This window comes from Lethenteron reissneri, chromosome 28, assembly GCF_015708825.2.
Source record: "Lethenteron reissneri isolate LAM-NWPU_2019-01 chromosome 28, ASM1570882v1, whole genome shotgun sequence".
In the NCBI taxonomy this organism is placed as follows: domain Eukaryota; kingdom Metazoa; phylum Chordata; class Hyperoartia; order Petromyzontiformes; family Petromyzontidae; genus Lethenteron; species Lethenteron reissneri.
Genome location: NC_083806.1, coordinates 5890033 through 6011928, shown reverse-complemented (window position 1 = coordinate 6011928; position 121896 = coordinate 5890033). Strand labels below are relative to the sequence as shown.

At 49.0% G+C, this 121896-nt stretch overlaps 2 protein-coding genes across 4 annotated transcripts; both read left to right on the top strand.

Annotated features, from left to right (window-relative positions):
- The first annotated feature begins 7881 nt into the window (after positions 1-7881).
- On the top strand, positions 7882-58564 carry LOC133348866 (smoothelin-like protein 2). Of its 2 annotated transcripts, XM_061561929.1 has the most exons (11): positions 7882-8975; positions 26786-26917; positions 30036-30111; positions 31603-31659; positions 33194-33370; positions 35706-35768; positions 36246-36318; positions 41675-41851; positions 42863-43028; positions 47922-48073; positions 50937-58564. In XM_061561929.1, the coding sequence occupies exons 1-11, from the start codon at positions 8517-8519 to the stop codon at positions 51094-51096; spliced, it is 1692 nt and encodes a 563-aa protein (XP_061417913.1). In that variant the 5' UTR covers positions 7882-8516; the 3' UTR covers positions 51097-58564. The 2 variants fall into 2 exon arrangements, with proteins under 2 accessions (XP_061417913.1, XP_061417915.1); XM_061561931.1 differs by lacking the exon at positions 31603-31659.
- Positions 58565-62709: 4145 nt separating this feature from the next.
- WNT16 (Wnt family member 16) lies at positions 62710-72686 on the top strand. Of its 2 annotated transcripts, XM_061561640.1 has the most exons (4): positions 62710-62822; positions 63341-63570; positions 70259-70530; positions 72136-72686. In XM_061561640.1, exons 1-4 carry the CDS (start codon positions 62734-62736, stop codon positions 72601-72603), a joined length of 1059 nt encoding a protein of 352 aa, XP_061417624.1. In that variant the 5' UTR covers positions 62710-62733; the 3' UTR covers positions 72604-72686. The 2 variants fall into 2 exon arrangements, with proteins under 2 accessions (XP_061417624.1, XP_061417625.1); XM_061561641.1 differs by lacking the exons at positions 62710-62822; positions 63341-63570 and adding an exon at positions 68951-69000.
- Positions 72687-121896: the final 49210 nt, after the last annotated feature.

Genomic DNA, 121896 nt, shown 5'->3' with positions numbered 1-121896 from the left:
GAGAGTGACACGCAGACTCCAAATATAGAGCAGCAGGCGTCAAGGTCGGGATCGAACCCACGACCTCCTGTATACCAGGCGAGGTAGTTAACATCTCCTAGCCACCGTGATGATGATGAGAGAGAGACACACACAGACTCCAAATATACAGCAGCAGGCGTCAAGGTCGGGATCGAACCCACGACCTCTTGTATACCAGGCGAGGTAGTTAACATCTCCTAGCCACCGTGCCGCCAGAGAGGTTAGTGCCACGTGCAGTGTCGGTCAAAGGGAAATTCGCGTGTGGTGGGGCAAAATGTGGGAACTCCCCGCTTGTTGCAATATGTTCGGCCAGCGTGGAAGAGTAGGCCAATGACACCCTCTGGAAGGGATTCTGTGGGCTCCCTCGAGTTGACGCAGTTCCTCCAGCAGTGAGACATTGCAGGGCTGTACCGTTACCACCGCTACACCTATATGTAAACGTTCAACTAGCTGCAATTTGCCAACCAAAGCTGAGCTATTTGTTTTACGGGTGTAATGAATATGCCGTCACCAGACACCGTTAATTGTGAAAATGCTTGGTTAAAGAAAAACAAAATCACACGTATACAGTACTAATTCACGGAGACAAATATTCCTTGTATAGCCTTCGACGGAGTGTTAGGGAACGTGCTGTTAGTGAGCACCTATTAAGGTAGGCACGGCACGCAGGAGTGTGGGTGTGGCCAGCTGATGTTTACACGCCACACGGAGTACATAGTTTGCCCGAGTTGACCGAAGAGAGGCCGGCAAGAGTTCTGATGTCACCTTTCACTGATCGTGGCCACAGAAACCCCCGCATGTACACACAAAAGGCACGGACAAAGACCCCCCGTATAGCCTTAACAGACTGTAGGGGCAAGTGCTGTTAGCGAGCACCTTTAAAGGCCGGCTCGGCACACGAGAGGTTGGGTGGCGATGTTTACACATCGCACGAGATACTCACTTGAGGCTGAGTCGACCTAGGGGAGGCCCAGGACCGGTTCAGAGAATCGTCACTGATGTTGGCAGTGAGCGGGAATCGAACCCGGGTCGCCAGGTTTGTAGCGCAGCGCGCTAACCGCTACACTACCGCTCCCCACTCATGTACACAAAGACAAAGATCCCCCGTAAAGGCTTAACAGACTGTAGGGCAAGTGCCGTTAGCGAGCACCTATGAAGGCTGGAACGGTACACGAGGGGGTGGGTGGCCAGCACCACGCCCGACCGCCTTTGTCTCCCCAGTAGCGATGTTTACACACCACACCAGGTACTCACTTCAGGCTGAGTCGACCTAGGGGAGGCCCAGGACCGGTTCAGATAATCGTCACTGGTGTTGCAAGTGAGCGGGAATCGAACCCGGGTCGCTAGGTTCATAGCGCAGCGCGCTAACCGCTACACTACCGCTCCCTACTCATGTACACGCGCACACACTCACACACATGCGAGGCCACGCGAAGTGTCGAAGGCTCTCTCTGCTGGAAAGTGGTCACGGGACAGACCCACCTCGCTGCACTTTAACCTCACGGCGCTCCGTTTGTTGTTGTGAGCGTCGCTCCTCTACCCTTCGTTGTTGCGAGAGGGGTCGATCTTGACACCGCTGGCAAGCACATACACATAGACATGCACATACGCGCATGCACACCCCAAGTGTACACACACACACCACTAATGCACAAAAGAGAAAGTGTTGTTGGCAATCACGTATAAAGATAGACGTGGGGATAGGTGGTTAGTCCCACGCGTGACCGCCTTTGTCTCCCCAGTGGCGATGTTTATACACCGCACCAAGTACTTATTTAAGGCTGAGTCGACATAGGAGAGGCCCAGGACCGGTTCAGATTTTCGCTACTAACGCACACAGACACATGCAAACACAAGCTCAAGTACACAAACCACACACACACACATACAAACAAAATACAAAGACCCCCCGTATAGCCCTGCCTGACTTTTGGGGCAAGTGCTATTAGCGAGCACCTATGAAGGTCGGCACGGCACACGAGGGGCTGGGTGGCCAGCACCCACGCACAGTCACAGACTCGAATCCACATGCACACACAAACTCAGGCGTGCAACACGCACACAAGCGCTGACAAACAACAAAGATTCCCTGTAAAGCCTAAACAGACTGTTGGGGCCAGTGCTGTTAGCAAGCACCTATGAAGGCCGGAACGGTACACGAGGTGGTGGGTGGTCAGTACCACGCCCGACCGCCTTTGTCTCCCCAGTGGCGATGTTTACACACCGCACCAAGTACTCATTTCAGGCTGAGTCGACCTAGGGGAGGCCCAGGACCGGTTCAGATAATCGTCACTTGGTGGAATCGAACCCGGATCTCCCGGGTTCATAGCGCAGCCTGCTAACCGCTACACTACCGCTCCACTTACCACTGACACACACACACACAACACACACGCACGCATACTCACACCCACACAATTGCTCCCATGCACAGAGGAGTAACGTTACATATCCCCACGCAGCAGAGGCGCGCCGGCCGGGCGAAATGTTCAATTCACTCGAGAGGGATTTCACGATTAAAACCGTGCTGGTGCTCGGCTCTCTGAGTCTATTGCGACAAAGTCAGGTGGTCGGTTACCTTGGGAACTTGCGTGTCTGGGGCGAAAACGCGAAAGCTCTCAGCGGTGATGAGAACTTTTGCCGTGCGAGCGAGCGAGCCCGCGTGCGCTCGCGCGGACCCATGGCCAAATTTGGACATTTCGGCTGACATGGAATGGTGCCCTCGTGCAGTTGACGGGCCTTCAGGGACACACGGCAGTGAAAACTCACAATGTCGGTGGTGTGGTGGAGACCAAAATGAGTACCTGGTGCGGTGTGCAAACAACCGCCACTGGGGAGACAAAGGCGGCCGTGCGTGGTGTTGCCCACCAACCTCCCCCCTCCTCGTGTGCCGCGCCGGCCTTCGTAGGTGCTCGCTAACAGCACTTGCCCTCAACAGTCTGTGCAGGCTGTACGGGGGATCTTTGTCTTTGTAGGGGTGGCGCTGCCTCTATGAAAACCGCCGGCCAGAGTTAGATTCCCGCTCAGGGCCACCAACAGCAGTGACGAATCATCTGAACCGGTCCTGGCCCTTGCCTAGGTCGACTCAGCTTCAAATCAGTACCCGGTGCAATGCGTAAAGCATCGCCAATGGGGAGACAAAGGCGGCTGGGCGTGGTGCTGACCCCACCGCCCCATCGTGTAGCGGGCTGGCCTTCGTCATAGGCGATGCTCGCTGACAGCAGCACTTGCCCCATCAGTCTGTAGAGGCTGTACGGGAGACCTTTGTCTTTCGGTGCTGGGGGTGGTGCTGGCGGCGGTATAGCGGGCTTCGTGTTTGTTATCACTGCAGTGACTTGACGTGTCGGACAAACTTTCCGATGACTTTGTTTTAAACTGGATACGCCGAAATTCTGCGGCAGTGCGTCAGCCGTAAACACACGTTTTGTGTGTTCGCTCCGTGTGCCCTAGATTTATTCTCCCGCTTTTTTCACTAAATATAGTCATGATGGTGGTGGGGGTGGAGGTCTCAGCCAATTGCCGTTGACGAGAGGTTTACAATGCGCGAGTTTTCTTTCAAGCTGGGACACAACCGGCCTTTGCCAATTCTATCCCGTTCGTGCGTGTGATTGCAGCGTGGTTGAGCAGCTAAATGCCCAGTGTCGAGGTCTGCTGGCCACGAAGAGAGGGCTTCAGGGGAAGAGAGATTTCGTGTCGTGTTCCTCTTCGGGTGAAGGAGCGCAGACCACAATGCATTGTGGGGATTGTTGCGTGGCCTCACAATCGCACTGTGGGGCTTGTCTTTAATGTACCGCAACTCTCTATGGGCCGATGTAACTCTATGTGTCTATCGGTCTCTATGAGTCTCTCTGGAATTGTATGGGTCTCAGTGTACCCTTTGCGTCCGTGTGTATCTCTATGTGTCGCCACGTATCTCTATGGGGTTGTTATACGGGCCATAGTTTGGGTGTCCCTGTGGCGTGTGTCTTTATTTTTTTTAATGTTTGCTAAGGGGATGTACGCATCGGGCCGGTGATGTTCTGATGCGGATGATGTTTCCACCACCAGTGTCTTCGAGGAGGAGGAGGAGTGTCAAGGCCAGGAGGTGCGATAATGTGTGGGGTCTTGAATGAGGTGCTTCTCTGCTTCGTATATAGGGGGTGCCTTACCTGGCTAACAAGCGCCATGACCTCGCCAACTTTGGCCTGTGCTCAGGCGAAGATGGCGGTGTACAGAACGAGGAAAAATATGCTGGAAGGTGACATTGACGGCTGATCTGTGCTTCCAGTGTTCAGGGGCCCGCTCAAGGCGCGGCTCCGGCTGGAGCACGCCATGTACCACACACATGTCGGTGATGTGCACGTCTTTTTCGAACGCTGGGGAGCCGGAAAAGCCCTCTGTGTCAGCGTGAACGGCACCCTCGTGTTCACCTTCTGAAGCGCTCGCTCGTCACCGTGGCGTGCACGATGACCACCACCACCACGTGACTTTTTGTTCGTGTTGTGCGCGGTGCATTTAGCGCCACAGCGCGTGGATTTATAGCGTTTGTTTATTTGTTTGCTGGTGACTGTGTTATTAGTATCGGAATCGCCTCCAGTGCTGTTGCTGCTGGCGGCAATAAAAGTAGTTTAAAAGTCAAAAGTGTCTGCAATAGCATGGTGCAGTTGGGACGTTGATTGCTTATTTTGAATTACTATAAAAATACAATTGGTTTTCATTGCGTGATTATATATTTTCTATAAAATTGGTGGTGGTGGAGTGGTGGGACAGTGGTTGGCATGCTCCGTCGAGCTCAGTGCGATTGCCAGCCATGGCCAACATCAGCGGCGAGTGACAACATGCACCGACCTGAGCGGTGAAGTATGGTCAAACAACACACAAGTCTGACACGCTGTGCGACGACCTTCGCCCAGAAGCGGATTGACAAAGGGCGAGACGGTATTCTGTATTTGATCATTGTGATCTTATTTTTTATTATTATTCACGAATCCATAAACCACTGCATTTCAAGCACATTTCCATTAACTGACAAACAGCCTCCAAAGAATGGGCTATGGGATATCAGTTAGCTTTGTTATTAATACAAAAGTTGCGCGAGAGATAAAAAGAAATAATCTGGAAGGGCTTTTTTTTCATGGCTTCACCAAAAAAGACAATTTCTTTCGAACAATGCCAAAGAAATCAACGGGCGCTCGCCAACCGATAGCGAGCACGAATCATTCCTTCAAGTCATGCGGTTTGGTCTTTTTTTTCTGTCGTTAAAGGAACACACAGTGACTTCATAACATTACAGCGTCATGTTAGACAGCTAAAGTTGCATTATTTTGTACGTATATATATATTTTTTACTGCTTCTTTTTGGACCACGTGAATCACATTTTCATCGCTGGCTCTAAACTTGCCAAAATCGTTGGCACGGCAGTTTAGATTTAAAAAAAAAAATTCACAAAGCTGCTCAAGAACTTTTTTTTGGTATTTCTCTTAATGCCCCGAGTCGGACAGCTAAAGGTAATTGCAGTTAATGAGCCCTTTGCAAATGACCGGCACGGTCAAAATGAGTGGTGGTGAGGTCAGCTCCGAAAGCTCAAAAACCATTGTTCCCACCAGCACTGGCGTATAAACATTATCACGTTTAATGGCTCCACATGTGCGCTTCACACCAATATAATGGCACTAAAATCCACGGCTCGGACATTAAGTTACAAAAAAACTCTACGCTTAGGAGACACATGCCCGGGGGGGTGGGGGAGGCTTAATTTGTTTTGAACCGTAATATTTTCTGGCTTTCACTCTGGACAGATTGGAAGCAGGCGACATGTGAACTCGTAACCACCGCGAAAATAAGCGAGCGAGGGGGGTATACTGGACGTGGTGTTCCGGCTGTGATAAAAAAAGGAAACAAAAAAATCCACGAACAGACCTCACTGCGAATTAAGTCGTCCATATGCTGCAATCTCAAACTGCCATTGGACTGCTCCACGCGCAGAAAACACAAACAGACCAAAGGTCTTCCCTCCCTCCCCCCCCCCATATCCTATGCTGTCTGTTGGGACAGTCAGTGAGCACCTATGGATGCTGACGAAACATTACAAAAACATCACGCGCCCACAAAGATAAAGTTGTCCCCTCCTCCTTCCCCCCGTAGCCTTAACAGACTTTTGGGACAAGTGCCGTTAGCGAACGTCTATGAAGGCCGGCACGATACACGAGGATGTGTGTGGTCACCACCAGGCTCGACCACCTTTGTCTCACCAGTGGTGATGTTTGCACACCGCTACAGACATTCATTCGAGGCTCAGTCGACCTCGAGGAGGCCCATGACCGGTTCAGAGAATCGTCCCCGGTGTTGGTCGTGAGCGGCAATCGAACTCGGCTCGACGGGTTCGTAGCGCAGCGCGCTAACCGCTACTCTACTGCATCCCACCCACCCACACACAGACAGACAGACACACAGACACACACACACACTGACATACACACGGTAATGGCAGAACGACTCGGGCAAGTTCAGATTCCATCACAGCTCGAATGAGACGACCGGCAAACCGTAATGATTAAAACGCACGGCTAACATAGACCTAATTGTACTTTTGTTTACAAACGTTCCTACCCCTATTTGATTTTAATAAAAATGTGGAACTTGGTGAAAAGTTGCCGTTCGTGTAACGTGGGCGCAGCGTTAAGAGTTTTGAGGCCAGAACACAAAGAAAAATCACCACCCCCCCCCCCTTCGGAGTTCAAGACGCGTTTTTGCGGTGCACACGTGACTTCGATCCCCCGGACAATTGGCACACGTGTTGCACACACGTGTTGCACACATGCGTTGCACACGTGAGGCTCGTGTCCGAACGCGGTGGGTTGAATGGCTCAGCCATCACACGACATCGCTAAAATATTCCACGATCCGGCCATTTCCCAAATGCGAAACCACCACCCTCCCCGGCACGGCCATGAAATATTCCGCGCCCCTCCACCCCCATCCCCACACCGTGGGTTTTCGTTGAAGAATTGGCTTCATTTGTAATTCAATCAATTTATCTGCATACCCCCTTGAGATGTAACATCGCGTTTTGCAACGGTGTGTGTGTGTGTGTCCACCTTGTCAGAAAACGCACGAGGGCTACAATTATGTATTTTGTTTAAAACCCGCAGTATACAAACAAACACACACACGATACAAGATACGACGATTACGGGAACGTTGAATACATTCGTACAGTGTTCGAGAACAGGAAATGTATTTGGTCGGGCTGCTTAGAAGAAGAGGAATTCAAAAAAAAATCCACACCCCCCACCCAACCCCACCACCACCACCTCCTCATCCTCCTCCTCCTGCACAATCGTGCGTATTAAAGCAATCAACGTCGTCTGCGGACGCTTCGCCGTTGTTGATTACGACAAAGTCGCTCAGCGGCCTCTGCCCTTCGAAGCATCAACGGCGACCGGGCAAGTCAACAAGCATCGCTGCCTTGCAGCGGTGCGCCTACCCGCCCGCCCCGTACAGCCTCGCCTATTAGTTTTATGTTTTCCCCAGCTGTCCTGCCCACAGCCCAATGGGAGATGCATTGATTTGGATTGGCTCCAGCTGTATCTGGTTTCTTTCCCAAACTGCGTAATCTGCACTGCCATCCCCAGTGACTTCCAAGTTAGTTTCGATAGCCCCCCCCTCTCACCTTACCCCCCCCCCCCATCCTACACCGGTCCCGCCTCCCCCCCCACCAACACTCGCCCCCCCCCCCCACCAGCACCAACCACCCCCTCGTCTCCAATCCCATACCTCCAAATGAAATCCCAAAACAGCAAACCTCCCCCCTCCCACCCCTCCCTCCTCTCCTCTCCCCCCAACTTTCTCCCTCCAACCTCCAGTCTCCACCAGCGACCCACGCGCTTGGCACTCAAAATCAATGCTTCCCATTAGCCGGAGCTGTTTCTCATGCAGCAGCAAGAGCAGCAGCAGCAGCAGCAGCATCATCAGCAGCAAATTCCTTGCCGGCAAAGCCGGTGGTCGTGGTGGTGCAGGACGCCGGCCGCGCGTGGCTGCGGCCGAAGGGGGCTGCGTGTTGGCACGGCACGAGCCAGAGGAGAGAGAGTTGGGGGTTGGGGGACACGGGCTCCAGAGCGTTTGACAACGACGGCGAAGTAGAAGAAGTCAATTCATTGACGTAACGCAAGACCAGGCGTCATCGGAGGAGGAGGAAGGAGGACGTGGAGGAGGTTCGAGCGAGCCACTGGCCAGAGATGTTGGTGCAGCGACGCGCGTGCGACATGGATACCGTTGAGAACGTGCGCGTGTAACTTCTTAAATCATCATGACAGCTTCGTAAATAAACAGGGGGGGGGGGGGGGGGGCCACTTCTGGAAATTCGCTCGGCCCCGGGGGGGGCGAGAGGCTCCATTACTTGAGCGCGACCGTGACGCAGCGAGGACCTCAGACGCTCGCGCGCCGAGCTCGGGCAGAGGCAGACACAGAGAGAGAGGTAGAGAGAGAGGATTTGAGAAAGTGGAATATTCCCACCATGGAAGTGAGCTTCAAGATGCCGGCTGCGGACATCGCCGCGCTGGGGAACAACAACCCTCGCATCCAGACCCACGTGTTGGGGGCCTACAGCGAGGGGCCGCTGCACAGCGCCGTGCAGGAGATCAGCATCGACCTGCACGGCTTCAAGAAGGCGGTGGACAAGAAGGTGGAGGAGATGGCCCGTCAGATGGGCCCGCTCATCAAGATGATCAACGACCTCCGGGACGAGAACATGAGGCTGAGGGCCGAGCAGACTCGGCTCGCCGGACGCGTCGAGGTGCTCACCAAGCTGCTCGGGGTCGAGGATCGATCCGTCGCACCGCCCGCCACGGTTGCCTCGGCGGCTCCCTCCGGGGTCACGGCCACCGCCTATGAACGCCCGACGTCGGCGGCCGTAGCCCTCGACGGCGCCGGTTCGCAGAAGTCGGCGTTCAACACCACGCTGAAGATCAAGCTCGTGAGTAGCGCCCGGCGCTGTGCAGGGGTCACGTTAAGGTTGATGGGGGCTCCGAGGCTGTTAGAAGTTTGTTGGGGGACGGCGATTATCTCTTGGATATTCACTTCCTTCACGCTGTTGCGTTCCCACAACCACCACCACCACCACCACAACGACCGTCACCCATTGCACGATGCTTATTGCTTCCCATGGTTATTTCAGTTCTGTGGTTTTTTTTGCAATGCGGTGTTACGCAACTGTGACGCTAAATCAGAGTCGAGACGAGTGAAACTCATTGAAGTCTGGCACTCAAGTGGTAGCAATACACACGGCGATGCTACGGTTGCAACGATCAAATTACCTACACCAGGGGTCGGCAACCAAAATAACAAGAAGAGCCATTTCTTTCCAATTCGGTACAAAATTCAGTATTTCAAGAGCCGCAATGCATCTGAGTACATACTGTACATACGTACATATCGTCAAGAAGCAGCCCGTAAAGAGCCGCATGCGGCTCCGGAGCCGTAGGTTGCCGACCCCTGACCTACACGGTCTATCGCAGTGCCCCAGCAGTTGCGTTTCAACCGCCGTTAAATTGCACGCACATTTCTGGAGGTCCTGTAAAATTCGACGGTCTGGGCTGCAGCCCCCGAAGGGCCCTGCATTTATGCGGCATCAGGTTGCCACGGCGACGTTGGGTGTGTGTGCGTGTGCTGTCGCGTTCGCTTGTAGCGACAGGATATGTTTTGATATGGGGGCAGAGAGAGAGAGAGATAGGGCGAGAGTAAGAAATAGGAGGTGGTTGGAAGTGGTGAGTCAGACTTTGATGTGGTGATAATGAACCTGGACAGAAAGGGGACCAGGAACGCAGAGCTCACCTGAGTGGGGAGCATTCCAGGAATAGGTGACTTGCATAGAGACCCATAGACTTACACAGCGAGACATACACTCACATAGAGACCCACACCCACATAGACTTGCATAGAGACCCATAGACTTAACCTGACTTACACAGAGAGACATGAACTTACATAGAGACACACACTCACATAGACTTGCATAGAGACCCATAGACTTACACCGACTTACACAGAGAGACATGAACTTACATAGAGACTCACACTCACATTGACTTGCATAGAGACCCATAGACTTACACAAAGAGACATGAACTTACATAGAGACGCACACTCACATAGACTTGCATAGAGACCCATAGACTTAAACCGACTTACGCAGAGAGACATGAACTTACACAGAGACCCACACTCACATAGACTTGCATAGAGACCCATAGACTTACACCGACTTACACAGAGAGACATACACTCACACAGAGACCCACACTCACATAGACTTGCATAGAGACCCATAGACTTAAACCGACTTACACAGAGAGACATGAACTTACATAGAGACTCACACTCACATAGACTTGCATAGAGACCCATAGACTTACACCGACTTACACAGAGAGACATACACTTACATAGAGACCCACACCCACATAGACTTGCATAGAGACCCATAGACTTAAACCGACTTACACAGAGAGACATGAACTTACATAGAGACCCACACTCACATAGACTTGCATAGAGATCCATAGACTTACACCGACTTACACAGAGAGACATACACTTACATAGAGACCCACATAGACTTGCATAGAGACCCATAGACTTACACCGACTTACACAGAGAGACATGAACTTACATAGAGACCCACACTCACATAGACTTGCATAGAGACCCATAGACTAACTAAGATTTACATATACACACAGACTTACATTAAGACCCAAAGACCAACAGAGACTTGCATATACTTACATAGAGACCCAGAGATTATCATACGCACAGAGACTTGCATATAGACACGTAGATTTGTAGCAAGATCCTCGGCTTTACGTAGTGACCTGGAGACTACACATGAACATCCATTTAGGTGGTGGACGTGGGAGCATTAGGGTGGAGACTGGGGGGCAAAGTTCAGGTAAGGAGGAGGAGGATGAGGTGGTTTCACGTGGTGAGTGAAACAAGTGATGAAAAACTAAAGCTAAACCTTTCATTTGATTTGCAAGGTAAGGCTCCCACTGAGCTATGTAGCTCTTTTACAGAGGCAACCTGGCCACAAATGATAGCTCAACGAAGTGGCTTATCACGTGGACATGTAGAGCAGCCAAAAGCGCGATGTTGATTCTAAATATGGAAGGAAACACCGGAGGACCCAGAGAAACATCCGCACGACCACGGGGAGAAGAGACTCGCAAACTGCAAATATACAGCAGGAGTCGGGACCGAATCCATGACCTCCTGTACACCAGGCGAGGTAGTTGACATCTCCTAGCACCCTGTGGAGTGGACGTCGAGGTGATGGGCCAGGCCAGGAATGAATGGACAGAGAGGAGGAGGAGGGCAGAGTCCACGCGATTCGGCCGAAAATGCCAGGAAGAGACAGAGAAGAGAGAGAGAGAGTTCGGGATATCCGTAAAATAACTGAGCTGATTGGTGCCTTTATATACAGTATTTTACATTTGTCATGCATTGCAGCAAACAAAAAAATCTTAACTTTTCAGGCCTTTATCATTATACTGATGGGTGAAGGCCATCTAATGCGCTGTTGGTCATGAAGGTTATTTTACCGCAGCTCTGATTATCACGGTTAGCTACGTACGGTGCGAGAGAAGTGCAGTATACGTACATACATCACCGTGCTGGTCAGTGCAGGTTGGTTATGTGAAGGTGGGCCCAGGGCCGGTTCAGGTTTCGCTCATCGCTGTTGTTAACCGTGGCCAGGAACTGAACTTGGGTTGTTGTCTTCATTTGTAATGGAATGATGTCAACAATTACACGTGGTTTTCTACTCAAAACAAACCAGGGGGGGGGGGGCATTGATCATTAAGTGTTTACGGCACTTAGCCAAGCGACTGAAATTCTACATTCTCGTGACAGGGACGATGACATCCAAGTCACAATCCCTCTCTGCAATGTGTAACTGAATCGATTGACCCCTGGAGATGTAAAGGTCCGAGTTGGCACTTAAGCAGGATTGAACTCACAAGATTGTGATGGCGAGTCACGCACTCTAACCACCGCATCGCCCAACCAGATCGTGACGACACCCCGAGCTTAAGATAATTTACTCACCCAGGTGACTCTTTGCTCGTGCGCAACTTCTCTAAGAAGGCCAATGTGAAACAGGCGTTCATGCCGGCTTGTCTGTGCGCCTGTCCGCACTCACAATGTCCCCATTGACAATGGGGGTGGCGGTGGCGAGGAACGGTTTACGCGAAGGTGTGGACTGAAGACTTTGCACAGAGCGCCGTTCACGAAGTGTGAGAGCTGGAGCGCATGAAGCGATCGCCCCTTCGAAAACGAGAACCGCCAACCGAGCATCCGACTCCACGATCCATCTCACAATTTTGTTTCTATCAGGACCCCGTGGAGCTGCAGTCTCCAATTATAAACCCCCAGTCTCTCTGGCCCCCCTCTGTCCCTCAGCTGTGGAGGAGCATTTCCCGAAAACGTGACCAGTCGTTTTTCTTTCTTGGGTTGGTGTTATTGGTGGATGTGTTGGGGGGTTTTTGTTATATTTTTGTGTGATTGTGCACCTCTGCCAATTGAGTATCCCTTAAAAAAAGAAAACTAGTCAAAAATGTTAGGCAGTCGTGCGCAGCAGCGGCGCAGCCACTGTGAGTGCCTTGGGTGTCCGGGGACCACCACAGTGTTTAGATTCGACCAAGAAGCAGACATCCACAAAATCCCGGACCAAAAAAATCTTAGTATTCTTGAGTCTGCGCTTTTCTCGCTTCAACAAGGTGACAGGACGTCCACCAAGGAGATCAAGGAATGCAATTGGCCCACGTGCACGTTCTAGACGGATCGTTACATCGCAGGGCTGCGGGAGATGGAGGCGGCTTGGGGTGGCCTCCACCCAGCAGTGTATGGATCATGGCCGATGACGACGACGACGATGATGATGACGAATCTAAGGCAACCCGCTAGATTTCTCTAACAAGTCACCTCGAGTTAACTTTTAAAAAATCTGGTAACGCTCCTCTTTCAACCCGGAACAACCTGGACTCTTCCTTCTTGTAGTTACTAGCCGTCCTCTCAAACATGGGTCTTTCGAAATTCTGAGTGCAATTAATTCATGTTTTGGCCTCGTCTGATTGCATCTGCATCCCCGTCTCATGATGATAGCATATTGTGGGCATTTTTCAGCACCTCGTCGCGATATGCTTTCGGTTGTTTTTGATATCTTTTTTTAAGATGCCCTAAACAAAGGTTGTGTTTTTGTAACAGAACGTCATCGTTGCTGTGCACGCTGATTCTCTATTGCACCGTACCACTGCCAGTTGTTTGAACACAGAGACTCTTAAAGTATTTGCAGGTTCTCGACTGGAGAGAATAAAGTCTACGGCTGATACCGAGGGGGCAGTGGTGGAAGAGTGCTTAGCACGTTGTGCTATGAACCTGACAATTGTGTACTGTAGTCTCTTATAAATTAGTCGTATGTGGAATGATTAAAGTGTAATTTATTGGAAATTTTACCCATTTTGCTCCGTAACCCAAGTTCGATTTCTGGCCATTGGCCAACATCGTGATTATGTGGTTTACATCACAGGCATCACATTTTTATTTTAGCTTTATAGATATTTCCGCACCACCGATTAGCACGGTTAACTACGTACGGTGCGAAAAAGTTCAAATTTTTCCGTGACGTAGAATACTGTTTCAGAATAGAGTTGGGTAAAATAAATAAACAACGCGAATCAGCCTATTTACACGCTGGATATGTATTGATTGCAGTTATACATCTTGTTAAACATCTTGAATTTTAGAGATAGAGCGGTGGGACGTTGGTTAGTGCACTACACTCTGAACCTGGTGACCTGACCCAAATCGCGGCCCATGGCTCACATTACTGGCGCGTGTGATACCTGAACCGCCAGTTAGATTCTCACCTTCGACCAACCCGCCCTGACTACCGTGCAAAAGAACAATCCGACAAACCTCAATGACCAACACAGCGTGTGGGGGAAGGCCTTCATCCAGCAGTGGATTGACAAAAGTTCGCCGTGAATTGTAACTTTGAAGAGAAGTCGGTGCGTTGCTGCAGCAGCCACGAGATAATTGTAAAACTGTTTTCATTGTTTTTAAGACTGCCTTGGCTACTTATACAACGTCGATTCAGTCCATCGCTTTCCTGGCCGTACGAGTCACCGCTAGTACCTTGATCGCGTCTCGTTCTTCATCGACGTGTGAATTACGTTACCGTTTGTTATAATCGGGGGGGGATCTTTATTTTATCCTGGAGAAATCCGATGATCTGCGAAGCTCTTAAATTTCGATTTAAAGCTTCTTTCGTGACTGCAGGGATCCATCTTTTTGGTTCTTTCGGTAAAGTCACGTAGAAGGGAAATAATACAATAATAAAAATAAAACATTATAAAATAATTCTCACGACGTTTCGGCCACAACGCAAGCAGCCGTCCTCAGGTGAAGAACAGGTCTGTCGAGAAGACAGAGTCTGAATGACACACCCCAGGCTTGGAGTGTCTATTTAAGCTGGGTTGGAGGGGGGGGAGAGCGCCTTGAAAAAAGAATTTGCATATCAAGATGAATTTACCATATTTATGGGAAATGCAGATATGCGATTAGTACTACTTGTGAAATGCGTAGGAGGTGGTTTACGACGGCAAAAGGCCTCAAGCCGCTACTTGACCCACGTGACGCGGGCGGCGTTCCCAAGCGCACGTCGTATCGGGGCACTGCGAAGGACAGCAACTGGCAATGAGTTTGTTGGTCCACCTTAATCTTCCCTACCCCCTGTCCTCCTTCCCCTGCGCAACTCAATTTGACGACTGTAATTGCTGGGGGGGGGGGTAGGGGGGTGGGAGATTTGCCCCTCTGTTTACATCGTCTGTGTGCGCGCAAAGTAATCGGCTCGCGTTCCCAACACGGTCGTGCCGATTTTTTTTTGTGAAAAAAAAAACTAAATTTTTTTTTTTAGTAAAAAAAAACCGCAAAGGGAGAGTTCACGCAGAGCTCCGCGACGGGTTGGTGACCATGAAAGGAGACGCAATCATGGCGTCATTTCTCTGGTCTCTTTATTTTCTTTTACTTTCCCCACCCACCGATGTATTCCGATCGCACCATCGCCCAACATGTTCGCGTGTTTGTTTACGACCGCTAAATAGCTCGTCTGTCAGCCGTTGCGATATTCCCCAGAGGACCCTGACTGTACTCGTTCTCTGCGCTGTTGATGTTTTTGTTGTTGTTGTTGCTGCTGCTGCTGCTGGGTTCACACGGCACCACGTATCTCCCGTGTAGACTTGCCGGGCAACTGGTTTAAACGGGATCAATGTGTCATGCACATGTATGTTGAACTTCTTTCGCACCCGTGCGTATCCAACCGTGCTAATGGGAGGTGCGGAGGGAAGGACAATAAACTAAACACGAACTATATCAACTTCCGTGTACACAAACCAAATAAACGCGGTGGCGTTTTTGGCCTTTACACAGTCGGGGTTACACTTTTCCACACTCTCTACGTTGAGAATGCTTGCTAAAAATTGACGGGCAGACTGGTAGTTTTAGTTCCCAGAGCAGGAATATGGCCACATTAAATGCGAAACGAAACGAAATACTGTGGATTTTAATGCAGGCAAGTTTTTTTGGTGACCATCAACTCTCTACACCTGAAAAACCTGGTTCAATCATGAGCGGCTGAAACCCAGAGTCTAACCAAGGTTCTTACTGGTGCTCGCTCGGAGCACAGAGCAGACAACCAAGACAGCTCTAAATTCTTAACTAACTCAAGCTAAAATATTACTAATTTTACCAGGTAAGGCCCACTGAGCTATATAGCTCTTTTTCAGAAGCAACCAGGCCATGAATGATAGCTCAAGGAAGCGGCTTATCGTGTGGACATTCATAGCAACCAAATACTCAAAACGTAATGTTGATTCTAAACGTGGAGAAAAAAACTGGACGAAAAATCCACGCGACCACGGGGAGAACATGCAAACTCCAAATCTACAGCAGCAGGCATCAGGGTCAGGATCGAACCCACGACCTCCTGCACACCAGGCGACACAGTTTGAATATCCCAGCCTCCGTGGATATCAGTTCAAATGGGTTAGCGAGCTGGACAAATGACCTGCGGAGTGGATACCGAGAGAAGGCAAACGATGCAGAGAAACACCGCAGCAGACGAATGTCGACGGGGAGACGAAATCAAAGTGGTCGGAGGCCACTCGACGGGGATAGGGACAGGAAGAAAACGTGAGAGGCTATTGCCTCGCAGTCGGATGTCGCGGGCTGCCAACTCGTGGCAACAACGCCGGGAGCGAGCACGACCGCCCTTTGACGCATCCTCATTGCACAGCCGCTCGCAAGGCAGATGCGGGTTGCTTCTGTAAGGCTGTGCCGACACCTCGGCACGATCGCGACTGCCTCTCTCTCTTCCCCACGACTGCCTCTCTCGCTGGCTTAGTACGGGCACGCGAGGCGAGACAGCTGGATTCACTTCTTGAGCGTAAGCTCCCCCTTCCCCCTCCCTGCCTGCCTCCCCTCATCCTCCAGCACACGCATGCAACACCCCCCTCTACACACATCCACCCACTCGCCCCACTCCTTACCATCCAGCCAAGTGCACCAACTCCTACCACCCCCTCCCCCCCACCAGAACTCTGTTTACAATTTTACATACGGCCCGCATGGCCAAGACATGAGGTCACCTCTCAATTCAAGTCTATTAGCATTAAGCCCTGTGCCAAACGGACATTCCCTACACGAGCCCCCCCCCGTGAAACGCTTTCTTTTCTTCACCTGCGGCGCGATTGCACGCGCGCGGTAACGTGTGGAAGAGGCGACGTTTCGTGTCTCTAAGACGTAGCGGCTCGTGTGCCAATCCACTGCTGGATGAGGGCCTCCTGCACGCCACGCTGAGTGAGACTCGGTGAACACGGGGAGCATGGAATTGCCGTGCCACGGGCGGGTGTGTTTTGCCGCACTGCCCCCTTGGGGGCCGTCCATAAATGACGTCACGCACATAGGGGGAGGGGGGGGGTGTTAAACATTTGTGACGATGTGTGACGAGGGTGGGAGGGGGTTGAGAAATGTGACGTCACATCAAAATGTTAAATAAATATAGACAACACGTTCTACTTAATTAAATATGCTTTTTTAAAATAAATAAAATAAATGTTTTCTCCTACAACATCAGAGGGCAGCGGCACATTAAATACGCACTACAATGACAATAGTTTGAAGCGATTCTAAGCATGTTTTATTTTTTTGTGGGGGGGGCAGAGCTTTGTGACGTCATATTTGAGGGGGGTCTGACTTTTTGTGACGCCGTGTGACGATGGGGGGGGGGGGGGTCAAAAATTGTCCAAAATCGGGTGACGTCATTTATGGACGGCCCTTTGGCCGCCCCATTGCGAGGCTCCCCAGGAGCCCACGACAACCCCGGTAACCCATTTTGTTTGTTGCCCTTTTCCCCCCTAACCGCCTCCGATGAACACGGTTGGCAACGTACGGCGCGAAAGAAGTTCAACGTACTAATGCGCAACGCTTACAGGCGCCACTCCGGCCACAAAAAGGGTCCCGCTTTTAGCTTGCGAGACGTTGACGAGACCAGGCGCATGCAGAGCGACGCGGTAACGGGCCTCCCGCTACACACGGCGACCGCGAGATGTATGCGAGCGTCACAAACGTGACCGCATCTCTCAAGCCACTGCATGGAAACACCGGGCATTTTTATTTGAAATACACTGCAGAGAGAATGATGAAGTCGGTGATCCGGCAAAAAGCAGGGGAGGTGAAGGGGTAACGTCTTGAACCTGGATTTGAACAGGGAATGGGGGGGGGGCAGGGAGGCTACAGCACGGATCACTGTGAGGAGTGGTGGGGGGGGATGGCATTCCAGGCTCGATCGGGTGCAGTCCAAGTAGATCTAGATTTGAAGCTTTCGTGACTGCAAGGATTCATATTCTTAGGTTTTTTCGGTAAAGTCACGTAGGTAAAAAATTAAAATTAATAAAAGTAAAATAAAATAAAAATCACGACGTTTCGGAGGCAACACAAGCTTCCGTCTTCAGGTGGAACCGTCACAGCCACGACAGCTGTATCAAGTAAATGAGAGATTGCAGGAGCTACCACTCCGTTAACATAACATAACAAAGGCTCACCCTCTTAAGCCTCACCTTACCATATGAATAAAAAGTGTGCTGTACTTGGCCCTTCCCCCCTCTACAACCATTATATAAACGGAGTGGTAGCTCCTGCAATCTCTCATTTACTTGATACAACTGTCGTGGCTGTGACGGTTCCACCTGAAGACAGAAGCTTGTGTTGCCTCCGAAACGTCGTGATTTTTGTTTTATTTTACTTTTATTAATTTTAATGTTTTACCTACGTGACTTTACCGAAAACAACCTAAGAAGAATACCAAGTAGATCTGCTCATATCAATTTGCCAAGTAATCCAAACGTTTAAGAACATCCGATGCACGTTTTACTTGCCGTCGCTTGAGTACGTTCGCAACTGGACAGGCGTCAGCGTGCCGGTCGGCAAGATTTTGTCGTCGCTTGTAGGTGCATCGGGAGGGGGGGGGGGGCGGACACGGAAGGGATCACAGCGATGTTTAAATTTTCTCAGAATAAATAATGTTTTCGTTATAACATGGCTAAAGGGGGAGCGCTGGAAGCACTTACGCTACGGCATAATTGGCGCCGGTCCAGCAATGCAATCAGTGCGAGACCGAGATTGGAAGTGATCGCCTTACTTCAGCCGTAAATAAAGAGACATCGAGAGTGGGAACCGAATGTCCAGAACATCTCGTACCGTTGTTTGTCATCGTTATCGGTTCGGCATCCGACCTTTAAAAACAATAAAAAAAACATCCTAAATTTTTTTTATCCCTCCGCCGTATGTAAACGGTAGAGTAATATCAAACGTTGATTTAAATTAAGCCGGAAAACTCCCTAGCTGGCTATACGCTTCGGGGTTAAGAGCAGCTGAAAAATGAAATACTCGCTGGCACGTTTTTGTTCTCGGCCAATGGAACTCCGTGTTTTAAGTATTATTGTTGTTATTATCATTAACATTAACGGGACGCTGCAAATTGCTCGAATGACCACGGCGGCTCCGATCCACGCAGCAGTGCGAACGGGTAACGCCACAGTTAGTTATTTCGGTAAAGTCACGTAGGTATAAAATAAAATAAAATAAAAATTAATTAAAATGTATTTTATTAAATCCTTTATATTAAGTTCGCTTGCTTGCTTAGGGCCGTGCAAATCTTTCGGTCGTTTTTTAACCCACTTCCTGGGATCCAATCGAGCTGAAATTTTCCACACAGACTCGTTGTGCGTGACAATTAAAATTTTTCCCAAAATTTTAAACTTTTTAGGACAAAAATATTATATTAAATTACCAATTGCTTAATGGTGCAATGCAATCATCTGACCCATAGGTGGCAGCCATCTCAAGCCAGAGGACTCTAGCCGCCACGCATATAAAGGATTTATAGTGAAAAACTTTGTTTTTACGGGTTATACTTATTTTATACCTACGTGACTTTACGGAAAGAACCAAAGGGTATGGATCATTGCAGTCACGAAAACTTCAGATCTAGAACGCCACAGTTAGTCTATCGGCGGTCGTGTGTGGTCGAGGCAATGCCGTAATTACAATATTCAACTAATACAAATATCAAAAAATAATAATCATAATTGCTATGCCATGTAAATAAAAACGACAATTTGCCAAACCTTGGCCACAATATCTGGACTTGTCTTCGTATAACAATGCATAGATTTATGTTCATATTATTGTGGTTATGGTTGTACTTTATTAATCCCTGATCTCTGCCATTACATACAATGAAACAAGAAAAGGTCAGAAATAAAAAAACAGAGCAATGTAATACAATACACTATTAGGCGTTATTGTAAAAAAAAAACATTCATCCCATGTGTTAGTGAATTATTAAATATTTGAGCCAGGAAATTCGTTTTTAAATTTAGATTTTTTTTGGGGGGGGGGACCCCCAGACCCCCTGGAAGATTTGCCCCCCCCAATGTTGACTCCATGGCTACGGCCTTGGGTCGAGGAGTAGGGTAACAACATCTTACACGGTGGCTCCCTCCAGCTAGATCCAATGGAAGACCCTTCCAACCAGCAGTGGCACTTGCAGGGATGCACCTTTACCTTACCACTACGACTACTGCATCAAGGCTTCGCGGTTGGAATGGCGGCGTGGTGGTTCGTGTGGTCAGTGGTGGCTACTGCCCTGTGCTGAACCAGCTCCTGGTTCACTTTCCCATCCCATCGCCGACCAGCGCGGTGAAGTATGGACATCCAAACTCCCACGTCCGACACGGCGAGTGGAGAGGCCTTAACCCCGCCTGCCCGCCGCTACCCAACAGCGGATTGACGAAGTGACGTAGATCGATTATTATTATTATTACGTAAAAGTTCACACATTGTAGTGACAACAAGAGCATTTTAATTCAGAGAGACGAAAGTCAGCGTGGATATCAAACTCAATCAAACTTAATTTCTATAACACCATTCGTGCAAAAAAAAAATGCAATACATAGTGGATTTACAGGCACGAACAATACAAGTGAAATTGCAGGCAAAATAAAATCACGGTGAAATACTAATAACACGTTAAGAAAATCCTAATTAAAAGTAAGTTCACAAAGCAACCTCAGCAGCACTGACCTATGCAAAAGGAACGCACTGTACATAGCTTCAGAAACGTCTCCTCTTCCCCCAGCGCATTGCGTAGCTGAGATTTAAACGAAGACACGTGTCCAAAGGGCCATCGCCGTACTTTTTTGTCGGCGTAACGATTCTGCGCTTTAATGTTTTTCCATCGTTGTTGTCGTCGTTGTTGTTGTCGTTGTTGTCGTTGTCGTTGTTGTCGTTGTTGTCGTTGTTGTCGTTGTTGTTGTCGTCGTTGTTGTTGTCATCGTTGTTGTCGTTGTTGTCGTTGTTGTTGTCGTTGTTGTCGTTGTTGTTGTCGTTGTTGTCGCTGTTTGTCAGCGGTGCCAAAATTGGCAGAGGGCGAAAAAGTCGCGAGCCATCGCTGGTGCCCTGGGGGGGGGGGGGGGGCACACACGTGCTTTCGTTTCTTGATGTGTGTGTGGTAGGGGGGTCAAAGGTAGCAGCCGTGTTTTACACGTGAAGATATTACTACAACTTGTGCAATGAAAACGGGTTTCCGTCAGAGAGGACGGAGGAACATTTTTTTGGTTGTTAAAATAATATTCATAAAACACCCCCCCCCCCGTCACATAAAGCAATTTGATGTCTAGGAATTCATCGCTGGGGGGGGGCGGGGGGGTTACGTCCCTTCGACGCGTGAAGGAGCATTGCACATCCATTTGTCTTCAAGACGTGACGGGCAATTTCACTTCTCCTGACGGGCGTAAAGAGTCAACAAATGCTTCAGAGCGGCGTTGTGAAATGTGTGTACGTATATGTACGTGTGTTGAGCATCAAGCAAGCACCCTCCCTGTCTCGTTTCCGCTCCTCCCTCAAGACCCCCACCCATTCTTCCTGGCCCTAACCATCCCTCCATCCCTAGGCACCCCCTTCATTCCGGTTCCCACGTACTGCCCTCCCCACACCCCATCCCTAGTCACCGTGTCACTTTCAGTTACCCTAATTGTACCTTGTAAAGCGCCTTGGATAAAAGCGCTGTATTAAGACGAGATAAGAACGTCTTTCGCGCCGTACGTAGCCAACCGTGCTAATCGGAGGTGCGTGGGAAAAGGACAACACATTAAAACACAAACAAGCGGTTCGAAAGAAATTCCTTTTCAACCTGGTTTGGAAAGTACACAGCTCCGGTGGCTTCGTGATATCGGAAGGAAAGGGGCGTTCCAGACGGCCGCAGAAGTGCATCTGAAAAAATGTCCCTTGGCCGTGGTGGCTATACACTGCTGCACGTGGCCGCCTGTAATCCAGCAGCGTGGAGGCAGCGGCGAGGGTCGGTGGATCACCGCACAGATGCCACGCAGCAAAGCGCAGGCCGACATCAGCAGTCCCCTTCTGTAAGGGGATAGAGCGTTGCCCCCTCGCACGCGTGGGTTTTCTCCGGGTGCTCCGGCTGCCTCCCGCGTGCAAACGATAATTAATTGGCCGAAAATATCTGAATGTTTAGAAGTCCGTAGAGCTTGGGCAACTGTAGGCACCATCTCACCGCCTGGCTGTTGCCTTCCAGCTTGGGTCTGTGGTTCTTCAGCGATTGTGAGATGCAGTTTGCATGAGCAATGACGCAGTATAAACTAAACGATCGTATTATTAGTTATTTCGGTAAAGTCACGTAGAAGGGAAATAATAAAATAATATTAATATCATAATAACAAAAATATTTATATAATATTGATTTATATTAATATTATTTTATTATTTCTCTTCTACGTGACGTTACCGAAAGAACCAAGAATATGAATCCCTGCAGTCACGAAAGCTTTAAATCAAGATTGTATTATTATTATTATTGACAATCTTTGACGACGCTCAAGTACGACTGCCGCGGACATGGTAATCGGCGTATGCGAACGAGCGATCTGGATGAAAGCGGCACTTCATCCAGCAGTGGATGGACTAACCGCGTTGCCGACCGATGACGAAAACATCACTTCGGCATCGCCGAGGTTTCCGCTGCGCGCCTCGCTGCCCCCCATCACGCACTTACATAAGCGCGGTTCAACTCGCACCGTCAAGATGCGGTACCCACCAAATTAAGCATCCTAATTTCCCACAAGACCTGCCTAGGGCTCAAGTAACAGCTCTCTCAAGTTCCCTGGGCCAAGGACAGGTCGAGGGATCAAGCTCCCTCCATCCATTCTGACCCGCGCGCACCAGCCCCCCCCCCACCCACCCCTCTCTTCACACCTCAACACTGCAGCCCGCATGAGGGTTCTTGAGCCAGGCCTAGGGCAGGAGGGTTGAGGAGGCTTCCACCGTGTCCTGGCGTCCTCGGCGGTGTTGTTTATGCGACGTCATAGCCGTAGGCCAGGCATGTCCAAAGTCCGGCCCGCGGGCAGATTTCAAACGGCCCGCAGCTTCGGTCTTATAACGTGTTAGTTATGGCTCGCCAGCTCTGTCAGAATAATTACATCGTATAAAACTCATGGAAATGTAAGGTATTCTATACATCTTGTTGGTTCTTTCGGTAAAGTCACGTTGAAGGGAAGTAATAAAATAATAAAAATAAAACATAATAAAATAATTCTCACGACGTTTCGGCCACAACGCAAGCAGCCGTCCTCAGGTGAAGAACATGTCTGTCGATAAGACAGACATGTTCTTCTTAGGCTTGGAGTGTCTATTTAAGCTGTGAGGGAGGAGGAAGAGAGCCTTGACAAAAGAATTTGCATTTGAAGAGGAATTTAGCATATTAATTTTATTACTTCCCTTCTACGTGACTTTACCGAAAGAACCAAGAAGATGAATCCCTGCAGTCACGAAAGCTTTAAATCGTATTCTATACAGTTTGTTCAATGTTATCTGACTGAATGAAAGGCAGAATTGCGTTTTTAGAGTTGTTCCCGTCTGCCTGAGTGGCTTATATTTGGTTACATTGTCATTTGAAAAATAAAGGTAATTGTGACAATGAAAATTGTTTTTACAACGGTGTGTATTTCCACGTAACTTTTGTGGTTAAAACAATGTCAAAAGGAACTATTGGCCCCCGGGCATCTTCACTTCATCAAATGTGGCCCTCTTTGCAAAAAGTTTGGACACCCCTGCCGTAGGCGAATGTAATGCCACACGCACGATGACGGCCCCTGTGTAATCTTGTGCATGTCTATGGATCTGTATGGAAGGCCAAGGGTATCTAGCCTGGATACGTCTATGGGTCTACCTATATCAGTGGTTCTTAACCTGGGCTGCACGCACCCCCTGGGAGTGCGAGATGTCCTTTCTGGGGGGTGCGGGACGTTGATGTAAAATTTTAGAAGGTAAATAATCGAAAACACTGATTAAGCACGGGCACGTGAGTTCGTACTATTTTGTTTCATCGAACCCTATGGGGCCGTCCATAAATGATGTCACACACCTAGGGGGGGGGGGGGGTCAGAGATTTGTGACGATGTGTGACGAGTGGGGGGGGGGGTGAGAAATGTGACGTCACATCAAAATGCGCAACTTTAAAAAAAATATAGACAACACGTTTTACTTCATTAAATTTTTTTATTTTTATAAATGTTTCCTCCTACAACATCAGAGTGCAGCGGCACATTAAATACGCACTACAATGACAATAGTTTAAAGCGATTTGAAGCCTGTGTTTTTTTTGGGGGGGGCAAAGCTTTGTGACGTCATATTTGAATGGAGGGGATCTGACTTTTTGTGACGCTGTGTGACGATGGGGGAGGGCGGGGGGGTTCAAAAATCGTCCAAAATCGCGTGACGTAATTTATGGACGGCCCCCATGTGTTTATTAACACAAACTGTTTAACGATTGACAAAGTTGTGCAGGCTGCAGTAACGGTGAAGAACCACTGGTCTACATGGCGTAAATCTATGGGGTCTCTGCTCTATATATAAGGGTTCTGGCTCTCGATCTTTGTCGACTTCTTATTCCCGAGGGCAACTCCGTGGCTCAAGTTTCCTCCGTCCATCGCTACCCCACTCCCCTCTCTCCACCGCTCAGCGGCACCCTCCGCACGGTGACTTGGGCAGGGCGGTTGAGGTGGCCTCCCCATTTGCTTTTTCCCCAGCAAGTGCTATTTATCTTCTTGGTTCTTTCGGTAAAGTCACGTAGAATGGAAATAATAAATAATAAAAATAAAACATTATAAAATAATTTTCACGACGTTTCGGCCACAACAGCGTCTGTCAGAAAGTCTTTCCGACAGACCTGTTCTTCACCTGAGGACGGCTGCTTGCGTTGTGGCCGAAACGTCGTGAGAATTATTTTATTATGTTTTATTTTTATTATTTTATTATTTCCATTCTACGTGACTTTACCGAAAGAATCAAGAAGATGAATCCCTGCAGTCACGAAAGCTTTAAATCGAAATTTAAGTGCTATTTAGGTGACGTGCATACCCACGTGCGTTAAACTTCTTTCGCACCGCACGCAGCCGACCGTGCTGATCGGAGGTGCACGGTGTGGTTATGACGGTGGTGATGGTTTTGGCGATAGTGGAGGTGACGGTGGTGACGGTGGTGACGGTGATGGTAGCGATGTGGCGAGGGAGCCCGTGCATAGGCGGCTCTAGCAAGCGGCGTCTCTCTCCGTCAGCCCCTACCGCAACTATTGGGAGTGAAAGTGGCGAGAGAGACGCCCGTGTCGCCCCCTAACAGAAGCCAGAGCCGCCGTCGCCCCCCCCCCCCTTCAGAGAGACGCACACAGTCCCCGCCTCTCTCGCTCTCTTCCAGGGAGCCATTGCCATAATGAAGATTTAACATCATACCCAGGACTAAAGTAACAACGTTGGTGTGCAATTACATTAGATGCGAAATGAAGGAGCAACCTTTGGGTGTGAAATTTAATTGCGATCAATTTGCTTGCACCTGCAGGAGTGGATTACGTATTTGAGCTGCAACACGGCTCGAAATATGCGTCCGATAGTTTCGGGGCATGCAAAGTGATGGATACTGCTTGTATTACGAGGATGTTAGCAAACGTGGATTCAAATTGATTGCCACGCTCACGATACTGCATACGCATTGAATAGCGCACATTGAAAACTGACGATGTATCATTTATATAAATGATACGCTCACGTTACATTTGTGGTAACGGCGTGAAGTAACCCGTACAAATTAGACAGACGAGAAACCAAAATGATAAAAAAAAATATATCATAATTTTTAAATATGTGATCTAATTGCGACCCCCCAAATCGTAACAATTCTTTGCATTTCGAGGTTTGGTGTTAATTTGCTACGAGCCGAGTAAACGTACTCCAGTGAGTCCTCGTTTAACGCAATAGACGTGTTCCTGAAAAGTGCCGCGTGAAGTGAAAAAACGCGTTAGGCGAAAACAATTTTCCCACAAATAATGTGGCAAACGACAAAGTTTGGCGAGATGCGACGGACCCCTGTGCACACCACGCAGTGAGATGGCGGGACAAAGAACTGAGGGTAAGCGGCTGGGTTGCAGTATCATTCCGCGTACTGTGTCACTGCACCGCTCAGCCGCGCAGATCAAGAAAGTAGTTCGTTTTCGACCGCTCACAAACCGCGTTATAACGGGGGTGTGTTCCTCGTTATAATGGAGGGGGACATTCCACATTATAACGGAGGAGCGCTTTCCGCGTTATAACAGTGAGCGACGTTTCGCGTTATAACGGAGGGAGCGATCTCCATTATAACGAACGTCGCAATCCACGTTATAACGGAGGGAGCGATCTCCATTATAATGGACGGCGCAATCCGCGTTATAACGGAGGGAGCGATCTCAATTATAACGGAGAGCGACGTTTCGCGTTATAACGGAGGGAACGATCTCCATTATAACGGACGGCGCAATCCGCCTTATAACGGAGGGAGCGATCTCCATTATAACGGACGGTGCAATCCGCGTTATAACAGAGGGAGCGATCTCAATTATAACAGAGAGCGACGTTTCGCGTAATAACGGAGGGAACGATCTCCATTATAACGGACGGCGCAATCCGCGTTATAACGGAGGGGCGCGTTTCCGCGTTGCGTGAACGGTTTCCCCGAATGGCATAGCCACGCTATAGCGTAATCGCGTTGTGAGGAATGCACCGGGTGCGTAAAGTGAATGTACACGCACGTGCTCAATTTCCTCCTCCTCTTCCTCCTTCATGTGTCAGGAGACGGAGCCTACCAAGAGCAGTAATCAGCCCCAAGAAGACACCGCCCGCAGAGAGGCGGCGGTGGCGGGCGCGCCAAAAGCCGAGCCGTTCGATACAAACGACGTGGATGAAGAGGTCCTGGAGAGGATGGTAAGGAATATTGCACAGAATCGTCAGACTGTTTATTTTTGACTGGAGGAATCCGATGAGCTATGAAGCTGTTTTTCACACATGTTCAGTAGGGGCGGGTCAGAAGGTTACAACAACGAACAATACAAAAAACACGATAGCAGTGCAAAGTATAGGAAAGGTAAATAAATCACGTAAACAAATACAAATGTAACTAAACATACTCTTTGGGTCTTTCGGCAAAGTCACGAAGATAGGGTGAAAAAAGTACAGCAGGTGGACTGCTGGAGGACGATTGCTTGTGTTGCGATCGAAACGTCGTGATTTAAAAAAAAAATTTTTCTTTTTTGATTTAAAGCTTTCGTGACTGCAGGGAATCATCTTCTTGGTTCTTTCGGTAAAGTCACGTAGAAGGGAAGTAATAAAATAAAATAAAACATAATACAATAATTCTCACGACGTTTCGGCCACAACGCAAGCAGCCGTCCTCAGGTGAAGAATGAAACACCACCAAGCTTAGAGCGTATATTTAAGCTGGGCGCTCTTCTTCCCCCCTCCAACCCAGCTTAAATATACGCTCCAAGCTGGTGGTGTTTCATTCTTCACCTGAGGACGGCTTCTTGCATTGTGGCCGAAACGTTGTGAGAATTATTTTATTGTTTTATTTTATTATTTTATTACTTCCCTTCTACGCGACTTTATCGAAAGAACCAAGAAGAACATTTTTTCTATCTACGTGACTTTACCGAAATACCCAAATAGTATGAATTCCTGCAGTCACGAAAGCTTTAAGTCAAGAATTCAACTAAACAATTGTTTTAATCTTAGCAGGTAAATACCACTGAGCTTATTGTCTTAGCTACGCCGTGAGAACACGTTTCCAATATACTGCTGTACTAGACAGCTTCTTGGCTGTTTGCTTATTCGTTTTTGTTTGTTTGTTTTTGTCTTTGTTGATATGTACATATGTGGGGAGCGGTGGTGGAGCGGTTAGCGCATTGCGCTACGAACCTGGCGACCCGGTTTTAATTCCATGGCCAAATCAGTGGCGATTATCTGAAACGGTCCTGGGCCTCCCCTAGGTCGACTCAGCCTCAAATGAGTACCTGGTGCGGCGTGTAAACATTGCCACTGGGGAGACAAAGGCGGCCGGGCGTGGTGCTGGCCACCCACCCCCCCCCCTCGTGTGCCGTTTTGGCCTTCATAGGTGCTCGTTAACAGCACTTGCCCCAACAGTCTGTTACAGGCTATACGGGGGATCTTTGTCTTTGTGTCTTTGTGTATATGTACGTATGTGGGGAGCGGTAGCGTAATGGTAAGTGCGCTGCGCTACGAACCTGGCGACCCAAGTTGGATTCCCACTCACGACCAGCACCATTTATTATCTGAACCGGTCATGGGCCTCTCCGAGGTCGGTCTTAAATGAGTACCTCGTGTTTGTGTGTAAAGATCACCACTGGGGAGACAAAGGCGGTCGGGCGTGGTGCTGGTCACCCACCCCGTCATGTGCCGTGCCGGCCTTCATATGTGCTCGCTAGCAGCGCTTTCCCCAACAGCATGTGAAGACTACACGTGGGAATCTCTGTTTTTGTTTATACACATAGATAATAACGTCAAACATTTTCTGGTATAGCTCTCCGATGTGTTTTAGGGTTGTTATCGCCGTTATTGTTTTGCGTGAAGTCTCACGTTTGAGACACTCCACATAGCCGGGAACTGCCACAGTCACGTGGAGCGAAACGTCGGACATGAAACGTATTCGTGGGCGCAACCCGAAAGCACATCGGACCACTACGGCACGGCCGCTGAAAACCTTCGTCAGGAGCACATATTTTTCAATGTCGCAATGTTCATACCACACAACGTATTCGATAAAGCCGTCTATCTCTCTCGCTCTCTGTTATGAAACGTAACAGAGAGAGAGAGAAAGAACGATACGCCATAAGGTTGACAGAAGCTTAAAAATAATCGTATAAAAACAAGGCTCCCAAATCAAAATAAAAGTTTGGAAAGAACAACACTGCCATTCTGTAAATATTTATTGAAATGCAGTCCGTGTCATTGCTCGGTCACGCAAGGCCTCGGGCTAAGAGCAAGACTCGGAACCCTTTCGGTTTAAAATGTAAAGGTCCGGCGTCTGCCTTGGCTCACTGCATTTGTACAAAAGTGTACGAGCACTCTCCCCGTTTCTCCGCGGGACCGCGAGAGACGACGGCTGCTTGGTTGAGGCCTTCATCCAGCAGAGGATTGGTCGTTGGTGATGACCGATGACATGCGAACGACTCATATGTGCAGTGTTGTCAATCCGTACGCTGAAAAAAATATCCCTTTGTACATTTCTGTTTCAAATAATAGAACGCATGGCACGTAAATAAATGCTTGGACATGAAATTCACAAGTCGCCGGTTCGATTCGATCTGCTGGCGCGGCAGATGAAACAATGTAGAAAGTTTATGTCATCTGCCTCTCCTCGCTGCCTCCATCCACCCAGCCAGCATTGTAAACAGGCACCGACAGTAAGTCGATTGGTAGGTCGCGTGAGGTGGGTTCAAGTGTGGGTTCTCACCACCGCTTCCAAGACATCTATAGACCAGCTTGGAAGAGCAGGCCAATTGACCCTCGAGTGTGGACTCTACAGAGCTCCCTTCCGCCGGTGGTGGCACGGGCAAATTATCGCAGGGCTGCACTTTTACCTTTCGTGGCTAAACGATACGACCAATCACTCTTCATTTCAACTGCCGGCCCATTATTTTAAAAAAGAGCCTCCGTGTAATGCACGTATTCGGCATACCACGCTCGTCTGATAAAATGCCTCCGAAACGACCGCAAACTTTGATTGCCATGCGATGGCCATAATAGCATCCACACACACACACACTAAAAAAAACACAACTTCAAAGCGAGAGTTAAAAAAAACCCAATACCCAACTTATCCACTGTACATCGGAACGGAGGGAACATTTAAAAAAAATACTTCTTTCGCGCAGATTGATATGTTCTTAAGATTGAAAAAAAAAAATCTGCGGTGGTACGGCAGCAGAACTCGTCCACCGCGTGACACCGACGTGGTGGTTTGCGAGCAGCCTTTTAACCACTTACTCCCCACCCCCCTTACCCCACACCCCGTGTTCTGCCAAAGCTTGCACAGGCCACAGACTTTGAGGAGAGGAGAGGAATTCGCACGGCGATTAGAAACCTTCGAAAAAAGGCCAGAGGTAAGGTAGTTAAAAAAAATGTTGCGGTGGATATTTAAGAGGATTTGCATTTCTACGTGCGGGGAAATTCTAGGAGATCCCCCCTTGTCCACAACCCCTATAACACTCAGCTCCCATTATTATTATTATTTTCTGCGGCAGCTACACAGGGTACGAGAAAAGATTATCCGCGGACCTTTTCCTATCATCCACGGTCATCCGTAATTATTTACCCCCCCTTCCCCGCGGGATGGGTGGAGTAACGCGTCGCGAGAAGGGATGGTCAAGGGAAATTACGGTGTGACTGCCAAGGAATGGAACGCACCCGAGAGAGGGGCCACGTCCACCGGGGAGATGGAGCGATGGAATCGGCTCTTGTGCAGCAGGCGCTGTGTTGATTATTACGTACCGCGGGACCGTGAGAGATGCCGACGGTTTGGGGGGGTGAGGGGGGAGGGCTTCATCCAGCAGTGGATTGATCACGGCTGACGATGACATCGAGTAAATTCGCAGATAGCCGCGCGCGGATAATAGGATCCGTCATGTTCATCCCACACATCACAGCGGATAAGACGAGTTTCTACTGTATCACTAAAAACTATTATTTTTAAAATATGATCACTAAGCTGCATAGCTCTTTTGCAGAAGCGACCTGGCTACAAACGACAGCTTAACGAAGTGGCTTATCAAGTTCAAATCCACATCAGTAGCCAAACACTCGAAACGCGCGACGTTGATTCTCATTGTGCACGGAAACTCCGCAGGACCCGGAGACAAATCCACGCAACCACGGGAGAGAGAGACAGAGAGAGAGACACGCAAACTCCCAAATACACAGCAGGCGTCGTGGGCCAGGCTCAAACCCAGGGCCTCGTGCATACCGGGCGAGGTGGTGTAGACGCGGCACCAGCTGTGGTGTCGACTTATTCACCCAGCGAACCCACGCGCGCCCCGTCCCCGCTTCACCGTGGACGCGACGGATCCCCGTGACGTTATTGAAACAAACAACAACAACAACAACACAAACAGCAGCCCATTGTGTGTCGGCGTCACCGTCCCAAGTTGGCACATTTGATCAATTACTCGCAAATCGCTTAATTGGGGGAAGCTCCCCTCCCCGCTACATAGCGACAACAACGACCTTCCCCCATCGCTCGCAGCCCTTCGCCCCCCCTCCCCGAACGGCAGATTCAATGTCCATTGTCGCGCCGATGCTGCTGCTTACACCTTGTGCTGAATAGGCACAGATGTCACTGGGGGGGGGGGGTGGGGGGGTGGTGCCCTTGGCTGGAACTGCAGCAGTGGGGCCTCGGAATGACCGAGGATGAGATGCGAGTTGGGGGCGCTGTCGAGTTTGCCGAGGCGTTTAGGAAGACGCCCTTTAAAATACACGTCCCTGAATCCGGTGACCTTTAACCGCACGACAAAAAAAAGAAATGCAATTCTTGAATTTGAATGAAGGTAACGAGATGCCGCTGGCAGATGGGTAATGATTTACATTTTAAAATGCAGGTGTGCAGGGAAGTGTCTCGACGGATGACACTCTGTATGAGGAAAGTGTCGCCGAAGGTACCACGAGTGTGTGAAGTTGGCGTGCCTGAAGCATTAACAGACGGCCACTGCAAGATGTTTCCGTCAATTAATATCACCGGGATCAGTCGTGCGCTAACATAGAGTTGTGTCGAACGTAACAACAACGACGACGACAACAGCTACTACAAGAAACAACGACAGCAAAAAATGATTAAATCTCACTTACTACGGAATAACAAGTATTGTTTCTACACGACTGTGAATAAATTGTTAGCTTATTAACACGCGTTTGTGTCGTGTAACATCCCTAACGCAGATGCCGTGACACAACGATCGTTACTAACCAAGGGTGCAACTGGACGCCCAATGGGTTTGACTAAACGACACGAGTGTGGGTTCAACGCTTAGCGGATCGTGTTAGGAAGTTGTTTTACACCACGTCTCTCACTGACACTGCCTTGCAAAATGAAATATACACGCTGCCTCTGTGTAAGCCTGCAATATGTTTGTAATCATTTCGGCGGCTGTTGGCCCCTGCCGCCTCGACTTGGCTTTGGCGTCAAGATCCACAGGAGGCAAACACCGCGGCTTCACTGTTGATGAGCTTCCTTTATTTTTATATAAACAGTACACAACCGCGTTATGCGTTATTGTTGTTGTTGCTGCTGCTGCGGTGAATTGTTGAGTCATAGCATACGCAGCTGCGTTCTGCGTCCCTTCAAATGAAAACAAACGTTTGCTCCGTCGTTCCGACTCGATTACCAGGCCAACATCACCCAGCAGCATTTTTTGTTTCAAACATGCGAATTCTGGACCGGTTTGAACCTCCTGTGTCTCGTCAACAGTCAGGCTTTGTTTAACAAATGCTGCCGGGTTGTCAGATGTTATTGGCAAGAGCGCACCGCCAAGACGATAACAGGGTCCCGGAGTGACAATTTTGCTTGAATCGCCAACGCGAGCGAATTTATTGTGTATAAGTGCCATTGCTTGGAACGTTGGCCTATTACATACACGTGTATATTTCTCGAACAAAGCAGTGTTCAATGCAAGGAGCGTTAACTAAACATGATGCGTGGACACGGCATCAGAGGTCAATAAACCCACCATCATCATTACTTACCATGATGTTGTACTGTAGTGAGCTCCCATTATCAAGATCGTGGGGGAGGAGGGGGGTGGTGGTGCAGTGGTCAGCGCACTGCGCTATCAACCCCGGCGAGTAATTTGTGAACCGGTCCTCGACCAACCGCCCCCAAACCCACTCCACACTTCAACAAGCCGCGCTGACCTTGCGTGGTGAAATATAGTCAAACGATCCCCATGACTGACAGCGCATTGGAGGTATGCCTTCATACAATAGCCGATTAACTTTTGTCAATTCAAGAAACGTACGATCTGTTATCAATTGGAACTTCTAAAGTGCTATTTGGTGATGACCATTTTGCAGTTTTTTGACCTCTGGTCCCGTGCTCGGTAATTGCGGTATATAAATTAAAAAGTGCCATATATTACCCGTCATTATGAAGAAAATAACACCGTGCCATTGTGTCGGCCGTACTGAAACGAACAGAACAGAGGGAGAGCGTCCATGAGAGCAAATCCACAGACAGCAGCCGCGGTCAGCAGAAGGGCATCGTTGTGGAGCAGCTCGCGACCGCTGGGGACAAGGGCTTCAGCAAAACGGAAAAAGTGATCTTCGGCGATTCCACAAGATCGGTCAAGGTCGTTCAGAAAACCATTTCCACAGGTGACGTTGAAAACAATAAGTATAACCCGTTAAAACAAAGTTTTTCACTATAAATCCTTTATATGCGTGGCGGCTAGAGTCCTCTCGTCCTCTGGCTTGAGATGGCTGCCACCTATGGGTCAGATGATTGTCTGCCAGTATTAAGCAATTGGTAATTAAATATTTAATTTGTTTTCCCTAAACAGTGTAAAATTTTTGAAAAAATGTTTCACGAACATTAATTGTTTCGCACAACGAATCTGTGTGCAAAATGTCAGCTCGATTGGATCACGGGAAGTGGGTTAAAAAAACGACCGAAAGATTTGCACGGTCGTAAGCAAGCAAGCAAGCACGCAAGCACGTAAGCAAGCAAGCAAGCGAACTTAATATAAAGGATTTAAAAAGAGACAAAATCACGGCGTTTTCTATTGCCCGACGGACAATATTGGAAGCATCCGCGCCTGTGAGTTGATGAAAACTTTTCGATTGACGGCGGGCACAAGTTTTTTGTTTCGGTTGCTTTGGCTGTTCTCGCCATTTACTGATGATAATTATTGTTACCATCGGGCAAATGTTGATGGGTGGCCCCATTGTGGGGATGCAGTGTCTCTGCATATGTACGTTCTGTCGCACTGTACGCATGCAACCGTGCTAATTGGAGGTGCTGGAGGAAGGACAGCAAACTAATCACAAAACGCAGTTCTAAAGACATTATTCTTTAACCAGTGGCTTCCTAATATCGGAAGGAAGAGCGTTCCAGACAGCCACAGAAGCGCACCTGAAAGTGCGCGCGCGATGCAATGACCGTCTTTGTTCGACGGCTGGCCAAAAGTCATGCGAGGATAAGTTTAGCGGAGGCAAACTTGGCAGCGGATGCGACATGTCGACAGTTGTCCATGTCTCACTGCTGCCTCACACTTGTTCAATGCAATGGACGTTGACCTTAGACAATATGACCACAATGCATCGCTTCGGGAAACGGTGGTTTTCGCACAGGGCGAGATTTTTTTCGACGCACGCACACCGCACGCTGCACATTTGTGCCCGTTGAAACATTTCTAGCGCCAAAGCTGAACCCATTTTGGTACCGTCACGTGGCTATGAACATCACATGATGACGACGCTACCTAAATAATGATATCGCCCGGGGTGTGAAATAATTAACGCTATAAACCAATTACCATGGTAATATTTTGAATAGTGAACGATGAGCGCATTTTTTTTAATGTTTCGTGGAGATGCGAGTTTTATTTGGTGCTCTATTTTTCTTAAACCATATAACTTATGTAGATGTTTAGAGCGCTTTATTTCTGAGGCGCTTTACAACAATTATAAAATTGTACACAAGATGAACGTGGTTGAGATAAAGAGTAGGGGCTATTAAAAAAGTGGTGTAGTTATGGTGACATGAGAACACACGGGAGTGGTGAAGGAGAGGTTGGGGTAGTGATAGGGGTTGGGGTAGTGATAGGGGTTGGGGTAGTGATAGGAGTTGGGGTAGTGATAGGGGTTGGGGTAGTGATAGGGGTAGTGATAGGGGTAGTGATAGGGGTTGGGGTAGTGATAGGGGTTGTGATAGGGGTTGGGGTAGTGATAGGGGTAGTGATAGGGGTAGTGATAGCGGTTGGGGTAGTGATAGGGGTGATAGGGGTCGTGATAGGGGTGGTGATAGGGGTTGGGGTAGTGATAGGGGTTGGGGTAGTGATAGGGGTAGTGATAGGGGTAGTGATAGCGGTTTGGGTAGTGATAGGGGTCGTGATAGGGGTGGTGATAGGGGTTGGGGTAGTGATAGGGGTTGGGGTAGTCATATGGGTGGTGATAGGTGTTGGGGTAGTTATAGGGGTAGTGATAGGGGTAGTGATAGCGGTTGGGGCAGGCCTGGTCGTAACTGGGGGGCAGGGCCAGGGAGTAGCAGTAGGACGCGCTAGGGGAGAAGAGATTGGGATTGTTTTAAGGGAGGAATGGAAGCTGCAGATTATAGAGAAGGTGATTGTTTCCCGTGCAATGAGAGTTTGTTCCAGTGACGGGGAGCAAGAAAGGAAATAAAGGAAAGCGTAACTGGGCACAGGGCGAGGGAGACCCCTTGAGCTACTTAGGGGCCCGCCAAAACGTCGCTTGGTTTTCTCGCGACCTTGCACGGCCACCACCGCAAATCGAATACGGGGAAGCCGTTTCCAGCGTCACTTTTTCCCCACCATCACACTCGTGAAGAAGAATACGATCAACGGCAACGCGTTTGCGCATCCTGCAATGGCCGCACATGCGGCACGGGCTAATGGCCGTGACGGAGGAGACGGCGACTCTGCATGTTGTTGCTGAATGCTCACGATTGTGTTGTGTTTTTGCTGCTGTTCAGGCAACACGATGAAAAAGTCTATACTCTCGACGGTGGAGTCCAACTATTCGGGAATCAATGAAAGTAAGTAAAAAATTAACCCGTAAAAACAAAGTTTTTCACTATAAATCCTTTATATGCGTGGCGGCTAGAATCCTCTCGTCCTCTGGCTTGAGATGGCTGCCACCTATGGGTCAGATGATTGCCTGCCACCATTAAGTAATTGGTAATTAAATATAAAAAAAAAATTCCCAAAATGTTGAAAATTTTTGAAAAATTTTTTCACGAAAATAAATTGTCACGCACAACGAGTCTGTGCGCAAAATGTCAGCTCGATTGGATCACGGGAAGTGGGTTAAAAAACAACCGAAAGATTTGCACGGTCGTAAGCGCGCAAGCAAGCAAGCAAGCGAACTTAATATAAAGGATTTAAAAATAGACGAACCGTGGCTTGTACAGCATTTAACGCACGCAAACGAACCGTCACCGAAGTGAGCTCATTCTTTTTTAGAGATGCATTGCTTTTTGAGCGCACGCGTGCTTTTGTTCCCTTTACCCCAGACACAATTGCGAGGACCTCCAACAAATCGGTGACGTTCAGCACCGCGAGCATCTTGAACATTCCAGCGACGAGGTGAGCGTAGCAACCCCCCCCCCCCCCCCAGTGCTATCCGTTGCGAAGCGAAGGCCCGTTAATTATAACCTATACAACTATTTGTTTTATTTTAACCAGGTAAGGCCCCACTGAGCTATGTAGCTCTTTATCAGAAGCGACCTGGCCACAAATGATAGCTCAACGAAGTGGCTTAGCATGCGGAAATGTATCGCGGCCGAATACTCTAAAAGCGTGTCTATAAATGTGGAGAGAAAAACCGGAGGACCCGGAGAAAAATGCACACGACCACGGGGAGAGAGAGCATCGAAACTCCAAATATGCAGGCGTCAGGGTCGGGATCGAACCTACGACCTCCTGCATACCAGGCGAGGTAGTCGACATCTCACCACTGTCGCACGGGAGATTCGTGGCCGGGGGAGGGAATGTGTCGTTAAGTTAAAGCTACAGGGTTCTAATGCAGCTATAAAATCATATTTTTTGTGTTCCTGTTTAACACGTAGTAAGCTTTCGCGACCAATATCATCCGTAATAGAGGTTTTTGGGGTTAGATCGCGTAAATGTATAAATGTGTCGATAAATTCGCCACCACCCGACACAGCCAACTAGTAAGGGTTGTCACGTAAACAGAACGTGGCCAATTCGTCACTAGTACAGCACTAGTGTGTAGTGTAGTGTATAGTAGTGTAGTGTATAGCAGTGTAGTGTATAGTGTAGTGTATAGTAGTGTAGTGTATAGCAGTGTAGTGTATAGTGTAGTGTATAGTGTAGTGTATAGTGTAGTGTGTAGTGTAGTGTATAGTGTAGTGTACTAGTACAGCACACCGATGTGTTGGAGAGCCAAGCCACGACATTTACAATCTGAGTACGACGTTTCGCCAGTAATTACAACCAGCTTCATCAGGCGACAGCCAGATTTGTTTTCCTCCCTGAAATCTAATATTCATCTGCGCACATGGCACGGCCGAACCGACGGACTCTTCCGTAACACATCCACGGCAGACGATCGGCACGGCTGGGCTACGTACGGCGCAAAAGAAGTCCAACATACATAGTTCAACATGCATCCACTCTAGATTTTAAGCTTTCGTGACTGCAAGGATTCATATTCTTAGATTTTTTTCGGTAAAGTCACGTAGGTAAAAAATTCAAATTAATAAAAGTAAAATAAAAATAAAATAAAAATCACGACGTTTCGGAGGCAACACAAGCTTCCGTCTTCAGGTGGAACCGTCACAGCACGATTGTTGTATCTTGATACAGCAATCTTGATGCAGCAATCGTGCTGTGACCGTTCCACCTGAAGACGGAAGCTTGTGTTGCCTCCGAAACGTCGTAATTTTTATTTTATTTTTATTTTACTTCTATTAATTTTAATTGTAATTTTTTACCTACGTGACTTTACCGAACAAACCTAAGAATATGTATCCACTCGATTTGACGGCACGGTTGGTCCCCACCGCTGTTCATCACTCAGCCGTGGCAGCAGTGTCTTGTCCCTCTCTCTTTGCATTAACAAAGCAAGGACGGAGGGAGGGGGGTCACTGAGTGTTGGGGTGTCAATCAATAAATTCTCCTGCAGATCAGTTGTCTTTTCCTTCAATTATTCTTTAACATTGCTGGATGGGGAGGGTGGGGGGGTAGGCACAGGGGGAGAGGGGAGGGAGTGGCGCGGGGGCGGGGGGGGCAAGCACCATGCTGAATTGTGGAACACGTTAAGGCAGCAATATATCGGATTATCTCACGTTGATGAAACTATTCGTCTTGGAAAGTTCTATGTGGACTTTTCGCCCGGCTTTCGTACGGCATTAGCGCCGCGTAGTTTCTCGTCTCGGCACGAATGTTTACGCCGCGTCTACCGCCTTTGTATTCACCTGCAGGGGGCATGCGGTGCGGGGATGAATTCAATTGCAGAAAGACTTCCTTCCCCGCGAAAGGACTCGCCGAGTCTCAAGTGACTTTTTTCGGGAGGGCCGGCCCTGCCACATTGGGATTTTGAACCAACGCCATAAACCAGAGTTTGACCTCAGATGGAGGAAGTGCGGATGACTTGGGGAATATCCATTAGACGTAGCAGGGGGTAACGCTTGAAGCACAGCACATATGGATTTAAGAATGTGTTGCTGTACTGCCATCTCATGACAACCTCGCAGGCAAAGACGTCGTGACACCCCGGGGTGTAAAGATGCAAATATTAATGGGGACTGTACCAGTGCTTCTCACATTATCGATACGTGCATCAAATCGTACATGTTGAGAATCCATTAATTTACAATTCACATGTGAATCCTGATTTGAAGCTTTCGTGACTACAAGAATCAATACACTTTGGTTCTTTCGGTAAATTAACGTAGGTCGAAAAAATAACAGATCACGACGCTTCGATCGCCACACACAAGCAATCGTCTTCAGGTGGGAGAGACAGTTGCTTGTGTGGCGATGGCAAGGTCGTGATCGATTATTGTTTCTACCTACGTGACTTTACCGAAAGAACCAAAGCGTAATTCGCACATGCTGTACGTGATTAGTTCACACGATCCCTGCAGCCACTGGAGGTGCTGCAGTGCACTACAAATGGCGAGAAGGAAATCGTCGATTGCATCGATCGCGACCCAGAATTTCATCGCGATGGGGCACGCATTGTCACGAGGCCTATGGCATTCCCAGGCAGTTCCTCCATCCAAGTATTAACCGGGCTTAAAAAATTCCTCCTTAGCTTCCACGATCCGAGGAGCTTTTTCATCCGTAGCTCTTGTGGGCCTCCTTATCCACTCGAGGTGAGCCCCTGCGGCTAATTGCCCTCCAAACTTCAAACTCATTACCACGTGCCTGAGACCGCCGAGACAAAGTGTCTTCTCTTCAGGGCGCTAATTAAGGCGGGGGGCGGGGAGGGTGGGGGTGGACAGCGCCAATTACAGAACGGACTCAATAAGGCGGCGCTGGACGTGGCTAACTGCCGGTTGTGTAAATCTTGCACGAAAAGTGAGGAGCCGGTATCGACTGGAGGGGTCGCCAGAGGCTACCGTGACATTAAAAGCCTCTGCGGGAAGACCGCTTTTAACTCTTGCTGCAGCCGATGCCGCGAGCGCACGGCGCGCAACGCCAACTGCCGCGATGAACCGGCGTTCTTGTACGTGCCAATGTGCGTACGTTGAACTTCTTTCGCGCCGCACGTAGCCAACCGTACTCATCGAAGGTGCGGCGGAACTACAGCAAACGCAACACAAAGTGCAGCTCGCGAGAAATGAGTTCTTCAATCTGGATTTAAAAGTGCATAGCTCCAGTGGCCTCCTAATATTGGAAGGAAGAGCGTTCCAGACGGCCGCAAAAGCGCAAGTGAAACCGCGCGAAAGCCACCGCTGCTGCAAGGATGACTACCGGAGTTCGCGTGATGATGGTTTATGCCTCTTGACGAAATCAGCGAGGTATTGCGATTCATTTGTGGCGAGCACTTTATGTGTGTGTCATGAAACAAACACGTGAAGAGTCAACGCAATCGCCTGTAGCACCCCGCCCTATAACAGGAAACGGTAGCTAGACAACAGGCGACGTTTCGGGGCAATTGCCACCGTTCACAGCAGAGAGAGTGACGCTACGCTATGAAAAAGGCCCACTGCTATGAATCATCACGAGTACTTTTAGGATCCGCGCCATTCTTATGGACGTACGTATGGACGTTGAACTGCTTTTGCACAAGCACGTAGCCAAGCGTGCTAACCGGAGGTGCGGTAGGAGGCGATGTTGCCACGTGGAGGCCCAATCGAGTAACCTTCGGGGCACGTTTTCAAATTTGGCAATTGTGGACCACGACGAGAATGGGTCATTGCAACGAAACGAACGCCCGTGAGAATATTCTTTGACCGCTTAGGTGCGGTGTTACCGATGAATGTGTTCACACCTGAAATACAGTAGATACATGGTGCTTTTAAACAATGTTCACACTTCTGAGAATTTGCAACAATGCCACAAGCAATGTGCCTCCGGGCTCTGGAGAAGATTCAAGGTGTTTGTTGACAATGATGGCGAACAAGTGAAGACTCTTTGACTTTTTGAAGCAATTAACGTTACATTTGTTGACATGTTACAGTGTATTATCCACTCTTTTTCCATTAAAAAGGATAGTCGCATATAGGTGTTAATTTTTTTTAAGCACCCTGTATATATAAAGCACAGTTATGATATGAGCAATGCATGCTTTCGATACACAGGTGTGGGGTAAAGGCAGTTGTCGATTACTTATGCACGTGAACTCTTCGGATGTTAAAGCGCACGTGGCCTTACTCCCAAGGGGAGGTGCTCTACCCATCTTTATACCGTATATTCAAGTGACATTAAATTGTCTTCGCAAAGACGCTTCCTCTTATATTAATTCGGAAGGAAAAAAAAGCGGTGCAATTAGCACGCAGCATACAAACTTCACGGAGGCCAATAGGAAGCATGCAAGCAATGTTTGCTTAATTTGACCGAAAAAAATGCAACACATTTTTATAAAGCAAGCAGAAACGTGTAAGCGGCCTTACCCAAAAATAAATGCCGCCTGCGTAAGACTTTGCACCTTGAGCCGAGAAACGGAGAGAACGCCATCAAAAGCAGTGTCACGCCTTTTTCGTTTCTTGTCCGTCCTTTTGAGCGCGTGCGTGCGTGCGTGCGCGGAGCGGTAGTGCAACGGTTAGCGCACTGCGCTACGATACCCGGCGACCCGAGTTCGATTGCCGCTCACGGCCACCAACACCAGTCAGTGTCGGATTATCCTCGTGACAAAAGTAGCTACACGTGTAGTAGCTACGGGCCCCGCACTTTAAAGGCCCCGCGCTAGATGCTTTCAAGCTATCAATTCCGGTTCAGTAATTCTGCACTTGCTCTATTACTATAGTACTATACTGCCTTCAACTTCTATGAACGACTGGGTGTTTAAGGTTAACGATTTGTCGTATTATCTGGTTGTATGGCAAATGAAAAAATACTGTACAATTACTTTACTCCGCAAGTAAAACATTTAATATTTGTGTTTTTTATGTAGGGCCCCTTGAAACATATGCACCAGGCCTCGTACGAGTTTATTTCGGCACTGACACCAGTGACGATTATCTGAACCGGTCCTGGGCCTCCCTTAGGTCGACTCGGCCTCAAATGAGCACCCGGTGCGGTGTGTAAACATCGCCACTCGGGAGACGAAGGCGGCCGGGTGTGATGTTGGCCACCGAGCCCCTCGTGTGCCGTTCTGGCCTTCATAGGTGCTACTCGCTAACATCACTCGCCCCAACAGTCTGTTCGGGCTATACGGGGGATCTCAGTTTCTGTTTCGCGCGCGCGCGTGCGTTTTTGCGGACGTTGCTCATTCGGCCGTCGCGTTCCATCCCCTCTGCCTTGGCACCAGCGGGGAGGGCGGCGGCTCTCACACGACGCCGCCTACCTCCTTCAAGACCCCCCCCGGGAGCCAGGAGAGGCAGATGGGGGGCCGCTTGGAGCTCACGAGGTCCCAGTCGCTGCCCCGCACGCCCACCACCCAGTCTCGAAAAGGGCTCTTCCAGAAACTGGAGCAAGACGCCAGCTGGTGAGCGAGAGAGAGAGCATCGTTCTGAATATTTGCTGGCTAAAAGACCTCCCCTGTTAGGACCCTCCTCCCCCCTCAACTCGAGAGTGGTATGAAGCCCGAACGATTCCGTCTCATTAGGAGAAGCAGGGCGTTCCACAGCTTGGGAGCTACACTGGCAAGGTGGAGCATGTGATGGTGACACCCTCACTCACCGTCACATTTCCACCGTATTCTGCCTTACCTACCCCTGCAACATCAGCTCCATTCCCTGCGCCCCTGTCCCTCCGTCCATTCCATCACCTCCCTCACTGAACGCCGTCGGATTGCATCTTAAAGTGCCCTGGAAAGGGCGCTTTATAAATGCGAAATACAATCAAATAGAGCACAGAGTTGGCTTTCTCACTCCCCTGCTTGCGAAATGGCCTTCACTTCAGAGAGCCCCTTTACGAGGGTGTTAAGGTCTACTCTTTCACGCTGGCCAGACGCTTTGTAAAGAGGTCCGGCATTTATTTAATGTTTAAAACGAGAGCCTGCCAATATACGAAAGCTAACCTGATTCCACGTCCCTGAAACCATAGCCTTAATTGGTTGAGTTAACGGAGAGAGAGAGAAAAATAATAATTATGGGGCATGAAAAAAAACCGAGGAACGTTACACGTGTACCCGAACCTGGCATAAACAGGGGGGGGGGCACAGCGTCGGAATCCAGAGCTGGTTCTGCTCCTTAAATGGGCGCAAAAAAAAACCCCTCCAAATGAATACCGCGTCTCCTGAACGGCGCCTGTGTATACAGCCGTAAAGCACGACTTGGCTTTCGCGCGTGAAGCCAGAGAAGGCCCGCTTCAAGGCATTATTCCATTCGTTTGACCTTTTCTTTCTCACCCCCCACCACCCCGTCCCTACCACCACCCCCGTCCCCTCCCTGCCTGTCTCTGCATGCGCGCGCGCTCGTGCCTGTGTGCGCGCGTGTCTGCGTGTGCGCGCGCGCGCGTGTCTGTGCGCGTGTGTGTTTTTTTCTTCGGTCCCCAGGCAATCGGCCTTAAAGGAGAAGAATGCCGCAGTCAACAGCGGCGGCGGGGTCCCGGCCGGCTGCAAGGCGCCACTGCAACGATCGGCGAGCGCCTCCCTGCCCGACGCCACCACCATCAAACAGACCATCCTCGACTGGGTCAGGTCAAAGACCGACAGATACGAGGCGAGGACACGGCCGCGAGATTCGGCAGACGCCAAACCGCTGCGCGCTAACCGCGGACGTGTGTTTGCCCAGTGCCAGAGGTTAAGCCGGCCGCAGTGATCTGTGGCGGACGAGTTAGGAGAACCCTCCCCCCCCCACCCTCCTCCACCCATCACCTCCCCACCTCCCCCGGGGCTGAAAGGATATATCGGCTAACCCCACCTTCCACCTCCTTTCCTCCCTCTGAATTGAACTTGACGGCCCCCCACCGTCTGCGCCCTCCCCCCCCCCCTTTCTTCTTCTTGAAATCAGTCGTTGCGGGGAATGTTCTAATGCTTTTTTGAGAGATTTTCGGAAAAAGTGGAGTGCTGCTTGAGCTGCTAACGAATGGTCGCCGTGGCTGAAGGTCCAGCAGCAAAGTTGTTGTTGCAGAACGAAATCACAGTCCTTTATCAATTAACTAAACAATTTTTTTAACCAAATTTCACTGAGCTCGAAAGCGCTTTTCAGAAGCGACATGGCCACAACGGATAGCTCAACGAAGTGGCTTATCATGTGGGAAATGTACAGCAGCTGCCGAATACTCTATACCAGTGATTCTTAACCTTTACTGCAGCCTTGCACCCCTTTGGTTCCCAATCGTAACAAAACATATTTCGTTAATACATACACAGGTTTGATTAAACAAAGTAGTTGTACGTACGTGCCCGTGCTTAGTTTATCTTTCGATTATTTACCTTCTACAAAAAGTCTAGCCACGTCTCGCACTCCACGGGGGTGCGTGCACCCCAGGTTAAGAACCACCGCTCCAAACGCATATGCTGGATGAAAACTCACCTCCCCCATGCCACTCCCTCACCCCCAACGCTCCCCGCCCTTAAACTGAAGCAATTTGAGCCATAGGGGTTGTTTTTGGGCATACTTCACCAAGGTTTGTTGAAGGGGGGCACAGGATCGCTTTGGATATCACTCGCTACTGACATTAACCATCACCGGGGTCAGATTGCTGGGTTCATCGTGCGCGGTATGCTAACCAATGCACCACCGCTCCCGTCCATACAGTATGCGGCACCTACAGCATTCACAGCCCTTTGCACGGTGGCATTTGCATGCTGAATAGGTCATGGTGGTTATTTGACCATACTTCACCATGCCAGTCAAGGCGGGGCAAATAGAGCCCGGGTGCATAAAAGTGCAGGATAACAATTTAATATCGCCGCGCCGTCCTTCCGCTGCGCGTTTAACGCAACCCCCGCGGCTTCTAACGCCCGTGATGCATGGTGGTCGCGGATCCGAGATTCGTTTGGCATTCGGTATAAATCAGTCTCGAGTAGGAATCGTCCACAGTGACGGGGGCTCCGTTTTCAGCGCGGTCTGTCCGTCTGCCCGGGCCGGCGACCCGGCGAATATTTCCACACCGGGCACAGCACGCCGCGCCCGATGCGCGTCTCTCGAGGGCACCGGTGACTATTCGTGCACTGCCTCCCAAGGCCGCACCATCTACGCTGAAAATATTCCGTGAGACGTTGACAGCCTGAGCCGTGTGGATGAGTGACAGCCAGCCACCACCCCCCCCCCCACCACTCTTCTCCCACAACTTTGTAAACAGAAGACCCCCTCGTAGTCGCCGGTGGGCGCTGAATAAGAATCTGCGGTCGCTTAGTCGACGTCCTTTGACAATACGACGAACCCCTTTGAAGAAGAGAGACGCGCATCTGTCAACAGGGCAAATCATTCGGGAGCTACGCCTGGAAGACGACTGGCCGACCGATCCGAGAGCCGTGGTGGGCACAGTGGGCGTTGACCGCGCGAGACTTTGAATGGAGCTGCACCGACTGTGGACTGTAGCGATCGTCGCAGCGTGTTGACAACGCCTTATACTTATACCTTAGGTTTTTTCGGTAAAGTCACGTAGGTAAAAAAATTTAAATTAATAAAAGTATCAAGTGATACAGCTATCGTGCTGTGACGGTTCCACCTGAAGACGGAAGCTTGTGTTGCCTCCGAAACGTCGTGATTTTTATTTTATTTTTATTTTACTTTTATTAATTTTAATTTTTTACCTACGTGACTTTACCGAAAAAAAATCTAGAATTAACGCCTTATACGTTGCAACAAGTTCTTCCCGGGTTCTCTGGGAATAGTTCCACGGAGACCTTCACCTCCACCCACCGTTGTTCTAGAGCAGCGGTCGGGAACCTATGGCTCGCGAGCCATATATGGCTCTTCCAGTGACGGCATATGGCTCCCAGACAATTTTGAGTTGAAAAAAATAATATTAATAAAAAAAGAAAAAATCAGTTTGGAACTGATTTTAAAATACTTGTGATATTGTTTCATACTACGGTGTCATTTTAAAGTAAACAGAAATTAGTTTTGAAGATAAATTTCACGGGTCACGCCTGCACGAAGCTCAACCTCACCACGTATGAACCAGACTACACAAGGCCATCAGCAAAACCATGCAGCACCAGAAGTCGCATTAAAAGTAAGACATATTTAATTTATTATACGTTAAAAATACTATATGGCTCTCAATGAAATATATTTAGAAATATTTGGCTTTTATGGCTCTCCCAGTCAAAAAGGTTCCCGACCCCTGTTCTAGAGCACCCCTTCACCTCTGACCAGGGCTTAATCTGAGCTGGAGTTGTCCGTGGCTGAGCTCTGAAACCAACGTATTTCCTCACCCACCGCCCCCACCAGCACCACTCTCTGTTGTAGAGTGGCAAGACCAAGAGAGTATTCCATGAGAAATTACATTTCCAGAAGATCTGCCCAGTCCAGATCTTTTGCCTTCTTTGAATTGTTACAAATATAATTCTCTTATACGACTGCTGCGTATGCTTTCGCGGTTGCGCTGTATGGCACTCCGATGCGAGCTAGACTTCCCTCTGCCTGAACACACAAGCACCCGCGTGTTACTCTTATATTTCCATACAGCTTATTTTCTATAGTTGATGCTGCACCCACATCTCAGAACTTTTCAGTTTTCCAATGTCTTCCATCTGAAGGTGTCCACTTCTGCCGAATACAACACTAAACTCCACAGATTAAGATAATTGTTTTTTTACCCTTCTATTTGGCAACAAAACTGACACCTTTTTTACAAGGAGTCATGTTTGCATAGACCAAAATACCTGCAGTCGTAATGCAAACAAAAAAACATAACTCTGATAATGTATGCACTGTCCTTGAAGTTGATTGGTCCACACCCGAGACAGCTTTCCTTAGAGCCTAGTCTCACATGGTGTTGGACCAGATGATGCCAAAAGGCGCACAACTCAAAGACAATGCACCATCAGAATAATTCAAGAGTTTTCCATTGCTGTAACTGCCACCTCCTGGGGTCCAAATCACGGCTCAGGCTGGTATTTTCAGTCGGTCACCCCATCCAAGTACGAACCAGGCTCACGGCTGCTTAAGCTTCGGAAACTGTGGACTTTTTTAAACATTTGAATCCATCCGGCCAAGCGAGTTGGCCAAACGTGCCGTCCAAGAATGGTCTCCTTTCTAAGCCCTCTTTTCCCAGCATAGCAAAGCAAGGGCATCAACATGGGACAATGTTACTGCCAGACCACCCGGAATACTTCTCTTTCAGCCATTAGCAACAAGCCACCTTGCCTCCTAGTTTATACGAGCGTGGGTTTTCTTTTTAAAGCAAGCACAAGACTTTACAAGCAAACACATATTTACGTAAAAAAAACCCATATCCCATCTGTGTAAATAAACAAGAAAGCAGTGATGATCGTAACTTAGTTTTATGAAGCAACATTGAATATGTAATCATTTCTATTTTGTAGTGCTCATCGCGCAGACATGCCTCGAAAATAATGGCATGTTTACCGGGTCATTTAATTACAAATGTAAAGAAAAACACGTTACCGTGTCATGATCGGTTTGCATCCACGGATGGAGTTGCGAGCGTAGTTTTAGTTTTGAACTGCTGTGGTTAATTAGATCGACGTTCTGCATTTCCCCATGCATGTGAAATAAAGAAAAATGTAGTCATTCAAAGCCCTTTGTCAATCCACTGCTGGAAGAAGGAATCTCCACACACACTGTGTCAGCCACTCGAGGGACTTAGTTATTAAGTTCGGTGAAAATATCTTGCAGCCATTGATACATGAGATTTCCCAATGGATTGTTTGATTAAAACAGGGTTCTCAATTGTAGAGAGGGGATGTGTTTGGCCCGAACACCAATGAATGTAGAGAAAACATCACAATAAATTGGCTTTTTCATTTAGGTTCAATTCTATATACAGGCAGTCCCCAGGTTATGGAATACCCGACTTACGGAAATCCAATTTTACGGAAATGGTCCCATGAATCATGTTAAACAAAAAATCAGTATGCGTTAATTACGTAAGCGCAAAATAGTGCAGTGTGGTGAGGTTGTGGATGAATACCGCGGAGTGAGGCATAAAGTGGGTTGCCTTACGCATCAGTTTCCGACATATGGAAAATTCGGGTTACGGATCATTCTCAGAAACCTAAACCTTCCATAACCTGGGGATTGCCAGTACAGAGCTGAACAGCACAACCGCGGAAAAAACCGCAAGTGGACTTACTACTTCATAAAAATTATGCTATCTTTCTACAGGATCAAATGTGAAACGAGTGGCTATAAGGACTGATGCTATTAATTGGTCCAGATAATTCTGAATAAAAATTGTATTCTTGAAGTTGTGAATGGTTAATATCTAACTTACGGTTAATGCATACCTGTTGAAGAAGCCAAGTCAGCTGACACGGTCATTCTGACATCCTAGTTTCACGTCCCGAGGATGCTGGACGCAGTTTCAAGTAGGAAGGTCGAATCTAATCGCTAACTGTGGCTGCGAGAAATGTTCAACTCTACCCCCCAAAAAAAATAACAAGTACGCATGACCCACTTCCTTACCGCCGACAGAATGTGACTATCAAGAACTTCTCATCCAGCTGGTGTGACGGCATGGCGTTCTGCGCCCTCGTGCACAGCTACTTCCCGGAGGCGTTCGACTTCTCCAAGCTGAGTCCGCAGAACCCGCGGCACAACTTCCAGCTCGCCTTCACCTGCGCCGAGTGAGTGACCTTTGACCCGCAGTCCCGACCGCCCTCCCAGAGAGGGCCACGTTAATTTTTTTTCAGGTCACGCAATCACGTAATTGGAGGTGCGGCGGGGGGGACAGCAAACCATGTATGACATATATGGAGAACTTCTTTCACACCGTACCTAGCCAACCGTGCTAATCGGAGGTGCAGGGGAAAGACAACAAACCATGTACGTATCTATATGTTGAATTTCTTTTGCGCCGTACTTAGTCAACCACGCTCAACGGAGGTGCGGGTGAAGGACAACTAAACCCATGAAAAGCTGAAATAGATTGTTACACTCTGCTCGAGTGTGGGCAGCCAGTGGGCAGGTCGCGTGTGGCGGGATGAAGCATGTGGGTACTCCCGGTTATTCCCAGACGCATGGCCAGCGCGGAGGAGGAGGTCAGATGCCCTCTAGAGAAGCTCTCTTGAGCTCCCTCTAGTGGGGAGGCCCTTCCGCCAGCAGTGGTGTAGGCAATTGCAGGGCTGCGCCTTTGCTTTGGCCCGCTGCCCACTGTCGGTGGCATGAACTCGAGGCTTTGATGTAAAGGCAGCGTAGACCTTCAGAGCACGCGGTCACCTCAAAAAACGTAGCTGAATTAAAATAGTTTGCGTACGCAGCCAATTAGCGTCAAGCCATTGATTCAGTCTTTGTTTTAACAAAGTATTTATTTCACGTTCAAAGTTCCACCACTGATGATTGGCGATTTTCAAGAATGCGCTGCAGCACCTTCACCTGCACATTCAATGCGCCCTGCGTTCGATATTTGGCTCGAAGGACAATCTGCGAAACGAATTAGCGAATCGCTAAACCAGAAGACGGCAGGAACGTTTGCGACTGCCAACGTGAACTGACCTCACTTTTGGATAATTTCGAGTTTCCTCCGTACGCGTTGTCATCACGCTCCTCGCCATTGCCGGGAACCGTGAGCTGGCGGGACGACTTATCAATGTTACTTGTGTATGTAACTTGAACTTATTTCACACCGGACATAGCCAACTATGCTAATTGGAGGTGTGGGGGAAGGACAAGAAACTAAATAAACAAAAAGCAGTTCTAAAGACATGCGTTTTCAATGTAGATGATTTAAAAGCGCATAGCTCCAGTGGCTTCCTAATATCGGAAGGAAGAGCGTTCCAGACGGCCGCAGACGCGCATAAGCGCCGCGCGACGAGGCCAGCCAAAATTCGTCGCTGCGAGGATGACCAGAGTTTGCATTGAAGAGTGACTTGCTGGTGCGGTAAGACACAGTAACAAGAAATTAAAAATTAAAACCCAATTCCAACATTTAATTATAATCTTAAATCGAACCGCACCTTGTAAATACAGAACGAGGCCTGGTACATCGCACCGTGCCTGACATTGGCGGCGACGCCTCACGTTATACGTTTTTTGTTATAATTAAAATTCATTCAATTAAAACTGACATTTCAAAAACTAATAATGTGTTTCTAAAGGAGACACTCGTTAAAATTGGCAATTGTCACCGATCTATTTAAAAAATGCAAATTCTCATCGCCGCAGTGTGCAGTGATTTCTAAACATGATAGAACCTTCGCTGTTGAACCTCCGTGAAAGTTTGCCATCCTCTATGCAAACACATGAAAGCAGTCTCATTCCTTGAAAAATATATATTTCCGTGAAAACGTATCAACATTTGAAACCATAAAAATCCTGATGGGAATCGAATGTACCAGAGCATTTATTCCGAGTGAGAAGCACATCGGAGAGTATAACTCTCCAGTGTGTGTGTGTTTTCGGGCTGTACGTACTGCCGTGGTGTTCGCCACGATGTCCGACGTTCCGCTCCACGTGCTGGAAGCTTCTATTAGTCAACACATTTTACCGCTCGCCTTCTCCCTCGATTACACGGCGTTACCTGCTGCTGGTGTTGGTGGCAATGCTAAAAAAAAAAACATCCAGGGAGAATGTTGCGCTGCTAAATTCAGTTCCTTGAAGAAACTCCCAGCACGCGGCGCGAAACGTCGGACATCGTGCAGAACAGCACGCGGTACGACCCGACAAAATCAACAACACGTCCGTGGTGTACATGGCACAACCGAGCAAATCTACGCAGTGGTACAAAAACAGAATGACACTTATCGCAATGCCGATCTCGCCCACGCTCCCCCCCCCGAGTGAGATTCGTACACTATTCCCTGTAGGCACACGGGGAGCTCTGCGGGCCTACCGGGCGTGGTGGTAGCGCACCGCGTCCAATTCCGCCGCCGCTTGGGATGTGCGCAAATTAAACACGGAGAGTTTGGTGCGCTGCAGGGTCACACATCTCCTCGCGAGCAGTCGCGTGAATTGGGAGTGCACGGGAGGGCTCCGATGACGCATTGCCATCGGCAGCGAGATATCCGCCGAAAGGCTCCGTTGGGGTAACCCAGGTGGAGTCGAGTGTGGGCAAATCCAACCTCTTTCAAAGACATCTGACCAGTGTGGAAGAGTAGGCCAAGTATTCTCTGTAGAGGGGCTGTCTTTGAGCCCCTTCTATTTGGAGGCTATTCTGCCGGAATTGGCGTGGGCAGGAAATTGCAGGGCTGCACCTTTACCTCTTACCTATGCAGTGCAATGACTAAGATTATTGTCTGAAAAAAAGAAATATGGCTTGAGAAAATAGTAGTCGAGTGAGAAAATGGTAGTAGACTTTCAAATGCATGAAAACAAAGATTGATTTTAAAAATATATATATCTTTGCAAAGTAAAAAAAAAACCTCCACACGTGTGAAGCAAAGCTGCATATTAAAACTGTTTTCACTGGCGTCAACAGAGTCCCTGGGCCGACATCAAAGGTAGTCTTCGTGTACCGCCCGATGGCATCTCACGCGAGCGTGTCACTTTCAGGCAATTGGCCCACTGCGACCCCCTCCTCGACGTCGACGACATGATAATGATGGGGAAGAAGCCGGACTCCAAGTGCGTCTTCACGTACGTACAGTCTCTGTACAACAAACTGAGGCGGCTCGAGAGGATGATGGAGAAGGCGCAGCAGCAGCAGCAGTGACTAGGTACGGTTTTATGTTATCAGATTATTCTATTATTGGTTACTGGCCCGCTTGGCGTTTTGAGTCTATCTGAAATAGCGACCGTGATCAACAACAATTTATTTTTTCGCGGAGAGATCGAATCTTTGGAAGGACAAAAAATAAAAACCACGGCAACTTCAAGACGTCTTTGGAAGGAGAGCACACGGCGGAATTCAAAAACAAACGACTGCATTTAGCCAGGAAAAGCTTTTGATCCGTGACACTTTGAATTTGCCCTCCGTTGTTTTAGAAATGTCATTTGACGACCTTGGCTTTGAAGACACAAAGTTACGGATATTGGTTTTGGTCAAGCCCAGTACCCTTTATAGTCATCATAACACCTTGACGGATGTGACATCTTAATTGCCCTTCATATGGAAGTATTCAATTCAAGGGTTGGGGGGCTGTAGAGGGCTGAGACCCCCACCTCCTCCCACCCTTGCTAAAGGGCCTAGTGCCTTCTTCTAGAATTGTTTTAAAGAGTCAAGTAAAAAATGTTTGTTGCAATATTTAACACCATTGGCGGGACGAGAGCTAGAGCATTTTGTTTAAAGTTAAAAATGTCATGATCTCAACCCCCCGAGCTTGAATAGCCCCCCCTCTCTGCCAGCACCCTCCCCCGCCCCCCCCCCCATTTTAAACAAGGTCACGCTATAGGGCTCCCATGAATTTAACGCGTGTCACAATCCGGTGTGCGGGAGCGGATTTGTATCACTTTATTAACGCGGGCGCGTCCAATTCGCTTCAGCGTCTTACAATCCGGATAATACGGCGGCGACGTTATTGTGTATTTCTTTTTGCTTTTGCGTCGATATTTCTGTTGCAAAACATGTGACGCTAAATGCTTCCTCGTTTTACAAAAAAACAAAATAATGCGTGGTGGCGATTAAGTCTGAGAAAACAATACCGGGTTGCCTGATATTCTCTACAATCAGCCCTGCCAAATTTAATTAAACCCCGGGTGAAAATAGTATTTTTCACAGATTTCTGCAGACCAAATTAGACAATGGCACCACCATGGGGATATGCGATGGAGGTGTTAACTACCGTATTCTCCAGATTACAAGACCCAATTGTTTCGTGTGCAGCAGTTTGTAAGCGTTGCAGAGCAAAAGTTGGGGGTGCGTCTTTTAATCCGGTGTTTGTTCTGTATTATCTCTCACCATGTACCGTATTAACCGATGCACTTTTTCTGCTTTGTCGTTTTATAACAATTCGAACACGTTTTCTGCTATCCCGAGAAGTATTTTCCGGGGATGTTTTGTTTCATATTCTTAGGTTTTTTCGGTAAAGTCACGTAGGTAAAACATTTAAATTAATGAAAGTAAAATAAAATAATTATATTTTAAAATATTTTATTTTACTTTCATTAATTTTAATGTTTTACCTAAGTGACGTTACCGAAAAAACCTAAGAATATGAATCCTTGCAGTCACGAAAGCTTCAAATCTAGAATTGATGTTTTGTTTCGTTTACGAAAGATCCCGAAACTTGGGGTGCGTCTCACTTTCCGAAGCGTCTTAAAGTCTGGAGAAAAGGGTTACACATCCATCCCCACCCGCTCCTCCGGCGCAGTTAAGTCAATGAATTGTCGTGATCCATGACCTCGATCTAATTGGAAGACGATTCGTTATTTTTTTCTTCTTCTTCAATAAGTGGAAGCGTTTCCAGTTGCTACGGTGGTCATGCGCACGCCCATTACCACACACAACTACAACATATTCCTGCTCAAAGGAATCAATGTATTTATGAGCTCTAGTATCAATATTAATGAATTTATGCATCGTTACACCCAGAGTATACACACAACTGCAGCACCCTAAATTGGACGCAGGTTCCACGCATTCGTCAATAACACTGGCGGAATAACACGCCGATGTTTCAGATCATTACTCTTATTAATGTGAAATATTAACTCGAGTTTTATTATTACAGCGCAATTCGCACAAAGGCCTCAAAGCGAATTTACGTCCAGCTTTATGTTATGGCGAAAGCGCGTTGTTTAAAAACAAGCGGGTATCATGGCGCAATTTTAAAAAAAGGTGTAACAGACCCGCATTCACTATTGGGCTGAGGGAGGGAGAAAATTCCACAATCGCAGAGCCTGGCTGAAAAAAATATCAAGTCTCCCACAGAACAAAGTCTGGTCTTTGGAATGAGACGATTAGAATCAGCAGATCTAAGTTTTCGCAGTGGAATTTTAAAACTTATGCTGAGAGTATTGAGGAGCCAACTCATTCAAGACCTTAATCGTGACAAGAATCTTGAAAAAAGTCGATTCTGTACTTTACAGGGAGCCATATGCTTCGCCATTCATGGGACACTGCTTTGGATCAAATAAAAAAGGTGTCATTCTTGTTTGTGCATTGCTGCCCCGAGGCGAGAGTGTACGAGGATGGCCCAATGTTACATTTGCAACGTCTCACGAAGTGGACACCTGTGACTTTTACTGAACATGTGTGGTAAAGAGCATCATAGCTCGACTCTGAAGTGAATGAAAACCTATTCAGCACGTTGTGGAAACATTTCCCTGCCACGCGTACACATATGGCTCCCACCCAAATTCCGCGATGCCCTCAAACCACTCGAAGCGTGGAATTCTTTAGGAAGAGACAAGATACACGCAGCCATTGTCATCGACCATCTTACAAGCGAGCACGTTCAACAAACCACAATTTATCCTCCATGTTTAAACATCTTTCGCCACTCAACACACACACTGCTGCGTGACGAGACGAGTGTCATTAAACCGTACGGGGCTAAACCTTTTATGCCTGGGCTGTGCGAAACATTTCCCTCCCGCCTTGCGGTGGCACCGCACGAACGCCGCCTCGTGGCAAAACGCTGCTCGCGGCCATCTTGGAAATACCCACGGTGCTTTGCGGGGTAGACGTCGCGTGACGTCACAGACCAGGGGGGTGGGGTGGGGGTGGGTCAACCCCAGGGTTTGAGACATGCGCTACTGGTTTCAAAACGAATCGCGGACACGCGTGCAACAATAAAAACCACAACAACACTCAGTCAGTGTGTACTCTGCACGTTTCTGCATACCTGTCGACCCCTTTATTAGTGCCCTATCCTTATTACAGACCAATTCCAGACCTTGTTGGTCACCCCGTGCCCCTTTTAAATCTCAACGTTCATCCTACAAAGTCCCATCACAAGGGGGAAACAAACAGATAGACACATTTTTTTGCCCGTATTGAAATGGTTGTACGTCCGTATGGAATATGGGTAAACCGTATGGGTTAACAGGTAAGTTTCTATACTCTTTGGTTCTTTCGGTAAAGTCACAGAAATAAATAAACTACGTGACTTTACAAAAAAAACCAAAGAGTATGGATACCTGCAGTCACGAAAGCTTCAAATCAAGATAGGTATGTTTCTGTGTATTATTTTTGGAAACGTGTGCTTTTAAAAAAATAAAATATTCTCCGCATTATAAGATGCACCACCAACGGTTAAAATACAAGGTGGAAAAGCTGCGTCATATTCCGGAGAATACAGTGAGTGTCTTGGATACACTTGCCTTGCCATACCAGTAGCAAACTATCTTTACAAGAACAAACACTGGCGCTGCCTATTTCCCGTCACAATTAATTATACTTACCTGGGTTCACATGAAGTAAAAAAAAAACATCTGGTGAAATAGCTCTGCTCATTTGAATTAAGCATGTATTCACTTGAGTGGCTTTCTGTTATCGAAAGCCAAATTGTAACTTAACGGTTTAACGGCCACTTCCCAAGGAAACACGGAACATTGGGCCAGCGTTGGTCCTGTGATTGCAACCACTTTTCCAACGTTGCATGTTTCCTGGGTGTACTGGCATGGCGTAAGCTCTGATTTACACTTTGTTTTTGATCACTACCAACTGTTGTTGGTTGGAATCCACCACGCTGATCTTATTTGAACCTAAAACTGATGTCACTGTGTTCTAAATGCATGTATCTGACTATATATATATACACACACGGTCTATTGTTGTGTTCGTGAGTAGGATAGGTTTGTTGGAAGGATGTGAAGAGTTTTGTATTATTCATCCTATCAATTTACCCACACAATTGTTTAAAGGAATAGATAATTGCATAGTGCTCTTCCAAACGACGTGGCATGTGGAGACCCAGTCATGGTGCATTGTTTGCGTTTTTAAATACTCGACAGTGAAAATTATTTTACGTCTCACGCTTTCACTTTCTTTTTTAATGAACAATAATGAATTTATACTACAGTGTTGTGTTTTCAGATTTATTTTTTTGTTTGAAATTTGTATATATATTTTTTTGCACAGTATAATATTGCCTTCGTGTTGTTCTATAATTCTCTGGCGTACTTCGTAGTGATGTGCTTCTTTTCTCCTTCTCTTGCACGAAGCATCGCAAACATATTCTGGAACGCTGCTTAGGGCTGGCTTGGCGTTAAGAAATTATCGGCGTAAGACACGACCACTAGAGTACAACGTACGCATTCCTATGCATTACAATCCCATATTATTAAGCCTATAATCATATGAGGACAAAATAAGGTGATACGGAGCCAAAATAATTCCCCGAACAGCGTTCCAGACCGGCTGAAATTAAGCACTGAGCGTTGCATATTGTGACATTCTTGTCTTAGCCTATGCCACGTATGGGGGAGCAGCAGTGCAGTGGTTAGCACGCTGCACTGTGAGCCCGACGACCTTACGAGTTCGATTTCCCAGCCACGGCTAACATCAGTGGCGGGTGATATTTGTAACCGTGGTCACGTGACAATCTCCCACTTTCATTCACTAGCCCGCACTTACCAGCTTGGCGAAGTATGGTCATGCACCCCCACCCCCCCCCCCCCTCCATGACTAATACTACATGGGGAAGCCTTCATTCAGCAGTGGATTGATAAGGGCTGTAAATGTTTCTAAGTATGATTTCGTGTTTCTTCACATTTTTCTCGCGATAATAAATATACGGTAGCCGGTAGGGGTTAGTTAATTTTTAATGCATACATGGGATCGTCAAAAACATATTTTAACGTCTTATATTCTATGCAGGCACAGAATGTGGATAAATTTAATCGTAGAATTATAGAAGCAGCTCCACACTAAAGGTTGTGTCATGGGTTGTGAATAATTTCACTGACTTATTGCTGGCACAAACAAAAAGCTATAATCCATTTTTTTACGTGTGAAAATGCATGCAATGTGTAATTATTTACTTAAAAATTACAGCGGAAATAACGGCAGACACTCTATTAAACATAACTGCATGCATAGGAAATGTTAACGGATAATCACGTAAAAGAGTATTTTATTTGACGAATAACGAATCTAAAATTTTCATATGAAACACATTTTTTATGGTCTCTGGCATTAAATGTGCTACATTTATTGTTAAAAAAAAGAGTTGTTCCTCCCAGACTATGGGTCAATAATGTTGACTTTTACTTAGTTCGGGGTAGGCTGATATCATATAAAGAATGAATCTGGTGTGAAATGTAATAGGTTTTGTTATTGCACTATATTTAAATGCAGCAGTTCGTATCTTTCTTCACTGCCTATGGAATGGATTCGTATCGGAAACAGTCTCGGCATAACCGTTTGTCAGTGCTTAAATTCTGTTAAGCGCCATCCATCCTACGGCTCACTTTCATTTGGTTGGGATGACACGAAGAATAACCCAGTGCCACTCTTTCAGAGTCTCCCTTTGCCATTGAAGAACACGAAAACAACATCGATGGTTAATAAAAAAATCGCATGATGATTCTCGTAAAAAAAAAACCGATTGATATACTGATGAAAATGTTTCGATTTAAAGCTTTCGTGACTGCAGGGATTCATCATCTTGGTTCTTTCGGTAAAGTCACGTAGAAGGGAGATAATAAAATAATAAAAATTAAACAATAAAATACATTGTATTATGTTTTGAAATAATACAAATATAACATAATAAAATACATTGCATTTTATTATGTTTTATTTTTTAAATACATTGCATTTTATTATGTTTTATTTTTATTATTTTATAATTTCCCTTCTACGTGACTTTACCGAAAGAACCAAGAAGATGATGAAAATGTGTTCTTATTTGTTGATATTTCCCCCCCAAGTTTTATTGAATTTGAGCTGTTGGTATCAGGGAGGGAAGGGAAGAAGACATGTCCACGAAGAGCCCTTGCATAGCAGTGCGTGGCCCGTGTTAGAGCACGACCTGTGGAACGTGATATCACAGAACTCACACTGTGAGACCTCCTTTACCAGTGGCAAAATATAGTAGTAGGTTTTTACCCTTTCAACTGGTACAAAAACTGACACCTTTATGCAAGGCATCATGTTTGCAATAACCACAACACAAGCAGTGAAAATGCAAACAAAAATAAACAATTCCGATGATGATAATGATATGCACTGTCCTTGAAGTTGATTGGTCCACACCAGAGACAGCTTTTCTTAGAGCCTAGTCTCCATTGGTGTTGGACCAGATGACACCAAAAGGCGTACTTTGGCGTCATCTGGTTATTGCAAACATGATGCCTTGTATAAAGGTGTCAGTTTTTGTACCAGTTGAAAGGGTAAAAACCTATTACTATCACAGAACTCGTTCTTAGATCCCTTCCAAGTGACCTCTCATGTCAGCCAAACACAAAAAAATGCCACCTTCAGACCGCTGCTAAATGAAGCGAATTGTCAAATGTGTGCATCGTCACCCTGAGACAATCAACTCACTAAACTTGAGAACTCGCCTGAGTCATGATGGCTGAAACCCAGATTTTAAAAAAGCCCATTGATCTCCGCAGAACTGGCTTGGTGTTTCTGACCACAGAGCTTCCCGGCTACCTCTGAAATCAACGTCCAGCCAATGATCAAATAATGCGTGTTACAATCGGTTATCTCCAATTTATTGATTCATGTGATCGGTGCACAGAAACCGTACAACTTCTTACGGTTTCTATGCTCACCCCGGGTAAACAAGTGCAGTAGTAATAATATGATATGCACCGCATGGGGACAGGTGAATTGATTCGTGAGTTGAATCGTGACCCTGAATTGTGGCAATTCGTAGAATCCTGAATGGGGGGTGGGGGGTGAATCATAATCTGACCCGGTCCTGGGCCACCCCCCCCCCCCACCTTCGTCAACCCTCTCTAAACCAGCGTGGTGAAGTATGGTCAAATTACCCCCACGACTGACGCTGGCGTGGAGGGGGGGGGAGCCCTCAGCCATCAGTGGCTTGACGAAGGGCTGCAAATGTGTCATTGTGAATTATTTCCGGCATCATTGTACACACGCAGAGTTTAAGCACTGACCTTTTGTGCGTGACTTGTTTGTAAAAGCGACATCAGTAGAGCGTTTTGTGTGTTCCATTTTCAATATGTTTACGACACAGGTATAGTACAATGCCACTTTGTATTATTTGCATTACTGTATTATGGTCACTTGAATAAGAGCAAATAAAATATATTGTTTAAACACGCAGTTTTTAATTGACTTCTTCTCTGAGTCGCAATCCTTTTTTTCAGGGTGGTTCTGCCACATTGGCCTGTTTGGCCAATTCCATTCATGAGAGTTTGGTTGCGTGGAAGATGAAAGCAGAGTGTCCGGACAAAAACCCACTCAATTGGAGAGAAATACTAAACAAACAAAAAGCCAGAGGATTGGATTCAAGATTCCACTGCTGTACTGCCATCCCTTGACCACCAACAACACGTGATATTGGCAGACAGCTTCCCAACAACAGCACTAATTGCACTCCACCCTACACAGATTGAAATCTTTGACGAGATGCTAGGCACCTTCATGTTGATGAGGTCACGACGCTGATAGGATTTGGTAACCCGGCTTAAATTGAAAAATTATCAGCTCGTCAAAGAGCAAATACTCAACAGATACAAAAACGTGATATGAACGCGGTTCGAACGTCTGAATATACCGTGGGTCCCTTCAGAAGGAATGTAAAGCCACACACTTACATATTGAATTCTCATAACGCAAAGGGCACCTCTTTCCTAGAAAACACGTCGAGTAAAGAAAACTTAGAACGATTCTTTCACATCTTTTCATGGAGAGCTCTGCTTTGGAATTTAAGTCCAATTACCTTTTTCTAACAATATTTTGCGAGTGTGTGGGTGGAAGCTGGCGTACCAGAAGAACGCACAACACGGTCCAACCTTCGGAGAGGGAGCTGGTACAGAAACCTACTTTCTGCACTGCCTCGTACTTATAATACCAAGCACGGATATCACGTAATTTGTACGGCTGGATTCGTAAAAAAATAACACGCGGTTTTTGTGTGGAAGCCACACACACACTGCAGCATAAGTTTCCAAAAAAAAAATAAAAAAAAATAACTTTCTTAAACATGCCTCTTACATGTGGCCTCTGTATGGATTAGAAGGTATGTGGCCGAAAGTAATCTGGTTTGTTAAATGTCTTTTGGTGTCCCGAAACAAGAAAATTCCTGTTCAGTTATTCTGTAACTGTTTGCTTATGAGAGGTTGCGTGTCCATGCAGAATGTCTCGCGTGGCTGAGAAGCCGCCAGGGTTATAAACGGAGCGGGGCGGGGGGGGGGGAGAAACCGGTACACAAGCCACCACCCACACACGACGCCTGGTCTGCTCCACTGAATTTCAGTGTCTGTCTCGGCCCAATCTCAAGTGCCTCTCCCAATAGCCATCGCGCAGCCAGGAGGAGACACAACTGAGATGAGAGAGAGAGGGAGGGAAAGATTGAAAGGAGATGTGGGGACAGAGACCAAAAATAAGTATAACCCGTAAAAACAAAGTTTTTCACTATAAATCCTTTATATGCGTGGCAGCGAACTTAATATAAAGGATTTAAAAATATATTCGCATGTGGAGGACGCGGGGATCGATCGCGCGACCTTTGGCATGGGAAGCGAAGGCGCTACCAACTGCGCTACTCCGCCACGGCCTGTGGAGGGGTTACGCTCTGGGCTCTTATACTGTGACGTTCAGCCAAAGCCAAGAATGAGTTCTTTTGAATATATGTAAAATATTTTTTTTTTGCCTAAAAAGTGTAAAAGTTTGGGAATTTTTTTCACGAACATTAATTGTCTGACACAACGAGTCTGTGTGGAAAATGTCAGCTCGATTGGATCACGGGAAGTGGGTTAAAAAACGACCGAAAGATTTGCACGGTCCTAAGCAAGCAAGCACGCAAGCAAGCGAACTTAATATAAAGGATTTAAAAAAACCCGCAGGGCGGCAGCAGATCAAGTGACGGGGCATTGAGAGCGATGCGAATGAACAGCGGTGTGTGCATAAAAGTGGCAGTTGTAAAAATCGCGTGCCATCTAATGGAACGAGATGCCCATAGAGGATTGGTTAAAAATAACGGGCATGATAAATTAGGTAACAGCAGTCAAGGTGCATCCCTGCAATTGCTTTCCCAAGCCAACCGCCAGTGTATGGGCTTTTACTAGCGGGTGAGATCTCAGAGAGGTGATTTAAGAGGGTGTTTGGCCGACTTTTCTGAGCTAGACAGATCATCTTTGAAGAGATGGGCTTATGCACCCTTTACCCCACTACACGCAACCTGCCCATCGACTTTGGTATAGCCCATTAAAATGTTTGTATGTTAAACTTCTTTCGCACCGTACGTAGCCAACCACGCTAATCGCAGGTTAGCGTGGCTGGATACGTACGGTACGGTTGGCTACTGAATACAGGAGGGGTTGGGGGCGATTTCATATAAAATAAACTTGCATCATAGTTTCAAAATAAATCGATAGATACAGGTGAAATTCATATTACATTCGTGGGATATTTGAATACAAATATATCAATACAAATACATTCTGGAATATTTTTTTTCCAATATAAATTTTCTATATCTATTTGAAAGTGCATGTCATTGCATTTTTCAAGACTTTTAACGTGTTCTCGAGCAATGATATGCAATATTAATCATGTAAACTCCATAATCATCAACTTAATTCTGCAAGTGAAATGCAAGAAATGCATGAAATATTATGGATAATTAATGGCTGTGTTGTACTTAGAGCTGACTGTCCTGAATAAAAAAATAATTGTCCATATCCCTTTTCTCAATCCACTGCTGGATGAATACCATACTCTTAGGTTTTTTCGGTAAAGTCACGTAGGTAAAAAATAAAATTAAAATTAATAAAAGTAAAATAAAAATCACGACGTTTCGGAGGCAACACAAGCTTCCGTCTTCAGGTGGAACCGTCACAGCACGATTGCTGTATCAAGATATCAAGATAAAAAATAAAATTAAAATTAACAAAAGTAAAATAAAAATCACGACGTTTCGGAGGCAACACAAGCTTCCGTCTTCAGGTGGAACCGTCACAGCACGATTGCTGTATCAAGATCTTAAGATACAACAATCGTGCTGTGACGGTTCCACCTGAAGACGGAAGCTTGTGTTGCCTCCGAAACGTCGTGATTTTTATTTTACTTTATAATTTTAATTTTATTTTTTACCTACGTGACTTTACCGAAAAAAACCTAAGAGTATTAAATCCTTGCACTCACGAAAGCTTCAAATCTAGGATGAATACCACTGTTGGTCATGGGGATTGTTTGACCATACTTCACCACTCTGGTCAATTAGGGTTGTTGAAGTTGGTGCCCCTCCAAGACCGGTTTAGATATCACTCTGTTCTCATGTTAGCCATGGCTAGGGATTTAGCTACGGCCATTGGGTTCATTGTGCACTGCGCTCACCACTGAGCCACCAGATTCATCTCCAAAATAAGACGCTCAACAAGCTCTTAGATTTTATATAAATTACCCATCAAAGTGCGGCAAAGAATCCGAATCACACAATTTATAAATTTCACCATACTGAAGTCTGTAACAACCTTTTTTTTATTAACGCAACGGCTAAATATCTATCAAACAAATTTAAAATAGCCCGTGATGTGAACGACATCAGCATTAATTCTTTTGAAAACAACAACAACCACAAAAAAAACCCAAAACATCTTTTTAACAGCAGGAAACACAAGATCCTGTGTGAAACTAGACATTGTTTTGACCCCTGTTGTGTACAGACATCCGCACCATACAATAAACACGATCTCGCGAGTACACAAGGTGGGTTGAGGCGCTGCCCCATTTCCATATACCAGTCACGCACGCACGTTTGAGAGGGAGCCACCGCCATCCATCAACAGCTTGTCAGGATCATGAAAAGCGTTTGATGCCCGCTAATTTGTCTCTTTTTCTTTCCTCTCCAAAAAACGCCACTTTTTCTTTTTGAAATACAACGTAGCCAAGCGGAACGGGGCATTTGGCTCCCCGAGATCCTGATGGGACGGCAGCAGAGTTAATGAAGAGGTTATATATATATGTGTGTGTGTGTGAGCATCAAAACTGTCAAAACTAGCACCGCTCGCCGCAGGAGTTGCCGATTGGAAGGGCGACGCTGAGCGTACTTTCCAGAACTCGTGCGAGCGAGCGCGTTGCCCCACGATTTATATCTTTTCGTGGGGGCGGCGGCGCAGGGGAAAGGAAAATTAGATTACAAATAATAATTTGTGTTTGCGACCGAATTTCAAAATACGGACACACCGTTCGGTTTTATTTTTTATTTTTTATTTTTCTTCGAGCGAGAAATTGAAACGACGAACGAGTCGGAGGACCTTAACGAAGATGGCGAGACGTTGCTGGATCGACCGGAGATATGTTCCGATCATCGCGATCGCGATGCTTTTGGTTCGCTGTTCAAGTGGTAGCTGGATGTGAGTACGACGGTCGTTCGCGTCTTCTTCGGGGATTGAATAACAAAAAAAACGGATACAATGACGGGTAACAAAAATGTAACAAATTCACAGCTCGATGAATCTCACGTGCCTTATGGATTTACCTTGGATTGAGACTGTAATTGCTTTTTATGATCTGAAAGTGGCTAGAAGACAGAATGTAAGTACAAACATTCTTGGGGGGGGGGGGGGGGCGGGAGGGGTGAATGGAGAAACAAAAAAAATCTAATAAATATCGTAAACATTGAAAAGGGGATGGCTTCATAAATCTCTCTCGCGTTATGCAGTAACTTCGATTGAGGCTGTAATTGCTTTTTATTTCCGAAGGCGGCTGTGGGTGCTGGACGTTAAGTGTTCAGTTCGTTGGCGGGGGAAAGTGAAAAATGAACAACACGCCTTCAAAAGCGTAACAATTGCTAAATCGCACTAACGGGCGTTACGAAATATTAAATTTCGATTAAGGACGTAATTGCATTTTTTTTGTTTCATTTCTAAAGGTGGCTGGGAATGCTACCGGCCAGACTTCCAGAGAAGCTGGGCTGCTCACAAATTCCCGGACTGCCGAGCCGGCAAATAGAAGTTTGCAAGCAGAAGCCTGACATCCTGGGCAGCATTCAGCGGGGAGCGCGTACGGCCATCCAGGAGTGCCAGAGTCAGTTCAAGCACGAACGGTGGAACTGCTCAACGACTAGTGACTACTCGGTGTTTGGACAAGAACTAACTCGCGGTGAGTGCGCGTCCGGAGGGGAAGGGGGGAGGTGGGGGCTTGATTATCGAGCGAACTTTTCGTAGTCGCGTACGCGTTAAAACGTACGCATCTTCGAAGCTAGGAGTCCTCTTATTTCTTCCATTGCTCTGCCAGGAATGAGGGTAATTGCGTCTTTGATATACCTATTTATTTATTTTTACAACAATGATATTGACACTTTTTGTTAGAGTTTGTGTTATTTATACTTTATCAAAAGTGTCAATAACATTGTTGTAAAAATAAATAAATACATATTTATAGTTTGTGTTATTTATACTTGTGTAACATTGCAAAAAAACAAAGATTCCCCGTGTAGCCTTAACAGACTGTTAGGGCAAGTTGCTGTTTGCGAGCACCTATGAAGGCCGGCACGGTACACGAGGGGGTGGGTGGCTAGCACCACGTCCGGCCGCCTTTGTCCCCCCAGTGGCGATGTTTACACACCGCATCAGGTACCCATTTGAGACTGAGCCGACCTAAGGGAAGCCCAGGACCGGTTCAGATAATCGTCACTGGTGTTGGCCGTGAGCTGGAATCAAACTTGAGTCGCCGGTTTCGTAGCGCAGGGCCCTAACAGTTTCACTTACCGCTTCCACACACCACTGCCAACGCAGTATCACACACACACACAAACACACACTAACAAAAAAGAGTATATTACAGCATGGAACGAGCCATATGGAATATTATTGAATCTACTGCTTATTCTGTGCCTCATATACACCGATACGTTTGATATATTTCCTATATAGAAATCATATGTATCGTCGTTCAATGGTGACCAGCTTTATATAAGAGCGGGAGCCAGAGGAGAGCCTCACCATTCTTGCGAATTGCCTGATGATGCTGGATGCAATTACCAGCGAAACGTCGTACTCAAATTATACATGTTGTGGTTTCACGCTTCAACACACCGGTGGGTTAAAGCAGTGAACTATTTGTTTTTGTCAACGTGACACTTTTTTACTGATTGGCCGTGTCGGGTGGTGGAGGGTTACGACACATTTATAAATAACACGATCTAAACCCAAAAACGTTGATTATGAATAATATTGGTCGCGAAAGCCTACGTGTTAAACTGACCAGCTTGTAATGTTGACCGTCATGCCTATGATTGGTTGTGGTGACTTGCCTTCTAAAAAAAAAAATCCACACGAGTCACAGGCTTAAACAGTCTAAAATCCTGATTTTCCTTTCTGCTGTGCTCTTTATTTTAAAAGTGAAACCTGGACCATCGCCATCGTGGCCTCTCTCCTGCACGTCGATATAATCCGCTCTCAAAACGAGCCGCTAACGTTCACGAACGGTTCACCTTTAAAGCGTTCACCAAGAAACCTCTTTTTCAAGTCTAATTTACTGTCACGAAATGTGAACTATCGTAATTCAAGATAGTTTGATTTATTATCGTTATTATTATCAAAGGTCATGGTTGATCTACTGCTGGATAAAAGCCTGCCCATGCGGTGAGCATCCAACATATATATAGTCTTGCGAAGCCACAATAAATATAACTTCTGTCCAGGAACTAATCACTCGATGCCTACAGTGACCAATTTGATAACCGTAGATGATTACGTTATGCTTTTTTGCGCAATATTCCCATGGTTATTTTAAATTAGCACCTCCGATTAGCACGGTTGGTAACGTACGGTGTGAAAGAGGTTCAACATACATACGTACAATTTATATCAGTGTGCCGTTTAAAACGTTTTGTGACTCATGTGCATCATATTTTCATTGTTAAGTTTAGTTCTCCAAAGGCACCCAAACTTAATCTCGGCAGCCTTTTTATTTCAAAATGTGTTGACCCTAGCCCGCCTTCAATAATGATAATAATTATACAATTCGTACCACGTACAATATTTCACAGATATAAATGACCGTGGCTTTGAAGCGCCGAGTAAAGCTCAATGCCACTCAACAAAGCCACGCAAACGAGGTGGGGGACTTTAGGAAAGAGGTGGGGGCCTTTAAGAAAGATGTGGGGCCTTTAAGAAATAAGTGGAGCCCTTAAGAAAGAGGTGGGGCCTTTAAGAAAGAGGTGGGGCCTTTAAGAAAGATGTGGAGCCTTTAAGAAATAAGTGGAGCCCTTAAGAAAGAGGTGGGGCCTTTAAGAAATAAGTGGAGCCCTTAAGAAAGAGGTGGGGTCTTTAGGAAAAATGTGGGGCCTTTAAGAAAGATATGGGGCCTTTAAGAAAGAGGTGGTGCTTTTAAGAAGGATGTTGAGCCTTTAAGAAATAAGTGGAGCCCTTAAGAAAGAGGTGGCGTCTTAAGAAAGAGGTGGGGTCTTTAAGAAAGATGTGGAGCTTTAAGAAAGAGGTGGGGCCTTAGAGGAAAAGGTGGGGCCTTTGAGAAATATGTGGAGCTTTTAAGAAATAAGTGGAGCCCTTAAGAAGGAGGTGGGAGGTGGGATCTTTAAGAAAGATGTGGAGCTTTAAGAAAGAGGTGGGGCCTTTAAGAATGAGATGGGGAGGGGGGCATTCAGTGACTCTTGAGAGTTGGTGTAGATTGATCGCCGCTGTTGCTGCGAAAGTGATATGGGACGAAGGCGAGCGATCTCCAGTTGTGCCACTCCTACAATAATATATTTAATTGTTTCGTGAATTTGCTGAACATCCACTTTTGTCCTGCTCATATGTATCCTGAGCCCAGCTGTACAGTCTTCTTCATGAATGTCTCCAAACATACCCTGAAGGTTGATTTGTCCATTCGTGATACCGTGTCTTACGCCATGTTTGTATGCCGGGTGCATATGCTGCACGTATGCAGTGAGTGTATGCGATGTGTATTTAGTGTGTATATGCTATGTGTGCAATGGGGATATGCCACGTGTATTTTATGTCTATATAATCCGTAGCTCCGGTTCAATGTAGTTTTCTGCTAGCCTAGCGTATGGCATGTATGTATGTGTAGATTATAGGTCCGTATTTAAGTTAGTGAGCAGTGTTATCGCTTCACAAGGAGCGCGACTAATAACTCTCCATTTGAAAAATAAGAATAGGTTTTACACTTTCTGGCAATCAAACAAGGTTTAGGATGTTGAAACACGAAATAGATAGCTTTCGCAAGGAATCTTATTTTTCATACTTTGATACAGGCAAAAAAGGTCCCATGATAATAACTCTCCAGTCCCCCGGCCTAGACGAACGCAGTCGAATGTGGTACGATCATTAAACAACACCCAGAGCACGTTTTTGTTCCGTGTAGACTGGCAGCTCTCTTCAAACTGCTTTGGACGGTGCCTTCCATCCACACTGTTGGCTACGTACACGGTGCGAAATAAGTTAAACATATTTCGATGTAAAGCTTTCGTGACTGCAGGGATTCATCTTCTTGGTTCTTTCGGTAAAGTCACGTAGAAGGGAAATAATAAAATAATAAAAATAAAACATAATAAAATAATTCTCACGACGTTTAAGACGCTGTCTCCCCGACAGACCTGGTCTTCACCTGAGGACGGCTGCTTGCGTTGTGGCCGAAACGTCGTGAGAATTATTTTATTATGTTAAATTTTTATTATTTTATTATTTCCCTTCTACGTGACTTTACCGAAAGAACCAAGAAGATGTTCAACATACATACGATGGGATCATGCTCAAAGGCTCTGCACAGATAGATTCAAGAATCTGTACCGCCATCTCCCGGTCAACTCACGCCTGACATCTCCGTGCAGTCTTCCCCATCCGAGTACTAACCAGGCTGCAGAGCTGCTTAGCTTCCAAGATCAGGCGATGTTGGGCACCTTCAGGGTGATCTTAAGAGTATTTGGCTGCTATAAATGTCCGCATTAGAAGCCGCCCGCTTCGTTGAGCTACAACTTATGATGGCCAGGTCGCTTTAGTGGGCCCTTGGTAAGAAAAAATAGATTTGGTCTCAAGATTATTTTCGGGAAGGTCCTGCATCGTGATGGACCAATTTCTTGATTGAGCACTCTTAGGTTTTTTCGGTAAAGTCACGTAGGTAAAAACTAAAATAAATAATAAAACTAATAGAAATAATATATTTCTTTTTTACCGACGTGACTTTACCGAAAAAAACCTAAGAGTATGAATCATTGCAGTCACGAAAGCTTCAAATCTAGAATCCTTGATTGAGTGTTAGGAAGAAACCTGAGTTCCCAGGGTACAACCATTTGACAAGAGGAGATAACACTGACACATCCACACAATTAGATTACATCCACTGCTGTATTGCATTCTCATGTTTACCTTGCACACAACTCAAGCCGACAACGCCTCTCATTCAAAAGCAGTCTTCCATCAGACTGCCAACCAGGCACGGGCCTGCTTAGCTTGCATCTCGGACGAGTTTGGGTGCAGTTCGGGTGAGTCAGTCATTGTGTAAGACGAGAGTGCATCAAGATTCACAGTGTCTCCACGCCGCTCGAACGATTGTGGAACGGCTCTGATGCGGGCGCCACGGTGGCGAGATGTTAACTACTTCGCCTGGTTTGCAGAAGGTCGTGGGTTCGATCCTAACCTTTACGCATGCATATTTGGAGTTTGCGTGTCTTTCTCCCTGTGGTCGCGTGCAATTGTCTGTGGTTCCTCCAGTTTTTACCCTCCACATTTAAAATCAATGTGCGTTTGGAGTATTTGGTTGCAATACATTTCCGCGTGATAAGCCACTTCGTTGAGCCATCATTTGTGGCCAGGTCGCTTCTGAAAAAGAGCTACATATCTTAGTTGGGCCTTAACCTGGTAAACTATGAATATTTCATGGTTTTAGTTTCATAGATTCAACGTTCCAATGACAAGAGGCCATCTAATGCACGCGACGCAACATTTTTAGCACGACACCCTGTAGGCCACCTCACTGGCACCAGCCACTGTCTTCGTGGCGAGCGAGAGCTGGGACTCTAACACAGCCGTGCCAACTCAGCGGCCTTTTGGGTTTAACTCGCGGCAATTTTTTTTTCCATCAAAGAGATTAGCGCCGATTCCAGCGAGAGCCAAACGCCGGACTTGCAATCGAGAGGTCGACCGGTTGGATCGCCCAGTGTGACCATTGAAGCGGTAACACCCAGCGGTATAAATGGGGTAGAGCGCGTGGGCGAGGTAAAGTGTGTGGGTCCTCTCTCCTCTTCCAAGACACTTGGCCAGCGTGCAAGAATAGGGAAAGCAAAATAACAAGAAGAGGCATTTTTTGTTGACTTCGTTAACAAACTAACAGTTTTGTTGAATTCGTTAACAAACTAACATTTTAGTTGAATCCGTTAACAAACATTTTGTTTAAATCATTAGCAAAGTCACATTTTAGTTGAATCCGTTAACAAACTAAAATTTTCAACAGCCGCAACCCACGTGACAGGAATACGAGACGGTCGTGAATTAAAAACCGTCACGCAGCAGTCCTGAAAGAGCCGAATGCGGCTCCGTAGCCGCAGGTTTTCCGACCCCTGCTCTCGAGGTAACCTCTCGAGCCCGCCCGGGTGGCACAACCTTCTGCCAGCAGTTGACATGCGCACGCAATTGCAGGGCTGCACCTTTGTCTCTTAATTTTTTTTTTGCTACGTTCAGTACGCCACAGCGCGTCTCTGAGTTGCTGAGTGGCATTCGAAGAACCGATCTCGTGAAATACGGTGACTTTTTTGGATTCGTTTGGCGACTTTCAATATTTCGGAATAATATTCGTATTGTTTTTATTACACTCTATAAACTATATATTTATTTTACCACTTAAGGCCCACTGAGCTAAAAAGCTATTTTTCAGAAGTGACCAGGCCACAAATGATAGCTCAACGGCTTATCACGTGGAAATTTACAGCAGCCAAATACTCTAAACTCGTGTTCATAAACCGGAGGGTCCGGAGTAAAATCCACGCGACCACGAGGAGAGAGACAGGCAAACTCCAAATATACAGCAGGCGTCAGGGTCGGGACCGAACCCACGACCTCCTGTGTACCAGGCGAGGTAGTTAACATCTCCGAGTCACCGTGGCGGCCCCGCTCGTTTGCCCAGGAAATCCTCACTGATTCTCACGTCTATTTTTCAGGCGAGTCCTGCCAAATTCAGGCAGTTGAGCGGGGGGGGGGGGGGGGGGGTGCAATCTTCATTGAGCAATCGGCGGTTGATCCTTTCGAAGTTGGCACAAAATGTGGACCACGATACCGGTTGGCGCCACGACGGCGACCAGCTTGGAGCGCTTCGGCCCTCCCCGTGCCGTGGTCTCCCTCTGGGCCTGAAGCAGAAGATTACTTTGGTGCCGGATACAGCCACAGTGTGATTGCGATGTGATCCGTAACTTTTACACGCCGTGTATCGATCGTTCCATTATTTAATGTGCAATTGTACTGAGGACCCGTTGTGTGTTGGTGTCTTGGTGTGGTCTGGGACTGTTGTTGTTTTCGTTGTTGTTGTTGTTGTTGTTTTGCTACCTTGCCCCAAGCTTGCATTTAGTGTTGAAAAAGTGGCAGGAATTCATGTACCTATGGAATTTTTTTACTTATATACAGACCTGTCTTTTTATAATAAAAAGAATGCGTGACTTGCTGACCCTTTTTTTTCTCTACGTTGCACTCCTATTGAATGTTGCATGGTTTGTTGTCGTAACTTGCTAACCCGCCTCGAGAAAAAAGAGCTTCATAGCTCATCGGATTCCTCCTCCAGTTTAAACAAAGATTCTAATTCTGACCTCCCCCCCACCCCCTCCCACCAACCTTACAAGGCTCGCGAGAGACGGCGTTCATCTACGCGGTGGCGAGCGCCGGCCTCGTCTACTCGATCACGCGTGGCTGCAGCGCGGGCGAAGTCTCGGGCTGTTCGTGCGACGCCTCCCTGAAGGGCGGCTCGCAGAGCGAGGGCTGGCAGTGGGGCGGCTGCTCGGACGACATCCGCTACGGACTCACCTTCGGCCGCAAGTTCGTGGACGCTGCCGAGAGCGCCGCCGGCGGACACAACGCGCTGATGAACTTGCACAACGTGGAGGCGGGCCGGCAGGTGAGGGATTCGGTCGGGATGTCCGCCCTCTTTGCACGCGAGATCAAAGCGATCACATCGAGCCCCAACTCCCCACCTCCCCCCTCCATCCCCTACCAGCAGGATCATTAATGCCCGCTTGCGGACCGAGATAAAAATAAACTATTTTATTCTATATTACTGTTAGTAGCTCAGCTTATTGGAGAGTATATTTAGGATACTGATGATACTATGTGGTTTATTCTTTAGTTTTTTACGTGGTTGTTTAGTAACTGCAGCTACATACTATTAACATTCCTTCTCTTTGTTAATGCTACCTCCATCCCCTCCCGTTGATACTGCTAATCCTGCATAATGCACGGGCATAATATGACTTTGAAACCCCCCGCCCACCTCCTACGCATTTCCCACAAATATGCAAAATTCCTCTTGATATGCAAATTCTTTTGTCAAGGCGCTCTTCTTCCCCCCTCCAACCCAGCTTAAATATACGCTCCAAGCTTGGTGGTGTTTCATTTTTCACCTGAGGACGGCTGCTTGCGTTGTGGCCAAAACGTCGTGAGAATTATCTTATTATGTTTTATTTTTATTATTTTATTACTTCCCTTCTACGTGACTTTACCGAAAGAACCAAGAATATATTTTATTTTACCAGGTAAGGCCCACTGAGCGATATACCTATTTTTCAGATGTCCAAACAGGCCATCAAACTGGCTTGCATAATACTGTCTCTCTCGAGTTATCTGTGCAAGGGCAGGTCAATGACTCCAGTTCTTGCCAACTTTAAATATTTTTTTTATCTTACCAGGTAAGACCCATTCAGCTATACATCGTAGCCCTTTTTCAGAAGCGACCTGGTCACAAATGGTCGCTCAACGAAGTCGAAGTGGCTTATCGCGTGGACATTTATTGCAACAGACAAATACTCTAAACGCGTGATGTCGATTCTACACGTGGATGATGAGTCGAGCGCACAGTGCGCTCCGTCAGATTGGTTGGTAGCAGCACCGGAGGGACGAGGGGAGAGGGGGGGAGGTCTTCACCTAGCCGAGAGTGCAACAATGCCTCTTCTCCGTCAGCTCCACCGGCTTTCCCATTCACAATACCGCCGTGTTTTTTTTTTAAACCTCACGCTCGTTTGTACATCTCTCCATGGCCTTGCACCCCCCCTCCTCGTCTCGCCTCTCTCATTTCTTCATGTCCTCCGCCTCATCCTCCTCTTCGTTCCCAATCTTCTCGATGTCTCTCACTGTCCCTCCTCGCACCCTACCACTGGAAGCGACTCCCCCTATGCGTTCAGCAGCTCCCCCCTTAACCTCGTTCTCTCTTCAAGCCTCACCACCTCGTCTCCATTGCCCATCCTCTTCCCTCCCTTCGCCCCTCCACTCCATCCTGTCCCTCCCCTACAGCCCTTTCGTGATCCCCGCGTGCCCGCTGTTGCGGTCATTCACTCCTCGGCCCTTGCACCGCCGCTTGCCATCAAAATCACTCTCTTTTCCCGTACCGCTTTGAAACGATGAAAAGCGCATCGAACCGAGTCGCTCCACAAATATTTCAAATACGATGACGACGACGACGCGCGTTACGCGACTAAGCCGCGCGCTTGTTTTTTTTTGTATCGCCAAGGCGGCCTCCATGCTGATGACGACGCACTGCCGCTGCCACGGCGTGTCGGGTTCGTGCGCCGTCAAGACGTGCTGGCGGGGCATGGCGAGCTTCGACAAGGTGGGCAAGCTGCTCAAGGACAAGTACGAGGAGAGCGCGCACGTGGTGGAGAAGTCGCAGGGCAAGCTGCGTCGGCGGGGCAACCTCCACGGGGGCAAGCACGCCGCTCACAAGGACGAGCTCGTGCACGTGGCCGACTCGCCCGACTATTGCGTGCGCAACGGCGCGGTGGGCACGGCGGGCACCAAGGGGCGCGAGTGCGATAAGTTCTCGGACGGGCCCGAGGGCTGCGGCTCGCTGTGCTGCGGCCGGGGCTACAACACGCACGTGGTGCGACACGCCGAGCGATGCGAGTGCAAGTTCATGTGGTGCTGCTACGTGAGGTGCCGGGTGTGCGAGACGCTGGCGGACGTTCAGACGTGCAAGTGAAGGAGAGTTCGCGTGGCTCCCCCCCCCCCCACCCCATCCCGCCTCGCCCTGCCCGCCACAACCTCACCACCCCGCACACCCCCCCCCCCACACCGCACCCCCCCCACTCGCGTGTATGTTGAACTTCTTTCGCACCGTACGTAGCCAACCGTGCTAATCGTAGGTGCGTGGGTAGGACAACAAATGACACACGCAAAAAGCTGCACCTCTAACCACCCAAGTTACTCGCGCTATCAAATACATTTCTGGGAGGCTCAACCGGGATACACGGTGAGCTCCCCCTCCCTCCCTCCCTCTCCCCCTCCCTCCCTCCCCCCTCCCTCCCCCCTCTCTCCCTCCCCCCTTCCCTCCCTCCCTCCCTCTCTCCCTCCCCCCCCTCCCTCCCTCCCTCCCCCCTCCCTCCCTCCCTCCCTCCCTCCCCCCTCCCTCTCTCCCTCCCTCCCTCCCCCCCTCCCTCCCTCCCTCCCTCTCTCCCTCCCCCCCTCCCTCCCTCCCTCCCTCCCTCCCCCCTCCCTCTCTCCCTTTTTTTTTTTTTTTTTTGTTTTTTTTTTTTTTTTACGATCAGTGGAAACAAGAAGATGCTCGGTGTATTCGGCACTTTGTTTCGGTCATCATTTCGTAATTTTTTTTTTTTTTTTTTTTTTTTTTTTTTTTTTTTAAACGGGGCTTTATGTTGCCCTCGCTCGCTCGCTCTCGCTCGCTCGCTCGCTCGCTCTCTCGCTCGCTCTCTCGCTCGCTCTCTCGCTCACTCTCTCGCTTGCTCGCTCTCTCGCTCTCTCTCTCGCTCATTCTCTCGCTCACTCTCTCGTTATTTACGCCGCCCCCCTCGCAGTCCTATGGCCTCCGACGGGTAGCTCATAACAGCATGCAGAGCTCCCCGTCATCTGCCACGGAGCACACGGCCTCCTCCATCGCCCACTGCTCCTTGAAGGCCGGCACGGCGTGGGTCAGCCGCGCATGGCGGAACTCCAGCCACACCCTGGCTCCGACCAGAGCGCGGAAGATGCCCAGGCTGCTGGCCGGACGTTTCCCCTCCAGGGCCACCTTCCTCGCCCTGTAAATGGCGAGCTTGGCGTAGCCGACAAGCACGTTGACCAGCCCCTGAAGATGTTGGGATCCGTCGCCCTTTCGGTATCCAAAGATGAGGACCGTCGGGGAGAAGTGGAGGCTGAACTTTAGGAGGATGTTTCTCAGGACCTTGAACAGCGAGTCCAGGCTCTTGCACTCCACGTATTGGTGCGCCACCGTCTCCACTTTTCCGCAGAACCGGCACTCCGGGGGCGTGTCAGTGAAGCGCGCCAGGGAGGCGTTGGTGGTGACGGTGCCGTGGGCGATGCTCCAGCTGAGGTCGCCGATGCGGTTGTACGTCGGGCTGGAGTAGAGTTGCCTCCAGCGAGGCCTCTCCGGAGAGATGCAGGGCAGGGCTTTCCTCCAGGCATGGTCCTTATGGCTCCTCAGGGTGTCCTGTTGGTGAAACCGGACCATGTAGGAGTAGAGCACCTTCCTCTTGACATTTGCGAAGGCCACCTCTGGTAGGTCCTCCAGCCGGCACAGGTTGTGATCCGCCTTCGCTTGTCGGCATTGGCGACGCAGTGGCACGACGGAGAGCTCCGGTGGAGGGGGACCGAGAGGGGCCTCGTCATCCCCAACGCCGATGGGGGGCGTTCTCCCCGCTGCCGCTGAGAAGGCCACCTTGGCTTCGGCCAGGATCCGGGCAGCCACCCGGAGCGATTGCAGCCCTGTCTTTGCGGCCATGTCTGCTGGTCCGAGCCACCGGCCCCGTGTTCCAGGCTCCACCAGATCTCCCATCCTGGTGAGCCGCGCGTTGGTGAGGCGCCTCTCCATGCCGGGGGTGGCGGTGGTGGACGGCAGCTTTGTCTGCGGGTTCCTGAAGATCGGTTCGAAGACCAGATCCTCGGCCGATTGCGGCTGGTTCAGCCTCCTGACGGCGAGGGAGCTCCACGTCTGCAGGACGCTCCTGTAGAAAGGTGGCAGCTGTCCCAGTGGGAGGCCCTGCAGGTCCATGTAGAATAGTTGTTTGGAGCACTGCAGACCCCCCAGCTGTTTGAGTAGGAAGGAGGCCGTGACGCTCCAGGCTGGTGCAGGGGTGGTGGCGTGCAGGAACTTTTGTGCGGCCTGCAGTCGGAAGGTGGCCAGCTGACTCCGCACGCACACCAGCCCGTGACCGCCCTCGTCCAGTGGCAGGGCCAGGACCCCAGCCGCGACCCGGTGTCCTCTGCCCGACCAGAAGAAGTCGAGGACTCGCTTCTGAAGCGCGTTGACGAGGCTCATGGGGGGGTGCAGGGAGAAGAGTCGGTGCCACAGCATGGACGTCACCAGCTGGTTCACCACCAACGTCTTTGTCCTGAAGGTGAGGAACTTGCACAGGCGACTCCAGGTGCCCAGCCGCTCCTTCACCTTCCCCTCCAGCTCGACCCAGTTCCTTTGCGGTGGTTCCTCCTCTGGTCCCAGGAAGACCCCCAGGTGGTGCAGGGATGTCGTGCTCCAATTGATGGTTTTTGCCTTCTCCGGACACTCGGTCATGTCCCACGCTCCAACCAGCAGGCCGCTGCACTTTTGCCAGTTCATTTTGGATGAGGAGGCCTTCGAAAAGACCTCCTGACACTCGTGCAGCAGGGCGACATCATCCAGGGAACGAAGGATGAGGAGGATGTCATCGGCGTATGCCGTCAGGACCAAACTGACATTTGGTTCCCTGAGCACCAGGCCGCTGAGTCTCCGCCTTATGAGATTCAGGAAAGGCTCTAATGCCAGTGCATAAAGTTGGCCCGACAATGGGCATCCCTGCCTCACTCCTCGGTCGAATTTGACAGGGGCAGTGAGGGTGCCGTTGATCTTGATCATGCACTCCGCCTTGGTGTAGAGTAGGCGGATCGTTCGGACAAACCCATCTCCAAAACCAAAGGCCTTGAGGGTTCCCAGGAGGTATTTGTGGTCCACTCTGTCAAAAGCCTTTTCCTGGTCAAGGGCCAGAAACGCGATTGGGATGCCCAACCTCTGGGACATCGCGATGAGGTCTCTGACCAGGAAGATGCCGTCGTGGATGGATCGTCCGGGGATGGTGTAGGACTGGTCCCTGTTTACGACTTGTGCAATCACCCCTTTCAGTCGCAGGGAGAGAGCCTTCGTCAATATTTTGTAGTCGGTGTTCAGGAGGGACACCGGACGCCAGTTTTGTAGGTGCCTCAGGTCTCCGTTCTTGGGAAGCAGAGTGAGCACCGCTCTCCTCCAAGACTGAGGCATCACCCCGGTGACAGAGGCTTCCTCCAGCACCTCTCTGTAGTCCTCCCGTAGGGATGGCCAAAAAGCGGCGTAAAACTCCCCTGTTAGCCCGTCTAACCCTGGAGATTTATTTGGGGCCAGTCCTCCTACAGCTGCGTCAAGGTCATTCCTGGTGAGCTTTAGCTCCAGCAGCTCCTTCCCGTCTTCCTCCAGGGTGGGTAGACCGCTCCATGCCTCCGCCTGGGCCGCTCCCGATGTTTCTTCAGGGGAGAACAGGCTGCCGTAGAAGTCTCTGATGATGGTCGACTTCTGCTGGAGTTCGTGCGCCAGGACACTGTCACCATCAAAAAGGCACTCCATGTATTTGCGTCTCCCGTTCTGCCTCCCGAGGGAGTAGAAAAACGGGGATCCCGTGTCGAGGTCTGTGATGAGCTTCACCCGGGATCGCACAAACGCTCCCCTCGTCTGCTCCTCCTGTAGGCCTTTGAGACGCTCCCTAATCTCCTCGTATTCTCGGAGAAGAGCAGGGTCATTGTCCTCGGCGAGGCGACTCTCCAAATCGAGGACCCGGGCTTCCATGTCGGTGATGTCCGCGTTCTTCAGTCTGGTGCTCCCCCAGGTGTATTGTTGGCACAACAGCCTGGTGTGCACTTTGCCCATGTCCCACCATTGGGCCAGAGAGTCGAACTGCGTTTTGGTTTTTTTCCACTCTTCCCAGAAGTCCTCGAACATCTCTATGAAGGTGCCATCCCCCAGCAGCGAGTTGTTAAAATGCCAGTGGGACGCGCCCTCGCGGGCTCTCTCCAGCCTGACACGGAGCACGATGAGGTTGTGATCCGTGAAGGGTGCCGCCCTGATGCCAGACGTTATGGCGCACGTCACAAAGTTCTTAGAGATGTAAAATCTGTCGAGCCTGGACTGTGTCACCGAGCCATCGCGCCTCGTCCTCGTGTACGTGAACTGGCGTTGGCCAGGGTGATGTATGCGCCACACGTCCACCAAGGCGGCGTCCTCCAGTAGTCCCTGCATCTCCCTCTTCGGCCCAACTCCCCCCTGCTGCCTTCCCGAACGATCCAGGGCGCCGATTGTGCAGTTGTGGTCGCCACCCACAATCACGCACTCGTCGTCCGGGATCCCAGCCAGGTGCCTCCTCAGGAGGTGCAGGAACGGGATCTTCTCCTTGTTGTTGACCGGCGCGTACACGTTCAGTAGGTGGGTGGTGACATCGCCCACCCTGACCGTTACCGCGAGCAGCCTTCCCTTCACCACTTCGGTCTGGGTGATGAGCTCGGGATGAAACCCTTTAGCGAACAGGGTCGCGACTCCACAGGAGGTGTTGTCAAGGTGGCTGTAGAAGGAGTCCCCTCCCCACTCCTTTCTCCAGTCATCCTCGTCCTCGACCGTGAGATGCGTCTCCTGAATGAAGAAGACAGAGGCAGCGTGTTTCCTCGCAAGAGACATCGCGGAAAACCTCCGCACTGCCTCCCTGCAGCCGTTCACATTTAGGGAGGCGATGTACATAGGCATTGGTTTTTGCTTGCCTCCATGTCCTCCCACTTCCTAATTTGTCTGCGGAAATATCTCAGCTTTGCCCTCTCCTTGCCCCGGGACTTGAGTCCCTGATTGGCGAGGACTCTGTCGGCTTGAGTCACAGAGGCCTTTATTGCCTTGCTGTCCTTCCATCGAACCATGGCCATGTCCGCTCTGTCCTTCCTCAGGTTGGTGTCATCAAGGAATTTCCAGAGATCTTCCGAGGAGACCAGGCAAGTCTGAGAGTCAAGGACTGTAGACTCCTGGCTGCTGTCGCTCCCCACACTGAGGCAGTCGTCCCGATCAGAGTCGATTACCCCGGCGTCCGTCTCTGCTGGAAGAGCTGCAGCGGCTGGGCTGGCGCATGGCCCAGCGGCATCCTCTCCCCCAGTGTCGTGGACGATTTGGGATGTCTCCTGCTCAGGCTCTTCGGGTGGATGGCCCCGGGGTGTTTCTTCCACTGGTTTTGGGTCAGCAGTGGGACGGGGACCTTCCTCGTCATTCCCATCCATTTCATCCTCGGTGAGTGTGCTTGATGACTCTCCACCGACTTCCTCATCTTGGTCGAGGGCTGAGCCAATAGGATCTGTCATCGTTTCATGCATAGCTGGTGGGGAGTGAGTCTCTATCACCGCAGTAGACGGGTCGATTTCCGTGGCGATGTCGCCTTCATCGTCCGCGCTCTCCTGCTGTGGAAACCCGTCCCCAGACACACGCTGCTTCTTCCTTATGACGAGTTTCTTCCTCGCCGCCCGCGCGTCACTCGGCGTGGCGTCCGGGATGGCGAAAACCATGTCGTCGGCGTCCGGCAGCTGTTCTGGTTCCTCCCCCGGTGTGGGAGGTTTCACCGCTTCTTCCGGTTCGAGGTCTGGGAGGGGTTCCTCCTCTGAATTAGACCCTTGCGATCCGGTTTCTTCAGTATTTTTCCTCTTGCGATTAGTCGCTTGAGGTGGTGATGTTGGGGCCACTACCTCAGGTGTAGGAGGCTGCGTGGCTGGCGGGTCCGGTGTGGGCTGTTGGGGGCCTTGTTGCAGTGGGGGCTCTTGCTGCTTTCCCCCCTCTGCTGTGCCTCCCTCCTCCCCACTCTTTTCTCCGACCCTTGGCGTCGTCGGTTTAGGGCAATCCCTTCGGAAGTGGCCCTCTTCTTTGCAAAGATTGCATTTGATGCAATCCTTGGCATAGTACAGTCTATGGGCAACGCCTGCATAGACAATCACAAACGATCCCTCCCCCTGTTGTCCGGGAGTCAGTAGGACTTGCACCTGCCTCCTCCCTCCCTCCCCCCCCTCCCTCCCTCCCTCCCTCCCTCCCCCCCTCCCTCCCTCCCTCCCTCCCTCCCTCTCTCCCTCCCCCCCTCCCCCCCTCACTCCCTCCCTCCCCCCCTCCCTCCCCCCCTCCCTCCGTCAGCCTCGCCCACTTTAACGAAGCCACACCCACTCGATCGCTAGTACCACCGGCACGTGGCAACGGCGTCGTTGTTTCTGATGTTGGCCTCCCCACGACCACGCCCACTGAGACATAGGCCCCTGTCCTCGCGACTTAGACTCCGGTCGCACTACTTGAGTTAAGCCCCCCCTCCCCCCTACACTCTTGCCAGAATCGCGAGTTGACCGCGCGAAACCACTGGGACTGTCCCGCTCCAAACCGGGACGGTTGGTAACCTGACGCCTCACCCCTTTGCCTCCCAAGCGCATCACTTGCCCCTACTAATCAAACGAATTGAACGAGAAGTGACCGTGGTTTCCATGCACCTTTTGTTGTTGTTGATTTTGGATCGACTAATTGCTCTCTGAATAAACGATTGATCGGAATTGTTTTTATAGGACGAACGTGGATTACAATACATGATAATCCCATTATTTGCTCGTGGGCCCAGCCCGATATTTATCTTTGCGAGTTTAGTAAAAGAACTTCCACAAAGAAGCACAGAGAGAGAGAGAGAGAGTGGCACGCTTCGAAAGGAGACTAAGAGACAGAGATAGTAACACGTGGGTCATGGAACAAACACAGGCTCAGTGACATCTTACTACGTATGTATGTTGAACTTCTTTCGCACCGTACGTAGCCAATCGTGCTAACCGGAGGTGCGGGGGGGGGGGGAAGGACACCAATTAGGCGATTGATAACAACAAAAGTAGAATGGCCTTGGGGAAGGAGGCGAGACTGGCGACCTAACGGCAGCTAAAGGAGGGAGACGGCTTGCATCGGGGCGGAGACGGAGCGCTGGGATCGCCTCGCGTGCGGGGAGTGAGATGTAACGATGGCAGCGACGGTTCGGGGAGGGCCCTCATCCAGCAGCGGATAGATAATGGCTGGCGATGACGGCGATGTTTGGCACCCTTGACGGCGAATCACACAAAGAAGAAAACTGGCTCTTAGCACGCGTCTGCCTCCACATCGCCATCTGCCCTCGTCTTGATTCTTCTGCCTTTGATGAAACCAATTCCGGACTATGCCCGCTCCTCCCCTCCCCTCTGCGCCTCCTTGCTTCGAGGTCCGGACCCCAATTCATCTCTGTCTCATTGGTGCCCCATTAGCAGCAAAGCGCTTGAATACATTTCAAGGAACACAATAAAAAACAACAACCACAAAACGCGGCGGCCGCGTTGCTACTTAACGCGCGAGTCCCAAAGGGACTTAAAAGGCGAAGTTTGTGTGGTGTTGTTAATTGTTTTTTTACCCTTCTATCTGGCAACAAAACTGACACATTTTTACAAGGAGTCATGTTTGCATAGACCACAATACCTGCAGTCATAATGCAAACAAAAACATAACTCTGATAATGTATGCACTGTCCTTGAAGTTGATTGGTCCACACCCGAGACAGCTTTCCTTAGAGCCTAGTCTCACATGGTGTTGGACCAGATGACGCCAAAAGGCGCACAACTCAAAGACAATGCACCGTCAGAGTATGAGAGCTCGGGGTCAGTTTTGTTGCCAGATAGAAGGGTAAAAAAACAATTCTCATATGTTTTACTGGCAAATGAGTTTCCAATGGTTTTGTGTGGTGTTGTTTTAAGTTTAACACGCGGGCTATTGAATCTCGCCCCCACCCCCCGGACCCCAAAATCCACCGCGACGCATGTAATACGATGATGCGTTGTGTCGACAATTTGCGTTTTTAATACACCGTGAAGCGGCCCAGTCACGTGCTATTTAGTGCCCTCCTATTTTAAACAAAAATGACACCCTACGCAGAAACACACCACAACAACAACAATAATGATAATCCCGTGCGCGCCCACCGAATACGTGCGGACGAAATACGTTCCACGAGCCGTGACTAAACGGATATCAGTTACGCAATTATAGACCCCCTGGCGAAGAGAGTTTTAATCCGTTTTGGTGTGGACATCTCCCGCCCCATGTTTTACCGCGATGGCATTTTCCGCGCCGTGCCAAAGGGCTCCGTCCGTGTTAACCGCACGCTCTCGATAATCTCACAGCGCGCTGACTAAGTATAGGGGATGGGGGGCTGCTAGACACACAGACCCAGCCCCCCACACGGACGAAAGCAAGAGGCCTCCTGATTCGCGGGTTTTCGCGGTGGTACAGTCCAGATGTGTGTTGCTTCTATTAGGTTTTTTTGCAAATTCGCGTTGTGTCTGCGGGTTTTTGTCGAGCGCGACCGGCCGTGTCCGACGTATGGAGCGCCGGCTCAGATCCACACGAAGCTCCACAGTGCGTGGAGCGAGCTTCGTTCACTCCCGTAGAGGTGTGTGTTAGCTAGAGCGAGATCCATTCACCCCCGTAGAGGTCTGTGTAAGCTAGAGCGAGATCCATTCACTCCCGTAGAGGTCTGTGTTAGCTAGAGCGAGATCCATTCACTCCCGTAGAGGTCTGTGTTAGCTAGAGCGAGATCCATTCACTCCCGTAGAGGTCTGTGTTAGCTAGAGCGAGATCCATTCACTCCCGTAGAGGTCTGTGTTAGCTAGAGCGAGATCCATTCACTCCCGTAGAGGTCTGTGTTAGCTAGAGCGAGATCCATTCACTCCCGTAGAGGTCTGTGTAAGCTAGAGCGAGATCCATTCACTCCCGTAGAGGTCTGTGTTAGCTAGAGCGAGATCCATTCACTCCCGTAGAGGTCTGTGTTAGCTAGAGCGAGATCCATTCACTCCCGTAGAGGTCTGTGTTAGCTAGAGCGAGATCCATTCACCCCCGTAGAGGTCTGTGTTAGCTAGAGCGAGATCCATTCACCCCCGTAGAGGTCTGTGTAAGCTAGAGCGAGATCCATTCACTCCCGTAGAGGTCTGTGTAAGCTAGAGCGAGATCCATTCACCCCCGTAGAGGTCTGTGTTAGCTAGAGCGAGATCCATTCACTCCCGTAGAGGTCTGTGTAAGCTAGAGCGAGATCCATTCACCCCCGTAGAGGTCTGTGTAAGCTAGAGCGAGATCCATTCACTCCCGTAGAGGTCTGTGTAAGCTAGAGCGAGATCCATTCACCCCCGTAGAGGTCTGTGTTAGCTAGAGCGAGATCCATTCACTCCCGTAGAGGTCTGTGTTAGCTAGAGCAAGATCCATTCACTCCCGTAGAGGTCTGTGTTAGCTAGAGCGAGATCCATTCACCCCCGTAGAGGTCTGTGTTAGCTAGAGCGAGATCCATTCACCCCCGTAGAGGTCTGTGTTAGCTAGAGCGAGATCCATTCACTCCCGTAGAGGTCTGTGTTAGCTAGAGCGAGATCCATTCACTCCCGTAGAGGTATGTGTAAGCTTGAGCGAGATCCATTCACTCCCGTAGAGGTCTGTGTAAGCTAGAGCGAGATCCATTCACCCCCGAAGAGGTCTGTGTTAGCTAGAGCGAGATCCATTCACCCCCGTAGAGGTCTGTGTTAGCTAGAGCGAGATCCATTCACTCCCGTAGAGGTCTGTGTAAGCTAGAGCGAGATCCATTCACCCCCGTAGAGGTCTGTGTTAGCTAGAGCGAGATCCATTCACTCCCGTAGAGGTCTGTGTAAGCTAGAGCGAGATCCATTCACCCCCGTAGAGGTCTGTGTAAGCTAGAGCGAGATCCATTCACCCCCGTAGAGGTCTGTGTTAGCTAGAGCGAGCTCCATTCACTCCCGTGGAAGTCTATCAGCTTATAGCGAGCTCCATTCACTCCCGTAGACATGCAATCTAAAGCGAGCCCCATTCGCTACTATAGAGATCTGTGTTAGCTAAAGCGAGCTCCATTCAATCTCGTTGTGATGTCATCTAAAGCGAGCTCCATTCACTCCCGTTGAAATCCGATTGCGTGAGAAAATAGCGAGCCACTGTTTATCTTCTAACCAATCACCAGCCCGAAACATTCGTCTATCAGGGCACCGCCAACTTCCAAAGTGTTCAATCCCGAAATGACATGAATAGCGGGCAGTGCTGCAACTCGCCGTGCGGATATTTCATGGGGGATGACTTTGGTGCCCTAAGCAGCAATCATTCCAGGTGGGGGGTGGCAAATCAAATGGGCATGGGACAGGAGGGGGGGGGCATGGGGTGGGGGGCAGACACCCACCCAGCCCACCCAGCCCACCCAGCCCACCGAGCCACCCCTCTCTCCGCGAGGAACGCCAGTGGTCACGCCCAGTAAATTGCCGTAATCTGCTTGTGTAACAAATCGAGGGGAGTCCGTTTCCACGGCCGCGAACTTTATCGAACACGGGGCGCGCGGGAAAGATGCGGTGGGGGAGGGGGGCGGGTGTGGGCGGCGGAAATCGATAGCGTCCGCATGAGCTTTCCAACGAGGGCGAGATTGATGAGGTCCCATTATTGTACATCGTTGTAATTTAACCTCTCCCAAAAGGACGCTAATATAAAAACTAAAAGCCCCCACTGTTTTAAAACGTCTATATTCAACTGCCCCCCCCCGCCACCCTCCCGCCCCCGAACACTTTCATTTGCAGGCCAGGAAGGACATGCCAAGATTGAGCTCTTAAATTTATACAGATATGTAAAGCGAAAACAAAATTGCCGTGAGATGAATGACGTAATGATTTCATGGATTAATACGAACGACTAAGTTCGTGATGCATGCATCGAATTGTGAGTGTAAGAATGTTTTATTAAAAAATGTTCAATTCGAATAGGTTTCGCTTGCCCTCCACCCCACCTTAAGACACTAGAGGCGCTATTTTTCACCCCGGTGTAAGAATTTGCAGAACGCATTCTTTGGAGGTGAACCCGCAACCATAAATCGTGCTGTGTGTGCAATGAAACGACGGTGCAACGCTTGCTGCTATGTTCAACACGGCACATTCATCGCATCGAACACTCATTGCTTGCAATTACTATTCGTGGGGGAGGAGGGGGGAGAACAACCCAATCACGTTAATATACTCTTTGGTTCTTTCGGTAAAGTTACGTAGGTGAAAAATAAAAAATAAATAAAGTGAAATAAAAAAAGAGTATGGATCCTTGCAGTCACGAAAACTTCAAATCTAGAACTAATCACGTTCATCTACAATATCAGTGAAAGTCCGGCTATCAGTGAAACCCTCCTCCAAACCCCGACGCGAATAAAACCGCACAAAAACTCCCATTATCCACAATTTCTTTTGTGGCTAACCGGAGTCGAACGGGTAAAATGCATCCGAGTTTACACCATTGGAACCTCATTTGCCAGTAAAAAATATGATAATTGTTTTTTACCCTTTTATCTGGCAACAAAACTGACACTTTTTTTTTTACAAGGAGTCATGTTTGCATAGACCACAATACCTTTAGTCGTAATGCAAAAAAAAACATAACTCTGATAATGTATGCACTGTCCTTGAAGTTGATAGGAAAGCTGTCTCGGGTGTGGACCAAACAACTTCAAGGACAGTGCATACATTATCAGAGTTATGTTTTTTGTTTGCATTACGACTGCAGGCATTGTGGTCTATGCAAACATGACTTCTTATAAAAAAAAAGGTGTCAGTTTTGTTGCCAGATAAAAGGGTAAAGAAACAATTATCATGCATCCGAGTTGTCCGGAATTTTGTTCGTGGGTTAAAAGGCGCACCGGGAATTCTACTTCTTTTTGTACAAGGACCGACGCAACAGACCAACTTGACATGACATGGTGTGCGTGGAAAACGCGCAATCAGGAAGTGTGTCCAAGGCCTCTGATTAGGTGCAGGGAGGCCTCAAAGAGGATTGGCACGGCGCAGAGGATTCCAAAAAGTTTTTTTTTTGGGGGGGGTGGGGAGGGGAGAGAAACTCAAACGTTTAAAAAGGTGGGGAACGCAAGGTGCACTCGGAGGGGAAGGGCTGAGAAGGGTTCGAGAGGAAGCACGGGGATTGTCGGATGGAAATTGGGGGTGCGCAAAAGTTCTAGAAAGGGGGGCTCGGAGGGATATTAAAAAGGGGGATATGGCTCAAGGGGAAGGCGCGTTTCGGGGAGAAGTCGGAAGTTCGTGCTGAAGGCGGCGTTCGCGTACGACTTAAAAGGCTCTTAGTAAAACATAGCACACGCATGTCGCATGTTGTTACACTTTTATCCCGCGTTCTTGTCTTCTCGTGTCGCCTTTATGAGACGTACTGGTGCTGCGAAATACTCTCCCCCCCCCCACACACACACCACACGCCGTTTACCCGTGTTTGTTTGTTTTCATCCCGTGATCGCCAGTGCTTATATCCGTAAACGTTTTGGAGCAGATTAAGAGAGGAGTCGCCTCTCCACCCTCCCCCCCAAAAAAAGTGGCGTGGAACTCTGTTCCCAGCGATCCCACGTTCATCGGCAGATGACCACGTGGTTATTTTCGCTTAAGTTCCGCGGGATATTCGGAGCGACCCACAGCGCTCTGCTTTGTCACATCACCCCGGACAAAGTGCGCTTGACTGTAGCACGTGTTCGGGAAGGAGGTAATACTTGGGAATTGATTTTAGGAAGGAATCATATACTTCAGTGGTGTTACGGTTTTAAGGTCATATTCTTGGTTCTTTCGGTAAAGTCACGTAGAAGGGAAATAATAAAATAATAGAAATATAAAACATAAATATTAATTCATTATTTCCCTTCTACGTGACTTTACCGAAAGAACCAAGAATATGAATCCCTGCAGTCACGAAAGCTTTAAATCAAAGGTTTTAAGGTCTTTTAACAAAAGAGACAACCTCTATTTGTCTCAATTTTAATCTGTAACTTGAATCGAATGTAATAGTTTTGGAAACAAGTGTAAACACTTACGCATGTTTAACGAGCGTGGTTTTAAAATGAAAATCCCCAGATTGAGATTGTACCTTTCCTTTCGTGCTCTTTTTATTAACACACTCTGTCACACACAAAGACAAAGATCCTCCCGGATAGCCTACATAAGCTCTTGGGGGTAAGTGCTTTTCGGAAGCACCTATAAAGGTCGGCACGGCGAACGAGTGGCCAGCACTACTCCTGGCCGCCTTTGTCTCCCTAGCGTCGATGTTTACACACCGCACCAGGTACTCATTTGAGACTGAGTCGACCTAGGGGGAGGCCCAGGACCGGTTCAGAAAATCGTCACCGGTGTTGCACGTCCACACACCTGACCACAGACACGGTGTTTGGGGGGTGGCGGTGTGTGTGTGTATGGGGGCAACCCGGGTTCGATTCCCGCTCACGGCTAACACCAGTGACGATTATCTGAACCGGTCCTGGGCCTCCCCTAGGTCGACTCAGCCTTAAATGAGTACCTGGTGCGGTGTCGCAAACATCGGTACTGGGGAGACAAAGGCGCTCGGGCGTGGTGCTGGCCACCCACCCCCCCGTGTACCGTTCCGGCCTTCATAGGTGCTCGCTAACAGCACTTGCCCCTACAGTCTGTTAAGGCTATACGGGGGATCTTTGTCTTTGTGTATGGGGGGTAATCAATAGGGGGGGGGGAGCGGTAGTGTAGCGGTTAGCGCTCTGCGATATGAACCCAGCGACCCGGGTTCGATTCCCGCTCACGGCCAACACCAGTAACGAATATTTGAACCGGTACTGGGCCTCCCCTAGGTCGACTAAGCTTCAAATGAGTACCTGGTGCGGTGTGTTACTATCGCCACTGGGGGGACAAAGGCGGTCGGGCGTGGTTCTGGCCACCCACCCCCTCGTGTACGGCTCCGGCCTTCATAGGTGCTCGCTAACAGCACTTGCCCCTACAGTCTGTCAAGGCTATATGGGGGATCTTTGTCTTTGGTAATCAATAGGAGTGAGAGAGCGGCTGACGCATGCGTCAGTGTTGGCGAGCCTGTCCCGCGGGGCGGTTGGGGGGCATCTCCAATGCAAGATCGGCGTCCCAGAGGCCCTCCCCCCCTGCTCCTCCCTCTCCCTGTCTGTGCGACAAGGCCGACCCAGATCGTGAGTGACACGCGGCGCGCCGATGATCAGCCTAATTCACTGCGTGCCTCGTTCAAACGCAAAAACAACAACAACAAACAAGGGGGTTGTTCCTTCGCCTCCGAGATCGTTTCCAGCCCGCGCGGAAACTCGACTCGTTTTAGCCCAAATCGCGATTCGCGCGAAAGTTCGAGAAACGGTGCCGGGCAACGCACCCGAGGGATCTCGCACGAGGTTAGTTTTCGACGGATAGAGGTCAAACGGTAGTGAAACGCTCGTGGTGGTGGGGGACAACAACAACAACAAAAGTGCTCGAACGCCATCGTCGTGGGCTAGGTAGTGGTGGCCCGAGGCATCGCCAACCCGGCTGGTGCAAAGGGGCCCCAATGGGGCGTGGGATTCGTGCGTCCGAAACGTCGTGATTTGTACTTTATATTTATTTTACTTTTATTAATTTTAATTTAAAATTTTTATCTACGTGACTTTACCGAAAAAAAGCTAAGAATATGAATCCTTGCAGTCACGAAAGCTTCAAATCTAGAAAGAAGTGACACAACAAAACCATTGCGGTGCATTGCAGAATTAACTCGAATTCCAATCTTAAAGGGGCATGAGCTAATTGTCTTTAAATAATTCAATTGATCTCTGTCATCGTTGTGTTGTCTGTAGTTCCCTTATCTCATTGTGTCTACGTTTATTTGTGTACCACACAACGTCTGCATCTCTTGTCGAAATCTCTACTTTAATCTCACGGCTTTTAAAATTGAAATGGCGAGTGGGGGCGGGAGGAAATACTGCCTGCACAATAATCGGGATGGAATGATTCACTACCATGGCGATTCGATGAATTGTGGCAAATCAGGGTCACGATTTGCATTCAATACGAGGTCGATTCTTTTTTGTTTTTACACGGCGGTGAATGGTAGCACCTCCAGTGGCTGTAGGGGTCACATCAACCCATTGCATGAAACGGATCGGCATCCAAATACATCGATCGTTACACGCGCGATTCAATAAACACAGAGAAGAGAGGGCTTCATAATCGGTGTTGCAGATACTAATGAATTCAGAAATGCCATCCCTAGAATTTTCAGCAACCTCAATTAGACACGCACTGTATGCACGTTGAACGACGTCGCCAACCGCGCTAATCGGATGTGCGGGGAAAGGACAACGCACTAAACACACAGCCTTGCTTCACGGCGTGTGTACTTTACTGTAAACTCTAGAGGGTTGAACAGAAGTTCCCATACAAGGACGGGTGCTGCGTGTCGACCTCAAGAAGCCTGGCATTCCCACGGCGATCTGGGAGCAGTTTGCGGTCAGCGCCGTCCGTCGCTGGGACAGGCAGAGTGCGTAACGGAGTGGAGATTTCATTCTAGATTTGAGAGTTTTCGTGACTGCAAGCATCCATAACTCTTGGTTTTTTCGGTAAAGTCACGTAGGTAAAGAAAATAAAATAAAATATAAAAATAAATACAATTAAATCACGAGGTTTCGATTGCAACGCAAGCAATCATCAGGTGTGCACACCATAGCAAGAACATTTATACTAAAGTAGGAGAGATGTCAGGAGGCTATATAAGTCAAAGGGGGGGGGACGGAGTGGGGGGGGGGGGGTTTGGGAGCGAGGGACCTCGTGGGCGCCAGGGACTGGGAACGCGAAACTGGGCGGGTGTGTGGGGGTGGGGAAGTAGGAGTGGAGATCATTCGCGGGGGAGGAGAAGCCGGCGGCAGTCAGAATGTGTCTGTATTTTACCAGGCAAGGCCCACTGAGCAATCTGCATAGCTCTATTTCAGGAGTGACCTGGCCACAGATGAGAGCCCAACGAAGTGGGCACATCGTGTGGAAATGTGTACAGCAGCCAAACACACTAAACGCACGTTGATTCTAAACGTGGAGGAAAACAACTGAAACATGCACCCAAGAGACATCTCAAGAGACATCTCAAGATACACGGTCCAGCATAATCTTAGAAGGCCTCCCCAGCACCTCCACCCCCAGCACCCCCCATAACCCCCCCCCCCTCTCCCAGCCTCCCTCCCCGTGGGGAGCTCGATTGTCCGAGGAGGATCTGGCCCCTGGAGGATTGGGCTGCCCAGCCGGGTCAACGGGAGCGCCCCGACACGCCGCTCAACGAAGACGGAGCGGTCACCGTCACGTGAGGTGGACGACAACGACTGTACACTCAGCGTTTGCGACCGCAGCCTAGCAATCACAGTAGAGGATAAAGGCGCAGCCCTGCAATTGCTTGCTTACGTCATATGCTGGCTGGTAGAAAGAGCTCTAGAGAGCCTATCCGGGGGGGCGGGGGTAGAGAGGGTAGAGAAGATGGGAGTACCCACACTTTACCCCACCACGTGCGAACCGCCGATTGGCTGCGGTGCGCCTATTTCGACTGCTGGATGGACGAGGGGTGGTGGTGGGGGAGGGGGGGCAGGCTTTTAATAAAATCGCACCATTGTTTCAGCTGCCCCGCCGGGAGGTCGAATCGGACCAGCGATCTCTGGAGTTCAGGTCCAGTGCGGTACAAATCAAAACATTCACGATGAACATTTATGAATTCAAGTCACCCTCCATTCAGCACATGCGTCGACGTATCGTAAAGCAAAATACTCAATGTTTTGCGGTCATCAAATGGAGCGGACCACTGCCCAGTAAACATGCTATGTTGGGACAACGTTGGCATCTAACGTTGGCACAACGTTGGCATGCAACGTTGAGACAACGTTGGCATGTGGTTGGTACCTCTGGGACCGACGTTGGCACCAACGCTCCGTGTTTACTGGCGTGGAAAGCCAGAGTGTAAACCAAAACCCAAAAGATTCCTACGAAATAATCTGAAGATGTGTCCCGTGAAGTTGCCTCTGTGGAAGAAGCACTTGATCAATAACGAAGCGGCTAGAGGAAGGGAAACACCACCACCACCACCACTGTGCAACCAATTTATATTGGCGATCTCATGTGAACCCCTTTGAGTGATGGAGGGAGGAGAAAAGAAAGAGCGAGAAAGGGAATACAATGCGTTATTAAAAAACAAGACATCAAAGTGAGCCCTGCAGAGAGGGGAACATCTTCCCACAGGCGATCCGTGGCTCCAAACTGTAAATTGGTGAATTATTGTAAAACTTCGAGTCGCAAAGTGAATGATTGCAGAGAAGTACATCTGTTTTCATCTACCGCGGAGGAAAAAAAAATACGTACAGAATAATAAGAATGACGGACTTGTGTGGTGCAACTTATATAAATGAACTTGGTATATTTCTATAAATACTGTATTTTCATGTAAAAAAAACACGGCTTATGTTTCAATAGCAAGCCACCAGCACCATCAACATCATCGTTTTCAGGATCAGCCATGATCAATCCAGTGCTGGAAGAAAGTGTCTCCTAGGCGTCGTAATCTCTTGCGATCCTAATCCTGGGACCGAACAATCCGCCCACACGGCACCTTGCATACGCTCCGATTTCAACGCTCCATCTCTCCATGCTACAAGGAACAAGTGCAAATATTTTCAGGCTTTTAACCCTGTTGGATAGAGGCTTCCTTGTGCATACCCCGTTCGTCACGGGGTATTTACCCGACCATACTTCACCACGCCGGTCAGTGGCGGTCGGTGAAGAGGGGCGGATTGCCCAGCAGCGGTTCAGATATCACTCACGGGGAATCAAACTCAGGTCGCTGGGCTCATTGTGCAGTTCGCTAACTGCTGCGCCACCGCTCCCCCACCAAATACCACCGACTTGGATACATAAGCATGCATCCGCCTATTCCCGCAGATATTATGACGCTCCCGAATTGAAAACAATTATTTGAAAATTCTAGATTTGAAGCTTAGTAATCATTGGAAAGATGTTATTAACCATGCAAAAAAGATTTAACTACACATATTTGGAGCATTCCTGGCAGCGATTTCAGCCATACCACCTCTACATAACAATAGGCTCAGTCAACCATTCTACACAACAAAGACTCATTTCCTGGCAGCGATTTAAGCCGCACCATCTCTACATAACCAAAAGGCTCAGTCCCTTTGACATGCACCTTTACATCATCCGCACCTAGTTTACACAACAAAGGCTCATTCCTAACAGCGTGCTTCAGCCGCACCGAACCTCACAAAAATTATATTCAGGGCCTACCTTGGCTCCTCCCACCCTCAACCAGTATATATACAAATACTGTGTTCTTGGAATTTCTCTCACTTGATACAGCTATCGTGCTGTGACAGTTCCACCTGAAGACGGAAGCTTGTGTTGCCTCCGAAACGTCGTGATTTTTATTTTATTTTTATTTTACTTTTATTAATTTTATTTTTTTACCTACGTGACTTTACCGAAAAAACCCAAGAATAATTCTTTGAAAAGCCAGCGTTGGGAGACAAGAATGCGACAGCGCAACATTCTGACGTTAAAATGAGAGATTTTAATGCCACCAGATTTCGTTGGGAGCATGAAATTCGTTTCGAAAAATAACTCCTCATGCAACTCAAATAAAATTCCCGAGCGATATGAGAAATGTGGCATTTTAATATAATTAGCATAATACTCACATTTCGTATTCAGTCGTTTGCATCACAATCGTAACAGCGTAGTAACAATTCAGCACAATATAGCTGAGAATGTTGATTGTGCCTTCGTTAATTGGATCGATTCACAAGGCGTCTAATTGTATTTGATTACTCGACGTGTAACAATCTACAACCCACTTGATTTGAAGCTTTCGTGACTGCAGGAATCCATGCCCTTTGGTTCTTTCGGTAAAGTCACGTGGGTAGAAAAAAAATTATCATAATAGATCACGACCTTTCGATCGCAACACAAGCGATCGTCACACAACACAAGCGGCGGGACGAGAACGACGCTGTGAACCCGGCCACCTGAGTTGAATTCCGCGCCACTGTTGACATCAGTGGCGCGGTGAACCTTGAACTGGTCATGGCTGAACAGGCCCTCAAGCCAATTCCCAGCCATGGTCGCAATTCGATGTTTTTCTTCTCATGCCGTGGTGAATGTAGCCGCCTCTAGTGGCTGCAGGGGGTCACGCTAAGACATTGCATCCAACACATTTCCAAACTCAGAACCTTGATTCTTACACACATCAATCAATGTGTGTAAGAGATTCCCGATTAATCGAGAAATTAAAACACCATGCCACCTTAAATTTCGATTTAAAGCTTTCGTGACTGCAGGGATTCATCTTCTTGGTTCTTTCGGTAAAGTCACGTAGAAGGGAAATGATAAAATAATAAAATCAAACATAATAAGATAATTCTTCTTGGTTCTTTCGGTAAAGTCACGTAGAAGGGAAGTAATAAAACAATAAAAATAAAACATAATAAAATATTTTAGATGAATCCCTGCCGTCACGAAAGCTTTAAATCGAAAAATAAAATAATTATCAAAACGCTGTCTTTCCGACAGACCCGTTCTTCACCTGAGGACGGCTGCTTGCGTTGTGGCCGAAACGTCGTGAGAATTATTTTATTATGTTTTCTTTTATTATTTTATCATTTCCCTTCTACGTGACTTTACCGAAAGAACCAAGAAGACCATGCCACCTTCCCAATGATTCAGCGTGACGCTGTCACAGCTATGTAATTAGTTATCGGGCTTGCAATCCAGAGGCGGCCGCTATGATTCCATCTCCCGGGCCCTGCAGTTGAAGCAATGGGTATGAGTACCTTGCATCGCGCCCGCGTCTGAATGAGGACACCACAGTCAGTCGATCAAACAGGCAGGCCGCGTGCGGTGGGGTAAAGCGTGGGTGTGTAAGTGCTCACATCGATTCCAAGACGTCTGGCCAATGAGGAAGAGTAGGCCTAACATCTTCTACACGGGAGTGGGGGGGGGAGTCTTTAATGTTTTTCTCTCGTGCAGGCCCTACCTCAAGCAGTGGCGTGAGAAAGGGGCTGTCCATAAATGACGTCACGCGATTTTGGACGATTTTTGAATTTTGACCCCCCCCCTCCCTCGTTACACGGCGTCACAAAAAGTCAGACCCCCCCCCCCCTCAAATATGACGTCACAAAGCTCTGCCACCCCACCCCCAAAAGAAAACATGCTTAAAATCGCTTTAAACTATTGTCATTGTAGTGCGTATTTAATGTGGCGCTGCACCCTGATGTTGTAGGAGAAAACATTTATTAAAAAGTCTATTTAATTAAGTAGAACGTGTTGTCTATATTTATTTAAAGTTGCGCATTTTTACGTGACGTCACAATTCTCAACCCCCCCCCCCCCCCCTCGTTACACATCGTCACAAATGTCTGACCCCTCCTCCCCCCTAGGTGCGTGACGTCATTTATTGACGGCCCCAAATACGTCTTTGATGCTTCACCTTCACCGCATCTTACTGTGCAAGACGTTCCTGGCCACTAGATGTCAGCATTACCAAAAACAAAGCAGCCGGGTGCGGGATTTTTTTTTTGTTTCAACAAAAAATGTCGAAATCAAACCGCCAGTTGGGTTCGGACTTTCAACTTCAGTGTGACCACTTCATCAGCATCGCTCCCTAAAGTGCGTAAAATTCCTCGCCCCCACCCGCCCCCGCCGAGTGTTAAAATCGCTCGCGTGCGCTTTCTGACAGGGGGATTTGTGATCGTTCTGATGGTCGTGACTGACGTGTTTCACGATCGAACGAAATTCACACAAAAGCTGTCAAAATGTCACGGCGAGGCTCAAACAATTCGTGTCAAATTGTGCCGTCGTTCCGACAATCTATTGCGAGTTTTGAAAGGGAAGTATCCGTTGTTGCGTTGTCTGGGTTTGGGTTTTAAACATTTTTTTTAATTTCGACCTAGATTTAGTTTGAATCGCGCTTGTGAATTGCACGATACATTTGCCATAAATACGCCATCAGGATTCGACAATCGCCAGACACCAACGCACGGATCAAACCGAATTAAACACTGTCGAATTAAGAGAGAGGATTAGGCGGAAATAAATTGGCACTGTCGTTGGTATGTGTGTATGTTTGCATGCTAAATTTTTTTCTCACCGTACGTAGCCAACCCCGCTAATAGGAGGTGAGGGGAAAGGACAACAAACTATGGGGTCAATGTGTGAGTCTATGGGTCTCTGTGTGAGTCTATGGGTCTCTGTGTGAGTCTATGGGTTTCTGTGTGAGCCTATGGGTCTACGTGTGAGTCTATGGCTATCTGTGTGAGTCTATGAGTCTTTGTGTAAGTCTATGGGTTTCTGTTTAAGTCTATGGGTCTCTGTGTGAGTCTATGGGTCTCTGTGTGAGTCTATGGGTCTCTGTGTGAGTCTATGGGTCTCTGTGTGAGTCTATGGGTCTCTGTGTGAGTCTATGGGTCTCTGTGTGAGTCTATGGGTCTCTGTGTGAGTCTATGGGTTTTTGAGTCTATGGGTCTCTGAGTGAGTCTATGGGTCTCTGATTGAGTTTATGGGTCTTTGTGTGAGTCTATGGGTCTTTTTGTAAGTCTATGGGTTCTCTGTGAGTCTATGGGTCTCTGTGTGAGTCTATGGCTATATGTGTGAGTCTATGGGTCTCTGAGTGAGTCTATGGGTCTCTGTGTGAGTTTATGGGTCTCTGTGTGAGTCTATGGGTCTTTGAGTCTATGGGTCTCTGAGTGAGTCTATGGGTCTCTGTGTGAGTCTATGGGTCTCTGTGTGAGTCTATGGGTCTCTGTGTGAGCCTATGGGTCTCTGTGTGAGTCTATGGGTTTCTGTGTGAGCCTATGGGTCTACGTGTGAGTCTATGGCTATCTGTGTGAGTCTATGAGTCTTTGTGTAAGTCTATGGGTTTCTGTTTAAGTCTATGGGTCTCTGTGTGAGTCTATGGGTCTCTGTGTGAGTCTAGTGGGTCTCTGTGTGAGCCTATGGGTCTCTGTGTGAGTCTATGGGTTGAGTCTATGGGTCTCTGTGTGAGTCTATGGGGTCTCTGTGTGAGCCTATGGGTCTCTGTGTGAGTCTATGGGTCTTTGAGTCTATGGGTCTCTGAGTGAGTCTATGGGTCTCTGTGTGAGTCTATGGGTCTCTGTATGAGTCTATGGGGTCTTTGTGTGAACCTATGGGTCTCTGTGTGAGTCTATGGGTCTCTGTGTGAGTCTATGGGGTCTATGTGTGAGTCTATGGGTCTCTGTGTGAGTCTATGGGTCTCTGTGTGAGTCTATGGTTCTCTGTGTGAGTCTATGGTTCTCTGTGTGAGTCTATGGGGTCTCTGTGTGGGTCTATGGTTCTCTGTGTGAGTTTATTGCCCTCTGTGTGAGACTATGGGTCTCTGTGTGAGTCTATGGGGTCTTTGTATGAGTCTATGTTGAGCTTCTTTCGCACCGTACATTGCCAACCGTGCCAATCGGAGGTGCGGGGGCAAGACAACAAACTCGACACCAACAAAAGAGGAAGTGAGAGCGAAATAAATTTTGACTCTCTGGGAAACTTGGAAACGGTTTGACCCGGGGGTCACTTTTGCTCACGAAGTTTCCGTTGACTCCTGGTGATTTTCTTTTTACGATTATTGATTGATTCACGATGTACAGCCCTTTGGCAATCCGCCGCTGGATAAAGTTATCCCCATGGCATTGCCGTCGTGCGGATTGCTCCAGCTCCACGCTCACCACGCAAGGTCAGCACGACGCGAAGGGGCCGTGACCGGGAGTCGAACTCAGGTTGCCGGATCCATGGTACAATGTGCAGACCGCTCTCGCTTCTGCTCCACTCGACGACCACAACAGCGACAACGACGACTTCGCGATAAAGTGTTTGTGGGTTGGAGATCGCTTCAATATAAATGCTTCGTACACCCACCTCCACCCGAAACTGGTCGATTAGTAAGGGTTGTCACGTGAACAGAACGCGTCAATTAGTTACCACTTCAGCACCACCGGTTGTGGAGAGCCAAATCTAGAATGAGAGCCAACCCACAACATTTACGCGATCTTACCCCTCCCCCCCCCCAAAAAAAAAAAACGTTATGATGAATATAATTGGTCGCGAAAGCTCGACTACGTGTCAAGCTGATGAAGGCGACGACGTTGACGATGAAAAAGATGCACCGCGCTTGACAAGCGATGTGCCGAATCTCGTCTTGGCCGAGAGTCTTTGTTTATATTCCTCTGAGTTTGCCCTGTCAAGCAAAGTCGCCTGTTAAGCGGGCCAGGCAGGCAGGTGGTGCGCCCATCGCACAATAGCGGAAGACTTTTGGAAGCCAATTGACATCAATAAGACGCGAGCTTCCACCGCTGTGGGACATGCAAATGGGGTGGGGGGGGGGGCAGACGGTGACCCCGATAGGTTGCACGGAATTGAGTTGAAGAAAGGTAAAGGCGCAGGCCTTGCAATTGCCGTCTCGCGCCACTGCTGCAGGAAGGCCCGTGACTCGAGCGAGACACGATTGGGCATTTTTGCCGGCTCTTCCACATAGAATAGACAAGGTGGGGGTGGTGGGGGGGGGGGGGGGGGGGGGGGAGGGTACCCACACTTTACCCCACCCACTCGCGACAACGCCGATCGATTCACTGTGATGTGCACATCGAAGACTGCTGAGTGAGTGAATGGTGGATAGGAAGGAAGGGGGGTGGGGGGGAACTGGTGAATTTGAGAAACCAGCACCGCTGTTTGAATCAGCTGCCTCGGAGAGATGGACTCAAACCTCCTCCGGCTGGCCAGTCCGGCGCGCCAAACCATTTACGCCGCGCCGGCCACGGTGGTGGGAGACCGGAGGGTTGCGGAAAATGGATTACCACGTGATAAATCGTGCGGGCACGGGCTTCCATTAATTACGGGCGAACAGCTTGCCCTTTGCTGTCTCGAGAAACACGAGGAGGGAAACGGCAACACGAATGCTAACATGTTAAACATGTGCACTGATGTCATTCCACCCATCCCCGCCAGCACCAAAGACAAATATCCCCCCACCCCCCCCACCCCCCCCCACAGAGTCTTACCAGACTGTTGGGCCAAGTGCTGGACACGGCACACGCGGGGAGTGGGGGTTGGCCAGCACCACGCCCGGCCGCCTTTGTGTCCCCCCGTGGCGATGTTTTAATACCGCGCCAGTTACTCGTTTGAGGCTGAGTCGACCTAGGGGAGGCCCAGGACCGATTCAGGTGAATCGTTAATTGGTGATGGCCGAGAGCGAAACACGTTCCTCGGCTCGCCAGAGCTTCGGAGTGCGGGGTGCTAACAGCTGCACTACCGCTCCCCACCATGCACTACCAGCAGCATCACCACCATGCACGACCACCACCAGCACCACCACCAGCACTACCACCACTAGCATCACCACCACCAGCACCACCACCACTAGCAGCACCACCAGCACCACCACCAGCACCACCACAAGCACCACCAGCACCACCACCAGCAGCACCACCACCAGCAACACCAGCAGCACCAACACCGCCAGCACCACCAGCACCACCAGCACCACCAGCACCACCACCACCGGCAGCACCAACACCACCAGCACCACCACCACCAGCACCACCACCACCAGCACCACCAGCACCACCATCACCAGCACCACCACTATCAGCAGCACCACCAGCACCACCACAAGCACCACCACCACCAGCACCACCACCACCAGCACCACCAGCACCACCACCACCAGCACCACCACTACCAGCACCACCAGCACCACCAGCACCACCACCACCAGCACCACCACTACCAGCACCACCAGCACCACCACCAGCACCACCAGCAGCACCACCACCACCAGCACCACCACCAGCACCACCACCAGCAGCACCACCACCACCAGCACCACCACCAGCAGCACCAGCACTACCAGCACCACCACCACCAGCACCACCAGCACCACCAGCACGACCACCACCACGAGCACCACCAGCACCGCCACCAGCAGCACCAACACCACCAGCACCACCACCACTAGCACCACCAACACCAGCACCACCAGCACCACCAGCACCAGCACCACCACCACCAGCAGCACCACCAGCACCACCACCAGCAGCACCACCAGCACCACCACCAGCAGCACCAGCACTACCAGCACCACCACCACCAGCACCACCAGCACGACCACCACCACGAGCACCACCAGCACCACCACCAGCTCCACCACCAACAGCACTACCACCAGTACCACCACCACCAGCAGCACCACCACCACCAGCATCACCAGCAGCACCAACACCACCAGCACCACCAGCACGACCACCAGCACCATCACCACCATCACCAGCACCACCATCACCAGCCACGCAACCCAACCAAACCCATCCCCTATCCCAGGGTCACCTTCAGTTTTTTTTACAACAACAACGACTCTGGCACCTATTTTTAAACAGTGTCTAAATACCGGCTTCTGCATCGCTCTTGTGGGCTTTGAGGAACAGGTGTAAATGTCCTTTATATTGTAGTTAATTGGAACCAGATGCAAGACAGGAGTTCCCCCGAGGCTTGTGGAGGGGAGGACGCGATACGACAGCCACCATCTGCGCACCGTGAAACGCACTGTTAACGCTAAACACAATGACGCGTAATATGTTGTAGCAGCGTAATTTCTCACACCACCCCACCTCCCTCTCCCCCCCCCCAAAAAAAGACAAATTGACTGGAAATTGAACCGTTCACTGTGACGCTCTCTGTTATATATATATATAATTAATGCGAGGTCGAGGTTAGTTTGTTTGTTCTTGTTTTATTGATCACCTGCCGAATGAGTGCCTCTCCATCAGGCCATGGGGGTCATGGTGGCGCGGGGGGTGGGCGGTCATTTAACCATATTTCACCACGACGGTCAGTGCGCGCGTTGCTGAAGGCTGGGAGCATAGACGCGGCAGCAGGAGAATCGACGCGTCTGCCGACCATCGCAAGCGTGCCGACAGCAGCTGGGTCATGCACGGCTGTCGCTCATCCGAGCGCTATCCAGGCTCAACCTCCACGTCGTCTCTCCGATTGTCTCCGCCGCAAATATGCGCACGCGCACGCACGCACACGCACACGCACGCGCACGCGCGCACGCACGCACGCACGCGCACGCACGCGCACGCACGCACGCACGCGCACGCACGCACGCACACGCACGCACGCGCGCGCACGCACGCGAGCGCACGCGCGCGCACGCACGCGCACACGATGCCGTCTCACCGCGATGTCGACGTCACGCAATCCGCGCGTGCACCGGATGACCCCCGAAAGATGAACACACACACACACAGACACACAACCCAACGCGTTACATCAAAGAACACCGCGGCCTTAAAAGGATATAAAAAAAGAAAGAAATTGTAACGGTCGACGTTTTGGGCAATGGTCCTTCTTCGTAGCACTATGCACAAGAGATGGTGGAGGATAACGCGAGTCGGAGACTGCAGGGGGGCTGATGAACAATGAGTGTCCAATGCTTTGCAGCTAATCCCTGGATGCGCCACTTTAATTCGCCGACTTTGACTAAAAGCGTAATTTGGGGTTGCGTACAGCGCGCGGGCCGAACGCAATTTCCCAGCAAATGTTGATTTTGCAAAGCAGCGCATGAATTCCTTATAACTGTCCTCCCAAAAGACAAAGTGACAAATTTATGTTTAGAATTAACTGGGAGAAAAAAAAAAGTTTGTTTTTATTACGCCGCATTAATATTACAAATTATGTCCTACTGTGCCCTACATTAAAATAGTCGTGCTAATCATTTATTACGTAAACTGCCACTCATCGTAAAGCGCCGGAGCGTCATTGTGCAGTTAATAAAAAAAAGTAAACACCGAACGAAGCTCTCCGCTCTATTTATCCGGCCGTACCGCGTGTTGTTCTGCGCGACGTCCGACGTTTCGGCCCACGTGCGTGCGAAGTAGCTCCCAGCAGCACGTGGGGCGAAAAGTCAGCGATGAGTGCAGCCCCTGCAATTGCTCGCTCACTCCGCTGCTGGCGGAAGGACCTCCACTAGAGGGAGCCGTGGAAAGTTCCTCTAGAGGGTGTTCTTGGTCTACTCTTCCACGGTGGACAGAGAGATGGACGAGGTGGGTGTATGTTTTTTCGGTAAAGTCACGTAGGTAAAAATAAATAATAAACATTAAAATAATAGAATATAATTTTAGTTCTATTATTATTTATATTATTTATATTATTTATTATTTATTTTTACCTACGTGACTTTACTGAAAAAACCTAAGAGTACGAATCCTTGCAGTCACGAAAGCTTCAAATCTAGAGGTGGGTGTACCCACACTTTACCCCACCACAAACGACGGACCTGTTTCACGTGCCGCACTGGGAGATCGAACCGACCCTAATCGGCGATCTTGTACTGCAGCTCCAGTGTGATGGTCACTCTTGTACCACGGCAGCCACTGGAAGCCGCGACTTTTACAATCACGTTGACAGAAAGAAGATAAGGAGACAAACTCAACATATTCCTCAATGTCACTTCGTCTTGAAAGGGAAAACACACAGGATAGGTGACCTTGGAGGTCTACGGTCCTTCTTCACAGCACGTGGCCCATCTTCTCGTGCTACGAGGAAAAAGCCATCACTGCCAAAGGTCCCCCGTTATATATATATTTCTCTTTCACGGCCACGTGTTTTCCGATCGACAGGCGCGTGGTGTTGTGTTCTCCGTTGTTTAATTCGTGTGCCTGCGCGCCACTGCCAACGCAGCAGCATCACCGCCAAGCAATCTGTTAGAAGAGAGAGCGAGAGAGAAAAAAAAGAATCGACTTTTGAATGTAATTGCAACAATTCATTGAATCGCGGGGTGTGGGGGGGGGGGGTGTTTATGTGGGTGGGCAAATCGATTCGGCACATCGCATGCTCAATGTGCCGAATCACGTTATACTTCACACTGCCAAAATGACGATAATGAGCGCCATGCCCACAGCAATGCTTATGGTGAGTAAATATTTAACGAGGACAGCAAGAGCACGCAACGTGTGCGATGCTCGCACTCGCGTGCTTGGAATCCTGTGGCCCTTATCCGGCGTGCAGCGCTTTGCACTCGGACTGAATTCAACGCAGATGAGTCAAGTTGCCGCGGTGGCTAATCCAACACTCACCGAGCCGCTTGAGGCCAGCGGTGGCTCAACCGGCGTCTCCCGAGTCGCATGCGGCTCTTCAATGCACCGCGTGCGGCTCTATCGAAGGGGTATAACGTAGAACAACGTACGGAGACTCCTCTACTTACGAACACTCGACTTATGGACTTTTATAGATACAAACAAACCTGTGCGTATGTCCAGTTGCCTGTTCGGACCGAGAGTCGTGAGTTCAACCGCCGCACAATAGATGGCGGTGGTGGCAATTACATTTAAAGAACATGAAGAACCAGTGGCATCTACATCTGCACCACGTGAAGAACCAGTGGCATCTACATCTGCAGAACATGAAGAACCAGTGGCATCTACATCTGCAGAACATGAAGAACCAGTGGCATCTACATCTGCAGAACATGAAGAACCAGTGGCATCTACATTTGCAGAACGTAAAGAACCAGTGGCATCTACATCTGCAGAACATGAAAAACCAGTGGCATCTACATCTGCATAGCATGAAGAACCAGTGGCATCTACATCTACAGAACATGAAGAACCAGTGGCCACTACATCTGCAGAACATGAAGAACCAGTGGCATCTACATCTGCAGAACATGAAGAACCAGTGGCATCTACATCTGCAGAACATGAAGAACCAGTGGCATCTACATCTGCAGAACATGAAGAACCAGTGGCATCTACATTTGCAGAACGTAAAGAACCAGTGGCATCTACATCTGCAGAACATGAAAAACCAGTGGCATCTACATCTGCATAGCATGAAGAACCAGTGGCATCTACATCTACAGAACATGAAGAACCAGTGGCATCTACATCTGCAGAACATGAAGAACCAGTGGCATCTACATCTGCAGAACATGAAGAACCAGTGGCATCTACATCTGCAGAACATGAAGAACCAGTGGCATCTACATTTGCAGAACGTAAAGAACCAGTGGCATCTACATCTGCAGAACATGAAAAACCAGTGGCATCTACATCTGCATAGCATGAAGAACCAGTGGCATCTACATCTACAGAACATGAAGAGCCAGTGGCATCTACATCTACAGAACATGAAGAACCAGTGGCATCTACATCTACAGAACATGACGAGCCAGTGGCATCTACATCTACAGAACATGAAGAACCAGCGAAATCTACATCTTCTGAAGCCATTCCCCGTGTTTAATGCACATGCTGTACAACATGTTTGGAATCGACAGGAGTAAAGTTTAACTTACGAACAAATCGACTTATGAACAGATTTCTGGATCTTAACTCGTTTGTAAGTAGAGGGTTCCCTGTCGCCCCCCCCCCGCCCCCTCCGTCCTCGGTACAACAAATAAACTTTGAAAAATTCAAAACCGTTCATTTTTAAAATCTGCCTTTTTCCGGCAACACGATGTACCCCTTACTAATCGGCTGTGTCGGGCGGTGACGAGTTTGACGACACACATGTAAATTACGCGTTCTAACCCCAAAAAAACCTGTATCATGAGCACAGCATTAGCCGCACACCCGCCTGTTCTTTAACGCCGGTTTTTTTTTGTCAGCGAAGGATGAACACAAATTTAGCCGCCACGCAATTTCGCATTTTCGTTGGCGAGCTCGCCGCTTATTCCAGATTCACGGTTCGAAACCGAGGGGGGGGGGCGGCCCTGGTTAATACTGAGCGTGTATAGTAACCATGACAAGACGACTCTATGTTGTCTCCTTCACTCGCTGGTATTATGGGGGACGTTAAAGATCCCGTGGCAACGTTCCCAGGAGTTTACCATTGTGTGCCGGCGTCCAAATTTGCCTAGCATTTATTTTCAATTCCCCCAAAAAGACTCAATTGGAATCTACATCGCAATGATCGTCCTCCCCCCACGTCCTCCCCCCCCCCCCCCCACAAAAATCTGGTAGGAGCCTCCTGAGAAAATATCGTGAGACGGAGTGGAGCAATACCGCTAATAATAATTGACCTCCACCTTTGCAGTGGAGTCGTGGTCGCCGGGTCGATTGTCCATGGACGAAGTCGATGGACAGGTCGCATTTGCTTTGGGTAATGCGTGAAAACTGCCACGGTCTCGAAGATGTCTGGCGGTTGAATTGATGGGCGAGTTTCTTAAATGCCCCCCGCCCTCTGTCAACCAGCGGCGTTGGTTGGTGGGGTTTTAACCGCAGCGAGTCGATCGGCAGGTCGGTCACTTGTGGTGGGGTAAAGTGTGGGTGCTCCCACTTTGTTTCAAGACGCTTGGCAGACCAAAACTATCCTGTAGAGGGGCCATCTATCTCTCTCTCTCGAGCTTCCTGGAGTGAAGGCGCTTTCACCACCAATGACATTCGTAAGCAATTGCAGGGTTGTGCCTTTACCTTCTTAAAAACTTGACGTTTTTGCTTCGTTCACAGGAGATTCAAGAGATATTTACCCAATTCGAATTGTCACATTGTCACAGCTTTGACATGAATAAATAAATAACAAACCTAACGAGTTCAATTACTCGTCTCTCGCTAATGAGCCACGGATGTGATTGTGGGAGAGAAAGAAAGTGGAGACAGAAAAACCGCACATTATATAATAATAATATATATTTATTTTTACTGCTGAAGAGAGGCCCGAACGAGGCGAGGTATGATTGAGCTCGCATCGACGGAGACATATTGGCACCGAACGTGAGAGGCCAATGGGCATGACAGTGATGAATGACGGTACCAGCTCTGCCGGTGTAGTTTGTTATGCAAACGGGAGCTGTAATTACATTCTGTCTTGTCCTTTTGGCAGCGGAGGGGGATGAAAAATGAACATCAGTGTCGATAAACGCAAGCTGAGATTGGACCGACGACGCCAGCACTCGACTAGGAAGGGGTGGTGAAGACGGGGGGGGGGGGTGGGGGGCTAGTGGGGGGGGGGCATATTAGCCTTTTGACTGCTGGCATGTTCCGTAGCAATTTGGCGAGGAAATGTAGCGCTGACAATGAGCGCGAACAATTTATAAAGACGTTTATCAAATCAGAAGCAAGTGTCCGAAGGCTTTTAGTTTTTGGTTTTCTCCCCCCCTCCCGCCCCCTCCCTCCCGGGATGATGCCCCTCAAAACTGCAAGGAACAAGCAGTCTCAGGGGTGACCTTGTTTTTTTTTTCCGCGACAAAGTCGCGCCGAAAAGGTTACCTCTCTCGCCTTGTACCACAAGCTAAGCAGGTGAGAAGAGCGGGGGGGGGGGGGGTGGAGGGTTTGTTTGAGCCTACTCGGCGCAGTGATTCCTCGTTTAACGCGGGAGCAAATGCCGCGTTAAGCGAGGATCCGCTGTTACTGCATCACACCTGCGCCGCTTAAATCATCCTGCGGTCATCCCTCGTCAGGAAATACAAAAAAAAATTTGCCCGTAAAAACAAAGTTTTTCACTATAAATCCTTTATATGCGTGGCATCGGTTTTATTTTATTATTCATTTCTGTTTTTCTTGAGTAAGAGTTTCATTTTTATCACATTGGTATTTTAATTAAATACGAATTTTTTTTTTCCTAAAAAGTGGACAATTTTGGAAAAAAATGTTCACGAAAATAAATTGTCACGCACAACGAGTCTGTGTGCAAAATGTCAGCTCGATTGGATCACGGGAAGTGGGTTAAAAAACGACCGAAAGATTTGCACGGTCGTAAGCGCGCAAGCAAGCAAGCAAAGTGAACTTAATATAAAGGATTTAAAAACGGTGAAGAGGGCACGCGTCACCGTATCACTCCCTGTACCGTTTCGATCCGCTCAGCCGCGCGGCGCAAGAAAGTAGTCCGTCGTCAACCGCTCAGAAACCGCGTTAAGCGAGGACTTACCGTGATTGGATGGGTTACCACCACCGCCGATGCCGCTGCCATCTTGTGTGTTCGTGGAGTGAGTTGTCTCCCTCAGGACGGCAGGGTCCTCCCTTCGATGAAATGGCCACACGTCACGATGATGTGGCACCTTCGATTACGTACAGGTGCGAAAGAAGTTCAACATACAAACAGGACCTTCCTGTTAAAAAAAAGATGAGTCTTTAGACTCGGAGTGAGACTTTTCCGCGGAAATCATTTGTCATTCATTTGAAATAATCAACCATGATCGATCCACTGCTGGATGAAGGGCTTCGTCAAAGCCAATGGCATTTCTCACGGTTCTGGGATGTAACAATTCACTGATTACGATATTGCATTTGTGATTAACTTGAAAAAGAGTTACGTTAAATGTGTTTGGGTACAGCAAACCAACAACAGGCAACACAGGTCGGAGCCTCAACAAACGCAGGGTTCACTTTGGCCATATTCATCAAAGTGAGGACAGATATTATTCATTAAAATTCCATACATAATTTACACTCTTTTACAACATTTGCCTTTTGCATTTGCTCCCGTTATGAGTAACCTTTTCTGACAATGAATAAAATATATAGGTTACACGGTATATGTATACAGGAGCAAATATACACACACATGTATGCGGACGCGCGAAAAACGAAGATTAAAAACGGGACGCACAGCCGATGACCAATGTTTCTCTCCACGGACTTCCAATCCAGAGGTCGCTCGGTTAGATTTTATCCCCCCTGGGTGCGGCAATTGCAACGATGGTGCTTCAAATACATCCCCCCCTCTCTCAACCCAGCAGTGTCAATGTGCATACTGCGGTTTAAGTTAATTGGCATTCCGTGTGTGTTGGGGTGGTAAAAAAAAGTGTGGGGGGGAGGGGGCGGGGGGGATGTTTTCCCACCTCGTAAGGGGTCCGGCGTGGAATAGTTGGCCAAAAATGAAACCTTCTAGAACCTCGTCCAGTAGAAGCCCTTCCACCAGCAGTGGCATGAGTAAGCACTTGCAGGGCTGCGCTTCGAACCGTATCAACACAGCTGCGTATCACACACGTCAATCGATACACGGCGCGTACTTTGTTGTCTATGACTATATATACGTGTCAATGTGCTTTGACAGTTGGGCGAAACTATGAGAACTCTTCTTCTTGGTTCTTTCGGTAAAGTCACGTGACTTTACCGAAAGAACCAAGAAGATGAATCCCTGCAGTCACGAAAACTATGATAACTGTTTTCTTGGTTCTTTCGGTAAAGTCTCGTACAAGGGAAATACTAATCCACACCTGATGATGATTGCTTGTGTTGCAGTCGAAACGTCGTGAGAATTTTTATTGTTTTATATTTTTATTATTTTATTATTTCCCTTCTACGTGACTTTACCGAAAGAACCAAGAATATGAATCCCTGCAGTCACGAAAGCTTTAAATCAAAATATGATCACTGTTTTGCACGCCCGCCCAGATGGTCCTGTTGCACTCTCAATTTCTCGTGACGGTAACGCACGTCTCATCGGTTCAGTTTAGCGGGAGCAATTTGCAAAAACTGAACGAAAACGGTCACCGCATCGCGCGCTTTTAGATGCGCTTTTGCGGCCGTCTGGAATGCTCTTCCGATATTAGGAAGCAACTGGAGCTACGCACTTTAAAATCATCTGGATTAAAAACGAATTTCTGTTAAACTTGCTTTCTGTATGTAGTATGCTGTCCTTCCCTCGCACCTCCAATTGGCAAGGTTGGCTACGTACGGTGTGAAAGACGTTCAACACACACATACGTACATGCAAAAAAACAAATCTGCTTTTCCCACGCAATGCGACGTTGGATTACATTTCAAACCCGCCACGCTAGGAAGCTCACCACGTGTGCAGGCCGTCAAAGAGGCACACAGGGAAACGGGACCATTATTGCGTTTTGTTCGTACATAAATCATCGGCTTGATAATTTATTTACGACCAGCCAAGGGCCCATTGCGGGATGCAAGTCCTCTGCCCAAACTTGGGAGACGCGGGGTACAAATGTTTCCCCGCCGTCCGTTCTCACCAAACGTTTCTCCCAATTGCGCCGCCACCGAGATGTTGAAGCCACCGGCTTCACGTGTCGAGGCGACGTGTCCATTCAGGAAGGTTCGCCGACCACTGGTTCACTGCCTGTGTCAGAAGATGGTCCGCGGAAAGAGATAGAATGGAGTTACTTCTGAGATCCCTTCGAGTGTCTTTTTCTTAAGATGCACGCACTCGGGGGGAGGGGGGGGGCGATGCACTACCCAGCGGTCCCTTCCTTCTGTCACGTGGCACTGAAATCGATATTTTTTTCCAGTTTTAAATAAATTTCAGAGGAAATATTTAGCAATAGCGTCCACATTGTGGCACGGTTGTGGTGTGCACTAACTGGTGACCGGGTTGAGGCCATCAATTGCCATTAGTGGGACCCGGTTAATCACCCGTGACCACCTGGATTTTAGCCCAGGGTCTAAGCGGGGCCAACTCATTGCCCTGACCTCTGAGCCACCCTCGCTAAGGTCCCCCTTAACAATAATCACGTGACCGTTTACTCCTCCAATGAATCAACGAATTGTTTGTGATTCAGTTCTAGCGATGATATCGAATTCCTGTTTTATATCAATATATATACTAAAAATTGCCATTGTGGTGGCCGGAGCAAATTGAGTGGTTTCAGTGGTCGTTGTGAGCCAATTTGATACGATGCATACCAACTAACAAATACAAATACTTGATTCGCAAGAGGACGATGTGATTCGCGCATCGCGAGTACTCGAACTGATTTTAGTCGCTGAATCGAAGTGATTGGTACAGGTAACGAACGATGCTACCCGTGCTTTACGTCGAAGTTCCAGAGTCGGTCCAGAACGATACGGAACATGGCGAATGACGTGGATTGGGAATATTTCTCACACTCAGACATTATTCTCATTTAAGCGGGTAAGGCAGCCCCAATGAAGTTTCATCAGCTCTCTCCTAGTAAGGACTCTCAGGACAACAACATCCCAAGACCGTTGGCGGTGGAAATGTGGGAAATAGGAAAAAAAACCAAAAAAAACAATGACACATCACTTGCGTGAAAGCCATGCGGAAACTTACTGCAAGCAGTTCTGAGAAGGGAAATATTGAGCGAGGAAGTTCTGGAATGGAAGGATGCTCGTGATGATGCTGCTGAAGTTGCATGTGATGATGATCATAATGATGATGATGATGATCCAGGTAAAGACAATAGACGAGTACATTCTTAAATGTGAAAGCTTGAATAAAGGAAATGCTGGGGAGATTGTAGATATTTGGACTCAGGCCAAGAGGCAGATTAAACACAATTCTACTTGATGACTTCAAGGAAGCAGTGAGAGGGGGGCGGGGGGTGTCTATGGCCGAGGGTGGGGGCCACAGTGAAATGAAGAAGAAAGCTGAAGATCACAGAGGGTGGATGGAGCTGGAGCTCAAGGACCTAGTATGGGACAGAGGACAAAACGACGAAAGATAGTGGCCGTACATTAAGCAGGCAGCATGCAATAACGCCGGTAACAAGGGGCTCATAAGAGCGTCCGCATTATACGATCGTGTGACATGGGACAAGGGATAAAAATTACGGTGGGTACAAATGAGGACAGATCTGCCACTGCGGTGACTGCATCCACTCCTAGAAATATGGAAATAGACGGAGGGGAGGCCACGATGGACGGCAAGGGTCTTGTAAGCCAAGGTCTTTTGTGATTGGAGTCGCTTCATTTTTGCCTTTGCAAAAACAACCACTTCACAAAACAACACTTCAAAGGGTGCTATAGAGAAAATGTGACATACATTTGAATAGCGCTGCTGAATATGTATTTTGATCACAACGCCCTATTTTTGGATCAAACGGAATGCACGCTGAGTGATATTTGTATCCATTCGTATTCATCCCTTTGGATTTACGGCACAAGTATCCGTCGCACGTGTGCGGGTGTTTTTAATATATATTGAGGAGGGGGGGGGGGGCAAAGGTGCAGGCCCTGCAATTGCTTTGCTTACGTCACTGCTGGCAGAAGGGCCCTCCACTAGAGGGAGCTCAGGAGAGCCCCCTCTCGGTCTGCACCTTCCACGCTGGTCAAGCGTCTTGGAAGAAGGTGGAGAGTACCCACACTTCACCCCACCGAAAAGCGACGGACGTGCTGATCGACTGCCCTGCGGTGAACCCCATTCACATTGCCGCAAAGGGATTTGGGGAACACTCTGGATTGCAAGTCTTCTGCGTTGACCATTAAAACCAGGGCAGCATCATATGACTACAAATAAAAAAAGAAGCGCTATATTAATTCGTTTTTACAAATTTCCTTGCCGAAAGCGTCGCAATACGATAAGTTCGATATCGCGGTTCAATACAGCAATCGGCGCGTTGTTTTTTATATTTATATTTTCGAGTGAGACACGACGTGCGCTTTTCTGTCCGGATAAATTAAAGAGCTAAACAGAGATTGATGAGGTGACCTTACAGGGTGCAAGAGGATGTGTTAATAAGGTCAGGACACCGGCACACGAGGCGTCGAGGACTCTTCTTTGCCCTGACGCGGAGCGAGGTGGAACATTGGTAGAGTGGTGGGTGGGTGAGGGGTGGGGGGGGTGGTGGGCGGGTGGGTGGGGTGGTGGTGGGTGGGTGGGGTGCTGGTGGGTGGGGTGGGGGTGGTGATGGTGGGTGGGTGGGTGGGGTGGGGGTGGTGATGGTGGGTGGGGGGTGGAGTGGTGGGTGGGTTGGGGGTGGGGAGGTGGTGGTGGGTGGGTGTGTGAGGGGTGGGGTGGTGGTGGGTGGGTGGGGGATGGTGGTGGTTTGGTGGGTGGGGGGTTGTGGTGGTGGGTGGGGGTGGGGTGGTGGTGGTGGGTGGGGTAGTGGTGGTGGTGGTGGGTGGGGTAGTGGTGGTGGTGGGTGGGTGGGGTGGTGGTGGTGGTGGGTGGGTGGGGTGGTGGTGGTGGTGGGTGGGTGGGGTGGTGGTGGTGGTTAGGTGGGTGGGGGTGGCGGTAGCGGGAGGAGTGGTGGTGGGTCGGTGGGGTGGTGGTGGTGGGTGGGTGGGGTGGTGGTGGTGGGTGGGTGGGGTGGTGGTGATGGTGGGTGGATGGGGTGGGGTGGTGGTGGGTGGGTGGGGTGGTGGTGGTGGTGGGTGAGTGGGTGGGGTGGTGGTGGGTGGGTGGGTGGGTGAGGGGTGAGGTGGTGGTGGTGGTGGGAAAACAAAATATCTCTACGAAAAGGCGCGTCACATTTATTGACATTTATTGACATTTTCCGTCACCGTGTGATAAAAATCCAAACCTAATTCGCAAAAGGAGCACATGCGCTTTCTGTCTCAATGATGTCGCGGGATTATTGCGCCGTGCGCCTCCGCTGAAAGGGGGAGGCCTCGTGCGGACAGCTGAATCGTGACCAAACTAATGGAGATGAAGAGACGAACAAAACAACACTTGGATGGAGTGCCTTTGAGAAATAATGAATTTGATAATAATGATAATAATAATGATTCAAACGCAGCACGCTGCCGCTCGTGAATGGAAAGGAACTTGATTCTGCTCTTTCGGCTACGAGGTTATGGGATCGCAAGCGTGGACCACGCTCGATAAAAGAAATATTTTATACAAAGAATGCGTGGAGAGATGCACGCTTTGGCAATCACACGAGTAGATGGGAGAAGCACGTGGATCGGGGAAGGAACGGCAAAAACGGAAAGTTTAAATCGACACGCTCGAGAAAACGTGCACTGTATGACGAGCGTGCGGCTTTTGGCGTGTTGTGTAAAAAAAAAGACAGAATTGCATTGTGGTCCTCTTCATTAGGACTCATCAGTCCTGATGAGTGTTAACAATCGGTTCAATTTAGCGGAAGGAACGTGTCAAAATGAACAAAGAGAGTCACTGCATCGCACGCTTTCAGATGCGCTTCTGCGGCCGTCTGGAACGCTCTTCCTTCCGATATTAGGAAGCCACTGGAGCATTGCACTTTTAAATCAACTAGATTAAAAACTAATTCATTTATATAACTGCTCTTTGCGTTTAGTTTGTTGTCCCCCCTCCCTCCCCCCGCAGCTCCGATTAACACGGTTGGCTACGTACGGTGTGAACAAAGTGCAACGCGCACGCAAATACATTGACCGTGAAAGTGAAGCAAGTGGCCTCGGGCAGGGCACGTGGGTGGAAGGGCTGATGGCCAATGGACAAGACTGGTGATGGAACGGCAGCCGAGGGAGAGAGCACGGGTGAGCGGAACGCCCTCGAACAAGGAGTTGGACGTGAGATGAGATCGGTTGATGGGCGGATTTGTGGCGTCGCAGGGCAGGATCGATACTGCTGATGAGACCCGGCAGATCGAAACCGTTTGAGCGTTTGTTTTCTTGAAACGCATTGCTGCTGGTTAATACAGGGTGGTTCAACAAAATGTTAACATTTATATGGGACTATCGTTTTTTTAATGGAAAAAGAACGGATAATACCTTGTAACATGATAACAAATGTATGTTAATAGCTTCAAAGAGTCAAAGAGTCTCCACTCGTTCGCCATCGTTGTCAATGAGTGCCTGGAATCTTCTCCAGGTGGTCTCCGGTGCCCGGAGGCACATTTCTTGTGGCATTGTTGCAAATTCTCGGAAGTGTTCACATTGTTTCTGAAGCACGCTGTATATACTTCCAGAAGGACAATGGGCTTGGATGCAGTACAGCGATTGGTTCATTAACATCCCGCGATTATCCATCCGAAGGTGTTCGGCACACGGGAGATGTACATGCGGATCTAACACTCAAAGCTCCCGCACAGATTGATTTCAAGAATCCATTGCTGGCATGCCATCTCCTCTGGCCACCTCAACTACCCAAGCCTCCAAGACCTGCTTTTGTCCACCACCCCCCTCCCCCCCCCCGTCCACATGCTACTAATTACCAGATCGTTGTTCATCAACCGAGATGTGATGACGCATTCGGGGCTAAGTTGGTCTCAAAAGCAAATTTTGGGTTCAACATTTTAACTCCGCCTGCTCGCGAGAACCAGCGCGAGGACGTCAATCTAACACCCCAGATACTTGATTCTCATTTAACACTCCGTCTTTATATAGCGTCGTGGCCTCGTGCAAAATATGCTATGCAAAATAACGCACCCCCCCCCTCCCCCCACACCATTCACCCAGCTTCAATAATTAAGCCGCGCCAGGGCGATGTGCAATGAAGGGGCTTATTGTGGAAAGCCAGGGATATATTCGACTTTAAAAAAAAACCCACGAGCCTCCAGATCACACCATTGCGCACGATTTTTGCGGGTGCGCTGCGCAGACCTCCTACGGGTGTTGGGCTCCGTACCCAGCGCGTTGTCACCGCATGGTGGAGCGCAAATCGTCAACAAAAAAATCCGTCCGGACTCCGGCAATGTTTGGGGGAGCGGTTGTGCTGCGGTTAGCGCGCGCTGCGCTGCGAATATCGGGGTCTCGAGTTCGGTCCCCGCCCACGGCCAACACTGGTGACGATTATCCGAACTGGTCCTGGGCCTCTCCTAGGTTGACTCAGCCTAAAACGGGCACCTGATGCGATGTGTAATCATCGCCACTGGGGAGACAAAGGCGGCCCGGCGTGGTGCTGGCCAACCACCCCCTCGTGTGCCGTTCCGACGTTCATAGGTGCTCGCTAACAGCACTTGCCCCAACAGTCTGCTACAGGCGATACAGGGGATGGTCTTTTGTCTTTGTATGTTTGTTGAACTTCTTTCGCACCGTACGTAGCCAATAGTGCTAATCGGAGGTGCGGGCGGGGGGGGGGGGTAATAAACTAAATGCAAACATCAGTTATAAAAAATTTGTTTTCAATCTAGATCATTTAAAAATGCATCGCCTCCGGTGGCTTCCTAATATCGAAAGGAAGAGCGTTCCAGACGGCGGGAAGAGGCGCGTCTGACAGCGCGCGCGATGCGGTGACCACGAAGCACGCGGGCGAACCCCGCGACATCAACCTCTGACACCGTGCGTGAGCATAGAGGAATCAGCCCAACAACAACAACAACAGCAGGTGTGTGTTCACTTCTATCGAGTGCGCCGGGCGGTGCAACTGCACCGGGGCTTTGTGGGACGCACTAGGCCCAGGCGCCGAGCTAAGGAGAGAGGTGGAGAGAGAAGTGGACGGGGGGCAGCAGCAGCAGTAAGAGGAGGAGGAGGCGTCGTTATTTCGTCTCTGTGCCCCAGGGCCCATGTTGCCATCTCTCTCCGAATGCACACAGCACGTTTCTCCCCCTTGACGGTCGTAGCGCTGAGCGCCGCCTTTCTTGCGAGATCTTAAAGGTGAGACGCGGGGTGGAGGTCAGAGCGTGGGGGGGGAAGGGTGAGAGGAGGCGGGGGTCTAGGGGATTTGACCGCGGGGTCCTCTACAGAAGCATACTATATATTTATACTGGAGGAATGCGATGAGCTACAAAGCATTTTTTTTCACGGATGTCCAGTCGGGGCGGGTAAGGACGTTACAACAATAAACACGATACATAAACACGATAGGAGTGCAAAGTACAAGAAAGGTAAACAAATCACACAAACACAAACAAATACAACACTAAGCCATCCCCATCCTACCAGGCAAAGCCCACTAAGGTATTAACTTATATTTCAGATGCGTCCTGCCCACAAATGACAACGCGACAAAGTGGCCTTATCATTTGGACATTCCTAGCACCAGACGTAATCCCCCCAAAAAATCTCAATGCATCTTTCCAAATGTGGAGGGGTGGGGGGGAGAAGAACCGGAGGTTGCTGCTCCCCGCTCATCCCGCCTCCTCTGCGGTTCCTCTCCTCCCCGCCTCCTCTCCCTCTCTGCGAGACAGCGAACGAATGAATCCCGCGCACGCTCCCAGTAGCGATGACTGCTATTATTATTATACCAGCACGACGAGTGCCGCAGCAGCGAAAACCTCACGCTCTCACAACAACGACAACGACGACAAAGGGGGTGTGGGCGAGCGATGAAAGTGGGCCATCGCAGTTGTCTGGGTGACAGGAGGCGAAACCCGGAGCCGGAGCGCAACCCCTGGAGCGAGGCCCTCGACAAGAAGCGTTCGCTGAGAAATGCTGAAAAAAAAATCATCATTACGCACACAGGTTCGCTCCCCCGAGCGTGAACTCTATCACAAATGAATATTATTTAATACTCATAAATGACCGTTTAGCTGCATTGCCCCAATTTATGGTTGTTAAGAAGCAACATTTTTTTTTGACTACTACACTCAGCCACCTGCTTCGTTATGCGCTGCTCAAAGTTTAATTAAGATTTCACGGCCATCGAGAGCGAGGATCCGGGCAACCCTTTCCGAGTGTGGGCGAGGCCCGCGGCTTAATGAGGCTCGTGAAGAGGCCATCGCGAGGCAACTTAGCGAGCGTAATTACAGCAGCAGTCAGTCGTACAGATCCCGCATTAGAATTCCCTCCTCCTCCTCCCCACATCATCCTCCTCCTGCTCTCATCACGCACGAAGCGGCGCGAAAAGCCGCGACCGCGTTCGCCGCTTGTGGCAGAGGCTCGCGGTTCGAATCCGGCGGGGCCACCCTGGTTATCACCGGCGGTGGCGTGTGTGTGTTTGTGTGTGTCTGTTAACCGTAGCATGCAACGCGCCGTCTGCTGCACGGGTGGACGCGGGGAAGATACGGAGGAGGGCATTTTGTTATTCCGGCGTCGTGGCCACGAAATTTGGCAGATGAGAGATTTAAAAAAAAAATCAATTTGTGGAACACTCTGTCGAAAGCGTCACACACTGGCGGCAGCGTAATGCCCGCTTGCAGGCGAAATTCTCTTTTGCTGCACAGGGGCAGCTGCCACTGGGGGCTGGTGGGGAGGGGGGCGTTTAAAATGTGTTGAGATTGATGTAATGCAACGGTTTAAATCACCTGTCAGACGGAGGGCGCGCTATCAAAACACAAAGCGCTCTCATTACCACGGGCGTACCAGGGCACATCTCGATCTGGGCAATAACCGTGGCTGTCCCACCGTGTGTTCGGGTTGTATAACCACGTGTTGTTCGGCGTGATGTCCGACGTTTCACTGCACGTGCCGAGAGCTTCTGGTGACGATATGACGGTGATGCTGTAAGTTAAACAAACACGCGGCAAAATCCGAAAAGCACTTCAACGAAGTGGCTCATCGTCACGTGGACATTGATAGCAGCCAATACTCTAAACGCACGATGAATCTAAATGTGGAGGGGGGAAAACCCGGAGGACCCAGAGAACAATCCATGCGACCACGGGAAGAACACGCGAACTCCAAACATACAGCAGGCGTCAGGGTCTGGATCGAAACACCCACGACCTCCTGCATACCAGGCGAGGTAGTTAACAGCTCCGCGCAGCCCATAGCCGTACTGCACAACCCAGCACCACGCGATGAGATAATTGTAATATAGAGCAGCCTAAACTAACCGCACACATCAGCGCGTTGAAGACCGAGTTTGTATTGACTTAATAGCGAAAAAGGGGGTAGGGGGGGGTGTAGAAAGAAAATAGAAAAATAGCCACAATTTTTTGAAGCCCAATCTTTGAGCCCTCCGCAAAGGGACTCGTGACAGCTGAAACACAGCTGACTTTCAATTACCGCGAGTGTCCCCTAACCCTGTTGCCCAGGCGCAGGGAAAGCTGCTGACACAAAAGGAACGGGCGAGAGTCAAAAGCTTGCGGCTCATTTATAAACCCTTCCCGCTTCTGCTGCTTCCCCTGGGCATAGGACGAGGGAGCAACGGCGGACACCGTCGGTGTCTTTGGGTTGGGAAGAGAAGGGGCAGCGGGTGGGGAGATGGTGGTGGTCTTGTGTGGGGGTGGGGGAGGGGGTATTGATGGTGGGGAAGAGGATGCGAGGGTTTCGGGGTGTGGGCGGGATGAGGTGGTGGGGGTGTTTTGTGCAGAAAGGGTCGTGGTGTGTTCGCCAACGTGGAGCCAATTAGGGACACAATCCCTTTGCAGGCCACGGCAGGATAATGACGATAATAGTAGTAAGAAAATAAATAAAACGGAAAACGCGCTATCATTTCGTGTCACTTGGAGAGAAAAAAGAAAGAATATCTCGCGACGTTAATGAAATGCATATTTATTCTTCACCGCTAATTACACAATAACAGGAGGGAGGGCTGGCAGGGAATGAGGTCATGCCGAACGATTCCAGGGAGTGGCGGGCGGGGGGGCGGAGGGTCTCTGTGGATGTGGGAGCAAAAAAAAAGAATTCGCCGTAAGAGAGGGGGGAAAATTGGGTATCTGAAAAGATTATAAATTACGAGTCGCTGTTGATGTTTAATACATGAGAATATCATAGCCGCACGCGCCCACCATTTTATTCCGCGCGTCAATTGTGGACACTTCTCACATGCTCATTGCCATTAACCTAATGAGACACCGGCAAAGGTCTATTAAATTTTAATTTCAAGTGCTAAATTATGCAATTCTCTCTCTCTCCGTCTCTCCCATGCAAGCGAGAAACAGTAAAAAAAAAACGATTTTACATACAGCGGAATAAACAAAAAATAGCGGCCGGCAAAAATGTTGTTGTTGTTTTGATTTGTTTTCAAGGCGCATTAACCCAACGAGAATTACGACGGCGCCATAAATAGGAACAGCTGCGAAAGCAATTCTGGTCTCGCTGTCAGTGGCAGAAACAAAGCAAAAGCGCGCGGGCGCGGCGCCCCAAGTAGCTCAGGCAGGTTCCTCCGGATTCCCGAAAGCGCATTAGAGGTTGCATCAAACATCGCCTCGAATAAAAATTTGAATAAACATAACACGTCGATGAACATGAAGGACCCTCCCGCCGAATTAATCTCTCTCATCTCTATCTTGTGCGCCCCCTCTCTCTGCTCATCACATTACGAAATCTGTCTCTCGTTCTACGACGCTGGCGTGTTCCACCGCTACTCGGTTGCCTACATTTCATCTCAACGCATCTATCTCTCGTCTCTAGATCTTGTGTCATCTCGCTCGCGAAGATTTGGCAACTTGGGACATTAAAGCGCCCAGCCCCCTCCCACTCCCCCCAAAAAAGTCTGCTTATTGCCCCTAATGGGCTAGCACCACCACTGACAGTAGCATGTTATTATATATATACACGTACAGTATGAAAGTTAGGGGTTTCTTAACACAATAACTAATGTATCCTTCTCATCTCTATGTCGCCTGCATCTCCCTCGTCTCATCTCACGACATCTTCTGCTGCCTCTTGTCCATATCTGTCTCCTGTGACCTCTCACTGAAATCGAAAGCCCCCCTCCCATAATAATTTCTGCTTAAGCCAGCCCCACACCCATAACCCACCCCCCCCCCCAATTAGGGTTATCCCCACCATTGCCAGCCACGCTTTTCTCCGAAACGCTTCGCGGTTCCCAATTTCTATTTTTTGTTACAAAGATATCCTCCCGATAAGTCACGCACGGGAAGCTGTGGGGCACGTGAATCAATTCCGGACTCCCCTTAGCTGGGGGCGTTCGCAGGCTCCCTAACGAGGATGCTGCTCCGTGCACACTCGGCTACCCACGGGCTAGGAGAAGGAGGAGAGCCGGGGAGGGAGGAGAAGAGCCGGGGAGGAGGAGGAGGGGAGGGGGGACCAGATTGTTACGCATAGTCGACCAGCGGCACTCGGTGAAGCAAACTAACAAACAAACACGTCGCTTTGCAGCCCTCCGCGGGCACAGCGCGCCGCGGATGCATTTCCATCGACGCGCAAAAGCGAAGGGAGAAAAGTCTCCCAATTATTACGGGCGGGCAAACAATAAAGAACGAAGTGCCGTTATTCGTGTGCTGGCTCGCACGTTCTCTGCCAACAAAACCGATGGACACCGCGCGTTCGCCAAAGTGTAATTAGCGTCGAAGACGTCACATTTTGTTTTTGATCACAAAGATTAGGGCGTTTCGTTGTCTTCCCAAGCACACAACAGAGAGATGCAGATTGACCGGCCGTACGGAATGCTGGGAAAAATGCTGTTAAACGAACGCCCGTTCACGATTTGACACGGCGCATTCGGGAGTATGAGTGGCCAGCACCACGCCCGTGCATGCCGTAGTCCCCCCCCCCCCCCAGTGCTGATGTTCACACGTCTCCAGGTGCTTAATCATTTCAGGTTGAGTCGACAAAGAGGAGGCACCCGAGAGCGGTTCAGATAGCACGCGCCCCCTGATGTCAGCCGTGGCCCAGAATCAAATTAGGTCACCGCGTTCATAACGCGAGAACCCCCACGCTTCAGCACTGCCGGTCACGGCGGGTTGGCGAAGGTGGGAAGCCACCGAACTGGTCCCGACATCACCGGCTACTGATGATAGCCGTAGGCAGGAATCACATTGAGACCGTTTGTTGTAGCGCGGCGTGCTCACGGCTGCAACGCCATTCCACAGACAAAGCAAAGATCGAACCCCATCCCGTATAGCGTTGACAGTCGTTTGGGGAAAGTGCTGTTAGCGAGTACGCATGATGAAGGCCGTCGCACATCGCACCGGGTACTCATCTGAGGCTGAGTCGAGTCCCTAGACAAAGACAAAGATCCCCCTATAGCCTTAATAGACTGTTGGGGCAAGTGCTGTTAGCGAGTAGAACCTATGAAGGCCGGAACGGCACACGAGGGGGTGGGTAGTCAGCACCATGCCAGGTCGCATTCGTCTCCCCAGTGGCGATGTTTACCCACCGCCACCAGGTACTTATTTGAGGCTGAGTCGACCTAGGGGAGGCCCGAAACGGGTTCAGATAATTGTCACTGGTGTTGGCCGTGAGCGGGTGTCCAGGTTCGCAGAGAAGCGAACTAACCTTGACACTAACGCTCCTCATTTGAGGCCGAGTCCAGTCCCCAGACACACAAAGACAAAGAGCCCCTATATAGCCTCAACAGACTGTTAGGGCAAGTGCTGTTAGCGAGCACCTATGAAGGCCGGCACGGCACACGAGGGGGTGGGAGACCAGCACCACGCCGGGCCGCCTTTGTCTCCCTAGTGGCGACACGCACACACACACACACAAACGAATGCGAACTCACGCACATGGGAACGCGTGCGGTCATTGGCACGCACGCGTTCCAGATTTACACCTCCAAATTCCGAGGCGACTGCGCGTAATGAATGCAAAAGGAGGAGCTCTATTGATCAGCTGTGTACGCGGTGATGAAAAATACAATTCCTTGCCTGCGCATGACCGCGGTACGGCGCGGCTTTGTCTAATGGGGGTGCATTTCATTAAAGCAGCCGGTGACATCTGTGAGCTTAACCCAGATAAGGTCTGGCGGCGCGAGCTCATCACATTAATAATCATTGGAATAGCGGGGCATCGTGGTAGTCCCCTAATGGTTACAGGTCTGTGATAAAAACCTTCACGGCACTTTAATTCGGCACCGGGTCCAATGGACGTTGACGCCGACGGATCATTAAAGAGTTGTTGTTGTTCAATTATTGAAGGCGGATCGGGTTCAAAACGATGAAGTGCCGTGGGGCGAAGACGCTGAACAGAAAAATTGTTCGCTGGAGGGGGCGTGAGGGAGGGGGGGTGGGGGTGGAGGGATGGGGGGGAGGGCACACCGACACGCATATGATTCATAATTCGTTTCTCTTGGGTGAAATTATAACCCTCCACTACCCGGCAAAAGTCAAACAAATGAAGTTGCCACACGGGCACACGTGTGTGCCCTCCCTCTCTACACACACGTGTGTGTGTGTGCCCTCCCCACACACACACGTGTGTGTGTCTGTGTGTGTGTGTGCAGTGTGTGTGTGTGCAGTGTGTGTGTGCAGTGTGTGTGTGTGCAGTGTGTGTGTGTGCAGTGTGTGTGTGTGCAGTGTGTGTGTGTGCAGTGTGTGTGTGTGCAGTGTGTGTGTGTGCAGTGTGTGTGTGTGCAGTGTGTGTGTGTGCAGTGTGTGTGTGTGCAGTGTGTGTGTGTGCAGTGTGTGTGTGTGTGCAGTGTGTGTGTGTGCAGTGTGTGTGTGTGCAGTGTGTGTGTGTGCCCACAATTTATTCTTATTCTCATTCTTCTTTTTCAGCAAACCGGCGAAATGTTGAAAAATTTGCGTTATTTTTACCATTTTGTCCGACGTTTCTGTGCCCCCCCCCCCCATATCTTAATAAAGCACACGCTCTTTGTCCATCGGCCTAGAGGCTTTACAGACCGATACCACTCAGCGGCATTCGCTTCAAGGAGCCAACCTATGGATACACGGTTTTTACCCAATTCGTTTCGCGAGCAGGCAGCGAGCGGCAGGCTCGCTACACAAGTCTCTGTTAAGTGCATCGCGTCCAGTGGGAGCAGAAGCGGATCCCCGGCAAGAAGACTAATCAAACCGCAACCATACGGATGTCACGAATGTTCCAAATACAAATGCCGTAACATTTTCAAAGTGACGTTCTTCCTTCTCCCTCCCTAAATCCCTCCCTCCCTCCTCCTCATTTCGCCTCGCTCACTTGTCTACAAAGGCAGCTTACAGCAGTGTACTTTGTACGGGTTGCTTGGCGGTGCCCGGACTTGTCGGGCTTCTCGCGAGAGATTGAGCAACACGTGCCTCTCAATCCAATCGACTGCGCCTATCGGCATCAGCGCACCGCGTGCGCTCATCTCGCACTCGCCGACAAATTCGCATCCCGCGGAATCTCTCGCAGGCAAGGACAACAATACAATAGATGCATCTCACCGCGCACTTCCTAATTAAACCATCCGGATTTCGGTGGCACGGGTAATGAATAATTGCAAATTAATTCGCCGCGTAGCGCGCGCTGATGCAAAGCTGCCCGACAGCAACTAGCGAAGCTAAAAACATTATCTTCACCACATGAAGCCCACTGACCTGTGAGCTCTGTTTCAGATACGACCTGGCCACACGTGATAGCTTATTGAAGTGGATCATATTCTTATCATCATCATCATAATAAGCACGTGGAGGAATGTATAGTCGCAGCCAAATAATCGTCAACGCGTGTTGACTCTAAATGTCGAGTGAAACTGGATGAACTCGGAGAAAAATCCATGCGATCACCACGGGGAGACACAGAGAGAGAGAGAGAACACGCGGAATCCAAATATACAACAACAGGCACCGTCAGGGACCGGGATCGAACCCATGCTTAACTCCTACCGAGCAGACGGAGAGGGATATCACGCCGTCGCGGGTGCGCGCAAAACCCGGGCGAGGGGATTGCGAAAAAGGACGCGGGCCCAGGCGTAACGTCGGCGTCTCCGCGGGACAAAACAAAAACAGTCTGCACGCGTCCCATGAAATGCGGTTCTAAAATGCGCGCTGACGTAATCTGATTTTGCAGGAGCATGGCAAGAATGACGTTTCCTCCAATTCCTAACGGTGCCCCGAAAAAAAGAAAAAAAACCACAAAGACGACAACGAAATTAGGAAAGGCGTCACGAGAATGTTTCTATCGGTAAAGTCACAAGCGCTCCCACCTGATGACGGACACGCTTGTGTTGCGCCCGAAACGTCGTGATTTATTTTATTTGAAACCTACGTGACTTTACCGAAAGAACCAAAGAGTTATGGATTCCTGCAGTCGCGAAAGCTTTAAATAAAAATTGAGAAAGTTTATTTTATTTAAAATCTACTGCTAAACATGTGCATTCATATATAAAAAAAAATCCGCAACAATCAAAAAATGGTACAAAGTGCAGCCCCCAGTTACTTTCTATGGATAAACCAACGGGTCCGCGGGGATAGCTAAACATGCATTGAAGAAAATGAAAACAAAAATAACCCAACGTCTGTAATGTTACAACCGTTTCTGTCTGATGGGTGAAAGTCAAAGGTCAAGTGAGGGTCACATTTACTTGCTCGCGGGAACTAAGGCGTGCGTAACAATTTGGAGTTCATAACACGAACAGCATTTATTGACCGTCGGAGAGAAAGAGGGAGAATGATTCAAAGACAGACGGGCGGGAGGGTTGCCAGAACCGCCGCTACCAACAATTGCCCGAGCTCTGCGATCCTCTATTAGGATGCTTTTTTTTCTCCCCCAAAAGTATTGTATTGAATAAACAATTCAGACACACACACTGAGCGGGCATGTATGGGGATTGACAGCAGGAAAGACACAAGTGCGAAGTACAACGTTTATTACCAACGTTTAATATTTTTAATATGTTTATGCGATGTGTTTGAATAAACTCTGGTGTATTTTCCTTAACTCGTATAACCCGCTTGGGAATGATCTTATTTAGGAGCTTTCGTGACTGCAGGAATTATTCTTTGGTTCTTTCGGTAAAGTGACTATACCGAAAGAACCAAAGAATAACGCTTGGGAATAGACGGGGGTTGGGGGGGGGGATTAAACTATAAACTAAACAATTAATTTTTATTTTGCCAGGTAAGGCCCGCCAAGCTATGTAGCTCTATTTTTTTTAGAAGCGACTTGGCCACAAATGATCGCTCAACGAAGTGGCTTATCACGTGGAAATGTATCGCAGCCAAATGCTCTAAACGCACGGTGTTTCTAAATGTGGAGGGGAACACCCGTAGGACCGCCAGAAAAATCTACGCGACCACGGGGAGAGA

What these genes read in the sequence shown, in the direction of transcription:
- LOC133348866 (XM_061561929.1), top strand. Translation starts at nt 8,517, where the DNA reads ATGGAAGTGAGCTTCAAGATGCCGGCTGCGGACATCGCCGCGCTGGGG. An exon ending in TTGAACATTCCAGCGACGAG is followed by an intron (nt 36,319 to 41,674) that starts GTGAGCGTAGCA and finishes CCTTGGCACCAG; the next exon opens with CGGGGAGGGCGGCGGCTCTC. An exon ending in CTCGCCTTCACCTGCGCCGA is followed by an intron (nt 48,074 to 50,936) that starts GTGAGTGACCTT and finishes TGTCACTTTCAG; the next exon opens with GCAATTGGCCCACTGCGACC.
- WNT16 (XM_061561640.1), top strand. Translation starts at nt 62,734, where the DNA reads ATGGCGAGACGTTGCTGGATCGACCGGAGATATGTTCCGATCATCGCG. An exon ending in TGTTCAAGTGGTAGCTGGAT is followed by an intron (nt 62,823 to 63,340) that starts GTGAGTACGACG and finishes TCATTTCTAAAG; the next exon opens with GTGGCTGGGAATGCTACCGG. An exon ending in TGGACAAGAACTAACTCGCG is followed by an intron (nt 63,571 to 70,258) that starts GTGAGTGCGCGT and finishes CAACCTTACAAG; the next exon opens with GCTCGCGAGAGACGGCGTTC.